This window comes from Macaca nemestrina, chromosome 9 (assembly GCF_043159975.1).
Source record: "Macaca nemestrina isolate mMacNem1 chromosome 9, mMacNem.hap1, whole genome shotgun sequence".
Lineage (NCBI taxonomy): Eukaryota > Metazoa > Chordata > Mammalia > Primates > Cercopithecidae > Macaca > Macaca nemestrina.
This window is the reverse complement of record NC_092133.1, coordinates 113,207,886-113,351,523: the sequence shown is the minus strand read 5'-3', so window position 1 is coordinate 113,351,523 and position 143,638 is coordinate 113,207,886. Positions and strand designations below refer to the sequence as shown.

Below are 143,638 nucleotides of genomic sequence, written 5' to 3'. Positions count from 1 at the left end.
TATGGGTTGGTTGGAAAACAGGAGGTTTATAGGAGGAGGTGACTGCCCGAAGGACAGAATGGTATGGGGCTTTCTTCACTGCATAGCTTGTGCTGTTCAGTCCTGTATTAGGGCTGATTCTAGAGTATGGACTTTATCAGAAATTTCTTTTTTTTAAGTTCATGTTTGTCATATAGGTAAACTCCTGTTATGGGGGTTTGTTGTACAGATTATTTCATCACCCAGGCATTAAGCCCAGTACCCACTTGTTATTTTTTCATGATGCTCTCCCTGCTCCCACCCTCTACCCTCCGAAAGGCCCCAGTGTGTGTTGTTTCTCTCTATGTGTCCATGTGTTCTCATCATTTAACTCCCACTTATAAGTGAGAACATGCAGTATTTGGTTTTCTGTTCCTGCGTTAGTTTGCTAAAGATAGTAGCCTCCAGCTCCATCTGTGTCCCTACAAAGGACACGATCTCATTCTTTTTTATGGCTGCATAGTATTCCTTATCAGGAAATGTGGAATGTTTTCCTTTTAATCCAAGATGTTTTGCAGACTCTAAATCTTGTTTGTGTTTTATACTAAAGTCTTTCTAATGGTGAAGTCATGTGTGTAGTAGGAAGGAAACATCACTAGGTAATAAGGTGGTACAATGGAAACAGCAGAGTTTTAGGAGCCAGAGGACCTGTGTTCCAGGGCTGCCACAAGTGAGCTAAGTGGATAAGTCACTTGCACTGGGAAGGTGACTTCCCCAAGGACAGAATGGTAGAGCTTATGTATCTAGGGCTTAGTGGGCGATCACTAGTGACCACTAGTGAATCTGTGATCACTATATATTAAATGTATTCAAACATCACTATGTACCCCATAAATATGTACATTTATTATTTGTCAGTTAAAAACTAATATAAAAATGTAGAGTAGACTGAATGCACTCCATTACCTCTCCATTGTACATTTCTCTCCTCAAATTGCATTAACCAGCCTCCCCTCTCCTTTGTGTTCTCTTCAGTAAAGCTGTTTAATGAGTGTATGGGGTTAACAGCCACAGCCGAGCATCCACGGGGACCGTTCCCCTGACAGAACCTGTAAGGCTGAATCCATCTTTTCTCTTTTGAGTTTCTTCCAAACTTGCTGCAGTAGCTGAAAGTTAGTGAAGATGGCGCTTTCCTGCACTGAAATGCTCGTGCAGATGCCTCAGGTTCCATGGGTTATGGCTCATGGACCAAAGCAGCAAGTGAGACAAACGAACACCTGGAGGAACCTGTGTTCAGGATGCAGCAGTGACCATGCTCAGAGCGCTCAGGCTCACATTCCTTGTCTAAGCGGCTTCTCATTCATTGAGCTGAGGCGTCGGACAGCCTGCAGGGAAGACAGACGCGAACCGCGGCTCACGCTGACTCCTGACTGCTCGGGACCCGGCTTCAGTTCTCCTCTCCCTCCAGAGACCTTGGGGCAGCAGGGCTCATAAGCTCTTGCATGAGAACAGGGACAGCTCTTACTGCTGGAGTCAGACTCAGAGCGTGTGTGTGTCTGTGTGTGTGTGTGTGTGTGTGTGTGTGTGTGTGTGTGTGTGTGTGTGTGTGTGAGAGTGTGTGTGTGTGTGTATTTTTAGCACAGTTGGGAGACATCTGAGGTGCTGCTGGCTCTGCTCTGTCTGGTGTCTGTTTTGAGCATGGAACCATGTCCTTGTTGTCTTCATTTCATTGCTTACATCTGCTACTTGTTCAGGGAAAGCACAAATTCACTTTTCTCCTTCTGTTAAAGAAATAATTTTAGCTGCTCACACCTGTAATCCCAGTACTTTAGGAGGCCGAGGTGGGCAGATCACTTGAGCCCAGGAGGCTGAGACCAGCCTGGACCACATAGCGAAAGCCCATACAGAAAATACAAAAATTAGCTGGGCATGGTGATGCACGCTTGTGGTCCAAGATACTCGGGAGGCTGAGGTAGGAGGATCACTTGAGTTGAGGAGGTTGAGGTTGGAGTGAACTGGGATAGTGCCACTGCACCCCAGTAACAACAGGGGGAAAAATAAGAATAAAAAACTTAGCTGGGTATTGATGGTGCATGCCTATAGTCCCAGCTACTTGGGAGGCTGAGGTGGGGGGATCACTTGAGCCCATGAGGTCGAGGTTGCAGTGAGCTATGATCATGCCATTGAATTCCAGCCTGGGTAACAGAGCAAGACCCTATTTTCTTTTTTTTTTTAATTTGTTTTCTCACTACCTGAAGACCAAGCAGCGTGATGTACCCCAGCTTGATGTCTGGGTGTGACAAGTGTCTGAATTTTCTTTTTCCACGTGGGCTTCAGGGATGGCTCTGATGCTTCTTCGCGGGCTGTCCACGGCCTCCCTTCCCACCTCAGAATGCCCTGGCTGGGCCCACGGCACGTTCCGTCTGAATGTGGATGGGTGTCATGCCAAACCCTGTCAACTCCACGGGAAGGCACAAGTTTTAAGAGGCCGAAGAAGAGACCCAGAGCCAGCGAACGAGACATGGGGTTCTGTTGGGAATTTGTATACAGGGGAGAGAGTCCAGTGGCAGCGGGCTGAGCAGGAGAACCACAATGGCTTTCAAAAGGCGTGCAGTTGATATGGCAATAGCATGTCCACTTGGCACCTCCCCCGACAATCTCCACCTGGCAGCCTTCACATACCCCAAAACAAACAGCCCTGATCCCCTGTGCATGCAGTGGCGGGGGCGGGGCAGGGAAACTGCTCGGATGTTCCTCATAGATAAGGAATGAATCTCCAATTGGCTTCTCCTGGATTCCTTAGCTTGGAACCCTGAACCCCATGTGGGTGCCTCCGCCATACAGGGCCATTCTCATGGTGTGCCTAAGTGATTGCTGTCAGGTGCATTTACCATACAGAGGGATGGGACCATTTCAGTCCCCATTAGGCCTCTCCAGTTCCAGCTCCCATGGTGTCCACTTTTCTTCCTGGCACAGAGGTGAGGGCCCTTGGCCTTCCCATTCACCTATTGCCATCGTCTCCTCCACAAATAAGCTCTCCAGCCTCCTCCTCCAGGAAGCCTTCCTTCATCACACTCACCCCATCTGATTATGCTGTTTCCCTGCTTCTTCCCGGGCTTTATATCATCAGTGGCTTGTATTCATGGTTTTCTAACTCTGTGGGTGTATCCTAATCATCTGGGGTGAGGGGTCTTTCATTTTAAACAAGCACCGCACATGGTCTGAGGGCCACCCAAGTTTGATATCTTTTGCTTAATTAGATGTTACACCCATGCATAAGCGTAAATGTGTCTTGAGTCATTTCAATGGACTGTGGAATATGCCTTTGATTTGTTCTGTGTCATGACCTCCCCATGGCACCTGCACTGTAAGCACGGGATCTGCTTTCCTGGTGCAATAATATGACCATGAAGAAAGTCAATCATGAACGTGTGAAATCTCACAAACACGCCCTCCCCTACCCTGCATTAATCAACAAGGGACTGGGAACCTGTTCTGAGAGCCTGGTAGGTCTCGGGTGCAAGTTAATACTACCCATGGAGGCCGGGCGCGGTGGCTCACGCCTGTAATCCCAGCATTCTAGGAGGCTGAAGTGGGAGGATCACTTGAGCTCATGAGTTTAAGACCAGCCTGGGCAATAAGGTGAAACCCTGTCTCTACAACAAATACAAAAGTAGCTGGGCATGGTGGTGTGCGCCTATAGTCCCAGCTACTCAGGTGGCCAAGGTGGGAAAATGACTTGAGCCTGGGAGGTCGAGGCTGCAGTAAACTGTGATTGCACCACTGCACTGCAGCTTGGGCAACAGAGCCAGATCCTGCCTCAAAAAAGGGGAAAAAAAAACCCATGAAAAACAAGAGTGACATTGGGGATGGTGAGTGGGTGAGCTTATCTTGCATTTTCATACTGATTATTGTTGCTGAGTTTGTCATTGTTGTTATTTTATTAAGATGCCCTTCTGAGAACAAGGAGGGCCAGAAATTACTTGATTCAAAACTCTTTCCTTCAAATCATTCAAGTCTAGCTCTAGAACAGCTATGATCTATTGGGTAGCAACAGGCATTTTTTATACACTTGTCTGCCATCTGGACTTTTAGACTCATAAGAAATTCCCCTCTGTGATGATTCAGTGTTTCCCTGCTTTCTGTTCATGTGAAAACCATCAAGTAGTGAGCATGGAATGACTGCATTTGGCAGAGCCTTCTCCGCCCTCCCTGGACGACTGTACCCGAGTCAGCCCCTTCCCCTCTGCGTGAGGTCTTCTCACGAGAGGAGAGGCGTGGGCCCCCGCAGCTCTGAAGGTGTGGCACGTTGCACCTCATGATGTCCCAGGATGCAGCCACAGAGTTCATACAGTGAACACCTAAGTTTACTACTACTACTACTACTACTTATTATTATTATTACTATTATTAGAGACAGGGTCTCACTCTGTCACCCAGACTGGAGTGCAGTAGCATGATCAAAGCTCACCGCAGCCTCAAATTTCTGAGCTCAAGTAATCCTCCCTTCTCAGGCTTCTGAGTAGCTGGGGCTACAGGTGTGCACCATCATACCCAGCTAATTTAAAAAATGTTTTGTAGAGATGGGGTCTCACTGTGTTGCCCAGGTTGGTCTCTAACTCCTGGTCTCAAGCAGTCCTCCTGCCTCAGCCTCCCAAAGTGCTGGGATTACAGGCGTGAGCCACCGTTCCTGGGAACAGTTAGTTTTATGTCTATTCATCACATCATTGTTTAAGAGCCCTTTGTGGGTTGGGGCTTTGAACAGGTCAGAATCGGCCTTGGCGTCTCCTGGCCTCCTGCAAGTGGTGGGCCAGCCATGTGCCCCTCACAAGAGCTGTTCTCCAGGTGCTCAGCATGTGCCTGCATTTTACATCAGCTGTAATTTGCCCTCAGTGTACATTTTATTGTATATTGAACTGAAATATACATACCATGACATTTACCATTTTAACCATGTTTAAGTGAACAGTTCGGTGGCATTTAGGTGCATTCACTCACAGAGTGTGCAGCCATCACCACCATCGCTCTCCAAAACTTTTTCATCATTCCAAACTGAAACTCTACCTCTTCAACAGCTCCCCAGTTTTCCCTCTGCCCAGACCCTGATCACCACCATTCTATTTCCTGTCTCTGAATGTGACCATTCTAGAAGCCTCATATAAGTAGGATTGTACAGTATTTGTCCTTTGGTGACTGGCTTATTTCACTTAGCATAACATCTTCAAGGTTCCTCAACATTGTAGCAAGTGTCAGAATGTCCTTCCTTTTTAAGGCTGAATAATATTCCATTTTATGTATATTTCAGTGTGTACTTTAAACAGAACTGATCTTTATCTTTTTTTCTGACAATCAGTTCTCCACCCTCTCTTCCTCTGAGGTACCTGCATTTTTCTCCCTAAGAGTCATTAGCCATAGACTTGAAATGAACCAGAAACTAAAATGATTGGAGATAATTTCATTACAAATGTTAACATTACTCTTTTGAACATTTATTTTAAAGACACTAATACGTCTTTTAGGTGATTGCAATAAGCCTCTTCTTTGAAAAAGAATTCTGAAGTATAGAAAGGCTGGCACCGTTTTCTTTTAACACATCTGATAAAGAAAAAATAGCTGTGACTTGTAATATTTCTTATTGAACGTACTTTTGCCTTTTCGTCTCTACCTACGTGATCTGTTTTAAATTACCTTATGTAGTGATGTAACACAACATTTTATTTGCAGGCTTGTCCAAAACATTACCACTAACCAAAATTCACAGAGCATCTCACAGTGCACACAGGAGGAGAATTAGACTAAAATGAGGAATCGGGAAGGTCCAACTGACCTGTGAGATGTGATCAAAGGGAAATGAAAGGGCCTAAGTGGGCTTTCCACGGGGGACTGCTTCAGGTCAGGCAGTTCTGCCTCCAGTTACAGATCTGCACACATAAAGAAAATCCACCAAAGAAGATGAGAATACCATTTATGGCTGTTGCTAGCATACAAAATGCTCCTTTACTGGGCTATGAAAATATATCCTTCACTTTGGAATTTCAGTCCAGCTGTGGTCCTTGGTGGCTTATAGTAGATTTCATTAAACTCATTTCCATGGCACTTCTTAATTTTGGAAGTGTATCAATAACTCACAACAGTATATATTCAGACAACAGCCAGTCATAATATCACACTCCCCTGTACTGTCCATTTAAATTCCAGCTCATAGCCGGGCACAGTGGCTCATGTCTGTAATCCCAGCACTTTGGGAGGCTGAGATAGGAGAATCACTGGAGGCCAGGAGTTTGAGACCAGCCTGGGCAACATAGCAAGATCTCATACCTTTTTTTTTTTTTTTTTTTTTTTGAGACAGAGTTTCACTCTTGTTGCCCAGGCTGGAGTGCAATGGCGCGATCTCGGCTCACTGCAACCTCTGTCTCCCGGGTTCAAGTGATTCACCAGCCTCAGCCTCCCAAGTAGCTGGGCTTACAGGCATGCGCCACCATGCCCAGCTAATTTTTGCATTTTTAGTAGAGATGGGGTTTCACCATGTTGTTCAGGCTGGTCTCAAAGTCCCAACCTCAGGTGATCCACCTGCCTTGACCACCCAAAGTGCTGGGATTGCAGGCGTGAGCCACCGCGCCTGGCCAAGATCCCATATTTATAAAGTTAAAAAAATAGTTGAACATGGTCTTAGCTACTCAAGAGGCTGAGGTAGGAGGATGGCTTGAGTCCAGGAGGTTGAGGCTGTAGTGAGCCGTGTTCGTGCCACTGCACTCTAGCCTGGGCAACAGAGCCAGACCTTATCTCAAATAAATAAATAAATAAATAAATTTCAGCTCATTTTCCTGTAGACTGGGAATGCTTTCATTGATGTTCAGTGAGCACAATAAGGTGACAGGAGGTGACATCATACAGACCTCTGCAGGAGCGTGCACTGAACCCGAATCTCTTTTCAATAAGGAGTTTCTTGCGCAGATTAAATAATGCAGTCCATTTTCAGAGTGCTTCCATATATGTTCTTTCACTTTATCCCGGCCTCACTGTCCTATTTTCCTCTTTGATTTTTTTTTTTAAATTTTGTTGTGGCTGGTCTTATTGCCTTCATCTTCATTTGTATTTAATTGTTTTGCTAATTACAGAAGGAAATCATGCATATGGTAGATACTTTGGAAAATAGAGAAGGAAAAACATGAACAGAGTTCTCTGAATTATGAGAAAATTAACGCTTGCTCTATCTCCTGTCATTCTGATTAGGCATGTGTGTATCTCTAATGTAACATTAAGAATTTTCAAATCAGTAATGGAGTTTCAACCCTGGTTTGCTTGTTTAATTTATTTACGCAGTCTTCTATATGCACCCCCATGTAGACTAGTTCTAGTTTTATAAATTTATAAACAAAATCACAGTAAACATCCTTGAGTTCATTTATAGTAATTTCTTTGTGTGCAATTCCAGAAATAGAGTTAATGAGTCCTTGCTTCCTACGCACTTCATAGTAGCCACGTCCACATCTTATTCCTCTCCAATAAGGTGGGAGAATTAGGAAGAAAAGGAAAAATCATAATCAATTGCTTCCTTTTTTTAATACAACACCCACACCCCACCAGGGACACTGACCTCTCTGAGCCTTACGGCCTTAGCTATGCCCTAGTTACTCATATCTGGGGGCAGCCCTGGTTTCGAGCAACATCTGTGGAATCGAAACTAGACTTAGAAACCATATAAGGTTTATGAAAGACAACTGCAACTGGCTGACGTCTCCTTCTGGGGTCAGGCTGGCCCCTTTACCAGCAACATCCCTGCAGGCCAGGGCTGGGAGGCCCTATGACCTCAATCCAGGACAAGGTTACAGCAATGGCCCCGGTTCTCTTGTGTTCAGGCTGATCAGGGATGTGGGAATTGTCCTGGGGAGAGTCACAGCATGTGGATTTTCAGCCTGGCACTTCCACGCCACAAGCTTTGTAACCTTGAGTATTCTATAGGAGTCACCTAACATTTCACTACATGAAGACCAGGTGATCAGAAAGGCCCCTTCGGCTCCTGTCTTCCCAGGGTCCGCCCGGGCCTGATTCGCTTGTTCCAGTGACACCACTGTGGGGTGTCAGCATCGCAATGGCTCACTCATAGATCCTTCAGGTCTCCTCCAGCCACCACCCGTGTACCATGACACAACATGGCATGTACCATGGCCCGATGTCATGTGTACCATGGCATAGTGTGAAGTGTACCATGACATGACCATGTTCCATGACATGCTGTGACAGTGACCTCCCTCAGCCTCTCCCAGGCACACGGTTTTACCCCTTCTCCTAAAGCAGGTTTGCATGCCCGTCTAAAGGCAACTTAAATAGTTGCTTTTACTTCTCTTTAGTTAAAGATTACAACCTTAAAAATATCCAGTAAAATATGGTACTTCCATAAAGCATTGCCCTGAGCAAGATTAGTGCTTCTCAGTGGACACAGCAGCAGGGAACTTTGTGCATTCATGCTGAGCTGGTGGCTGTGTGATGCTGTTGAAGAGGGAATACACCACCATCAGCGCTCAGTTAAATCGTCTTCTCCCTGAAATTTGAGAAAGCCACAGTCACAACTTAGAATTCCTCTGCAAATAAATGTGTTAATCTACAGAATGATGTGAGGAAATGTTTGGGTATTTTGTAGCTCCCCTGTGTGAATGAGCTAGCCTAGAACAATAATAATAATAATAATTTTTGAATGTCAAGTAGAAAAATTAAAAATAATAATTCATTATGATTATTGGAGAGTAAATGAAAATTTTTCACAGATACTTTCTATTAAGATAAAATATAGGTTTTTCTTCAGTCTTATTTGGTTTCATATGGATAGGATGGTTAAATAACAGATTACATTTTATATCCATAATTTCATAAAGAATGTTGTGCTTTTTCCTTTCAACAATTAAGTCATATTTAAGTCAGTTTGCTTTGTATCATAATCCATAGGTGAAGCAAACAATTCTAATAAGACTTTGTTACTAACTTAAAGAGAATATCCAACATTTTAAAAAATTCTGTAGTAGAATTTCATTTAAAAAATTTAAAATATTGGAAGGGAGGGAGGGCTGCAAGGGCTGAGAAATTAACGATTGGGTGCTATGCTCAGTACTGGGGTGACAGGATCCATCGCACCCTAAACCTCAGCATCACTCAATGTACCCGTGTAACAAATCTGCAACACGTACCCTCAAATCTAAAATAAATGTTGAAAAGAAAAAGAAAAGAAAAAAAGGAAAAGCAAGTGACAGGACAAATTGAAAAGAAAATTCAGAATAGACTTATTCCTTAATAATAATTCAAAATCAACACTTAGATTCTTTTCGGATGACTGTAATTGACTATTCTATAGGCAGAGCAGTTTTCAGGCACAGAAAGTGTGGTAAGCAGCGATACTATGCTCCGAAAATCCTTTATAAAGGATTTTTTTGTCCACATGTCAACAAATAATTTCATCCTCACTCTCTCTCTCTTTCTTTCTCTCTCTCTCTCTGTGTTTTATTTTTCTTTGAGACAGGGTCTCACTCTGTTACCCAGGCTGGAGTGCAGCTGTACGATCATGGCTCACTGCAGCCTCAACCTCCTGGGCTTAAGCGATCCTCATGCCTCATCCTCCCAAGTAGCTGGGACTACAGGCGTGCACCACCACACCCAGCTGATTTTTTATTTTTTGTAGAGACAGGGCCTCGCCATGTTGCCCAGGCCAGTCTTGAACTCCTGGCCTCAAGTGATCCTCCAGCTTTGGCCTCCCAAAGTTCTGGGATTACAGGTGTCAGCCACCATGCCTGGTTCATCTCTTTATTTCCTCAATCAATTGCTTCTACTATTTCCTCCCCTTCCTCTTCTCCTCCCAACACTCCCTTTTTTCTTTTCCTTGCTAATTATCTATGACCTTACCATCAAGTTTCTAATTTAATTATTCATGGTACTGACGTCCCTCGCTGAGTTTTTTTTTAACTATCCTATTTGCCATAGTTTTTCCCGATTTTATGACTATAATGTAATGAGGAGTTTAGAGAAAAATGCCAAATGCTATCACTGACCCCTCTAGTACCCAGGGTTGACATAGCTTGTGTTTATGTGTCTTTATTAATTCAGCATATAATTCTTCATTTTCACCTTAAGTGTGTTTGTATTTTACAAATGAGTCTAAGTCCACCTGATTTGAACACAGGATACTAACTCCACGCACCCATTTTAGAAGGAGCTCTCTAGCTCTTAGAAGAGATTATCTCATGATTTCCTATGTTCATTCAGCAAACATTTCCTGCAGACCTACTGTGCACCAGGTACAGTGTCCAGAACTAAAGATACAAAGACAAACTCAGAGTCCCTGCTCCTGTGGTGAATCACAGTCCTGATCCCTCCTCCCCAAGATCCCCTAGCTCCATCACCAAACAGTTTTCTATCCAGCAGTCAGTTACCTTTCTAGCCCTATTTCCTTAGTTTGCAAATGACATTATTTCCCTTGGTTCTCTTGAATGTCCCACTTCTCTGTAAATATGGTCAGTCTGTAATTATTGCAAATTTTTCTTGGAATTGCATGAGCATTGCTTGGGCCCATCAACTACGTATTGTGGTTGAAATTAAACAGGGGGCGGTCTAAGGCGAAGTTTAACTTAATGGCTTCTGCCTCAAATTAAAATTTTGGGGCCAGACACGGTGGCTCATGCCTGTAATCCCAGCACTTTGGGAGGCCAAGACAGGCGGATCACCTGAGGTCAGGAGTTCGAGACCAGCCTGACCAACACGGTGAAACCTTGTCTCTACTAAAAATACAAAAAAATTCGCCAGGCATGGTGGCAGGCGCCTGTAATCCCAGCTACTTGGGAGGCTGAGGCAGGAGAATCACTTGAAACCGGGAGGCTGAGGTTGCAGTGAGCTGAGATCTCGCCACTGCACTCCAACCTGGGCAACAAGAGAGAAATTCCATCTCAAAAAAGAAAAAGAAAAAAAACATTGGAATGTCCAGTAATATCTGACCTTTCTTTTCCCACAGTTTCACTCACATGTTGTTCATAAATCTTAAGTATGGGTTTTTGGCTCTCTATTAGGTAAAATACTTCATTTAACTTAGCCAAAGCCAGATTTGGAGCAGCCTGGAAATACTCAAGCGTCCCTTCTTCCCAGTACATGAGGGTCTCTGTAGGTTTTTCTCTGTGTGTGTGTCTGTAGGGAGAGGAAGTTGTATTTGACTCCTCCAATGATGGTTGGGTTGCAGCACTGTCTCCTTAGCCAGAGCAAATGCTGGGATGCGCCATGGCTTTGCCTTGGTCATCTACATCACGCACGTCCCATCACTGGGCTCCAGTCTGTTGCAGCACCTCCAGGCTTAATTTCTGTTCGTAATCTGATTATGGGGTCTGAGCTGTTCCAGCCAGCAGCCCCTTGCTTCTCGTGTACCACAGGCTCAAAGACACAAGTGCCTGGACGCTCTAGTCCTGCACTGTGAAAAATCTCAACCCAGTTTTGCTTAGACCAGACGAAGGTCATTGCTGGCTGAGAATTAGCTGTAGAGCAGACTGTGTGACTGAGCCTTCTGTGTGCAGCCATGTTCAGAAGCCCAGGTTTTTCCAGCTATTTGGGAGCTTTCAAATTCTCTGAGAAACAAGGCAAGGCAAGAGAAATATGAAATACACTTATGTAACATAATGAATGCTTGGGCTCCTCTATTTTACCCTGTGTATTCTCCTGTGTCCAGTTACTTATACACATTTCTCAAAAGACACTTTAAATGGCTAACTGAGCTTATCTTGTGATTGTTGATAATGTGAATTTTTTTTCCCTTAGTAAATTAAAGTTATTACTAAACCACTGAAACCTTTATGTAGGAAAAATTGCAAATGCAATCGGAATGCCCATACTTTGGATCAAATTCTAGATGTGCTGCACTTTAGCTAAAATATTTTTCTAAATCAAATGCTATACATACTAAATTCTTTCCAGTAGGCAGTGGTGAGTAGCATCTTTTTATTAACTCTTCATGTGAGACAGTTTGGAACAAGATACTGTCTTTTCAGTGGCTTTCTTCCAGCCCGGAGGAAAATACATGCTCTCAATTTAACTACCAAAGTGGTGTGGCATGTTCAGTTTACTGATTGAACAAAAATGAAACGCTAAGGTTGTTTTGAGTATCACATTTGAAACTCAGTCATGATACATCAAAACTGTTTTCCAGCTCAAATGCGCTATTGGGAAGTTACTTGAACAATTCAGACCTCAGATTCAGGGATTTTCTCCTACAGCACTTGATAGTTTTGTGAATTGATTTCTCTTTTGTTAATTACATAACAAGAAACTTGTATAGTTAGGAGAAAAGCTTAGATGATTTACTGGCATTATATCTCTCATTTTATTGTATTTCTTTAGTTGGCCACAGTTCCAAATTCCAGGATCGAGGATGTATTTTGATGGATAACAGAGCGTTGACGTCTGATATATTTTGTACTTCTTTTTCTTCAGGCTTCTGCGTCTAACTATTAAACGGCCAAAGACACTTCCTTAGGGGAACAAGTTTCTGTAAGTGGTTTGCTTGTGGTTTTCTTAGTGGACAATGTTTCCTATGGCTGTAAAACAGATTACACGCCATTAGACTGCTTATAAATTTTGTCTGTGGTTTTGATTAACCTGTTCAATTGGGATGTGTTTTTCTTGTATAGAATTGTTACCAGCTGTCTTTACATAATATGTATCTTGTCTTCAAAAATAAATAAATGGTTATTTTAATTGGTTGTTATTGTTTGATTTTAATGAAAGCAAAAGACACAGCTGAGTTGTTTTTTGCTCTTCAGTCCCCACCCTCATGCTTTAAAGGCATCTCAAACATTTCTAGTTACCGTGACCAAAATTTCCTATTTTCTCCTTTTTTCCTGAGTATGTAACTATTCAGTACTTAATTGCTTTGAGTTACTCTTGTTGCCATGACAAATTCAAATGACAGCATTAAACTACGTGTGAATTATTATTATTTTTGTTATTATTGTTATTATTATTAGTTTTACCCATGGAGTAAAGTTGGCTACTTTTTAGAAGAGAAAAAAAAACTTGCCTATGTAAATTTACATGTGGAATTTGATTCTTAGGTGTCATTTTTGTATTTCTAGTTTTTATCTGGTTAATGGTTTCCTTTTTCTTAAATTATATGTTCAGAGAGAGTTTGGGGAATTTTTTCTCATTGGATTTTTAACATTTTGTGTAACTATTTCAATGTTATATTATTTCTTTTCCCTTAGATTTCAACAATAAAAACTTAAGCTTCGCTGGATTCCCACGTCAAAGGAAAGTTTCAAGATAAAGTAGCCTTGTCTCAAGGACTGTTAAAATTTGAAGATTTGTCGTAGCTTTTAAAATTATTCTCTTGAACACCTAACTCTTAAGTTTCAATGTTTGGCAATATATTTTCTCCCTAGAGTTTGATTTATTACAATGTATGAAGCACAGGATTCTTTTTGTATTTAATTCTGTTTATGGATGTGATTTGGAGAACAGAATCTTGGTGTCTCTTGTCATTGCAAACTTTTAAAGGACTATTTTCTTTCTCACACCTGCCTCTAAGCAGGCAGTGTCCTTTTGCAATCTGTCCATCAAAGAAGAGAGCTAGATTCTTTTTAGAAATGGTTTAGACTTGTTTCTCCTCCCTCTCTCCTTCCTTCCCTTCTTCTTTTCCCTCCTCCCTCCCTTTCTCCATCCACTCATCCGTCCATCCATCCATCCATCCATCCATCCATCCATCCATCCATCCATGTGAGTTCTTGTTCCCTGGTCTTCCCAACTCTCTCTTAACCTTTCTGTACTTCCAGTCCCCTTGGCTACAGAATATTATGAGTGCTATTTTGATTTGCCTAATGTGCTAAAACTCCATGACACATCATCATAGATGTAAGGAAGTGTGGAAATGAATGTCTCTGCCATACACAGTAGCTGTATCTCAGGTGCTTCTTAGTAGATCGCTGTTATTAATAGAGTTTGATATTTTCAGATGGAGGCACAAAGTTGTCCCCTACACAGTCAGGCAAAGGTCTCAATCTGTGCTTCATTATAGTGGAAGGACCCAGCCCCAAATTCCACTCAGTTGCTCTTGTGCCTAAGGTATTATGACATTGTTCCTTGACCAAAAAGGATTTACATTTCAATAACATTGGAATACACAAGGGTCTAACTCCTGTCCTCCTCAGGCTGAGCCTGCTCTGCATTTGAAAATGGCAGTTGATCTTGTGAACACATTGGATGGGACAAATCCTTGGTGTATTTCATCCACATCTTTTAAATGTTTATGCTTTATTTAATTTTTTTTTTTTTTTTTTTTTTTTTTTTTTGTGAGACGGAGTCTCGCTCTGTCGCCCAGGCTGGAGTGCAGTGGCTGGATCTCGGCTCACTGCAAGCTCCATCTTGGCTCACTGTAACCTCCGCCTCCCGGGTTCACGCCATTCTCCTGCCTCAGCCTCCCGAGTAGCTGGGACTACAGGCGCCCGCCACCTTGCCCGGCTAGTTTTTTGTATTTTTTAGTAGAGACGGGGTTTCACTGGGTTAGCCAGGATGGTCTCCATCTCCTGACCTCGTGATCCGCCCGTCTCGGCCTCCCAAAGTGCTGGGATTATTAATTTTTACATACAATATCATCAAGCAGCGCATCTAAGTATAAGGTTAATTAGAACAATGATGATCCAGGGTCATCAGTGAGGTTGTCTTAACTGACTCACAAAACGTTACTTTTTTAATGGGATGCATCCATATTTCTCATCTTGGCCATATTTTAATAGGATCTGAAGCTTGGTTTCTAATATGTCCCTAGCGAGTTGGTTTAATTATCATGGAGCTAGTAAGTGACTGAGGAAAAAAGAGACAGGAAGGCATTCCTTATTCAAGGATAGGAAAAGCATGCAATATGAAAGTCACACACGTCAGTGGACAGAGACTCAAAGAGACACAGCTATTCTCAAATCATGGGTGTTACGTCATGCATACCTATTAAAATGACAGCCTATGTGCTACGGTGCTAAGTGTAAAATGGGCTGGAGGTGTAAGAGCCTGCTTCCTTAAAAGAAATCTGGTCAACCAGACACCAGCTAAAAGAGACGAAAATATGAGCTAATGGGACTTCATCTCCCGTATCTTGTAATTTAAACTTCAGCAGCAGAATGAATAGATTGCAGAGGTGCATGCTGGACAGTCCCCGCATGGGTGCTGGACAGCCCTTGTAATAGAAGCATACTCCACATTGTAAAAAATAGAGATAATAACAGCAGAGTATCCTGCTCTCCTTTAATAAAATTCCCCCATGTTGCTATGGGTAGGCATTTAAGTAGGTTAATTGGACACATCTTTATTTTTTTGAGATGGAATTTTGCTCTGTCACCAGGCTGGAGTGCGGTGGCACAATCCTGGCTCACTGCAACCTCTGCCTCCCAGGTTCAAGCGATTCTCCTGCCTCAGCCTTCCTGAGTAGCTGGGACTACAGGCGCGTGCCACAGTGCCCAGCTAATTTTTGTATTTTTAGTAGAGATGGGTTTCACCATATTGGCCATGATGGTCTCGATCTCTTGACCTCGTGATCCACCCACCTCAGCCTCCCAAACTGCTGGGATTACAGGCAAGGGTCACTGCACCTGGCCAATGGGACACATTTTAAAGAAAAATTGCCACGGAAGCAGGAGGCATTCTCTTCTCAGATTATTGAAGCAGAGGAAGTGGGGTGGCAGGACAAACAATCAGTCCTAACGAATAAGCACTGTTTCAGGGGAGACAGAGAGTTGGATAAAAATCCAAAAGGTGTTTCTCACTGTTAGAAAGTTAAAATCAAAATACAGAAAATGAAGTGGACAGCATTTACTTTAGTATCTATGGAGAGATGCTTCCCTACTGAAACACAGGATCTTAGTTTTGGTTGAGCTGTAGTGAGACACCAAGGCCTGCAGAGGTTGCCTCTGCAGACACCCCTTTGTCCCTGGGGAGATTGGGGATGGGAAGTGACTGATGAAGAAGGGAGGTATCCGGCATCCGAGAGCTCTGTGCTATTGGGGTCACTGCTCATATGTGTTAGTAATGGAACCTACCAGTCTCCCTGCTCAGGGACCTCTGAGTCAGAAGAAGCAGAGAGGAGAGGAGAGTCCGGACTCTCACAGGTGCTTGTGTTTCATCAGCATCAGATGAGCCGAAAAAGGTGCTCACTGATGAACCGTCCCGAATTTTACAAGCGCGTCTTACCTGTAATTTCACTGATGATCGGTGCCCTCAGGTAGTGAAAGTTCAAGGAAGAAACATAATTTAAAAAAAAAAAAAAGAAAGAAAGAAACTTGGGCCGGGCGCGGTGGCTCACATCTGTAATCCCAGCCCTTTAGGAGGCTGAGGCAGGGGGATCACGAGGTCAAGAAATCGAGACTATCCTGACCAACATAGTGAAAACCCATCTCTACTAAAAATACAAAAATTAGCTGGGCGCCCTGTTGCTCCCCTATAGTCCCAGCTACTCGGGAGGCTGAGGCAGGGGAATCGCTTGAACCTAGGAAGTAGAGGTTGTAGTGAGCCGAGATCATGCCACTGCACTCCAGCCTGGGCAACAGAGCAAGATTCCATCAAAAAAAAAAAAAAAAGAGAAACTTGATTTCATTTATTCATTTGAGGGGTCTTGCATCAGTCACAGCTTGTGGCACCACCTTGAGCCAGAGCCACACTTTCCAGCCTGGTCTGCTTGCTCCCGCTCCTCCTGCCTGCTCATCCACTTTCTCAGAAGCACCCAGTCATTTAGCGGGACCAGGAGAGAGAGTCAGGGGAGAGAGGCAGCGGAGACAGGACCAGAGGGTGATGACAGCCATGTGGACTCATAAATGTTTACCTGGAAGCTGCAGATTCTAAAATTGATACTTTATAAACATGTGAAATTATGCCAGTTTTTCACACATGTATGCAAGGTGAGCAAAGGTACTAAGAAGTGATGTGTTACAAATTATGTCCTATCCAAAGATGAAAGAAGGAAAGAAAGGAAGAAAGGAAAGGAAGGAGGGTGCGACGGAAGGGAGGGAGGAGGGGCTTATGACTGATGTTATTGACCGTATGCTCTTATAGTTATTCTCCATGTTTGCAATAATTTTGCCCTGGCCATCACATCAACTTTGCATAAAAGGTACACAAAAAATACTTCAGAGTGAATTGTAGAATTCATTTGAAGCGTTTTGTAGTAGCCATTCATTCGACATATTTTAATTTTTTAAAATAATATTTAATTCAATAATTTAATTCATGTTTTAAGAGACAGGGTCTCACTCTGTCTCCCAAGCTGGAGCACAGTGGCACAATCACAGCTCATTGCAGCTTCAAACTCCTAGGCTTACTGGGTCCTGCCACCTCAGCCTCCTGAGTAGCTGGGACTATAGTCATGCACCACTGTGCCTGGCTATTTTTTCTATTTTTTTGCAGAAATGGCATCTTGCTATGTTGCCCAGCCTGGTCTCGAACTTCTGGGCTCAAACAATCCTCCTGCCTCAGTCCCCACAAAGTGCTGGGATTACCAAGGTGTGTAATATGCTTTTGGTGCTGGTCGGGATAGGCAGTGGGTCCAGGTGCTCTGCCCTCGGGACATGACCAGTCAACTGAGGCCCAGACGAGGAGCAAGAGAAGCCACAGGACGGCAGAAGGCTGGTGGGGAGAGAGCTCAGGCGGAGGAAACAGCATATCGAGTGAACCACGTTAAGAAGCATCAGACACTTTCCTCTTAAAGCTTGGGTTTTCTTTAGTTTCTGACCTGCCATCAAAAGGCTGCACTTCACGTGGTGCTGGCACTATTTGTAGTGTGTTTGGAGAAAATAAGTGCCCGTGGAGCCAGGCAGTGTTCGGTGATGACTCGTAAAGCTCACTCTGTAAATTCAGCGGAGTATTTAACTCAGGGACACTTTCTTGCTTTTCATTAGTGACTCCATTGAGCTTTCTGAGAAACATGAAGAAAGAGGAAAATAAAGACATACAGATGTTTATTTTTGAAAATATGAGACAGCATTTGTGCCCCAAGGTCAGTGCCCAGCAAGTTGAATATTTCAGGGACTGCATTATTTCATTCTAATGTAGATGCTTTTTCCTGAAAAGATGTTAGTTTCCCAAAGTACAGAGCTTTGTCAAGATATTTAAATTAGCAATTAAATAATCAGTTAAAATAACATGCCATTCCTTAAGTCGAGTACATTTCTGCCATTATTTAATTTTTTGAGGTTTCTACATTGAAAGCAGTAGTTACTGCCTTACAATTCAGTGTTTAGAAGTCAGTGCTAATTCCAAGTTTCTGACTAGGCCGGTGTCCTAGGCTCTTCCAGCCAATCTGGAGTGTGGCTTATGAAGCCTAATTATTCTCTAGACTTTTCATTAAATAATGTGAACACACTTACCTGTGGAGTATAAGCTTTGCTACATTGGATATGGAAAGACGAAGATTTCAGATGGGCTTGGTTCTAGGAGCGCGGGATGGCGGCCACGCTTTGGACTGTGTGGAAGTTCTTTCCGTGTAGTTTACACAGCTGGTAGAGCTTATTCAGCTGTCCCACTTACACAGTACCCACAGCGGCTTCCTCGGTCTCTTCCTTGGCCTCTATGGAAATGCACCCGTACAGGGGGAAGGTCAGCTTCACAGTGAGTCTTTTTCATGCCCATCTTTTACCCCTCTGGAGGTCACACTGACCTTGAGGAACCACAGTTCCCTGTTTCCACAGGTTTGTCTTCTTCCTTCGAGGCAGCAGCACCCTCTGCCCTGCCTGCCCCGGGCACATCAAAGACGATGGAGTTGTGTACACAGCAGTCTTGGGGTGACTGTGGCTGGTATTAAACTAGGAGACGGATTTGAATCTCATCTCCTCTTCTTGTCAAATATGAGTCTTTGGGCAAATCACGTAACAATTTCCGGATCTGTAAACTGAGGATGGTACTAGTTCCGGTGTTGTGCGGCAGCCTGAGGTGCGAGCCTCTCTCCCGACTTTGAGTTCAGTGAGTCCTGGGGGAGCCTGAGATCCGCCATGGTGGGAGTGTTGACACCACCAGTCAATACTACAAAGCAGGTGCTTTTTGCAAGGCCAGGTGGAGGGCCCGGGTGGGCGGGGCAAGAGGTCAGGGCCATTTGTACCTTTATCAGCACCCCGCTGAGTAGTTCATACCTCGTAGGGTCTTGGGGAGATAATTAAGGAGATACCATGTGCTTAACATGGGGGAAGTCCACAGTAAGGGCTCACTTCCTTTATTATTCTCCTCTTTCATTTCCTCTTTTATTCCAACACGAGTCTTCATGAGGCTTTCCAAACTTTTGACCATGCTTTGATGCCTTGGTTGTTTGAAGGCATCTGTTACTTTAATGTATTTTAACACTGGAGGACAGCCTGTAGATTACCTAGACAAGTTACTGATTTTCTGAAGAAGAAATTGTAGCACAGAGAGGTTGAGTAATTAATACAAGCTTGCACAGCTATTCCTAGGTCAAGAAGAGGGGGTCAGTCCGAGCTAAAGCACACAACTTCCAGTTCAGCAATGTCTTCACACACCACCCGACAATCCTGCTGTAATTACTTAGTTGCACAAGAAATCACAATATTTACAGAAATATAAGTAAATGAAAAAAGCTACCAATTTGCTCCCCAATATAAAACGTTTTACTTGCGATCAACAGTGGCATAATTTTTATGTTCTGCATTTTCTATTTAACATCTTATCTTGATTTAAATGGACTTAACTATTAATGGAGAAATGTTTCACTTTCAGAAAGAGTTCTCATTTGAAGATAAAGATCAGCTCACCAACAAAAGAGGAATTGATGCTAAGCTTTTAGTTGCACTTCCTAAAGGTAAGGCTGTTCCTAAGTGACCAACCACGTCTGGGTAGATGCGTATTGTGTTGTCTGAATTTCCTTGAGCAGAACTCTCTCCCTAACCTCCAGCTTACAGTCTCCTTTGCGGCCCTTCCTGCCTCCTCCAAGAATTAGCTTCAATTCCCTTCCGTCTCTCTCCATGCATTTTTAATCCTCACCTTTTTTCCCTTCCTTGCCCTTTAATTTTAGGCCTCCTGAGGTTTTGCCAGAGGCTGGGTGTGGTGGGTGAGAAAGGGAACATAAAATCGACCTTCACTCATCTCTTTTCTCCATTTAACCTTCTCCAAGGGCAGTGAGTTCTGACCATATCCCCATCTCTTCTCTGTCCACCCACTCCTGCTGCCTCCGGAGGCTGCCCCAGGCCTCCTGATGCTTCCCAGAGTTAGGGCTTTTACATTTAACATCTTGTAGCTTCCTGCTGGGCTGAGAACAGCCCGTGCAGACTATATATCATGACCGTCTTCCCCAAGCAGGCACTCACACGTGTTTGGTGAATTACTGTTTCCACTGGTCAAGGCACACATGCAGTAAAATGTCTGCACCACTATAAACCAATTCCCCCTAGTTTTTCCCTGTGAAATGATGGAAACATCGCCTGGTCTTTGTAACTGTAACAGCAGCACAGGGAACGATCATTGGTCCAGGCTCACTTCATCCTGACTGAGCTGTGGAGACCTTCCAGAGGAAGAAACAGATTTGATGGAAGGGCAGATTTTTTTCTACTCTGAAAGAAAAAGCAAAAATCATGTCCCAAAGAAGTTAGACCAAACAACATATTCTTTTAATAGAAAGTAAATCCAGTAAAAAAGGCCTGCTGCCGAATTGGAATACATCTGAGGAACTGAACGGATGATGGGCCAAGACATAGTCTGATAGGGTGGATGTCTGAAAGACTCCGGGGATTTGGCCTGGTGAGGAAAACCCAGACAGGGACATGTGGCAATTCTCAAGAACTGACAACACTGTCAGCTGGAATATAGGTTTATTCTATGTCGCTCCAGAGGCCAAAAGTAAGAATAATGTATAGAATTACAAGGAGGCAGATGAGATTTCATATCAAAAAGAAAATTAGGCCAGGCACAGTGACTCACACCTGTAATATCAACACTTTGGGAGGCCGAGGCGGATGGATCACAAGGTCAGGAGTTCAAGACCAGCCTGGCCGAGATGGTGAAACCCCGTCTCTACTAAAAATACAAAAATTAGCCAAGTATGGTGGTGGGCACCTGTTTTGACAGAACGAGACTCTGTCAAAAACAAAAGAAAAAGAAAAGAAAAGAAAATTAATAGTTCATGGTACCTGGAAATGAGGTGGTCCACACTGTGCTCACATCAGCTCTCCCCCAGAAGTTTTCAAGGCAAGTCAGTGGCCTCGTGTCCAGGTAGGACGGGTGGAGATGGGGCATGGAATGGCTGTGAAGTGGAATGATTCTGTCAATGCCTAGGACTCTCTGTGAAAGACAAAAAACCAGATTTACTTCTTTTTATTTTAATTTATTTATTTCGAGACAGAATATCTCTCTGTCGCCTAGGCTGGAGTGCAGTGGCATAATCTCGGCTCACTGCAACCTCTGCCTCTCAGGTTTAAGCGATTCTCCTGCCTCAACCTCCCAAGTAGCGGGGATTATAGTCATGTGACATCACACCTGGCTAATTTTTATAGTTTTAGTAGAGACGGGGGTTTCACCATGTTGCCCAGGCTGGTCTTGAACTCCTGGCCTCAAGTGATCTGCCTGCCTCAGCCTCCCAAAGTGCTGGCATTACAGGTGTGAGCCACAACGCCTGGCCTTAAGTGTTTAAACCTATTCAGGTGATCAAAACAAGGTGTAAGAATGAACAAATCAATGTAAGCATTAGCTGAGAAGAGTTGATCAGGCGAAGTTCTACATAGCAGAGGTTGCTTCCACCAGTCAGAAGCGTCCCTCTTTCCCCTTCTCTATCCCAGTTCCTTTATTTGAAGCATAATTCCACAGGCAATATTATGAGCAGAAAAATCAAAAGCAGTATGATATGCTAGGTTCCTTAAGGTTCAACAAATGGTAACTTCATCTGTAATAAACTTTTAGAACACCTAAGCTTATTAGCCAGTTGTATTCTAAAATTTATCATAAATGGTTATTAAAATGTAATTTTTATAAATCAAAGATGATGATTTCCTGTCTTCAACCAGATTGATATTTCTAAATTAACAAGGTCCTTTAAACCTTTAAAACATGCTTTAAAAATGCCAGTGCCCCGTGTCCTCTGAATGTCACCTAAATTATCTACAGGCTTATTTCATGTCTTTTTTATGAGAAAAAAAAAAAAAACAGATTTGGAAAGACCAGCACTCTCTTTGTTTCTCTGTCTTAACAGATATGTTAATAATGTTGTCTGTCAGCCTTTAGCAACATATGTGAAAAAAGGATTTAGCTATAATTTTGTTTTAATGACATCAAGTTTTATGTTACAAGTTTATAGAAGTCTGTTTGTGTTCATTTAAAGAGGGATTTCCCCTGTGAAATTGAGCATTAAAGTGGTTGCTGCTTTTTCTCCTCAGGACTTCCCTAAGTGTGTATCACAAACAAGAAATCAAGGGATTAAAAATCCTTACCTGGCCGGACGAGGTGGCTCTCCACTGTAATCCCAGCACTTTGGGAGGCCGAGGCGAGTGGATCACCTGCAGCCTTGCCAACATGGTGAAACCCCATCTCTACTAAAAGTACAAAAATTAGCTGGGTGTGGTGGCAGGTGCCTGTAATCCCAGCTACTCAGTAGGCTGAAGCAGGAGAATCACTTGAACCCAAGAGGTGGAGGTTGCAATGAGCCAAGATTGCACCACCCCAGGCTGGGCAACAAGAGCAAGAGTCCATCTCAAAAGAAAAAAAAAAAATCCTTACTTATGTAACATTTATAATATTAAAATAGATTTTCCATTGAGGAATTATGAAATGGACCAAATATTACTCTACTTTCTTTAACAGCTTTATTAGGAAACAACACGGTCGGGTGTGGTGGCTCACACCTGTAATCCCAGCACTTTGGGAGGCCGAGGCAGGTGGATCATCTGAGGTCAGGAGTTTGAGACCAGCCTGGCCAACATGGTGAAATCTCACCTCTACTAAAAATACAAAACTTAGCCAGTTGTGGTGGCAGGCGCCTGTAATCCCAGCTTCTCAGGAGGCTGAGACAGGAGAATTTCTTGAACCTGGGAGGCGGAGGTTGCAGTGAGCCAAGATCGTGCCATGGCACTCCAGCCTGGGTAACAAAAGCGAAACTCCGTCTCAAAAAACAAAAAAACAAAAAAAAAACCACAACACACATACCATGCAACCCTATCATTTAAAGTATGCGATTTGGTCAATTTTAGCAATTCACAGAGTTCTGCCTCCATCAGCACAGCCAGTTTTAGAACATTTTCATGACTGCAAAAAGAAACGCTACACCCTTTAGCCGTCACCCCTCCGCTTATTCCTCTAGTTTGTAATTGCTTGGTTTATGAGCTGCTTGTCTTTATATTAGTGGCTGCCATCCAAGAGTAAAAGTTAAAGGGCTTTACTCCTGTGGGAAGTAAGATCAGAATATTCCAGATCTGGCCTGGGCTCTTGGGCTGTCGCGTGAAGGAGGAGAGAAGCCTTCTTGGCAGTACCCCGCCACTTATATTTCTTTGGAAGGTTCTACTGTGCTCACGTTTGGGGGACTGAACTCAACAATGTCTTAGCCAGAAACCTCTGTTTCTTAGAGCTAATGGAAGAAACTATGTTTCCCAAGAAAAGCACCCCACAGACAAAATCATCCAGCATATTGGTGTTATATCGTCTTACTGAAAAGCATATTAGGCAGTGAAATAACTTATGAAGTATTACAGCTCTGCTGTCAAATTTCCTTAAATTGCCTTACTTGAAAACTAACCTCCAGCTCCCATTAGAAATAACTAAAGAAATAGACTCATAGAGTCCATATTGCCAAAGTGGTACCACTCCGAATCACTCAGAGAAGAGTAACAGACCAACATAGTAAGTAAAACAAGGGACAGGCGGATATGTTTAGAAGCCCTAATGTATTTGAAAGCAAAGTAGAAAATGGCTTATTATAATGGAAATTAGACCATTGATGCTTATTTATATCTGGATTACATAATAACTACTATTACTAAACATGAACCATATATGAATTATAATTTTGACACAGCATATAATCAATTGAATTACAGCTGGTGAACCTAATTTTAAAAAGCATTCTTATTCTTTTTTGTTAGAAAATACACGCTGAAGAATTTAGAGATAAAAGGGCCTCATGCTGCAATTGACTCAAATGGTTCGGAAAAAATATTATGTAAACATGTATGTGTATGTATGTACATACATATGTACATATAAATACACTTATGGAGAGGGAAAAAAGAATAAAAATAAGCCAAAGTAGTAAAATGCTACATATTATGAAGGATATCTTTTACATTGCCTGTAAGTCTGAAATTACATAAAATTTTTTTAAAGTTTTCAAACAGAGACCTTCAAGATGATCAATCAAAGATAACTTTGGGCTGGGCATTGTGGCTCACGCCTGTAATCCTAGCACTTTGGGAGGTTAAGGCAGGTGGATCACCTGAGGCCAGGAGTTCAAGACCAGCCTGACCAACATGATGAAACCCCATCTCTACTAAAAATACAAAAAATTAGCTGGGCATGGTGGTAGGTACCTGTAATCCCAGGTATTTGGGAGATTGAAGCAGGGGAATCATTTGAACCCGGGAGGCGGAGGTTGCAGAGAACCAAGATTGCACCATTGCACTCCAGCCTGGGCAACAAGAACGAAATTCTGTCTCAAATAAATAAATAAATAAAAGAAGATAACTTTGGTAGAACTGTAGGTAGTCTGTAAAGAAAGCAACAAAGTTACAACATAGATTTCCACAGCAAAAGGGACTTCCATCCATGATGCTTTTAGCATTAGCTTTATGCTAATAATTAGTAATATAAAACCATGTGTTATAATATTAATAATAAACACGGTTTTATATTAGTAATAATATAAAACAAACATTTTTTTTTTTTTTTTTTTTTTGAGGCGGAGTCTCGCTCTGTCGCCCAGGCTGGAGTGCAGTGGCGCGATCTCGGCTCACTGCAAGCTCCGCCTCCCGGGTTCCCGCCATTCTCCTGCCTCAGCCTCCCGAGTAGCTGGGACTACAGGCGCCGCCACCACGCCCGGCTAATTTTTTTGTATTTTTAGTGGAGACGGGGTTTCATTGTGTTAGCCAGGATGGTCTCGATCTCCTGACCTCGTGATCCGCCCGTCTCAGCCTCCCAAAGTGCTGGGATTACAGGCTTGAGCCACCGCGCCCGGCCAAAAACAAACATGGTTTTATATTATTAGTAATAATATAAAACAAACATGAAATATCATACACGTTAATTACACATTAATTATATTACATGTTTGCATAGACTTGGGGAAAAGAGGTGAAACCCAAAATGTCTATTACTTCTTTTTGTCTGGTACATAATTTCTTTATTATAATCCCATGTCTGTAGGAATGAGGTAAATCTTGGCAATTGAAAAAATATTTGCTGGAAAGAATGGACTGACAGCTAATTATTTGTTTGCTGGAAATTTGTTTGCAGGAAGAATTTTTATTTTCCTAAAAAATTCGCTATAGATTTCCAATAAGAATTAATAAGCTCACCAATACATTTAAAGGACAGTTTAATTTATGAGCTCATTTAATTCCTCAGGGAAGGCCAGGCACGGTGGCTCATGCCTGTAATCCCAGCACTTTGGGGGGCCGAGGTGGGTGGATCACGAGGTCAGGAGATCGAGACCATCCTGGCTAACACGGTGAAACCCCGTCTCTAAAAAAAAATACAAAAATTAGCCGGGTGCCTGTAGTCCCAGTTACTCGGGAGGCTGAGGCAGGAGAATGGCATGAACCCGGGAGGCAGATCTTGCAGTGAGCTGAGATCGTGCCACTGCACTCCAGCCTGGGCAACAGAGCAAGACTCCATCTCAAAAAAAAAAAAATTCCTCAGTGAACGATCAGAGAGGACCCTAAGGTGTCCCTTCAAATACCCACTACGTTGATGGATTCTAACTTCCAGGAGCAATAGGTTTGGCATAGCTTTGCTTTGAATCTGGGCTTGACTGAAAAGAGTGCAGTGCTGGGCTAGTGGCATCTATACTGTGTAACCTAGGGCCTGGGTGTCTAAGGCATAGGCTGTGTATTTGAAATTCTAGTACTGGAGCATCAGTGATTCTCAATGGTTCTCAATCTAGGATAGCCCCTAAGGGGCTTTAGAAGGACATTTTTGTGTTGCAATAATTGGGGGTGATTTAGCTTTTAGTAGGAGAACCTGGGACATTCAACATCCTAAGTACAGAGCTCGCAGCAAAGCCACTTCCCACTTAGAAGCCGTTAGTGCTCCCGTAGTGATCTTCGAGTTCTCTGGAGCCAGCCTCCTGAGTCCATGACCCTGATGAGGTACATCTGTGTGTCTGCTAAATCCTATCCTGAGAACTTCCCGTCTTATGCCCAGAAGTGTATGGCTATCAGAGGGCAGTGTTCACTGGTGGGCTGCTTATCCTGTTTTGTCCAGAAGAGGACAAAGATCTCCATGGGCAATAGGATGACTCAGCCTGTCCGCTGTCCTTCTCTTGGTTCTCGCTACTCCTGGCTGAGGTTCAGCTTCTGTGATGAACTGCATCCTGGCTTCCTTCTCATGTTATCTTTGTCCTTATAGAATACTGAAACAGGGCAGTAAGGTCGGCAGGAAAGTCTACCTTTCCTGTGGGCAGGAGGCTTGCACAGTCTCCTGATTAGCTGACCTTTCCTTCTGGAATACAGGGAATAGAGAATGGCAGGAAGCATTCCAGAAGGAAAGATCAACTAATGATCTTGGCACTCAACTACTGATTATGACACTGTGTGTGTGTTAATGGTTTTGATCCTTACCCCGATGAAATAGTGTGGGGGGGAGAAGGGAACTATCAGGCTGTGCCTGCAGTCTCAGCACTTTCGGAGGCCGAGGCCGAGGCCGAGGGATCGCTTGAGCCCGGGAGTCCAAGACCAGCCTGGGCAACATGGTGAAACCCCTGTCTCTACAAAAATACAAAAATCTAGCCAGGCGTGGTGGTGTGTGCCTGTAGTCCCAGCTAACATGTGAGGCTGAGGTGGGAGGATCACTTGAGCCTGGGAGGTTGAGGCTGCAGTGAGCTGTGATCACACCACTGCACTCCAGCCTCTGTGACAGAGACCCTGTTGATGGTGACAGGAGACAGACACATTCCTAGGCAGACAGGGACAGGTCCCCGGTGAAACCCGACCTTCAATCCAAAGAGAGCCTAAAGCCCAAAAACCAAGCTCCTGGTTCCAGATAGAGCCCATAACCAGCCTGAGAACTTCTATCACCATCTTACCCTGTCTTCTCAATGATACCTTTTTTTTTTTTTTCCCTGAGATGGAATCTCGCTTTGTCACCAGGCTAGAGTGCAGTGGCATGATCTTGGCTCACTGCAACCTCCGCCTCCCAGGTTCAAGTGATTCTCCAGCCTCAGCCTCCCGAGTAGCTGGGACTACAGGCACGAGCCACCACGCCCAGCTAATTTTTGTATTTTTAGTAGAGACAGGGTTTTACTGTGTTGGTCAGGATGGTCTCGATTTCTTGGCCTCATGATCTGCCTGCCTCAGCCTCCCAAAGTGGATGATGCCTTTTAACCAGTCAAATGGTACTTTTTCCAAAACCTGCCTGTGGACCAGTCAGCATGCGCTACCCCATTCTAAGCCCATAAAAGCCTCTGACCTCAGCCTCACAGAGGGCTACCTGCTCATGGTCCCCTCTTGCAGATGAGTGCTGCCCACTCTAGGGTCCCCTCTCCGCTGAGAGCTTTCCTTCTGTCACTCAATAAAATTCTTCTCTGCCCTACTCACTCTCCAGTGCTGCCCGTCTTATTCTTCTTGGTCACAGGACAAGAACGCTGAACTCGCCGAGCTGTGGGCAGCAGGTAGATATGAGCTATAAGTGTCCCTGCTTGCCAAGCTGTGGGCAACAGGAGTGAAAAAGCTGTAGAATGCCCCTGCTCCCTGAACTGTGGGAGTGAAAAAAGCCGCTGAGTGTCACACCCTTTTGCTCGCCAAGCTGCAAGCGGCTGGAATAAAAGGGCTTATGGCAAAGCTCCCACTCACTGAGCTACGGGAGTGAAGAGCTGCATTTCTTGGGAGTTCAGACATTGGGACTCCCCAGCCGAGAGCTGCAACATCCCTTGGAGCTCCATGGTTGCTGGCATCTCCAAGTTTTTTGGTGCCACTGTGTTCCCCTTGTCTAGACAGTGGCACCCAACACAGAAGCTGCTTGTTGCACACCTGGTCCAGCCGTGGACTGAGGGTGGAGCCTTAGCAGGCACAGGATCTGGGTTGGTAGAACCACGGAGTACAGCCTGCTGGCCGAGTGGGCAGAGTGAGCCTGTAGGCCCAAGCAAGGCCCTGGACACAGGTCACCACAACTGCAGAGATTTCTGGCTGGCGAAGTGGCACCGAGGGACTGTCACCCTCCCTCCCGCCAAGCAAGCAGGGAGAAAAAAGCCACTGGGCACTGTTTCCTCCTGCTCACCGAACTACAAAAGCCGTAACACTGTAAAAAAAAAAAAAAAAAAAAAAAAAAAAAAAAAAAAAAAGAAAAGAAAAGGAAATGAAGGAAATGTGATAATGCTACTTAGGACCCTACTAATATTTTCTATTTCTCAATTAGGGTTTGAGGCATGGGTTCAAGTCGTACCTTTGAGGTGCCCTTGGAATTTGGTTTCGATGGTTTCTTGAGTGGCCTTTTGAAAAATTTGGCTCCACTCTCCTCTTTGGGGTTTAAATAACTGATTAAAACGTTTTGCTTTTTGTCATCTTTGAAAATATTTTCAAAATATGTCCTAACAACCATTAAAGTTTTATCACCATAATCTCACTAGGGCTAATTTGTTGATGGGGAAGCTGTTGTTATTGGCCAAGTCTCCTCTCCCGAGGCTGTGTGGCAGGGTGCCCCATTCTCACTATACCCCTGTCTTCTAAATAGCAACATAATAACCTTTATAAGACAAGCAACTCTGCTTCCAGCTATTCTGATTCCTGCAGAGACCAACTGAGAGACTTTTTTGAAATCACAGACAGAGAGACTTTGTCTTTTTGAAGCCAGCTACCCTAACAAAAGCCAATTCAACTACTTTTAAGGTGGCTATCACATAAAAATAAATGAAGAAAAGCAAGGCTGACATCTCTGAACACAGTCAAAGGACAATATAAGGCCAGACGCGGTGGCTCATGCCTGTAAATCCCAGCACTTTGGGAGGCCAAGGCAAGCAAGTACTCAGGAGGCTGAGGTGGGAGGATCATTTGAGCCTGGGAGGTTGAGGCTTCAGTGAGCCTGGCCAATATGGCAAAACCCCATCTCTATTAAAAATATAAAAATTAGCTGGGCATGGTGGTGGGCACCTGTAATCCCAGCTACTTGAGGGACTGAGGCAGGAGAATCGCTTGAACTTGGGAGGCACAGGTTGCAGGGAGCCGAGACCACGCCACTCCAGCCTGAGCAACAGAGTGAGACTCTGTCTTAAAAAAAAAAAAAAGGCAATATAAAAGCTATATGTGTGTGTGCACGTGTGTGTGTGCATGTGCGTGTGCGTGTGTGTGTGTGTAGTTTTGACTCACTACTAAAAATTACCACTTTGAGAAAAGAAACGGAAATTGAAGCAGTCAAAAATCAAATTCCTTTGAGTTTCTCCTGTGACTCAGCCTTTCAAAACTTCTCATTGGCCCTGGCCCCGGGCTGTCCGGCCACCTCCCTTTCTTTCTCCCAACCCTTCCTGAGTCCTTCATAAGAGCCACACGGATGAGCCTCTGTGAATTTAAGCGATTGAGGAGCAGGCAAGAAGAGAGAACTGTGGCCATTTCTCCAAAGAAACAGTTGTCTGGCATCTCAGTAATATGCTGGTGGTCAGTATCATGTGAGAACCTCCCATCCTCAGCACATTGTTTGTTCTGTTTCTCCAATGCTGCCAGAAACATTGGGGTCATTACCTTGCCCATCATCCACCTAAATTATAGCAAGGAAACCACTGTTAACATTTCCTTCCAGCAAAAGCCTGTGCAGGGAGGCGGAGGACCTGTGTTCATCTAAACTGTAGCTAATTGAAGCGGCCACTTTAGGCACTGTGGGAAACAGTCAGATAGTTATAGCCATTGACAGATTCCATGAGAGAGAGGAGGAGGAGCCGCTGTGAGTTCATGCTTATAGCTTGCCGATGGCCCTGTGGGGTTCACACTCCTAGTCTACACTTCTGTAAATGATTTCCATAGTAAAAGCTTAGAATACTTTGTTAAATCAAACAAAAGTTAGTAACAGTTATTGAGATTTCTGCCTAAATACTTTCCTAGAGAGATCTTGCTCGTCAGGTCTCCCTGGATTCCCCTAGATGAAACAGAACCTTCTCCCTTACCCTGTATGATTTTAGTTCCTTGCCAACCTATATATGTGACATTTACATGAGTCACCTATATAGGTGTTGCAATGTATATGCAACAAAACATTCTATTTAAATTATTTTAATGTATGCAATTTTAAATATATTACATATTTATTTCATATTAAACAATACTTTGAGGATCTGACTTAAAACATATCTTAGCTTTGCCTTGATAACTCAGTCATTGTTATGAGTATCAAATACTCAACTTGATCTTAGGAGAGGATGATGCATCCGTGTGTGTGTGAACTCTTCTTCATTTGGCATCTGCCTCCCCTCATGAAAAACAGTCTCCAAGAAAGCAGGAACTTGGTCAGCTTTGCATGTCACTGTTACATAGCAACCAAGAACTCAAATTTGCAGTTCAATAAAGATGTTGCATGAGTGAATAAAGCGAGCATATAACTACTAATACTATATCTTGTTCTTTTTTTGTTTCAGTTGTGAATTAAGACAAATTTTTGAACCAAAGAGAAAAGAATTCTTAGAAATTAGAAGTTAAGATTTTTTTTTTTTTTTTTTTTTTTTGAGATGGAGTTTTCTGTAGCCCAGGCTGGAGTGCAATGGTGCCATCTTGGCTCACTGCAACCTTTACCTCCCAGGTTCAAGTGATTCTCCTGCCTCAGCCTTCCAGGTGGCTGGGATTACAGGCACGCGCCACCATGCCTGGCTAATTTTTGTATTTTTAGTAGAGATGGGGTTTCAACATGTTGGCCAGGCTGGTCTTGAACTCCTGACCTCAGGTGATCCACCTGTCTCAGCCTCCCAAAGTGCTGGAATTACAGGTGTGAGCCACCGCGCCCAGGTGAAGCAGGTAAGATCTTCATAGTACGGAGTTATTAGAAGAGCTTGGCAAAGCAGTATTCCATTTTCCTTTAGACTCGATCGCTGTTGCTCACTCTGCCTCTTGTGGTGTATCTCACAGAAAAGAAAGAATTGCCAGGCGCCTGGAAGGGATTGAAAATGACACCCAGCCCATCCTCTTGCAGAGCTGCACAGGGTTGGTGACTCACCGCCTGCTGGAGGAAGACACCCCCCGATACATGCGAGCCAGCGACCCTGCCAGCCCCCACATCGGTGAGCGTGGAGCTGGGTGGCCCATTTTCCAGCAGGCTGCCTGGCTGGTTACACGTCGCCTTTTCCACCCAGTGGTATCAGAACGTGAGATATTCCGCAGAAGTGAATTGTGTGGATATAATTTTTTTTAAGACAAGATTTCACTCTGTCACAGAGGCTGGAATGCAGTGGCACAATCATAGCTCACTGCAGCCTTGACACTTGGGCTCAAGCTCCAGGGTTCTCCCACTCCAGCCTCCTGAGTAGCTGGGACTACAGGTGTGCATCACCACACCTGGCTAATTTTTTTAAACTTTTTTGTAGAGGTAGAGTCTCACTATGTTGCCCAGGCTGGTCTTGAACTCCTGGCTTTAAGTGAGCCTCCCATCTTGGCCTTCCGAAGTGCTGGGAATACAGGTGCAAGCCACTGCACCTGGCCTAATTTTTTATTAAATGTATTTGGTTTTTGTTTATTTATTATTACTATTATTTTAGAGACAGAGTGTCACTCTGTCACCTAGGCTGGAGTGCAGAGGCCTGATCACAGCTCACCGAAGCCTCAACCTCCCAGGCTCAAATGATCCTCCCACCTCAGCCTCCTGAGTACTTGGGACTACCAGCGTATGCCACCATGCCCAACTATTAAAAGTATTTGTTAAAAACAGCAACAACACGTATGTCATCTCTGCCCCGCCTCACAGATATGGCCTTCCATGTCACAGCAGTATGAAATGATTCCTCTCGGCACATTGTTGGGTAACTGAGGGCCAGTCATTTTCCTCCCTTGACTGGGGCCCTCAAAGGCAGTAACTTTTTCTGCACCCTCAGGGTCCAGCACAAGATCTGTGCTCTGAGATAGGGGCCTCTCAAGGTTCTCAGCCAGCACAGGGAGCAGCTGCTCTCAGCAGGGAGCATTAGAGGCAAAGCTGCACCTTGAATGGTTATGGTTCTTACTCTGGATATACAACAAAACATCCTATTTAAGTTATTTTAATGTAGGTAATTTTAAATACGTTGCGTACTTCTTTCATCTTAAACAGTATGTTGAGGGCGCATGACTCAGCTTTTCCCTAATCACTCAGTCACTGTTGTCATCAAATATTCAAGTTGACCTTAGGAGAGGAGGATGCACACAGGGCTGCTCTTCCCACCACAGTCCCTGGCTCTGAGGTGCTGTTGCTGCTGCTTTTTATTTTTTATTTTATTTATTTATTTATTTTTGAGATGGAGCCTCACTCCTGTTGCCCCGGCTGGAGTGCAATGGTGCAATCTCGGCTCATTGGAACCTCCACCTTCCGAGTTCAAGCAGTTCTCCTGCCTCAGCCTCCCAAAAACCTGGGATTACAGGCACCCACCACCATGCCTGGCTAATTATTTTTTGTATTTTAGTAGAGACGGGATTTCACTATGTTGACCAAGCTGGTCTCGCACTCCTGACCTCAGGTGATCTGACCGCCTCGGCCTCCCAAAGTGCTGGGATTACAGGCGTGAACCACCGTGCCTGGCCATTCTGCTGCTTTTTATAGCCAGTGTTTTCTAGTTTCTTCTTCAGAGAGAGCTGTTGATCTCACTTCATGATGATATCAGTTTGTTTGTCTCTATAGTTTCTAATTTTCTGTGGTCAGAAAACTAGAGATCTAAATATATATGTACATATGGCTGGGCGTGGTGGCTCATGCCTGTAATTCCAGCACTTTGGGAGGCTGAGGCAGGAGGATAGCTTGACCGCAGGAGAACAAGACCTGCCTGGACAACATAACCAGACCCCACCTCTTAAAAAAATTACAAGCATGAAAAATCAAGAATAGACAGATCAGAGTCCCAAAATTTGTAGCCAGAATAAACCCTACTGTATGTGAAATGTTAATCTGTGTGGCATACGATAGTTTAAGCATCACATACTAGTAAGAAAAGGAAGAATTATTTAGTGAAATAGTAATGGAAAAGCGGGTTCGCCAGGAGATGGGGAGAGGCATATTCCTCTTCCCACTTCATACCAAACCCAATAGTTAGTTCTAGTTACTCATGTGATTAATGTAAAGAAAATAATGGAAAAGAGAGGTGAACATTTAATTCAGGTAAAGCACAGAAACAGCTGAAGAAATCACCAAAAGTTCAAGTCAGTTGCCTTGACTATATAAAAATCAACATCTGTACATCGTAAGGGAACCTTACAAGCACGTAGACTTCACAACAAAATTAATCCACAAGCGAGTTGGAAAATATTTGTGAAGAAGACAAAGGGCTCATATTCTTAAAAGTTTACACAAAACAGGCTGAGTACAATGGCTCATCCCTCTAATCCCAGCACTTTGGGAGGCCGAGATGGGTGGATCACTTGAGGCCAGGAGTTTGAGACCAGCCTGGCCAACATGGTGAAACCCCGTTTCCACTACAAATACAATAATTAGCCAGGCGTGGTGGTGCACACCTGTAATCCCAGCTACTCAGGGAACTGAAACACAAGAACTGCTTGAACCTGAGAAATGGAAGTTGCAGTGAGCCAAGATCATGCCACTGCACTCCAGCCTGGGTGACAGAGTAAGACTGTGTGTGGCATACGATAGTTTAAGCATCACACACTAGTGAGAAAAGGAAGAATTTTTTAATGAAATAGTAGTGGAAAAACAGGTTCTCCAGGGGATGGGGAGAGTCATATTCCTCTTCTCACTTCATACCAAACCCAATAGTTACTTCCAGTTACTCATGTGATTAATGTAAAGTAAATAATGGAAAAGCGAGGTGAACTTTTAATTCAGGTAAAGCAGAGAAACAGCAAAAAAGAAAAAAAGTTTACACAAAACAATTTTAAAAACCCACTATGAATCAATAGGACACTGTGCAATAAGCATAAGCAGGCATTCCAGAGAAGAAATAGAAAATACAAATAGCTGATACACAAATGAATAAATGCATATCTTCTCTTTTTCTAGTAATGAAGGACTTAAAAAACACTCTGTGTTTATGAGGAAGTATATATTGCAGATGCAAGCGTAAATTGATGCAGACTTTATGGAAATTAATTTGACACTCTAGTAAGTCTTAAAATGATGTACCCTTTGATAAAGCCATTCTATTTTTATGAGTCTATTGTGAAAGAAATCAGAATATCAAACTGATTCGAAGTTAGAAACAACTTAGATACCCAGCAATATGGGAAGGATTCAGGTCATAATGGAATGCCCGTTAGACTGTTACAATCCTTAAAAAATGATGTCTTCAAAATAGATTTCCAAATGTGGGAGAATTTTTATGTAAAACATTAATAACATTAAATATTTTATTTTATTATTGTTTTTTGAGACAGAGTCTTGCTCAGTCACCGGGCTGGAGTGCAGTGGCACGATCTTGGCTCACTGCAACCTCTGACTCCCTAGTTCAAGTGATTCTCCTGCCTCAGCCTCCCGAATAGCTGGGATTACAGGCATGCACCACCACAGCCAGCTAATTTTTTAGTAGAGACTGGGTATCACCATGTTGGCCAGGATGGTCTTGATCTCCTGACCTCATGATCCACCTGCCTCGGCCTCCCAAAGTGTTGGGACTACAGGCGTGAGCCACTGCACCTGGTCTTCATTAAATATTTTATACAGAAAAAATCAATTCTATAAAAGACTAGAATATATAAAAAGGAATATATAAAAATGCCATTATTAGTGTGTAGGGTGATTATTGGTTATTTGGGTTTTTACTTTCATTTGTCTTCATGTTAGACATTTTCTTTTCTTTCATTCTTTTTTTTTTTTTTTAGAAACAGGGTGTTGCTCTCTTGCCTAGGCTGGAGTGCAGTTGCAGTATCGTAGCTCATGGCAGTCTTGAACTTCTGGGCTCAAGCTATCTGCCCATCTCAGCCTCCTGAGTAGCTGGGACTACAGATACATGCCATCAGGCCCAGCTAATTAAAAAAAAAAAAAAAAAAAAAAAACTCTTTTGGTAGAAAGAGGGTCTCACTATGTTGCCCAGACTGGTCTCAAACTCCTGGCCTCAAGCCACCCTCACACCTCAGTTTCCCAAAGTGCTGGGATTACAGGTGTGAGCCACCATGCCAGGCCCATATTAGACATTCCCTACATCAGGCACGTGTGCTATAATTAGAAACAAAGGGCAGGACGCTGTGGCTTACGCTTGTAATCCCAGTACTTTGGGAGGCTGAGGCAGGCAGATCACCTGAGGTCAGGAGTTTGAGACCAGCCTGGCCAACATGGCGAAATCTGGTCTCTGCTAAAAATACAAAAACTTGCCCAGGCATTGTGGGGGGTGCTTGTAATCCCATCTACTCAGGAGGGGGAGGCAGGAGAATCGCTTGAACCCAGGAGGCGGAGGTTGCAGTGAGCCGAGATCAGGCCACTGCATTCCATCCTGGGTAACAGAGCGAGACTCCATCACAAAAAGAAAAAAAACACGCCTGTAATCCCAGCACTTTGGGAGGCCGAGGTGGGCAGATCACGAGGTCAGGAGATCAAGACCATCCTGTCTAACACGGTAAAATCCCGTCTCTACTAAAAATACAAAAAATTAGCTGGATGTGGTGATGGGTACCTGTAGTCCCAGCTACTCGGGAGGCTGAGGCAGGAGAATGGCATGAACCTGGGAGGCAGAGCTTGCAGTGAGTGGAGATCACGCCACTGCACTCCAGCCTGGGTGACAGAGCGAGACTCCATCTCAAAAAAAAAAAAAAAAAAAAGAAAAGGAAAAAAGAAAAAAAACACTTCTGTAAAAGAAAGAAAAGCCTGGTGAATAATGATATGGGTCACATTGTTATGGTTACTCTCAGATCCTGGGAAACCAGCAACCATCACTTGTCCGTTGACAGCACCTCAGTTGTCTGCTGTCTTTCCCAGAGGACTCAACTCATCCTGTGGTCTCCCACATGAAATGCTAAACTCTATAAAAAAGGGTAAGTCAATAAGCGGAAATAATTACTGAACAAGGATGGAGGCACTCGGGAGTGAAGGGGCTGAGCTTAAGTTAAAGCCACGCCTTACGGGGCTTGTAGAACATGCACATTCACAGCCTTCGTAGATTTCACTGCAGATCTCAGACTTCTTCAGCAGTCCAGGTAAATAGTCACTTTAGGTGAACACACCTCAGTGAGAAACTGGTCCTTCACCGCATGGGCACCCGGGTGTGTGCTGTGTGCAGTAGAGAGTGTCACTCTATGTGTAAATACGTGTCTTTACTTGAAATCTGCACCTCTCATCCACGTGACCTTCTTGTAGGCCGATCAAATGAAGAGGAGGAAACTTCTGATTCTCCTCTGGAAAAGCAAACTCTGGTCCGGCGCGGTGGGTCACGACTGTAACCCCAGCACTTTGGGAGGCCAAGACGGGTGAATAACGAGGTCAAGAGATTGAGACCATACAGACCAATATGGTGAAATCCCATCTCTACTAAAAATAGAAAAAATTAGCTGGGCATGGTGGCGTGTGCCTGTAATCCCAGCTACTCGGGAGACTGAGGCAGGAGAGTCGCTTGAACCTAGGAGGCAGAGTTTGCAGCAAGCCAAGATCGCACCACTGCACTCCAGCCTGGGTGACAGAGCGAGACTCTGAAAAAAGGACAGGCAAGGCAAGGCAAGGCAGGGCAGGGCAGGGCAGGGCAGGGCAGGGCAGGGCAGGGCAGGGCAGGGCAGGGAAGGGAAGGGAAGGGAAGGGAAGGGAAGGGAAGGGAAGGGAAGGGAAGGGAAGGGAAGGGAAGGAAGGAAGGGCTCGCTCTAAATACTGCACAGCAACCTCCGGCATCTACAGTGACTCACCCTACGGTTCAGGTACCATGGACACCCACAGTCTGGAGTCCAAAGCCAAAAGAACTGCAAGGTACAATGCAGAAAGAAGGCGACAGCTGGCAGAGAAATACGCGCTGACTCTGCATCCCAAGGCCGACTCTGAGTATCCCGCTATACCAAGTCCAGGAAGGAGCCTGATGCTGTCGAGAAACGAGGAGGAAAAAGTGACAAACAGGAAGAGTCAAGCAGAGATGCGAGTTCTCCGTACCCCAGGACCGAGACAATGGGGCTCAGGACCTGTGCAGGTGAATCCAAGGACTATGCCCTCCGTGGGGGTGACGGTGCTTCCGACCCAGAGGTGCTACTGAACGTAGAAAACCAAAGACGAGGTCAAGAGCTGAGTGCCACCCGGCAGGCCCATGACCTGTCCCCAGCAGCAGAGAGTTCCTCAACCTTCTCTTTGTCTGGGCGAGACTCCTCCTTCACCGAAGTGCCACGGTCCCCAAAGCACGTGCACAGCTCCTCCCTGCAGCAGGCGGCCCCCCGGAGCCCCTCCTTCGGTGACCCACAGCTATCCCCTGAGGCCCGACCCAGGTAAGCATCCAGCCCACGATAACCACCCTGAAGGCAGGAGAATATCTTCTTTTTGCCTCTCTGTGTGATAGGGTTTGGGTATTCTTAGCATCTTGTGGAGGTTGAGGCTCATTGGAGAAATACCATGGTATATGATTCTTTTGTTGTTGTTGTTGGAGACAGGATCCCACTGTGTTGCCCAGGCTGGAATACAGTGGTGCCATCACAGCTCACTGCAGCCTCTGACTCCTAGGCTCAAGCAATTCTCCTGCCTCAGCCTACCAAGTAGCTGGGGCCACAGGCATGTGCCACCCCTAGCTAATTTTTATATTTTTTGTAGAGATAGGATTTTGCTATGTTGCCCAGGCTGATCTCGAATTCCTGGCCACAAGAGATTCTCCTGTTCGACCTCCCAACACACTGGGGTTACAGGCATGAGGCCACACCTGGCCTAAGATCCTTAAATTTCCACAATATCAAAACAGGTTCTGCCAAAGCAGGAAGCCTCATGTTATTTTTGTTTGTGTGTTTCTTATGTTCTTTTTAAAAACAAATTGAACAAGTATCATGGGGACACTTTCATGGACTCCTCACTTCAGGACCCTCTTACTGGATGTCTCACCCCCGTTTCATAGTTTGTCTTTTCACGGCTTTTCTGTAATCATATCAGAGACTGATGATTGTTGGTGATGGCTTCTGTTGCTGTGGTTAGAATCACAGAGCAGAAGCAGCACCACTAACCAGTGGAAGCATCTCAGCGCAGGGCACAGAAGTATCACTGCAATATACACGGAACAGAACTAGACTGCCTAGTTCTGTAAATATATCACATACTAGGACACAGATATGTGTGAGAACCCTGCATTATAAAGATCAGCCATTAGAAAAACCACTGTGTAAAAGGATCCACTCAAGATAAGAGCAGCTCCCATTTGGAGAAATTGAAAAAGGTATGAAATCAGAAAGTCAGATGCCAGAAGAGACAGTATGTTTATTTCCAAATTTTAATTTTAAAACTGTGATGACCATATTAAAAGTGCAATTTACTTAACTGTCCTGCTTAAAGGTTTGGGGTAATTGTCTAGATGGACTCAAGTTCAGACAGCAATAACTTCCCAAGTGAATTGAAAAGGGATGAGAACCTAAGCTCAGGCAGATTCATTCTGAAAGAAAAAGACTCATATGTGGGCAACACCCCTATTTCTTTCCCACTGGGACAGAGGGGTGCACATCTGGTCATCTCTAAGTGGCAGTAACACATGTGAAGCAGACCCTTGTGGTATTGAAAAGTTTTAACCCAAAGACCTGTCACCGCATACTCAATCATCCAGACTAAAATATTTGGAGAGATCAGCTTCCAACAGAATTAAATACCATAGATCCCAAGGATGCACTTTGAGGACCTTTTTTCAGCCTTTTGCTTTAATTACTGGAAATGTAGGGACTGTGAGTTACTGTCTAATATTTTGAAATGAAGGTCTTTTGTTTGGGGAATTTGCATTTCATTGTAGAAACCATGTTCTTTGTTTAGTTATTCTCTACCAAAGGAAGTCCTTCATATGTTTTGTGAGGAGGACAAAGAACCCAACAGACTCCAATTTAGAAAGATTATTGGAGATATTGGCCGGACGTGAGGGCTCACACCTGTAATCCCAACACTTTGGGAGGCCAAGGTGGGTGGATCACCTGAGGTCAGGTGTTCGAGATGAGCCTGACCAACATTATTAAACCCCATCTCTACTAAAAATACAAAAATCAGCTGGGCGTGGTGGCATGCACCTATAATCCTAGCTACTCAGGAGGCTGAGGCAGGAGAATCGCTTGAACGAAGGTTGCAGTAAGCCGAGATCACACCATTGCACTCCAGCCTGGGCGACAGAGCAAGACTCCATCTCCAAAAAACAAAAACAAAAACAAAAACAAAAAAAACAATAATTAGCTGAGCATGGTGGCAGGTGCCTGTAATCCCAGCTACTTGGAATGCTGAGGCAGGGAGAATTGCTTGAACCTGGGAGGCGCCAGACTCCATCTCAAAAAAAAAAAAAAAAGGTTAAAATAAGATTATTAGAGATATATTATTACACTGGTTTAAAAGAAATAAGGAATCTAATTTCAGATTGCCATATGATAACTGTTGAAGTCATTATCATGGTATCTGAGTTAGTCACCTAGATCACATATAATAGATTCTCAATAAGATTTTTAATCAGTTGTAACAGTAATTAAGACTTTATTGACCAGTCTTCATAAAAGGACAGGATACTTCATATTTTGTGTGAGTTAAAATCTTAATATTCAAAAATGTATATAACTTGTCTTAAGACCTAGCAAAAAGCATTGTTGACCTATTTAGGCCTGTAACAAAATGAAACCACTTCTTTACAGGTTATTTTGAAGATACATATTACCTAGAAGTTGCCATAAGCCAAGGCTTAGCCTCACAGTACTTTACTTCCATGAAAAAGATTTAAAAGAATTAAGAGATTGTAAAGGACTTCTGGAAGAGGCACAGCCTTTATTTTCTAAGTTATTTAAGGTGTACAGTTGTATGACTGATAGGCAAAGACACACAAATTAGTTTCTATATATTAGGAAAATACCTGAAATACATTTACATAAAGAGGGATGGAAAATATGTGACAAATTTGACATTTTTAAAAAATTAAGATTTGGCTGGGCGCAGTGGCTCACACCTGTAATCCCAGCACTTTGGGAGGCCGAGGCAGGCGGATCATCTGAGGTCGGGAGTTCGAGACCAGCCTGACCAACATGGAGAAACCCCATCTCTACTAAAGATACAAAATTAGCTGGGCTAATTTTTATATGGTGCATGCCTGTAATCCCAGCTACTTGGGAGGCTGAGGCAGGAAAATCGCTTGAACCCGGGAGGCGGAAGTTGCGGTAAGCCAAGATCGCGCCATTGCACTCCAGCCTGGGTAACAACAGCAAAAGTCTGTCTCAAAATAAATAAATAAATAAATAAATAAAAATAAGATTTACATTGTAATGACGGCAGTTATTCAGCTTTTAAAAATGGATTTAAAATGTATTAAAATTCTACTTATTCTTTATCTGGAGCCAGGAAATCCAAGTTTCAGAAAGTCATTGTCTGATTTCCATTTGGGGGAAGTAAGGTAAACTGAAACACACTTTGTAACCTAAAACAATAACAAAAGAAACCTCTTTGGTGACCTAAATAACCATAAGTGAAAATAATAATGTCATCTGATATGGAAAAATGTAGCAGAAAAATTTAAGAAGATAACAAGCGAAGAAACAAAGTATCCTTAAATAACAATTTTAATGCTGTGGGGTTTTTCTTTGTGGATTTGCTCTGTCACTAAAATGGAATACTTTTCTCACTGCTACACTCACTTATCAGCTAGCTCTGCCAAACATTTTGGCTGTTAAATCTCTGAAGCAACTCATTCCCATTTAATCATTTTATTCTGTGCTAACTAGCAAGAGGCTGTTTTCTTTTATTATTTAAATATGAATACAACACTCATGAATATACCTTCAAAAGACCACCTATAATGTCCTAAACATTCAAATGTGAGTCCCATCTCCAATGCTGTTTTTGAATGTGCTCATGTACACTAACACCTGTACACACCTGTGCATATATACGGAATAGTCATTAATTCTCATACTTCACTGTACTATACTCCTTTTAAACATTACAGGCTAAATGACAGTCTTTAGGACAATATTTACCTAAGTAATAAATTTATTTTACAATTCTTTAGTATTCAGTGTATATGATAAAGAAGATTTTTTTTTAATTAGTTAATTGATTAGTTGATATTACAGGGTCTTTAGCTCAGAAATCCTGTTAGATGCCCAGGAATTCAGATGAATACATTGTTCTGAAGAAAACTAAGAATACACATAGTAACGAAATAGGTGAAGTAGAGAATAATAAGATACTTCCAGCCCCACCTCTCTAACCCTTCCAAACCTGTAAACTTGGAATTTTGTAATATTTGCAGGAGAGGTAGTGTTACTGATAGGAACCATTCTTTGCTAATTCCACCACTGTGAATTTTAGAATAAAATTCAAAAGGATTTGAGTCCTACAGATTATTTAAATTTTTAAACATCTGAGCTTCTGCTACTACTGGAAATTCTGAATCCAAAGCTCTTGTTGAATTTGTTACTTTATGCATCTCATGTATAAAGGAAATGCGCTGTCTTTGTTACTTTTATGAATGGAGAAATTCACTATCTCCAGTCCTGCTGCTGTGTTTGCTGAGCATCCAGCTGTCACGCTGTATTCTCTGGGAACTATGTGACTGGCAGAGAGTGAAATGGAAGGCAGACCTCATTTTCTAGTGGTGATCCACTCTAGAAAACCCTCGTTTGTTAGTTTTGTTTGTCATTACTGTACTGCAGCCCCTCACCACTCCTTTCTCCTTATAAAATTTTATCCTTAGTGGTCAGAACACGACATGGAGGTTTCATGCAGAGCTGAGGCTGACACTGGACCCCTGGGAGAGTTGCCATTGGTGGATGATGGTCTGGGCAGGGCTGCCATGGATGCCAGACAGCTGCGGATCCGCTCAGGAAATAGATCAGGGCACCCTCTGGAATGCAGCTTCTGCAACACCTTGACACGGTGCAGCCTGAGTCACTAAGAAAGGAAGGGGCTTGTGCTAGGCACTTGGAGTTTATTTCTGGTTGCATTTGCTCATCTCCTGATGAGAGGTTTTAGTCTAAAAACTGACTCCAGAGCCTCAAGCTCTCTTGGCTCAGTGTTCTGTTTCCATGCACTGAGAGAGGTGTCTGCAGGAAAGCATTGTGCTTGACCTTCCACGCTCCCGTGTCCACTAGCAGGCAGGTTTTCTGACACGGGCTGCGGGATTCAGGACAGCGCATCATGGAGAAACACACATCTCGGGAGCCACTCTGTAAAGAACAGACCTCTAGGTCCTCCTAACAGCTTGTTCTATTACTGGAATGGAATTGGCTTCACCTTTCAGTCCCTGTACCCCCAAACACCTGTTGCTCCCTGCCATACTCTAGAATCCCAGCTGTTAAAATAGATGGGTAAGTCATTTCCATTTTTTTTTTCATTTTATTCTGTTCTTGTTGGCAAGTGACAATTTTCTTTTTCTTTCTTTCTTTCTTTTTTTATTTTTATTTTTTTGTAAGAGAAAGTCTCACTCTGTTGTCCAGGCTGGAGTGCAGTGGCACAATCTCACTGCAGCCTTGATTTCCTGGGTTCAAGCGTTCCTCCTGCCTCAGCCTCCTGAGTAGTTGGGACTACAGGAACATGCCACCATGCCTGGCTAATTTTTGTACTTCTTGGTAGAGACGGGGTTTAGCCATGTTGCCCAGGCTGGTCTCGAACTCTTGGGTTCAAGTGATTCACCTGCCTCGGCCTCCCAAAGGGTTGGGACTCCAAGCATGAGCTACTGCACCTGGCAGACAATTCCTATTCATTGGATTAAATATAAATATATCTCCTCAAACCCTAGCTACTATGTACACTAGCTAAAAACTCAAAGGTGTGTGAGATTTTAAATGCAAAATTTTGTCCTTGAGCCTGTGTCCTTGCAGATTTTGTACCTATGAGTATCTGCAGAACAGTCATTAGCAGTTTTTCCAAACAAGCAACTTTTAGCAAATTAACTGTTAATTTTAATGAGACTCAGAAGTTAATAGCCATTCTTAACATTTTCTAATTAGAAGCTGTTATATAATTAGAGCTGGACACCCACATGGTGAAACTAATTTGACTGTGCTGGATTTGACTTCACTTTGGTAATAGGAAGCACTTTTTAGTCTATAGACCCTTGGGAGTTGTAGGGAATTAAAGTGTATCATTATATACTATTATATACTTGGGGATACAACGCAAGGGCAACCCCTGGCCTTTATGAAAACTTGGAGTGAGTTACTATTTCCTGGTAATATAATTCCCTGCCAGCCAGTTGCTGCATCAAAACAGTTCTGATACACCTGAAGTCACCACTTCCTTGTTCTGGTCCCCCGTAACCCTGTAAGCCCCTCCCCTTGTAGGTGACCTCTGCCCTGTGAAGGGTTGGCTCACCCCAAGATTCCACAAAACAAATTATCTGTTTGTTTATGTGTACATAAAGTCTTTTTAAGTACCTTTAAGTAAATCCAGATAAACTGTTTCTACAGGGCCCCTGCTCTTTTTTCCTAAACTCTCTAACTTTTGTTTGTTTGTTTGTTTGTTCGAGATGGAGTCTCACTCTGTCGCCCAGGCTAGAGTGCAATGGCGTGATCTCGGCTCATTACATCCTCCACCTCGTAGGTTCAAGTGATTCTCCTGCCTCAGCCTCCCCGAGTAGCTGGAATTACAGACACCCACCACCACGCCAGGCTAATGTTCTTATTTTTTGTAGAGGTGGAGTTTGGCCGTGTTGGCCAGGGTAGTCTCAAACTCCTGACCTCAAATGATCTGCCCACCTGGACCTCTCGAAGTGCTGGGATTACAGGCGTGAGCCACCACGCCTGACCTGAAACTAACGTTCAAAGGACAAAACCAACAAACTCCCTGTTTGACAATGATGAAAAATAGCACTGACATAAAGAATCTTAGACTCTCAGAAACAGCAGTAACCCTGGAGATTGTTTAGTTAAAAAACCCATTTATACATGGGAAAAACTAAAGATTTAAAAAGTAACTTGATCGAGACCATAGAGCTTCTTTGACAAAACTGAGACCATCATTCGTCCATTCATTCAAGTTCTCTGCACCTCTCAGAGCTCTTTCCACTGCACACCACTCTCCATTTATGTCAATGCTATTTTTCATCATTGTGGAAGAAGAGTTTGCTGGTTTTTTCCCTTTGAGGTTAGATATTTTAGGAAAGAAGATGAGGGCATTATAGAAACATATGTATAGAGACATCCATACTTATGGATTTGCATAAGCCACTTAAAGCCTTCTCAAAAAGAAAATGAAAACTTGTAGTCTAGGACGATTCGAACTCATTGGGCATCCTTCCACGTATCCATATCTCATCGCTGTTGATTCGTGGGTTAACTTCAACTCCAAGGTAGTTTAGCTAATCACTCGAGAAAATTATGTTGAGCCTCCTGTGTACCAGGCACTCTGCTCCTAGCTGGGCATATCCATTTGGTTTTGAGTATGAGAAATAACTACCACACAGTGGGGCAAACATGATTCTCCAGGTCAAGTTTGAGTGACATGGGAGTACCGAGGATGGGGTATTAATTATTCCCCCTTGGGGAAGTGGTCTTAATTGAACCAAGTCCTTAAAGATACGGTGTGTTTGCTAGATGTGGAAGGGAGGCTGCCCTAAGCAGGAAGGCACAGATGTCCAACACAGACCTGGAAGGAGGAATATAGGAGGAAGTGGAGAGCCAGGTGGGGACAATCATGGAGCACCTCAGATGACATGACCAGGCATTTGCCCTTTTCTGTGTGGACAGTGGGAAGTGCCTAAAGGATTTTAAAGCAAGCACGATTGATCATGAATTTGGAAATATTGCTCCAAAGGAGTGTGGGGGATTGCTCTGAAGGATAATTGATTCCCATCAGGGAGGTCCATTATAGTGGTTGCAGTTGCCCAGGCCTGAGATAATGAGGTCTCTGGTTCCAGTTGGGGCTTTGTCATTAACATGGCCCTATTTGGCATTTTTTTAGATAGTCTGGGAGATATTGATGGTAGGGGTGATCAGATTTCTGGAGGAGGAATTGTAAATAAGTTTGATGACTAAAAGAGAGAGGGGAGAGGAGAGAGATGGAGGGCAAAGAGAGGTAAGAAGGAGAGGAAGAAAGAGATAGAGAACAGGAGCATGTAGGCAGGAGAGCACATGTACCTGGAATGATGGTTAGAAACTATCAAGGTGAAATTTAATAAAGTCCTGTATTTAGAGGGGAAAAAAATCAGTGCACAAGTTCAAGACTGGGGAAACTTGATTAACAGCAGTTCATGGGAAACAGACCTAGGGGTTTTAGTTGATAGCAAGTTCTTTATATGACTGCCAAAGTGATTACTCCAATCTTGGGGGACATTAATGAAAGTGAGTTGCCAATAACACAGGTAGGCAATGGTCTCCCTGCATCCTGCAGTGGCCAGATTACATCTAGGTATCTCTTTCTAATAGAGGCCCTGACAAATGTGTCCAGAGAAGAGTCCACCTTCCCATCTGCCCTGCTTTCCTGACCTTTCCAGGTTGTTTTTTTGTTTGTTTTTGTTTTGTTTGTTTTGTAACTTCTCTCTGTCTTAATAGAAACTGGAATCATTTGTGGAGTCACTTCCACTTTCTGTGGTTTTTGGACTCTACACCAGTCTGCTGCCATCATCAGACTATGAGTTTCCCAGAGACATCAGAGCTGGAGCTTGGCTCAACTTGGCATAGGGAGCCCTGATCTTATCAGTTTGGCTTCCGGGTTGCTGATGATTGTACTGGAAGGGAAAAGAGGAGAAAGAGGTCGTGAGCCAAATGAGGAGTCCCACAGATGCCACTTCACGGGCACCCTATGTCATAGGAAGGATATTCAAATGCCCAGCACCTAACGGGTACAAAATAGAAGACTGAATAAGACCTGCTTGGTGATAACACAACAGGGCGACAATAGTGTAATAATTGTGTATTTTAAAATAACTAAAAGTAGAATTCAATTGTTTGTGACACAAAGAATAGGGGATGGATACCCCATTCTCCATGATGTGATTATTACGCATTGCATGCCAGTATCAAAACATCTCAGGTACCGGCCAGGCATGGTAATCCCAGCACTTTGGGAGGCCAAGGCGGGTGGATCACAAGGTCAGGAGATCAAGACCATCCTGGCTAACATGGTGAAACTCCATCTCCACTAAAAATAGAAAAATTAGCCAGGTGTGGTGGTGGGTGCCTGTAGTCCCAGCTGCTCGGGAGACTGAGGCAGGAGAATGGCATGAACCCAGGAGGCGGAGCTTGCAGTGAGCCGAGATGGCGCCACTGCACTCCAGCGTGGGTAACAGAGCCAGATTCCGTCTCAAAAAAACAAAAAACAAAAAAACTCGGGTATCCCATAAATACATACACTTACTATGTACCCACAGAAATTAAAAATTAAAACAAAAAACAAATGCCAAGCACCCTGGAGCATGGCTGTCAAACCCAGAAGAGGATTTTAGCAATTTTATCAGGATTCCTCCAGACATGGCACTGTGAATTTGCTATTAAGCCCATCTGTAAGTCTGGTAAGGATGATTGCAGTGATAGCATTACTTGAATAAAAGCCTTAAGAGAAGGTTAGATACCTTGCCTTAGTCATTTTCATATCTCCTTCACTGCAACTGGCCATATCCAATAATACCGAGAGACCTAGTGAATAATTTTTGAATGAATGTTCTGCTGTTTTCTGTTTGCTTAAAGTGTCACCAAACTATTGCAGTGCTGTTTGAAATAGCCAATCTGCAAACAATCTGCAAAAAACCTATGAGACACTTGCACCTGAATGTAAATTATGTACAGTTTCCTTCACTGAGAAAATCATACTGTGAAGAAAATGTCAGCTGAACTAAACAGCAGGCTTAGTGATGTTGTTAATTTCCCTTCCGGTGCGAGCCTTTTATCTAATCATGGAGCAGGGACACCGATCGGCGGAACACACTGTGAGCAGCACTTGTTTATCTGACAAGGCTCTTTCTACTTTGTCTGGGATTGGGGTTCTTGTATGTGGTCTGAGTCAGGCTGCTCATAAATATTATTAAACAGTAAATGCAAATCGTGATAAGTGAGCAGAAAATCATCGGCCACTTGTGGAACATTGTGAACTGAGTCCACAGCCCTGAAAGGCTGATTCTAGTCTAGTCTCATGATGAAAGCTGTCAAGTCCCCGATTACGTTGTTCTAGGAGTGGTGGCTCAAATCAGGAGATGAGGGGATGCCAATCCAGCCTCGCATCTTCCTCAGATTCCAGAATTTTCTGACAGTTGTGCTGTCTGCATATACCTCCTCTCTCCCTCCTTTCTGGGCTGCGGTTACAGATTTCGGGCCTTCAGCACTGAGATGAGCTCAAAGAGAGACTGGAAGAAATTGGTTATCCCGTATGTTTATCCTGCTTCTGCCCCCAGAAAATGCTACATTTTCATTGCTAAAGAAGTCCTTACTCTGTAACCCAATGATGACATATTTTGATTATTTATTTATTTATTTTGTAACAGGGTCTAACTCTGTTGGCCAGGCCAGAGTGCAGTGGTGTGATCTCAGCTCATTGCCACCTCTACCTCCCAGGATCAATCGATTCTCCTGCCTCAGCCTCCCAAGTAGGGGGGACTACTGGCCAACGCTACCACGCCCAGCTAATTTTTGTATTTGTTGGTAGAGATGGAGTTTCACCATGTTGGCCAGTCTGGTCTCAAACTCCTGACCTCAAGTGATCCGCCCACCTTGGCCTCCCAAAGTGCCAGGATTACAGGCATGAGCCACCATGCCTGGCTGACGTATTTTTAAGATGAGATACAATTTACATCAAATGCACAGATTTTAAAGATGCAGGTTGGTGAGTTTGGGTAAATGTATAACCATTATCCCAGTCAGGACAGGACAGGACAGTGTGCCTCTGTCCACCAGAATTGATTCTTGACTATGGGCAAAGACTGCTGTAGCCTCATAGTATCCTGTGTGCTACTCATTATGTTGTATAAAGCAAATCACCCACTGTTAATTTCTTAACCAGACCTTAATTATTTATCAAAAATAAGCATAATATTAAGGAATACTTCATAAAATAACAGCACACAAGATGAAAATAAATGAAAAAGAAGAATAAAAAGAAAAATACCACTCTTCAGATGTGATCTCTTTTTTTATTCATGTTTTTAAAAACTCACCTACTATTTTACTGTCTCTGTAAAACAATGTCCTCTGGGCCCCAGAAGTAAGTTTTGTACTTTGATGGATGACATATTTTAAAATCTGAGTTGAGCATTGCTTTGCCAACCCCTCAGTATTATGATCAGGCTGTGCTGCTCCGAGGTGGAAAGCTCAGTCCACAACCTTCCACTGCCTGTCTCCATTGATTTTTATGCTGTTCATTGGAGAAACAAAGGAACAAGGTAATTGGGTTCTGCAGAATTCATAGGTAATCGCATAATTCTGCTGACGGTGGAACCGGCACTAGAGAGAGATCCACATCCGGTCAGGGTTGTGGCTGTGATCGGGAAGTTCTTGGTGTCTTCCTTGCTTAACCTTGGAGTCCATGAACACTGGCATCCCAACCTCATTCTTACCCATTCAAGCCAAGGGAGCAGCCATTTTCCAGAATGTGGAAGCTTGTTGCTCTGGAAGGCTGGAAGGTGCAGGCTGGGGGTTCCTGCTGCACTGGGTCCGAGCCCCATCCTTTTGTTACCAGCTGTGTGATTGTGGGCAGTTAATGTCCTTTTCCCTTGCACCTCACCGTCTGCATCTATGAAGTGGGGATGAGAAGACCTCATAGAGTTGCTGTGGAGATTGTCATTCACCAGTTCGTCCATTCCATGAGCATCTGAGACCTGCTGTTCGCCACACATAGCTTTGAGTGTCGAGGAGATGAACATGAACGAAGTCTCTCTCTCCAGAGGCTGTCACATCCTAGTGAGGAGAGAGGGGCTGTAACGGAGCGGGCGGTAGGGATGATGTTAGTGAGACCACAGATCGGGGAGGGCCTCAGAGCCACCGCAAGGGCTTTGGGTTTGGCGCTACTTGATATGTGGAGCCAAAGGAGGGTTTCAACAAGAGGAATGATCCATCTGCCTTACAGTTCAAAGTATTACGCTGGCTGCTAAGCGGAAGATAGACTTTAGGGGACCAGGATGAAACCAGGTAGAATAATGAGGGGGTCATCCTGGTAACATAGGTGAGAGACGGTGGTGGCTTGAACTAGAATGATGGCAGCACAGGTGGTGGAAAGAGGTTATATTTTGAAGGTAACCAGGAGAACTTGCTGATGAGGTAGGGGTGGGGTTTGAAAGAAACAGAGGGATCAAAGCTGAGTCTCAATTTTTTGGCCAAGGCAACTCACAGCAGAGATTTGCCATAGGGAAGACTCCAGTACAAGTTGGAACAGAGGGAAGTTGAAAGTTCATTTTCTGGATGTGTAAATTTAAGATGTCTATTAGACATCCAAGTTGAAATGTCAAGAGCACCTGGGGCTCTGTATAGTGGGGGTGGGGAGGAGAACTCAGCTAAGAAGGCTGATGGGGGAGGTAAGAGACAGAAGAGGGGGGTGACGAAGTATCGACACTGCTGCACGACTCAGAAGTGGCTGCATTCTGCAAGATCATGGCTCGCAGCACCCAGGAGAGCCTGTGCACCATCAGTATCTGATTTAGGCCTCTCCTCATCCCTCTCTCTTTTCCGTTTTGGATGGCAGATAACCTCACCCAAATATATGCAGGAGCCAACCTCAAGGATCCTGAAAGCCTTACTTGGAGAAATCCTTTCCTAGACCACTCCGCTTTACATGTACTAAAGACAAACTCAGGCCCTCCTGGTGAGGCTGGACTCACCCTGCTTAAAATCGCATGACTTCTGAATTGGGTGTCCATAAGTATTATGTCTTCAAAACACAAAAAGAGAAATTTGTAAACTTTCTGTGCTGTGTTGACTATGAAGAAGGAAGAAGATAAGAAGCAAGCATTTTAAAAGGCTTATTATGTTCTAGGAATGATACCTTCACATACATTTGTTTATTTCTTATTTATTTATTATGGTTTAGATACAGAGTCTCACTCTATCACACAGGCTGGAGTGTGGTGATGCAATCCTAGCTCACAGCAACCTCAAACTCCTGGGCTCAAGCAATATTCCCACCTCAGCCCCCTGAGTAGCTAGTTCTACAGACACGTGCCACCACGCTTGACAAATTTTTAAATTTTTTATAGAGATGGGGTCTCGCTATGTTGCCCAGTCTGGCTCAAACTCCTGGCTTCAAGAGATCCTCCTGCCTCAGCCTCCAAAAGGGTTGGGATTACAGGAGGCATGAGCTACCACGCCTGGCCTGTTTGTTTCTTACTACATACAGTTGTATTTATTTTACAGATGTTCCTCATCTTATGACAGAGTTGCATCCCAATAAATACATCATAACTTGAAAATATTGCAAGTGAGAAAAATAAAGGAAACATTAAGTCAAAAATGCGCTTAATACACCCAACCTACCTCAGACATGCTCAGAACACTCACGTTAGCTTGGATTTGGACAGAGCCATCTGGCCATGCAGCACACTGTGGGGACGGGTCGTTCCCCCCACGGTTGTGTGGCTGGTGGCAATCTGGGAGCGGCGGCTCACTGCCTCTGCCCAGCATCGCAGGGGAGCGTCACACCACACAGCACCAGCCCAGGAAAAGAACAGAATTCACAATTCTAAGCACAAGCGCTCCTGAATCCCTATCGCTTCCACAACATCCTAAAGTCAATAAATCTTACATTGTAAGTCTGAGACTGTCTATATACTCAGACTTTGAGTATTCTCCACCCTGGCGGTAGTCCTTTGGTTTTTGGCTGGTTCCATATCTCAGGTGTAACAAGCAAATGCAGCCCGGCAAGTCCCCTGTGTCTGTGTGGGATTTCCATTTTATAAATACTGACCCAACATGCTTCCACAAGCCCCTGATGGAGTTTGATGGTGATGCTGACCAAGTTTTATTCTTGCCAGTGAAGGTCATGTTCAAAAAGTTGTACTGCACTTCGTTTACAAAGCCCTCTATTATACGGAAAGCGTTCAGCCTAAACATAACCCTGTGAAGGCGGCAGATTCGTTATGGGAACTTGATGTCATTTCCAACAGCAGGCATCTGCTGGCCCCTCTTCCCTCTGCACGCTGGACTGAGTTGCGCTGCCTTCGTTCCTGGCTGCCGGTGATGTGCCAAACTCTTCCCATCAAATAAAAGTTGAGAAATTGGACCCTTTGTAGTTGGAAATGAAATGGCTCTAGATACAGCTTCATTTTTTATTTGCTGTGGGCAAAATTGATGTGATGCAGAGGATTGGGAGGTGGAGTGATAGTTTTAGGAGTAGCAAGGCCGGAGGATCTTACTGGAGAAACAGATCAGTCCAAGCTCAGACTGAGACAGAGGTCAGTACAATAGCGGTTCCTGATACCTGCCTGTCCCCTCCAACCAAAACTCAAACCAAAATGATTTTAGAAAATTAATTGATTATAACTCTTATTTTCTTTTAGAAATTGCTTTGAGCTGGAATGTGTTTCCAGCCTGGTATTTTAAAACTCTTGCCGATAGGATCATAAGATTTTGAGGTGGTAAAACATTGTAACTAGCCTGTAGAATTTACTTTTTTTTTTCTTTCTAAATTTTAAGAAGAGACAGGGCAGTAATCTGAGTGTTCCTCCTGTGACTTGTTCCACGTTGTTAAAACAACGTTGTCCTTACCCATGATGTTTCGCTAAAATACCTTCAGTCTGGCATAATTACTCGGTCACATTCCGCATGGCGTCATTACTCAATTGTGTGTCAAGAAATGAATGTGTGGATTGTATATTACCTTGACTACCTGTGGTATAAGGTTTTTAATGGCTGTGTTGATTTCTGATTCATCTTTGTCCTTCCTTAGCTTATTACTTGCATGAAGTAGACGCTCAATAAATATCAGTAGAACGAACCCGAGTTAGTACTTGTAACTCTTGCGTTGGTTGCATTACTCAGTGATAACTATAAAAGGCAAGTGTATAATAGCAACTAAAATATAATCTCATTGAATTTTTTAGAATTTACTTTTATTATTCTCTTTATTTGAAATGTGTTGTTTTACATGGATGCTATTTTTATATTAGGTTATTTACCCATCTGCCTCAACAAAACTTAGGGAAATTAAGTTTCCTTTTATTTTTAGTCAGCTACTTACAAGAGAATATCCTGGTATTTTTGGGCAGAGTGTGATTATAACAGACTCCTTTATAATAATTTAAAATTACTTGGGAAAACACATGATTTACTGGCCTTAGATACATTTATTTCCACCTCTTGCTTTTAGTAGTGAGTCGAGTCACATGTCCTGGATATTCCATGAAGCGAATATAAACTCTATGGTAAAATGTGCTTATACATTTTCAAAAACCAGGGTTATTCTTTTATTTAATAGCATAATTTTTTTTTTAAGTTTTGCTATAGGTTCAGGGGTACATGTGCAGGTTTGATATATAGGTAAAGTGCATGTCACCAGGGTTGAGGGTATGAAATATTTCGTCACCCAGGTATTAAGCACAGCACCCAGCAGGTAGTGTTTTGATCTTCGCCCTCCTTCCTCTCTCTTCCGTCAGGTGGGCCTTCTTGTCTGTTGTTCCCTCTTTGTGGCCATATGTAATCCACGTTTAACTCCCACTTATGAGAGGGGATTATTCTTTTTTTTTTTTTTTGAGATGGACTCTCACTCTGTCACCAGGCTGGAGTGCAGTGGCTCGATCTCACTGTAACCTCCGCCTCCTGGGTTGAAGTGATTCCCCTGCCTCAGCCTCCTGAGTAGCTGGGACTACAGGTGGCCCCCCACCACGCCTGGCTAATTTTTGTATTTTTAGTAGAGACGGGTTCTCACTGTGTTAACCAGGATGGTCTTGATCTCCTGACCTTGTGATCTACCCGCCTTGGCCTCTTTTTTTTTTTTTTTTGAGACGGAGTCTCGCTCTGTTACCCAGGCTGGAGTGCAGTGGCCTGATCTCGGCTCACTGCAAGCTCCGCCTCCCGGGTTCCCGCCATTCTCCTGCCTCAGCCTCCGGAGTAGCTGGGACTACAGGTGCCCACCACTGCGCCCGGCTAGTTTTTTGTATTTTTAGTAGAGACGGGGTTTCACCGTGTTAACCAGGATGGTCTCGATCTTCTGACCTCGTGATCCACCCGCCTCTGCCTCCCAAAGTGTTGGAATTACAGGCGTGAGCCACCGCTCCCGGCTGAGGATTATTTTTAATAAAATTCAGCCTTTAGATTTTAAGTTATAGTAAAATCTGTGTGTATGTTGACATTTTAATAGAGATTATCTGTTTTTTTTGTTGTTGTTGTTGTTTTCTATTTTGTACACAATAGTACAGGGAAACCCAAACATGACTGGTTTCTCCAGAAAGATTCCGAAGGGGACACACCTTCACTTATCACCTGGCCGTCCAGGTACCCGCACGCTGGCCTCTGGGGTGTGCCTGCATGAGTGTTGCTTCTTCCCGCCTGACCTGCGGTACCACACATCAGCTGACACCCGCTCTCCTCTTGCCCTTTTTAATACCGGTGCACTTGAAAATCATGTGGAAGTTACTTTCAAATCATTTGCTTTTCTCCTCCACATGCCCTAATCCATGCTGATAGTATCTCTCCTTCCTCCTCTTTTTCCCGCTTTCTTGATTGACAAATCTTTTATTTCACCTCTTACTTTTCCCTTCTCACCAACTCACATAGGACTGGCCAGTGAGGGGCAGTAGTGAGCACCCAGCCAGGCCCTGGGCTGCTTTCCTGAGCTGACTCACACTCTCCAGCCGGCGTCCCCTCTGCTCAACTCCCCACTGCTCCCAGCCCTTCCAACCTCCTTGCTTTCATATCTCCTCATCTCTAAACCAGAAGTTAATTTTCAACAGTTAAATTTAGGGCATGTGGTTTTAAAAGCAAACAAAACCCCCTATCATTTCATTTTTAAGACTGAGGGCAGGGAGAGGCGGAAGGAGTCAGAATGAATAAGTCATGGAAGGACAAAGCTCCCCACACAGAGTTTCTGACAGTTATTTTGTTCTCAGCTGAGGACAACATGCAGATTGTCTCTGATCAGAAGTGCGCATTCCACAGGAGAACTGGAGCCGCGCTTCAGTCTCCTTTTGATTTTTTTTTTTTTTTTTTTTTTTTTTTTTTTTTTTTTTTTTTTTTGAGACGGAGTCTCGCTCTGTCGCCCAGGCTGGAGTGCAGTGGCCGGATCTCAGCTCACTGCAAGCTCCGCCTCCCGGGTTCACGCCATTCTCCTGCCTCAGCCTCCCGAGTAGCTGGGACTACCGGCGCCCGCCACCTCGCCCGGCTAGTTTTTTGTATTTTTTTAGTAGAGACGGGGTTTCACCGTGTTAGCCAGGATGGTCTCGATCTCCCGACCTCGTGATCTGCCCGTCTCGGCCTCCCAAAGTGCTGGGATTACAGGCTTGAGCCACAAACGTTTTAAGTATGAAAAACTCCAACACTGGCTCATCTCTGAGAAAAATAACAACTCAGAATGTTTTCTTTTCCTGAGTTGTTCGTAGTCACCACCTATGTGTGTGTCTGTCTGGATTGTCCTTTAATGACGCATATATAGATGCCCTGCCTCTTATGTTAAAAAAAAAAAAAAAAAATAGGAGTTTTTATCAAATTTAGCAGGATTCACTTGTCATTCAATAAACTATTCTTTTCCATACAGTGCACGTCATAAATAATTACTTTTGCCAATTAAGCTTAGGTAAAGTGTCTACATTCCTCTCCCCACAAGAAATCCCTTTTCCCACTCCAAAAGCCCTCTTTACTTTTAAAGCTGAGCCCTAATCAGTTTTCCATTCTCAAGTAGTTGGAATTGTGTCTCCTTTCCCACTATATGGTACTTCAAAAAGCAAAAATAAGAACTAGATAACACTATTAAATGTTTACTCTTTGCTCAGCACTAAGCCATGTGCTTTGCAAATGTCACATTACACTATGTCACTATTATTTCCATTTAAAAGGTGAAGAAACTGAGGCTTACTTAGGGCAAGTGAGTTGCCCAGCACCACCCAGGCCAATCTGACTGAGCCAGGATCTGAGCAGAGAGGTCCGACCCCACCCCACCGTCAGAGCTCTTGCTTTGTTTGTTTTGCAGTAATGGAGAAAGGTCTGTAGCTTTTGAAAAGGTTGCCAGTTTTGCTCTCAGACGTTTGAATAATTCTAGAAACAACAAGAGCAATCTCTCTTTACTTTTTTTACTTTATTTTTGTTTATTAGGGACAGAGTCTCTCTCTCTATTGCCCAGGCTGGAGTGCAGTGGTACAATCCTAGCTCACTGCAGCCTCAAACTCCTGGATTCCAGTGGGCCTCCTGCCTCAGCCTCCCAAGTAGCTGGGACAACAGGCACACGCCACTGCACATAGCTAATTTTTTTTTTGTTTGTTTTACTTTTGTAGTGACAAGATCTCACTATGCTACCCAAACTGGTCTCAAACGCCTGGGCTCAAGTGATCCTCCTGCCTGGCTGCCCGACCTCCCAAAGGCTGGGATTACATGTGTGAGCCACAGCGCCTGACCTCTCTTTTGGGATTTGTTTTTAACTAAGAATAACTGCAGTCCCTGGGAGTGGGGGGTGGTGGTGGGAAATACTCACTTCATTAATTCTTTCAGCAAATATCTTTTCTCTAACATTCTTTTGGTGCTAGAATTATTCATAATGATGCCCAAACTGGCCACTTGCCTTATGAATGAATGAATATACTCTGCATTGCATGAAAAGACTTGTGAATGTCTAGTTGAGTGCTTTAAAAGAGAGGCGATTATGGCCAGGTGCGGTGGCTCACGCCTGTAATCCGAGCACTTTGGGGGGCCAAGCGGGGGCAAATCACCTGAGGTCGGGAGTTTGAGACCAGGCTGGGCAACATGGAGCAACCCCATCTCTACTAGAGAAGATACAAAATTAGCTGGGCGTGGTGCACATGCCTGTAATCCCAGCTACTTGGGAGGCTGAGGCAGGAGAATCGCTTGAACCCGGGAGGCGGAAGTTGCGGTGAGCCAAGATCACACCATTGCACTCCAGTCTGGGCAACAAGAGCAAAACTCCGTATCAAAAAAAAAAAAAAAAAAAAAAAAAATAGGCGATTATTGTATCTTGAGCTCAATAAAAAGCATAAATAATCACAAACTCCCTTACATTTTCAGGCAACAATGAAATTACCGCGTTTGGTCATTAGGTGTCTGTATGCCAGGAACCTGAACCACAGTCGGTGTTCCAGGCCTGTGCATGAGGAAAGCTTCCTGATTCAAGGGACCAGCCTCATTGTGCCCTAATGCATACTGGTGGTGTATATTAATGCATTTTTCTGTGGCTTCTGGGTATTTATTTGGTCAGAAGGGACCCGTTCTCCCCCAGGATAGCACCTGACCCCTGCCAGCTTTTACAGGGGTTACAGTTAGTTTTGCACCTCCCAGGCATACACATGCAAATTGGAAAGTCAACTCAGAAGCATCTGACAAGTAGTTGGTTTCTAACATTAGACACCAAAATGCTTTTTCACAAGTTATTCTCTCTTGAGGTCGGTTTCCATTCACTGGTAATCTGTGATCACGCATGCTTTCCTCCTGTGAGGCTGTTACTGCACTTTGCAACTTAAATCCTTTTTCTTTCTTAAAGACTTAGAGAAAAATTGATGAGAGGAAAGTGCTCGAAACAGCCCTGAACTTGCCTCAGAGTCGGTAACTCAGAAGAGACACCAGCCAGCACCAGTCCCTTACCTGTCATTTCAGTCTGAGCACTCAGGCTTTGATAGGGTCCCCAGCAAGGCAGCAGGCTCTGCACGACAGCCAATCCGTGGCTATGTCCAACCCGCAGATACCGGTCACACCGCCAAGCTGGTGACGCCAGAAACCCCAGAAAATGTATCTGAGTGTAGCTGGGTAGCATCAGCCACCCAGAATGTCCCCAAACCTCCTACCTTGAAGGTTCTAGAAGATGACAGAAAGGATAGCCCAGTTCTCCATATCTGCAAGTCAAAAGCAGCAGCAGAAGAAGGAGGAGGAGGAAGAAAAGGAGGAAGAGGAGCATCAACTTTAGGTGATGCTTCACACACCCTCCAGCTGTGTCACTTGCACGTCCCTGGCAGAATGATTCACTCCTCGACCTGTGTTGTGTTCTGCATTGAATCATATTAGCTTAGCTCACAAGTGTGTGCAGGGCGACTATGCAGAAAATGGCTCAAAAACTACCACTCTGCTTCTGCCTACTAATGGGGAACTAGCGGTTTGGGTCTCTGGAATGTCTCCTTCCTTACCTGCATGGTAGAGGCATGAAGAGGGGTTTGGCGGTGTCTGTGCCTTGACTCACAGAGATGCATAATCCTTTGCTGTCTTCTCTTTCTCTGTCTTCGTTTGCCTTCCTTATACTCTCTGCCCTTTGATTCTAAAAGCAAATCACGGGTGGAGAGGTCGACCGAAGGACCTGGCTTGCCCACCAGTGTGGAACGGGAGAGAGGGTCCCGGAAACCAAGACGCTATTTTTCTCCTGGTGAAAGTAGAAAAACTTCCGAGAGATTTGCAACCCAACCTGTAACTTCAGAAGAACGAAAGGAATCAGATAGGTAGGCACGCGTATGTGCGGTTTCCTGGTCCAGGAACATGGCAATGACACAGGAGTTTTACCACACTGATGGCCTTGATGCTATTTATATAGGATGTTGGCGATTCCATAATTCTTCCATCTAATCTATAAGCATTATTTATTTGGCTTACTTAAAAGTCTTTTTAAAGAATGTTAGCCTTTACAGTGGTATTATGATACATACACAATTTTACGTTGCATTCAGATAAGAAGTAAGAAACATTATTTTTCTTCATTTAATGGTTTTAATGTTTTTTACCCCCTTGTTCAATTAGATTCCAGATTGCATATTCACCAGATTTTACAGTGAAAATAACTGAGGAATTTTATATTGGTTTTATAAATGTCCATCTACTTGTTGTATTTGAGTTTTATACTAAAGTGTCATATACTATTGCATAGAAATGGTAAGATTTATCTAGAAAATTGTCATCAGTGGTGTTTAATAAGTTGTTCTTGTGCCTGGTCTCTCTCCACAGGGTGTGTACTTGGCTGGGATTGTGTGCACACACGCTCCAGTGTCACTTCACAACTGTATGTGTGTTTTCACAACTGGAATTGCTACCAGGAGGTTATTTCTTTTCTTTTCTTTTCTTTTTTTTTTTTTTTTTTTTTTGAGACAGAATCCCCCTCTGTAGCCCAGGCTGGAGCACAGTGGCATGATCTAGGCTCACTGCAAGCTCTGCCTCCCGGGTTCACACCATTCTTCTGCCTCAGCCTCCCGAGTAGCTGGGACTACAGGTGCCCGCCACCACGCCCAGGTAATTTTTTTTTTTTTTCGTATTTTTAGTACAGATGGAGTTTCACCATGTTAGCCAGGATGGTCTGGATCTCCTGACCTCGTGATCCGCCCGCCTCGGCCTCCCAAAGTGCTGGGATTACAGGCGTGAGCCACTGTGCCTGGCCAAGTTATTTCTTAGAAGAATTTAATTGCATTTTTATTTTTACTTTCAGTATGGTGTTTTGTTTCGATCTTCTGCTCCCACCTACTAATGTATTATTATTTGCTAATGTCTTTCCTAGGTGCACTTCACATTCAGAAATGCCAACTATTGATGGCAAGTACCTGTTTCCCTGTTTTTCATTTGTCTTTATTGTCTCATCTAGACTGGATTTAATAATAAGGTTTTTGGCTTTTTGAGAGAATAACATGATGGAGCATCTTGTCTCCCTTTGCTGCAGGTTTTCATTCTGTGAATATAATAAAATCTAGTTGAAAATTTTCAGATGAGGTTTCCCTTCTTTCTGAGCGCAGTTAGAGAATCATACAGTGACCAGTATAAAAACAACTAATTCAAACCAAAGGAGCAGGTTCTTCTTGTTGTGCTGCTGCTACTATTTAAAACTATAAGAAAATGCCTCCATAAAATATATTCATGAAATATTGATCAGACAAATGTTAGAGTAGAAATCTCTGGACAGAGTTTGCTTTGGTTTGGCTGGGTTGAATTGCAAGGGAAATTAGTACCTTTTCACTGAGCAGAAAGAATGGGCTCCCTGCAAAGGGAAACTACCACCAATTCTTATTTTGGTGCACCTATTCTTGTACTCAAAGATTTCCAGGCCAGCCCTGAAAGACTTTTTGGAGACCAAACTTACCTTTTCTAATGATGTCCAGTTTTTAATTTGTGACTTTTTACAGATGAAGAAAAGGTGGATGAATGAGCCAAGCTGAGCATCACCCCTAAGAGGTTGCTTTTCAGGGTAAGCTGTACTAACATGCTTGAATAGAGATCATGACCCCTGGTGCAGTAATCCCAGCTACTTGGGAGGCCAAGGCAGGAGGATTACTTGAGGCCAGGAGTTTAAGACCAGCCCGGGTAACATAATGAGACCACATCTCAAAAAAAAAAAAAAAAAAAAAAAGTCATAAGCCTTAGCTGGGGAGACTCTCATGGCCCCAGCCTACTTAATGCACCTCTGGGCATGCTAAGGCCCTCCCGGCTCTGGCCCACCTGTTGTTCTCTTCCTAGTCTTTGGCTGGTTGTGGCCACCTCATGCACACAGCATGAGCGTACGCTTCTGACAATGATACGAGGCTCTCATTAGTGGCCCCTCCTGTAGGTCCTGTTGGAGAACAGAGGGGAGACTTTTTACTGCCCCCATTTCCTTTCCTTGAATTTATATTCTTTATTTTTATTTTTATTATTATTATTTTTTTGAGACAGAGTCTTGCTCTGTCGACCGGGCTAGAGTGCAGTGGCCGAATCTCAGCTCACTGCAAGCTCCGCCTCCCAGGTTTACGCCATTCTCCTGCCTCAGCCTCCCGAGTAGCTGGGACTACAGGCGCCCGCCACCTCGCCCGGCTAGTTTTTTGTATTTTTTAGTAGAGACGGGGTTTCACCGTGTTAGCCAGGATGGTCTCGATCTCCTGACCTCGTGATCTGCCCGTCTCGGCCTCCCAAAGTGCTGGAATTACAGGCTTGAGCCACCGCGCCCGGCCTATATTTTTTATTTTTTTAGTGACAGGTCTTGCTCTGTTGCCCAGGCTGGAGTGCAATGGCACAATCATGGTTCACTGCAGCCCCAACCTCCCCTGCTTAAGTGATCCTCCCGCCTCAGCCTCCTGAGGAGCTGGGACTACAGTCTACACCACTATGCCCAGCTAATTTATGCATTTGTTTTTAGAGATGGGGTTTTACCATGTTGTCCAGGTTGGTCTCAAACTCCTGGGCTGAAGCAATCCTCCTGCCTCAGCCTCCCAAAGTGCTCAGATCACAGGTGTGAGCTACTGTACAGGGCTAGTTTTTTGTTTTTTGTTTTTTTAATTGTTTATGTGCTTGCATTGGACACATAGATATCCTTCCTGAAAAAAAAAGTTCATCCCATTAGGTTACTGACATCCCAAAAGGACTCCATGTCAGTGCCCTGTTCTATGGACCTGCTGTTAGATCAGCTGCCTGCAGTTCCTCCTCCAGTTGCTCCTCAGTTTCTTGGTGCATTTGTAGCTAAGTATATCCTTGCACTCTCTAGGAACTCTTTGCAAATCAGTTTTATTTTTAAGTAAATATTTGAATGGTGTAAAATAAGAAGTAGCTACCCATGGGAGCAAAGCAGTAAATACATTTTTTAAAATCTCCTTTTTAGGCTCAATAAATCTACTTTGATGTGTCTATAGATTTTGTAAGGACACTGATACTTTAAAAAATTAGATTGAAAACCATATTCTAAACTACAGACATAATCTACGGATTTGCATAAAACAATACAGTGTAAGTTATAATAAGGGTTTTGGTTTGTGAGTATAGCACATTTGAATGTTAAAAGTATTGTTTTGGAGAATTAGAATCGTTCAGGAGTAAATGGTTAAAGCTGACTTCCTGTGTCTCGCATACAGGAGAGAAACCAATTGCCACGAAGCATTTTGCCGTGTGGGTAACCCTCCGGGAAGTGTAGCGTGCTGCGTATTTGCATAAATCCCAGTGGATTGGGTCACCCGCCGTGTGCCCACGGCTTGAACTCCCAGAGCTGCGCTGCTGGGGGCGAATCGCTGGAAGAACGTTCGCCTGAAGAGTTCAGTGCTGATGCTGCTCTTTTCCTTCCCAGCGGCAGAGTTCGGGGAGCCCACTTCCGAGCAGACGGGGACAGCTTCTGGGAAAACTGTTGCTCAAACCGCAGCCCCGGTGTCCTGGAAGCCCCAGGATTCTTCGGAACAGCCACAGGAGAAGCTCTGCAAGAATCCATGTGCGATGTTTGCTGCTGGAGAGATCAAAACGCCAACAGGGGAGGGCCTTCTTGACTCACCCAGCAAAGCCATGTCTATTAAAGAAAGGTAATGAGATTCGGTGAGCGAAAAGTAATTCTCTCGGGGAGGAGCTTACAGCTTGCTTTAGAAAACGATCTGGGTGATGGGCAAAGAGATGAAATCACACATTCAGCTTCTAACAGGGCTGGGCTGTTGTCTTGGAGTAATTTGGGGAAGCTGAGGTGTTTGAGAGTGAACTGCCTTTGCTCGTGAGCCTGGTTCGGTAATGATAACAGGGCCGGTTCCAGACTCAGATGAGAAAACAAACAGAAACAGATTTCTGCTTTATTTATTTGCTTCCACTGTCCCAATGTCTTTTATAATATTAAGTTCTTGGACTATCTAGTGACAGGAGCTGAGATCTTGGCTCTTCCACTTTTAAATACACAGGATTCATATCGAATGCACAAACCACTTGTGGCTTTGTGTGAAGTATGTGTAGAGGGAGTGAAGATAAATGTACATACAAGACATACATCTTTGGGCTTAGAATCCAAGTTTTGTTTCCTTTACAGATTGTAAAATGGATGACTTTTCTGAACTGCGTTTAGAAATTGTATGTCAGGTAATAGCTTGAAAGATTGCATTTCAGCATCAAATAACACAGTAGCCTAATTTCTTTCAAAATAATGATGTAGGGTGCAGAGGAATATATTTAAATGAGACAGATACAGAGAATTGGAAGTAAATTACCTTGGGGGTGTGTTTTCCTTGTGAACTTTTAACCACAGTTGAATTAAGCACCAAAAGATACAACAGTGGAAATAAATTCAGGGTTTGATAGCAGAATAGGGTGACTAAATAAAAATGTACTGTACTCAGGTGATGGACACAGCCTGAATACCCTGACTGGGTCTCTACACATTACATACGTGTAACAAAATTTCTCATGTACCACATCAATTTGTACAAAAAGGAAAACGTCTTTAGTAGGAAGAAAACATGATGGAATAGTGACAGGAAAACTGGGTGAAGAAAAGTCATGTCAACTCCATATTAGGAGAACCATTTCCAACACCTTTTCCCACAGTTCTGCCAGCCTCGACCCTTCCTTACACCGGCCACCACACAGAAGTCTGCATGCTTTGTTAGGCACTGACCATGGTTATTTTTCTAGATACATTTCAAACTGCCTAAGACTATACCAAACCACAAAGAAAAGACTTTTCTTTTCTTTCTTTCTTTTTTCAGAGACAGGGTCTCCCTCTGTTCCTCTGTTGCCCAGGCTGGTGTGTAGTGGTATAATCACAGCTCACTGCAGCCTCGAACTCCTGGGCTCAAGTGATCCTCCTGCCTCAGCCTCCACAGTAGCTGGGACAATAGGTGTGCACCATCATGCCTGGCTAATTAACAACAACAACAACAACAACAACAAAAACTCTTTCTGGAGATGGGAGTCTCACTATGTTGCCAAGGTTGTTCTCGAATTTCTGGCCTCAAGCAAGCCTCTCACCTCCGCCTTCCAAAGTATAGAGATTACAGATGTGCACCACCATGCCTGGCCCTTCTTTCTAGTTTTAAGCCAAGCTTCTTGAACATTATTTATAAAATAATAGATGCCATCTTTTTCAACTGACAAGTTAATAAGATGGTTAAATCTGATTGACTTTCTCCTTTACTTAAGATTCATGAAAAGTTAGACCTGGCAGGCTGAGGGAAGGGGCAGAGGGGTCAGTGCAGTGAGGCAAAGGATGTCTTCAATCGGGGAAGCAGTTGGGCCTATTGAGGCTTGAAGTTCTCTTCCATGGAAACGGGGCTCGAAGAGAGTTTCATCCCAGAAACCCAAGTGTTGATAACTGGTTTGGTGAGGAAGAAGGGAGATCATTTAAGGAAATTAACAATAAATGTCACTCATACACAAGTTCTGATGCTTTACACATGAGAAAATATCCCTGGGGTATTCCCCAGTGGAAAATACTAATATTATGCCCCCTTCTTTCAAAGGCTTTTAAAGGAGCCTTCCCATCTTTGGGAATATTCTGTCCATCAGGACTTAGGACTTTTGATGAAGAAGTCCTGTGTCTACCCACTAAGCAATAATTCCTGATTTACTTGCCTGTTTTTTGGTAAATTCTAGTTGATCTGTGTTTTTCTGAAAGTTTTAATCTTACTGTAAAATTCTCATTTTTAAAACTGAGACGCTGGAAAGATGAAGCTTCTTAGCTTGGGCTTTGTGGACATCTGAGGCTTTCAAGGGTGGCTGTAAAGTTTCTGTGAATGGCCCGGAAGTGCATTCAGAATTGAATGCGTGAGCACGCACACCTGCCGGCTAACAGAAGCCATAACTTATCCTGGTCTCCAAGAGATCCCTGAGCCCAGTCTGTTCAGAATCATGATAGAAAGGAACGCTTGATTGATATTCAGCTATTCAGTTTGTTAAAATATGTTTAAGAAAGGACAAGGGACACTTTATTTAGCAGCTATGTTTGTAACAAATTACACTAATGCAAAATATATTGCCAGTGATCTTTTCCCACTTACCTTGACAGTACTTTTATTTGTACTTTGCTGGAAATAACTAAACTACATAGTTTATTTATATTTATTTATTTATTTATTTTTTGAGATGGAGTTTCGCTCTTGTTGCCCAGGCTGGAATGCAATGGCACAACCTCGGCTCACTGCAACCTCCGCCTCTTGGGTTCAAGTGATTCTCCTGCCTCAGCCTCCCAAGTAGCTGGGATTACAGGCATGTGCCACCATACCCAGCTAATTTTTGTATTTTTAGTAGAGACGGGGTTTCACCATGTTGGCCAGTCTGGTCTGGAACTCCTGACCTCAGGTGACCACCCACCTCGGCCTCCCAAAGTGCTGTGATTACAGGCGTGAGCCACCATACCCAGCCTAAACCACATATTTTTACAATTTATCTATGATAGCTTTTTCCTAAATGAGACTTTAATCTCTCCCTTTTGTGAAAATGAAATAATGAAGCTTAAACTATTTAAAATAAGAATGCTATTCCTACATTTATTTGGGCTTTACTTTTCTTTCTTGAGGAAGAAGTATATAAAATCATAGGACTTCCAGACTTTATTCTACATACCTCTGACTGCCTCATTTTACCAAAGGAGGGATTTAGCTCCAGTAGCCTCCAGGGCCATGTAGTGAATAGAACTGACCTAGGAGCCATGTCTCCAACTCTCTCCCCTGGTCCACGGCAAAACTGCAGTGTGCTCAGATTAATGTTAGAACAGCCAGCCCTGTGTACTCTATCCAGGAGAATACGGTAAGAGGACAGAAATTCCAGCTAGACAGCAGTGTTAGAAAGACACACGCTCTTTCTTCATGAATTTTCTCAGTGCACATGCTCTTAACATCGCTTATTCAAATTACACATCCACATTCACATTTCAGAGTCTAAGAAATAGAGCCTGGAATTTACAGATTTCCTTTATCGTTTTTTATCAATGGCTGTGCCCACTAAAGAGGGCAGGTCTGTCTGCTTCAGCCTTATTGTGTCAGTCTCTCCCCTGTCCGGGGCCTGACGATATTGAGTGCTCCGTGCTCAGTGCTACCCAGCATCACAGACTGCCTTCCGCATTTTGCACATGATACCTCCTCTGATGTTGAAGAGAGCCTTCAGAAGAAAGCAATATTATCCCCATTTGTAGACAAAAAGTGGAGAAATTAAGAAATTAAAGGAAACCCTCCACACCCTCCTTTTTTAGAAAATGTTTGCTGCTCAAGGAAATCTACCAAAAAGTTATTTTGCGGTTTTCATCTTTTCTGACATTGTGAATGTCAAATCTGAACCATAACCAGCGTAAAACATAGGATGCACTCGACTTTTCTCACTGGATTAGTAAAATTGTTGTTTTATAACTGTCTAAATTATTTGTGTTTCAATGATTCTTGTTTGGGAACTTCTTTGAGAAACATTGTGAATTAAATAATTCTTAAGTTATTTAGGGATAAAACCTTTGCTATTGCTTACAGAGTACGTTAGGCCTTTAGAAATCTGATCTGCACCATGTCAGAAACAGTGGCATCTGGGCTTTCTTATTTGGCGAAGAAAAATATTGGAAAATAATAAAAGAGCCTTTATTTCACTTCGGGAAATTGGCGGCGTGTAAGGACTTAGTGGAACTCCCTGAACTGTCGCAGAATCCACCTCACGCCTCTGTGGAGTTCTGCTCCAGAGGGGCCGGCTGGAGGCTCCTGTGTTTCCTGCCTGCCGGTCCCCGCCCCAACCATCCACCCTTCCCCATCCCATCCAGCCAGAGGCTGTCTCCCTGTCTCCAAACTCCCGGTTCTTACCTTGTAGCTGGGAGATTTCAGCCACTACAGGGCCCCAGATTTATGTAGGAATAAAAATAGAGATGCAGTTCCCCTTTGCTCTCTTTCTTTTCTTTTTTCTCTTCTTTTTCTAGGCAGAATCTTGTTCTGTTACCCAGACTGGAGTGCAGTGGTGTGATCATAGCTCACTGCAGCCTCAGTCTCCTGGGACTCAAATGGTCCTCCTGCTTCAGCCTCCCAAGTAGCTGGGACTACAGGTGTGCACCACCACACTCAGCTGATTTCTTATTTTCATTTTTTTGTAAAGACAGGGTTTTGCTCTGTGGCCCGGGCTGGTCTCCACCTCCTGGCCTCAAGCGATCTTCCCACCTCAGCCTCCCAAGGTGCTGGGATTACAGGTGTGAGCCACCACACCCAGCCCTCCTTTTCTGATGTTTGATTGTCTCCCACTTAAAAGACACTTTAGTTCGTTCGTGTCTCCAACTTGTGAACCAGCCAAGACCAAGATCTAATATAAGTATTTATGTATGCTGTTCAGCCTTATCTGAGATCTATGGGGTGCCTATAATTCTCTAAAATGAAGGGAGAATTCTAAAAAAGAGAGAGAAAAAACACACTTTATTTAATATTAGGGGCACATGGTTGTCGTGTCTCCTGTTTGACCCAGCCCTGACTGCTCTGAGTCTGAAGTCCTTGTTCTCACCAAGCAGGGCTCTCAGGCCAGCATTCCCTGCTGGAATAGTGTAAGGTATGGAAGAAGAGGCACCGTTTCCCTGGGTGGCCTGGCAGGCACCTGTCATGGTGGCCCTGGACCAGGCGTTGGGTGAGCGGGCCAGTGTTGTTCCACTCCCTGGATTTACACAGCCCCAGGCCAAGCCGCTGCCCAGGCTCCCGGCATCACAGTCCTGCAAACAGCACTTCAGCTTGGCAGTTGTCAGAAGCGCTGACAGTTGTTTGAATTGCACCAGCAGGAATTTATGTCCTGTGTAGACCCAGACGTCGGCTCCTCGACCCTCTCAGAGCCTGGAAGTCTGCGGTGAGCCGGAGGGCTGTGAGCTCACAGGAGGAAGGAACACATTTGGGAAGATCTCCCTCCCTCCTCAGCATGGTGGACACCAATGAGGAAATCAAAAGGGACAGGAAGAACCCACTCAAGTTTTAGTGCGTGTTATTTACGAGTTATTCATCGTGTGCTCCATAGGCTGGAGGCGAGGGCTGGCTCCAGGTGTCATGGGGGCTCCATGGAAGCACAGTTTCTTCCAGGTTATTCTGGTTACTCTATAGTCTTCGGAAGACCCTAAAGGTAACTCTGCCAGCACATGTAGAAGCAAAACTTTAGGGTTTTGGAATGGAGAAATTCTTTGGAGACCTTCCCATGGTGGGAGAAACCTTATAAGAAACCTTATAAGAAAGGAAAAACCTTGTAAGAATCCTATGCCATTCCTAAAACGGTGTGACAAAAATGTGTCTGGTCAGCTAATGTTCTACCGCAGTGAAACAAGCACAGGCAGGCAAGGGTTGCAGTCACGTCTCTCTGCCCACTAACATCCAGTGTGACCTCAGCCAATGGAATTCTTGACCCGGATGTTCCCATGTTCCTCGTCCGTGGGAATGGGGTAACAGTTCCCTGTGTCTCGGGTCACCGTGCAGATCACAGAGTATAAAGTGGATGAGGCGGTGATCTCAGATGCCACAGCTTGTGTTTTTCCAAGTCAGTTTTAGATGCCACAAAGCAACCACCAGGGAAACCGTCCTATGACACAGGTGCTGGTGTCCTTGCCCTAGACTTTTGAGAGCTTCTTTTTCAGAAGGTCTTCAAAGACCAGAGCTCATGACTTCTAATAAACTCAGGAAGATGAATTTGATTGTTTTTAAATTCATCATTTGGATCCAACCTGATTAACAAGGTGGATGGTCAAGAGGAGTAGCTGCTGGCCTGAGTCGAAGGTGAAGTGAGGGAAGCTGGTTCTGGGGCCAGTTTGCAAGGAGAATATCAGTGAGATGAGTGCCTGGCTCCACGAGATGATGAACTGGAAGGACTTCTTCCTTCTCATTTGAGTATTAAAGTGCTGGCATGCTTACTTTTTGAAAGTCTCGTTTATTGATGCTTTGAAAGCTCAAGCACAGCATGCAAATACCAATTTCTTTTAATGATTTCATTTTGTGAGATTATTTTATTAGAATAAAACTGACTCATTCAAAATAATTGGAGAAAAGATGAATCATAGTCATTATATAGTATGAAATGATGCGGATTAAAACTCTTGAAGGAATTTGGACTTTGTGTCCAAGCCCACGAACTAGCTCTTGTAGCGTGCAGGGTGTTGTTCAACCTTTGAGAATTATAGGAGTTAGGACTAAATGAGACCTTGACCAAAGGGATCTGCATGAGATTGGTAAGGCAGCCTTACCGCAGTTCTAGAGAACGGGCATGTGAGATCGTATCTGCTGCCACTTAGGAGAAAGAGGAAAACAGAAAGGAAGGGAGGAGAAGGAAGAGATTGAGGAAGGGGGCAGGTCCAGAGTTCAAAACTCCTGCCTCCTTTGGGGAATTCCTTTCTTCACAGCTTACTTCCCATTATTTGACTGAGTGAATAGACAAGTATAGATGTAATTGTGTACACATATGTAGACGTCACTGGATTCTTAAATACAAAAAATTTGTTTTCTTTTTAACTTAACAAAACATTTGTCATAGGATATATCTCATCCCACCTCCAAAACAAATATTTAATGGGAATCGGGAAGCTTGGAAGAAAGACCCTTAGAGATCATCTGGTCCAGTTCCTGATGTGGCAGATACGGGAGGGAGAGCCGAGGTACTCAAAGGGAGTTAGTGGCCAAATTGGGACAAGAGCTGATGTGCTGCTTTAAAATACACTGTTGTCTAGACGTGGTGTCTCACGCCTGTAATCCCAGCAGTTTGGAAGGCTGAGGCGGGTGGATCGCTTGAGGCCAGGAGTTCGAAACCAGCCTAGGCAACAGAGCAAGACCCTGTCTCTACCAAATGGAAGTTTTAAAAATTAACCAGGCATAGTGATGCACACCTGTCATCCTAGCCACTATGGAGGCCAAGATGGGAGAGTCACGTGAGCCCAGGAATTCGAGGCTGCGCTGAGCCATGATTATGCCACTGCACTCCAGCCTTGGTGACAAAGTAAGACCCCATCTCTAAAACAAATTTATAAAAATAAAAAATACAACATTTATGGATTATGCATTAGTGATATTGAGAAGACCTGGCCCATCAGGTCCAGCACAGAGGGGAAGGGATCTAGTTATTTGGTTTTTTCCCTACTCTTTAAATTGTTTGAACAGCAGCTCAAATGAGTTTAATGATCATCATCTTTTTTTTACCTTTTATCTTTCCCATGTTTGTTTGTCCAGTGCAAGTGCCTAAGATTTCTTCATTCATGGCAATACAGTTAGCTGAAACAGCCTCATGTTTGTGAAAAATAACCTCTCAAGATTCCAATATTCAAGCAAATTCCTAGCCATGCCATTGTTGAACTAAAGCGAGTTAGGTAACAACCTCAGTTAATTAGATTCTTTTTTTGTATATGCCTTTCCTGTGAGGAAAGTTGAAGTGATAATTTTTTAAAAATGGGTTGGTAGAAAATAGTTTCTGTTTAAAGAAGACTGATTAGAAAGACCAAATTCATTTGTAGGAAAAGAACAGGGCTTAGAATACCTGAGGAGAAGCAGTCATAAACACATCAAATTTTACCTCTAATTGAAAGGGATGATATTAAGAGACTGTAAGTGCCTCATAGCTTTAGGTTTTTAAGCCCACGTCTGCATTATTTTCTGCAAGTAGGAACTAAGATACAGCTTTAGTCCTTTCATGTTATTTCACCAAGTGAACAGAAGGCGTCACTAGAAGACATTTTTTCTCTGAGGACGGTTCTCTTGATCTCAGCCCAAGGGCAAGGGAAAACGTTCCTTGGCTGGGATGACGGTGCATCTTTTATCTAGCAAGTCACATTTCGGCTCTGTGTTTCAATCAACTGTAAAATCTTCGGGGCCATCTTAGAAAAGGGACTTTATTATTTTTCCAGACATGCTATTTTCAGAATAAATGAAATTCAAAATGTTAAAATGAGGTGGCTGTGGTCGTGTCTTGGCCAAAGCATTCTCACTTACCTAGATTATGGTTCCATCACAAGGAAGAGTTTGGTGCTGAACTCTTTGTGGCTGGCATGTTCTCCTCCTAGATTGGCGCTGTTGAAGAAAAGCGGAGAGGAAGATGGGAGAAACAGACTCAGCAGGAGGCAGGAGGGCGGCAAGGCTCCGGCCAGCAGCCTGCACACTCAGGAAGCAGGGCAGTCCCTCATCAAGAAGGTAACGTTCCTCGTGTTAGGAAAAGCCTTCAGACGAACACCACTCTTGGAAGTGCATCAAAGAGACAAGCATGTGCCACCTAATTCCTTCTCTGTGAAGCATTCGTGCCTTTTTGCCCTTAGGGTACACGTTGAGAGCCTGTCACAGAGCAGCTAAAATTGGGTGAAAGGCTGTGCCTGGAGATGTTTTAGAACTGGGATCAGCAATACACGCACACTGTGTCAGAAACAAGTGACTGAATTTTAAAGTGTGTACTTTTTCTTCAGTTTAAAAACCTTCTTAAATGAAGTCTGGCTTTAGAATGTTATTAAAGCCTTTATAATGAAAAAAAATTGAACATCTTTAAGTTGCATATAAAATATGGACTTGATTTTCCTACGTAGATATTTTAAACCTAAGTATAAAAAGTAAGGACTTAATTGTGGTTTATGAGTATTTAGTTCATCATTTAAGTGTGTTTCATGAGTGACTATGCCTTTTATTGATAATGTACAGTAATATATGTTACAAGTTGAAACAAAATTAGGTAATGCATGGTGATCAATACTAGCAAGCATTTCATATGCGAAAGTATTGATGGATTGTTAAATTACAGATGTGATGATGACCAACTTTTGACCAGGTAGTGCACACTTTCAAACCTGATGGTGACTGATTTGCTGGCTGGCCCTGCAATTGCAAATGCACCTTCTGGCTGGAGGCGAAATGATGCACCAGTGACGCACTCCCTGGTCACTTTCTAGGATCAGAAGTCTTCAAGCAGAAAAGAAAAAGAATGCTTTCAACTAGATGATCCCCAGGCCCCTTCTAGCTCTAAAATGAGTTAAGCATCTGTGGAAGGGAGAGATGATGAGTGTGACTTTCATGCATTAAGAAACTTACATAAATATGAGATGTGCCCATAGAAGGGTGAGTCAGGAGCTCTGACACTATTTCATCCGATACTTCTGTGTCTTCTTAGGTTACACTGGAATGGCAATTTGAATTCTCTTCTTTGAGACATATGTGGTGTTAAAGATAATATAACTAAAGAATTTAACCCTCGGCCTTTTGTAAATTCTCAAATATAACTAGATGTTTAGAAAGTATACCAACATGCACATATTTTTCATACACCGTGTCAAATTCAGGTTTCAAAAATGAGATCCTGAAGTGAAAGAAAATCCATCTGTCAAATAGTGTATCCCCGCTACCCACAAACTTTATTTAAAAGAATCTTGAAATCATTGCTCCAAAAACAACTTTAACACATTCCTCATTAGCAAACCTGCCAACTACTATGTCCTGGCACCAAGCAGCGCCTGGCCCCTTGTCCATCATTTTGGAAGGTGCAGAGACTCCCCGGCCCATCAGGAACTGGGAGTCCCAGAGAGCCGGTGGAAATTTAAATGAAGCCAAAAAGCACAAAGCAGGAGAGGTTCCCGGTGAATAGTGAAATAGGTGCGTTACCCCCGTAGAAGAACGTAGAAGAACGGAGGATCACCTTAGGTGTGGAAGCCAGAAGGCTTTGAGTGGAGGATGAGATCCGAACCGCCTGAGGCTGGCTAAGGTTTTTAGAAGGCAAGAGAGGCCAGTTGGCTGCAGTTGCCCTTGGGGTAGAAAACCCAGTGACCTGAAGCCCCGGGGCTTCCAAGCAGGATGAGGCTAGAATGGGAAATGCCGCCTCTGGGCACGTGGAGGCTGCTGTTCCTGCAGCAGCGGTGAACTCTCCCACTCTTCCTCAGTGGCCTGCTTCCCTTTGGCTGGAGGCAATAAGCTCTTTGAAGTTAAAATAAGCCAATCTGTCTTAGGCCCTTGTAGCCCACATTGGGCAATCTCAGGTTCTGTTGAGGTCAGGTGTTTCTCATTCCTTCCCGAGGGCTGGCACTGTTTTCAGTCACCCCCTGGCTGTGCTCAAATGCGGTGGGTGAGGCGCCTTAAACCTGGTCTGTCTTAAGGGAGTCCCCCAATAGCTGAAGAGGCTTGACATGCCCACTGCTTGTGGGGTGTCTGAATGCTGCCTTGGAGAAGGACAGACAGTCATGACACGTGGGGCCTGAACAGGGGCGCTTGCTGCACGGAGTAGCTCTAGCCTTGCTGATGGAGAGGTACCCAGGAGAGCAGGTGCCGGAACCTTCCATCTTTAGCACCAAGGGCAGAAAGGAGCCGGTGTTACAGTTACGCCCTTCATCATGCCCTTCACAGTTCCTGCGTTCCTTTTATATGCTGAGAGCCTGCTGCCGTGAGTGTGCAGTCTGTGGAAATGTAGAAGAGGCAGGAAAGAAATGGGACTCTAGAAGTTCCTTCCATTGTTCCTATGAAAATACATGCAGCATGGAAGTCAGCACTGTCCTATAAAAATATATAATGTGTGCCACATAGGTGATTTTGAAATTTTCCAGAGTCACATTTAAAAATATACTAAAGGATGCCATGAAAAATCTATAACTGTTTTGTCTCTGTCAATGGATTGGTCCAAAAAGAAAACATATTTGAGGTGCTCTAGCCAGCATCTCATTTTTGGTCTTTTTTTTTTTTTTGAGGTGGAGTCTCGCTCTGTCTCCCAGGCTGGTGTGCAGTGGTGCAGCCTCGGCTCACTGCAACATCCACCTCCCTGATTCAAGCAATTCTCCTGTCTCAGCCTCCTGAGTACCTGGGACTACAGGGGCCTGCCACCATGCTCGGCTAATTTTTTATTTTTATTTTTAGTAGAGACAGGGTTTCACCATGTTGACCAGAATGGTCTCAATCTCCTGACCTCATGATCCACCCGCCTTGACCTCCCAAAGTGCTGAGATTACAGGCGTGAGCCACTGTGCCCGGCCCATTTTGGGTCTTTTATGTTAAGGTTTATATTGGGGCTGGGTGCAGTGGCTCACGCTGTAATCCCAGTCCTGTGGGAAGCCAAGGTGGGAGGACTGCTTGAGCCCAGGAGTTTGAGACTAGCCTGGGCAACATGGTGAAACCTGGTCTGTACCAAAAAATGCAAAAAGTTTCCAGGTGTGGTGGTGCACACCTGTCATCCCAGCTACTTGGGAGGCTGAAGTGGGAGGATTGCTTGAGTCTGGGAGGTTGAGGGTGCAGTGAGCCATGATCACACCAGTGCACTCCAGCCTGGGCAACAAAGCGAGAAGAAAAGAAAGGAAGGGAGAGAAGGGGAGGGAAGGGAAACTCATTTCACCAGAGAGAGAAAAACGAAATGAAGCAAAGTCTCAAAGAAGTGGTTTGGCAGGAGTCTCTGTTACAACTAACTTTGGGTTATGTATTTATTTTCACCAAATAGTTATTTTCAATTCCAACCCCATTTCAGCTTATTCAGCATTAAGACATACACGGTGACCTCCTATCTTTTGTGAAGATAGTCATCCAGCAAATCAGACCTTTTCCAAGAAGCAAAAACCCTTCATAGACTTGGCCATTAAAACCCTGTGTCTGTTTCTGAATTCCAGATGGGAACTGGATATCCTACTGTGTTTCAGTAGCTGTGAGGTCAGTGCACCCAGCTCAGATCTATGACAGCCCCAGAACAAGTGCCTGAAATTTCAAGAAAACTGAATCTGGCACATTTATATTCTCTGTGTCTGCTGCCATTGAAATTCCAGATCGCAATTCAGGAGAATTTAAAAGTCACTTTAAAGTGCGAGGATGGGAGGGAGAGAAAGGCTGGTGGAACGCCCTCTAAACTCCAGATGCTCATTCTACAGTCAGGGAATGAGTTGACCTGAGGTTCACATCACTGCATTGTGTGAGCACGTGCATGCTGCTGTTTGAACCCAGGCACGAAATACTCGAAGGCGATTGCGACACCCTGATGAGGCTCTTCTCTTCCAATACTCTGCAATGTTCCCTGTTTGTTTTAACCTGTAGGAAGAAGGAGGAGTTGCGGATGATATTGCCATTTCTAATCTGCTTTGGGTAAGACTCTAACACAGGTGTCCTCTAGATGGTGGCCAGTATTACACCTCGCGTGGGTGTACACTTCTGATCCTGGGTGGTTCCTTTGTGCACCCTCCCTGGTGCTTTTCTTATCTCCAGACCAGATGCAGCCTTTGCCCGGAGTGGAGAGCTGAGCCTGTGCCCTTAAACTATTTTTTAAATCATGTAATGAAAATACTTTTAAGAAGATATTTTCTGTTAAATGTTAAAACTGTCAATGAAAGTGATGGTTCCTCTCTCTGTAACTAACAATCTTCTATAAATTAACTCATTTAATTACTGCACAAAGCTGACTCAGGTATATTTACCGCGCTTGTGTGGATTTATTTTAGCATCAGCATTCAAGGGAGGACTCTCTTGAAAAGAGAACTGAAATTGCAATGAGTCGATTAACATTCTGTTAGAAAAAATCATTGTTTTGTCTCTCCCTCCCCCATGTCCCTGCCTGGCCCTGCTCTGATATATCCTCTCTTTTCACCTTAAATCCTCTTGCTTTGCTCTGTAGGAACCTGTATATGCTTCTACTTATTCTCCTGCTATTCCTGCTGCCCATAAATACCTGTCTTTTGTGTCGATTAATTGGGTGAGGAAAAGCCACTCATGTTAAGCCTCACTGCAATTTCTGAGCAGCAGGGGAAGAACTTCTGTTTAATTTGGGGAATAATTTCTTTGCTACATTTCACTGTGAAAGAGGGGGATGTGTGTGTTTCAGTACTATTGTGTGTGTGTCCATGAGAATGTGCGTGCATCTATAAGAGAATGTCTGTGTGTGTATCATTGATAGTGTGTGTTTGTGAGAGTGTATCTATGAGAGTGTGTCTGTATGAGTGTGTGTGTCTATGAAAGTGTGTATGTATCTATGAGTGTGTTTCTGAGTGTGTATCTGTGAGAGAGTGTGTCTGTGTCTGTGAGAGTGTGTGTGTGTCCATGAGATTGTGTGTGTATCTATGAATATGTGTGCTGAGTGTGTATCTATGAGAGTGTGTGTATGAGTGTGTGTGTGTCTATGAGAGTGTGTCTGTGTCTGTAAATGTGTGCACAGGTGTGTGTTTAATTGGTTCTTCATGTATTTAGGGTCAGTCACACACACACTGATCCTTGGCTCAGATTTTCAGGTGGACTTGGTGGCATTAATTCCCCTCAGTCATGAAACTGGTTTAAGGGGAGAGTGTCCCCTTTCAGCCTCCACGCTTGGATCCTGAGTCAGGAGCCCAGGAGAGGTGGCCATGTTTTTCGCTCCGGCCCAGTGGGGATGTTGTCCTGCTCAGTTCCTAGAGGAGGAGGATATGGTGGAGGTGGTTTGGGGTGTGGAGGGACAGGGAGGAAGACTCAGCGAGGGGAGGCCCCTCCAGTGACCCTAATAAAGAACCAGAAGGAGCAGGTTCCAATGGCCCTATTAAAACTAGAGACCACGGACCCCCGGTCCCTTCCCTCCATCCTAGCTGTACTCACTCTGAACCCCACCCTGGAGGGGAGACCCGGCCTGGCTGAGCCACTCTGTAGGTGAATAACATGAGAAATGTGAACAGTTGTTTTTTTATTTCCCCATGGAATGTCCTTGGTGTCAAAACAGCTCCGCTTTTCCAGGAATGCCAGGCTCCCATCTCCTCTCTGCAGGGCTTTGCCCCGTCACTTCCCTCTAGGGCCTCTGTCCCCTCCCTCTCAGGGATTCTGTCCCCTCCCTCGTAGGGCCTCTGTCTCTTCCCTCTCAGGGATTCTGTCCCCTCTCTCACAGTGTCTCTGTCCTCTTGCTGTATAAACAATCGGCAATTATAAACAAAGTAATATAAACATCCATGTGCAGGCTTTTGTTTGGACATAAGTTTTCAACTCATTTGAGTATCAAGGAGCATGATTGCTTTATCACATGGTAAGAGTATGTGAGTTCTGTGAGAAACCTCCAAACTGTCTTCCAAAGCGGCTGCACCATTTTGCATTTCCATCAGCAATGAATGAGAGTTCCTGTTGCTTCATATCCTTGTCAGCATTTAGTGTTGTCAGTGCTTGGGTTTTTGCCATCCTAATTGATGTGTAATAGTGTCACGTTGTTTTAATTTGCAAATCCCTAATAATGGGATTTGCAAATTAGATATTCAGCATATTTCCATATGCTTATTTTCTATCTATATATCTTCTTTGGTGAGGTATCTATTTAGATGTTTTTCCTATTTGTTAATCTGGTTGTTTTCCCATGGTTGAGTTTTTTTTTTTTTTTTTTTTTTTTTTTTTTTTTTTTTTTGAGACGGAGTCTGGCTCTGCCGCTCAGGCTGGAGTGCAGTGGCCAGATCTCAGCTCACTGCAAGCTCCACCTCCCGGGTTCACACCATTCTCCTGCCTCAGCTTCCCGAGTAGCTGGGACTACAGGCACCCGCCACCTCGCCTGGCAATTTTTTTGTATTTTTTAGTAGAGACAGGGTTTCACCATGTTAGCCAGGATGGTCTCGATCTCCAGTGATCTGCCCGTCTCGGCCTCCCAAAGTGCTGGGATTACAGGCTTGAGCCACCGCCCCTGGCCCCATGGTTGAGTTTTAAGAGTTACTTGCATATTTTGGGTAACAGTCCTTTGTCAGACATGTCTTTTGCAAATATTTTCTCCCATTCGTAGTTTGTCTTCTCATTCTTTTAACAGTGTCTTTTACAGAAGTTTTTAATTTCAGTGAAGTCCAGCTTGTTAGTTATTTCTTTCTAAGATATTGCCTTTGGTGTTACATCTAAAAACTAATCATCAAACCCAAAATAATATAAATATTCTCCTATGTTATCTTCTAGGAGTGTTACAATTTTGAATTTTACAGTTAGGTCTTTGTGATCCAGTTTGAGTTAATTTTTGTGAATGGTGGAAGATTTGTATCTAGATTTTTTTTTTCATGTGTGGATGTCTAGTTATTCCAGCACTCATTTGTCGAAAATAGTATCTTTTCTTCATTCTATTACTTTTGCTCCTTGTCAAAGATCAGTCGACTATATTACATGAATCGATTATTGAGCACTCTATTTCATTGATCTATTTGTCTATCCTTTTACTAGTACCACACAGTCTTGATTACTGAGGCTTTATAGTAAGTCTTGAAGTTGACTGGTGTTGGTCCTCCAACTGTTTTTTTTTTTTTTTTTTTTTTTTTTTTGATGTGGAGTCTCGCACTGTCTCCCAGGCTGGAGTGCCGTGGCACGATCTCGGCTCACCTCAAGCTCCGCCTCCCGGGTTCACGCCATTCTCCTGCCTCAGCCTCCCGAGTAGCTGGGATTACAGGCTCCCGCCACCACGCCAGGCTAATTTTTTGTATTTTTAATAGAGACGGGGTTTCACCGTGTTAGCCACGATGGTCTCGATCTCCCGACCTCATGACCCACCCGCCTCGGCCTCCCAAAGTACTGGGATTACAGGCGTGAGTCACTGCCGCGCCCGGCCCCTCCAACTTTTTTCTTCCCCTTCAGTGTTGTGTTGGCTATTCTGGCTCTTTTGACTCTCCACGTAAACTTTATGATCAGTTTGTCAATATGTTCAAAATACTTTGCAGGGACTTTGGAATTGCATTGCATTTATAGATCGAGTTGGGAAAAACTGACATCTTGACAAAATTGAGTCTTCTTATCCACGAACATGGAATGTATCTCCATATATTGTTAAGTTTAAGGGAAAATAACATTTGCCAAATACATTTATGTTTCATCACTTCAAAATTAAAATTTCAAAAAATTCTATATTTTGGCCGGGCGCGGTGGCTCAAGCCTGTAATCCCAGCACTTTGGGAGGCCGAGACGGGCAGATCACGAGGTCAGGAGATCGAGACCATCCTGGCTAACACGGTGAAACCCCGTCTCTACTAAAAATACAAAAAATTAGCCGGGCGAGGTGGCGGGCGCCTGTAGTCCCAACTACTCGGGAGGCTGAGGCAGGAGAATGGCGTGAACCCGGGAGGCGGAGCTTGCAGTGAGCTGAGATCCGGCCATTGCACTCCAGCCTGGGCGGCAGAGCGAGACTCCCTCTCAAAAAAAAAAAAAAAAAAAAAAAAAAAAAATTCTATATTTTTCTTCTGACCAGTTTTTCCCAGCCGAATGTAACTATTTTACATACCAAGTATGTAGCACTAGCTCATCTGTGTTCTCAGAGGTCAAGTCACTCCTTTTCTTCCCTCCAGCAATACTGGTGTCTTAATATTTAACAATACAAAGGTTCAGAGAAGAAAACAGAGCATTTACACAGCACACAGGCTCTGTCTAAATGGACTGTTTGTCTCTGTGTCAGGCTTCAGCCTGAATTCTCTTCTTTCTCACATGCCTCAGGACTGTACCAGAATAAGATTTCACTTTATTCCCTTCTTTTCATCTTAGGAGCTGGTAGATGGTGACAGGACTGGAAAACAGTTACTTCGAGATCTGAGCCTAGACCCGTGATCTTCATCTTTTGTTCAGGCTACTTGAGGCTGTATGCAATGATGAGGGACTGAAATTTCTCTTAAGGAAGGTGCAAAGCTAAATTTCTTTCACAGTGTGTAGAAATCGAAATGATGCTAGCGTTTTTGAAAACTGAAAAGTACAACTTTATTACATTGACCATTTTTCTATTGCTTAATAAGTGCTCTTATAATTTCTTCCTTTACAGTTTAGTTTAACTAGATGTGAATAAGATAAAAATTTAAAAACCAGATCATAGTATTTTCTTCCCATGAAGCTCTCCGGTTGTGGAGTTTTACCCTGAAATCTATCCTAATCCTTATAATACGTCTTAGTTCTACCCTCTCTTGTTGGATCACATCCCTGTGTGAGAAACATTAAGGGAGATTTGCTATGATTTCTCAGTCGATGTATAAAGAGAGAAGCAAACCCATCAGCAACATCACACAACCTAAAAGCATTCATGTTAATTCAGTCTTTGCATAGTTTCCAGCTGTGACCTACCAAGTCTCTGACCATCTTTGAAAGAAGACGGTCCTTTCTACCTGTTTCACTACCTTCTACACACACACACACACACGTGCATACACATACACAAATACTCATTTTCTCCTCCACCCTCTCTCTCTGCCTCTCCCCACCACATTCATGGGATCTATCTTTGAAAGGATAAAGGACAGATGGGGTAGAGATTTCTGTTCAGATTCTTCGCCTATTCTCTTACTATTCCAGTCAACACTCAACGTGTATCAGCTAAACCTGGGAAATGATACAGTACTTATTACTGTACATATGTCCTTCTCTAAACAAGGAAAGAAAAAATTAGAAGGAAAAAAACAAGACAATAATGAAGAAGCTAAAAAAAGCAAATGGACAAAGATATCCATCTTCTTTGTTTTCACATTTTGAGTTCTAAAATAGAAGAGCAAAGAATTTTTATTAAATTCTTTGGAGTATAAACAACCTATATAATTTACCTCTTTATAGAGCCATGTAAAGTCAGACAGCAGGAATTGGGGAGCTGTAAGCCAACCCTACTAAGTAGCAATGTTAAGTAGAAATGTTTAGAGAAACAAAAATGTTTATGTTTAATACTATCATTTAGCAGAGAGTGAAAATTCTTTCTTCTTGACCTATATCTGGCAAAGAAATTGAAGCTTTCAATTTTAAAATGGTCATATCGGCCCAGGGTTCATATCCATCATGTACATGAAGGGCTCTGGGGGAATCCCAGTGCTTTGAAAAACAAAATTGTTGACTCAAGGCTACCATCTTTCTGAGTCACCATCCACACCCACTACCCCACCCTGGACTGTCGAGATGCCTCAGAGAATTCACCACAGAGTTGATTAAGTGAATAGTGAATCACCATCATGATGGCTGGACCTTTGGAGACGCCAACTTTCTTGGCACTTGGTATGTTTCTTGGAAATATTTGAATCCAAGTGTCATCTTGGTTTGATTAAAATTCACTCCTGAAACTTCATTTTCAAAGAAAACATATTCTCTTTGTTGAATTTTGATGAGGTCTTTTGGGCAAGTGAACCTCATCGTTTATTTAAAAAGGATACATGATTCAGAGAGTTACTTGGAATTAGGGGTTTCTCGCCAATCATGAGCAGAAAAGTTAGGATTTTTTCAAAAAAATTAGTAAATCTTAATTGTGATAAAATGTTAAACTTATAGAAACATTTCCATTCTAGACAGAGCACTTTCATACCCTCCACCAGAACCACTCATCGTTGACATTGGCCCCTTCCTTCACTCTCCCTCCCTTCCTCTCTCCACTCCTCATCCCACTTTCTTTCTTTTTTTTTTTTTTTTTTTTTTTTGAGACGGAGTCTCGCTCTGTCGCCCAGGCTGGAGTGCAGTGGCCGGATCTCAGCTCACTGCAAGCTCCGCCTCCTGGGTTTGCGCCATTCTCCTGCCTCAGCCTCCCGAGTAGCTGGGACTACAGGCGCCCGCCACCTCGCACGGCTAGTTGTTTTTTTGTATTTTTTTTAGTAGAGATTGGGTTTCACCGCGTTAGCCAGGATGGTCTCGATCTCCTGACCTCATGATCCGCCCGTCTCGGCCTCCCAAAGTGCTGGGATTACAGGCTTGAGCCACCGCGCCCGGCCCTCATCCCACTTTCTTGCCTTCTCTTCCCCCATCTCATTTTTCCCACCCCAACCATATGCCAGTAGTTTGGAAACATTGTGCTCCTCTACCATTCAAGATTTGAGTGTGTATTTCCTAAAGTCAAAGATATTTTCTGCCATAACTACAATATGGTGATCAACATGAGGAAGTTAATGTTGATACAATATTTATCTGATCCACATCTGTCTTAAATTGTGTCAATTTCCTCCAATAATGCCCTTTGTAGCCCCCACCCCATCTAGGATTCAAGCCAGGATCATTGGTCGTCATATCTCTTTAAGAAAAGGTTTTTAACCCAATTTAAATTGGCAGGGACCTCAAAATCACTTCCGGCTATGAGGGCCTTATGGAAGAATCCTGTGAAAGAAAGATTCATCACTTAGATGGTGGAGAAGTCCACGTTCAGAGCTTAAACCAAATCTTCCCAGTGCAGACCTGATTTTGTGCTGCTGGAAATGAAGGGAAGGTGCCTTTCCTCTGTCAACCCCCATCATTCCAGGGCGTTAAAAAAATGAACTGTCCCCATCTCCACTCTCTTCCTGTCTCTCCTGAATCAGGAAGTTCTCTCTCTTAAGGGAAGTGGTTTGCCATAGTGAGGAGGAAAGGGATCGGGGAAGAGAATCTCCGGGGTGGGCTTCACTCGGGGCTCTCCGAGTCCTCCCCTGTGTCAGCGTGAGACCTTAGGATCACAACGATCCACGGAAAATGCCAAGGAAAATGCCTTAGAAAGGCAGACCAGCTGGGAGACCTGCTAGAAGATGTTGAGTAGTGCTCAGAAGCAGTTTGAAAGCCGATGCCCTAGGAGCCTTCTGGGGGACCTGCTAGAAGAAGGTGTGGAGTGCTCAGATGTAGTTTGACGCTAGTGCAGATGCACTAGCAGCAATGGCCTTCCTCCAGTCTGAAAGACGGGGAAAGTGAGAAGCCAAAGCCAGGAGGCCATCTTCAGCCCCCAGAGCCCTTTCCAGAGGCGACCTGCAGGTGACAGCCAGGGACATGGCTTCTTCTCTAGAGGGGGCACCTTTCCACTCTTCCTTCCTTGGCATTAGCTCCATAGCCCCTGTGCTTCTCCCCTGCTCTCCACCCAGCCCTGTGCCTCACCATAGTCAGGGGTCTTGTGGTGCAGGGAGGGATGGCTTGAAGGCAGAGGGAAAGCAAACTCTGCCGGCCAGCGTTTGAGGACCTCCTGCCCTGATATCGCCCGCGACCGCCACCTACACTCTTCTCCCCAGTACACATCACTCAGTGGCGTAAGCCCTGTCCTCTGCCTCCATCCCTGCTCCTCTCCCTCCCTCCTCAGCCCCATCTCCCCATCCCAGGCCTGTCCTGAGCCCCTTCTCCTTTCCTGATGCCCTCTGAGTCCTCTGTAGCTTCTTCCCCTTCCCCTCCTGCCACTTCCCCAACCACAAGTCTAATGAGCATCACCAAAGGCTTGGAAATGGAAGAAGCAGATATCTCCAGAGACTTTCCAGTCAGAAACTGTTGAAAGCATTTTCAGTAGAATGTTATCGTGCATGTAGGTTACGTCTACAGCATAGTTCATCTTCAGCGTCAGATCTCTCACAGCTTAAAGCCACTTCCGTGGGCTCTCCTGGTTGCCTACCTGCCCGCAGAACATCAGTGACTGCAGGAAAAAGCAAACAGAGTCCCAGCAAACTTTCCCCTGCCCCTTATTCCTAACCAGCCTCCCTCCTTCTAACTGGGCAAGTTCCTTGCTTGCTCATGTGGATAAAGTTTTCTAGATCAATCATGTTCTTTGTGAGTATATAGGGATAAAAATCTCCCAGTTAACAGAGTTTAACTAGATGGGTTAAGACAGAGAAACTTTAAAACCAGGGCCCGAAAACAATCTATTTTGAACTGTTTGTGTTTACAAAGGATTTTTTTGGTGCTCCAGTACCCCAAACCGGTAAGTCACAGGACAAAGGTGTTCATCTAAAGTTTCAGTATCGCCAGTGGTTATCTCCAACCCAACCTGGATGTAAGGAAGCCGAGCCCATTTCAGATAGAACATTTTTGAACATCTTTGGACAATATACTTACTCCTCTTTGTCTACCTGCTTTTTTCACTCATGAAATGCTGCAGGCTGAGATCCACACCGCTGTCATTTCTCTCTCCTGTTTTCTGTTCTGTACATTTATGAACAGCGGGTCACAGAAAGTCGAGAGAGCCAGATGACGATTGAGGAAAGGAAGCAGCTCATCACTGTGAGAGAGGAGGCCTGGAAGACGAGAGGCAGAGGAGCGGCCAACGATTCCACCCAGTTCACTGTGGCCGGCAGGATGCTGAAGAAAGGTCAACGTGTGTGTGTGCCTATGTATGTGTGTGGTGTGTGCACAATGCACACCTGTGAGCACACTCACCCATAGAGGGCATGGTGGTACATGATAACTCAATTTAAAAGAAGAAACCATGGTCTCTTTAATTTTTTTATTAAAAAAAATTTTTTTTTTGAGAGATCGGGTCTTGCCCTGTTGCCCAGGCTGGAGTGTAGTGGCTCAATCATGGCTCACTGCAGCCTCAAACTCATGGGCTCAGTCTTCCCACCTCAAACGCAAACTCAAACTCAATCTTCCCACCTCACCCTCTCTAGTTGCTGGGACTATAGGTGTGCAACACCATGCCTGGCTTTTTAAAACTTTTTTTTTTTTTTTGAAATGGAATCTCACTCTGTCGCCCAGGCTGGAGTGCAGTGGCGTGATCACAGCTTACTGCAAACTCCGCCTCCTGGGTTCAAACAATTCTCGGCCTCAGTCTCCTGAGTAGCTGGGATGCCCGCCTCCATACCCGGCTAATTTTTGTATTTTTAGTAGACGAGATTTCACCATCCTGGCCAGGGTGGTCTTGAACTCCTGACCTCGTGATCCACCCACCTCGGCTTCCCAAAGTGCTGGGATTACAGGCGTGAGCCACCGCGCCTGGCCTTTAAAACTTTTTATGTAGAAATGGGGTGTCACTCTGTTACCCAGGCTGGTCTCAAACTCCTGGGCTCAAGTGATCCTTCCGCCTCAGTCTCCCAAGTAGCTGGGATTACAGGCATGAGACACCATGCTCAGCCTTCTTTAAAAGTTTTAAACTTACTGACGTTCTGTACATGTCTTTTGGGTAGGTTCTGTAAGATAGTCCTACTGAGTATCTTTTCTTCATAAATAATGTCATCTTCAATGTAAATGCATATTTCAATTTGTCACTATCTCAAAACTTACCCCTTTGGAATTGAGTGCAATTGTAGGTTTCAAAAGCAATTCAGATCTGCTAGCAAATATTGGTCCTTTCCCAGAATTACTTTTAAATCATTTCCATTTCCTTGTGACCCAGCAACCACATACCCTAAGTCAGCCTTTCCCAGTAAAGAAGTTTATCCCCTCTTCCTTTTAGGTTAATTCCTAGGTCCTTCTCCATGAAACCTGATTTCTCTGACTGACCAAGCCAATTCCGTATATGCTTTAATAAGTGTCTAAAAGGTATGCTCAGTTCCAAGGCAGTGGGGCGTCCCTGCTGCAGTCCTCTGCTGCTGAGCTCTTGGAACTGATTTGATGCCTGTATTCAAACATGTATGAAACTGACTTACATATGAAATGCTTAGTAAAGTCACCTGAGAGCTTTGAGTCTTCATAGGAGTGTTTGGGGCTTTATTTCCTATCCTGCAGGAAAATATTAAAATTTGGGGTCCCTTTGTCACCTATATGCACATACCATCATTTTCTAAGCTATTATTTAAAAGCAGATTTCCCAACTTAGTGGTAAACATTTTCACATTCACTTCATCTTAACATCTTGTCATCAGCTTTATAGGCTTAGCTTTCCTTTTTCTCAAAACCTTCAGAGAACCACACTTTCATGAATAGGACCTAATTCATTATAGGTACATAATAAATGTCTGCAGAAGGAAAGGAGGGGAAATCCCCGAATTGTAACTAACTCAAATCTTAGCAGGAAATCCCTTCCAGCAGATCTCTTCAACCTCATCTTGGAATTGTGAAAAGATAAGAAAAGATAGTTTACTCTCATATTAAATTATTTGCCAATTTTCTGCATCAGATCACAGAACTGGATAATCGTGTTTAAACTCCTTTAACATGAGCCCCAACCCTTCTTTAACAGAAGCACCTCCTTAGGCGCAGAGTGACTAAGTAGAACTGGAGCTGAGAACTTGAATTAGACCTCAGGTTTTCCAACTTCTAGCCCAGACTTTTATCTTGAAGACTTTCTGCTTTGGTTTCTTTTTTCCTCTTCCATCTTAAAAATCCTAATTTATTTGTAAGTGAGTTCTTACTACCAAATTCCACTGCCCTTGTCCGCATTGACATAAGAGGATATAGATTGGCTCTTATGCAGGTTTGGAGAAGGAACAGTTCCCATTTCTCTGTGAATGAGTTCGCTTTCATATTTTCCTGAATATATCAGGGAACTTGATTTAACAGGTGCTATATGGCTCACTCAGGAAATTATCTTCTTATGCTTTATAATTAATGAAAAAACTGTTTCTTATATTTCTAATATTTGCCATCACCTCCTGGGTTATATGTTTCACTTGAGTCATTAGCTCTTTTTGATTTGTAGTGATAAGGCATCCGATTTACATTCACTGAAGAATAAAATAACCCCCTACACAACAGCCTGGGTTCCTACCTCCTGGGAACATCAGGCAACCAGGAGTGACCACTTCTCAGTGCGTTGCCAGGAGGCATCCGGGGCCTGACCTTCATTCTCTCACCCCAGAAACCTCTCTTCTCCTGCTAGTCTCCTTAGGACTTTCTCCCTTTTTTATATTCCTCAATTCTGTGTAACAGCACTCCACAAGGTTCCTGTGGTATTCTAGGTTTCTTCTGGAAGCCAAGTACTCCAGCCACACCTGGAGTAAGCGAGATGTGACAATGTTCCCGAAGAGAGTAGGTGACTGGTTGTTGTACCTAGAATTCATCGAAAAGAGCTACGGGGGATCTTTGTTTTAACGTTTTGTAATTTGCATCTCTATGCCCTGAGCCATTCATTGCCTAAGGATCCTTATCTCTAGCTGGGAGAAGAGCTCTTTTGGATAGTGCCACTGCCTGAACCGCCAGCAGGGGGAGCCATGGCAGCCGGGTTTGCCTGGCACCGGCCAGGACGGGGAGGGATTTCTCCGGTTGCTTTGGAAACCAACCTTCAGAGTCAGCCCTGTTTATTAGCTGCGGAGTTAACGGCTTCTGTGCTAAAGAACTCCTCTGATGTCTCTTAAGCATCCTTCTAGTGAGTGATACCAGATTTTATTTATCTTTATCATCTTTCAATAAAGTTTACTTTCTCGTGGATATAAACCCTTTGCAGTTCTGGCAATTGAAACAAATTTTAAAACTTTTATTGACATCATCAACCAAATATATGTGCAAAATGAGAAGTACTTCTAGGATGTTACCTGCAACTTGAGTTTTAAACCATTTAATGGTATTTTTTATTAAATTTTTATGCTGTTATACTTCTCCCATTCACAGGAGGAAGGAGCAGAATCATTCATTCATTTGGTTTTCCTTGCGATAGTGATTGGCATATTCTCTGGATGTTGTTCGTCCAGGGATGCATTGTCATCTAAGTGGCAATGTCATCTAAGGATTTCACATTTATTACAAATGAGTACAGAGAACATTCACATCTCATTTTGTTTTTTGTAAATGCACTAGTTTTCTTTCCAATGCCTTCCACTTAGGTTAGGGAAGCGATACTCATCCTTCTCTTTACTAAGTTTTCTTCTTCCAGCTGGATACTTTCTTCATGCTGGAATTCCTCCCTTTCCCTTTCGTATGTCTCTGACCATTTGCCCTTTTAAAGATTCCTCACCCTGCTTCTCAGTAAATATACGAGGAAAAGCATTTCCTGTTTCCACCCACATGGGAGATGGACAGGACCTTCCAACACGCACAGTCAGTCCAGACCTGCCCTGGTCTGTGGTTTCTTCTGAAAGGTTGGCCCTCCTTGGGTTACTGTCTGTGTAATGTCCCCAAGGCCACTGTCCCTCCCTCCCTTCAGCCTGGAGGAGAGCTCCAGTGCTGAGGGTCACTTGCTGGCGAGTGTGACACAGCTCATTCTGCAGATGGCACTAAAGCACTCTCAGCTGCCCCCGCCATCCCCAGAGGGCCTCAGAACTCACAGCTGCATTTGCTCAAGTTTACATGTCACGAATATGTTTTCCCACGTCTTCAGCATTCATTTTGGAATATCAGCTTGTCAGCCACTACGATCCTTGGAAATAATAAAATCCTGTCTACATTTGCAGTTGGTTGTCCCACAGTTGCCGTACCTGTGAAGTGTGTGTGTGTGCGCCTGCATGTGTGTACATTCTTATATGTTGTGCCGTCTACCCTGGGACTCCTGGAGATCCATCAGGGTTCCGGACATTTCCAGAAGTGACCCTGAGATGCTCAGTAGCTCGTCTGTGTGTTCCGCAGGTTTGGCATCACCCACTGCCATAACCCCAGTAGCCTCACCCATTTGCAGTAAAACAAGAGGCACCACACCCGTTTCCAAACCCCTGGAAGGTAAGTCGCCAAGGCCCCGGCCACGCCAAGCCTGATCAGAAGAGGCCTCAGTGATGCGGTCTCACTGACAGTTTCTGCTCGCCTAGATATCGAAGCCAGACCAGATATGCAGTTGGAATCGGACCTGAAGTTGGACAGGCTGGAAACCTTTCTGAGAAGGCTGAATAACAAAGGTACCTACCAGAAGCCAGAAGGTTTTGCTCTCAGAATCTCTAAATCCAAATTCTGATTGCTTTTCTTCCTCAGCTAAATTGTTTTCTTTCCATTATGGCTTTACTAAGTCATACTGTAATCATTATCTTTGTTGTTATCTTCAAAAAATGAAGTTTTGGTCAAGACTGATTAGACTATCAACCCCTGATTCACTTGATAATGTACTAAATTGGGGGCCCCAAAAACACATTTGCTCTTGAATCTAAACTCTTGGGATGCCATCCAATCGGAATTGTGAACTGAGTGATTTTGCTTATAACTCTGAAAGCAGATTATTATATGTCGGCCAAATCAACATGATCTTGGGCCTGGTGAACTTTAAATTGTATGTTATCAGTTTCCAATAAGCTAAAAGCTGACATTATTTCTTATAATCACAAATGATTTCTAAAAGAAAATTATGGCAAATGAATATTGAAATAAATATTTCAATATAAAAGTCAATGAAATACACAAAATAAAAGCAATATGCAGAAATTGCCTTTTATCTCTTGATTAAAATGTCCAATCCAGGAAACTTACCAAATACTAGGCACTGGGAGCCCCTCCTATTGACAGTGACCACTAAAAGGTTGAAAATAATAAAACCACCACTGAACAGAAATATGAAAGTATAATATAATCACTAAACTAGCTAAGCAAGGAATACCAATCAGCAAAGCATTTATTACAAATGTGGAACAGTGATCTAGCCTTGGGTTAGCAAGCAATGGCCATTGCCAAATCCAGCTGCCCACCTGCTTTTGTTTTTTGTTGTTGTTTGTTTTGTTTGTTTTTTAGAGACAGTGTCTTGCTCTGCCACCCATGCTAGAGTTCAGTGGTCCATCATAGCTCACTGCAGCCTTGAACTCCTGGGCTCAAGCAATCCTCCCACCTCAGCCTCCTGAGTAGCTCCAACTATGGGTGTTCACCACCAAGCCTGGCTAATTTTTTTACTTTTTCTGTTTTTGTAGAGATGGGGTCCCACTATGCTGCTCAGGCTGGTCTTGAATTCCTGGGCTCAAGCAATTCCCCTACCTTGCTCTCCTGAAGTGCTGACACTATAAGCCTGAGCCACCATGCCCAAACCTGTTGTTGTAAATAAAGTTTTATTGAGACACATTCATGCCAATGTGAGCTTTTGCATTATAACAGCAGAACTGAGTAGTTGCAACACAGGCCCCATGTCGCCCCTCCCCATGCAAAGCCTAAATGTTTACTGGCTGGCCCTTTTCAGAAGAAGTTTGCTGACCCTTGATGTAGAATGAGGCTGAGGCTGGTTCATCCACCCGCAACAGAAGCAAGTGTAGGTTCAGAAGCGTTCAGTCGGCTAGTGTGTGCAGTAAGGTCAGCCTCCCTCTCTCCCACCATGTTACTGCAGAAGATTTGTTCAGGTGGGAAGTCCTTACGTCAGAGATAGGTCAGAGATTAAGTAAGGGCCTGGGAAGCAACCACAGGACCCTGTATATCACAATCATGTTTCCTCCACTCCGGGAACTTAGAGGAAATAGAATCTTCAAACTATTGTGAGGCATAATTGGAGTCCTTGTTTTTATAAAACTCTTACGTCATTTGCTTGTTTGTTGATAGTAAGCGGGATGCAAGAAACGGTGCTCACTGTCACCGGCAAGTCTGTGGAGGAGGTGATGAAGGCGGATGATGGTGAAACCTTTGCCAGATCTTACCACAGCGTGGATTATAATACGCCCACAAGTCCTGTGGAGCTGGACGAGGACTTCAATGTCATTTTCAATTCTTATGCACCCAAGTGAGTTATTTGGGTCTGCGTCTTTCCTCCACTGAGAAGGGCTTCCTTCGCCTACACACAGCATATCCACCAGGCTCTTTCCCCATGTGACCTCCTTCTCCTTCTAACTCCATCACAGGGGCGTTAGTATTCTAGAGCCAGGGCACGCTGTTGCAGGAGCCAGGGGCACAAAGCCTCCCAGCAGATAAAACATGCAGACGGCAGACCAGATATGCAGGCAGGCAGACCCGTGTGCCACAGGTGCTTGTCCTGTGCCATAAAGAAAGTGTCAATGGATTTTTCACATAACTTGAATACTGTTTTGCAGGTTTTAGGTTTACATCACTTAGCAGAGTTCAACGCCTGTCTTTCATTTGACATATTTAATTCTTACTCATAACTTTGCAAAATATTTGGATGAGATGGGCTCAAATTAGTACAGCTCACTAGAAAATCAGTAAGGCATGTTACTTAGCTTCCAATCATTTACAAAATCAATAGATCTGCGGGTTTTCTCAGTGATGACTAAGGGTTTCTCTTCCCACGGGAACATGACTAAACCAACTAGGAAAAGTGATTATAGTATTAGGAGTCCCTCAATCTCAAGTGCCAGAAAAACATCCCAATTCAAACCGACTTCAACCAAAAAGAAAAATGAGAGGGGTTTACTGGCTCACTGGCTGAACAGTGCCGAGGGGTTTACCAGCTCATTCGCTGAACAGTGCCGAGGGGTTGACCGGCTCACTCGCTGAAAAGTGTGGATGTGGCCTCGGGTTCTAGCGCCCCCTCAGAACACAGTCTGTCTTGGCTTTGGGCTGGCCGCACTCTCCGTCAGGCAGTGGCCTGGCGGCAGATGGACACCCCAGCTCTGGAGTCACAAGGCTGCCTCCCTGGCCAGCCCAGCACAGGTAGCTTCTCTTCCCAGTAGTCCCAGCAGAATTTCCAGGTTTGATTTTCTTGGCTTCAACTGGAGTCCCGTGTCCATCCCTAAACCAGTCACTGTGGCCAATGGGATGGAAGATGCCGACTGGCTAAAGGCGGGTCTCTGGGTCTCCTCTAGAGCCACGGTGGGGGCGCAGGGAGGTGGTTTCCCCAAAGGAAAATCCAGATGCTATTACAGAAGCAGAGGAGGACACGCTGGACAGGCTCCACCCACGGCAGTCCGCCACGCCCATCGGGTCTTTCCTGCGAAATTGTCAGAGTGACAATCTCTTCCATTATCATATATTTAAACTGCTCTCGAGATATTTTTTGCATGTTTAAGTTTGTTCAATTTGTTTCAATTTGCATATTTTAATTTCCTACCTTAAAAAATGAACCCTTTGCCATTTTCCACCTCAAAATAGTATTTTGGGTATTTGCATACGTAGCTATTTAACCACTTTGCAATCTTCCACCCACCTGATGTCACTGTTTAAATAGTTGTATATCATAATTTAAACATGTATGTATGTTGACACACACATATGACACCATGGTATGTAAAGAGGCCTTTCGGGCACAGAGGCCTGCGCAGCTGGAGGTGGAGAGTGGCAGCGGGAGTCTGTTGGGAGATCGCTTCGCTCGGTCTGCTCACCTCCCCGGGTCTGGTTTTCCACCCCAGAGTTGTGAGAATGTGGGGTGGTCACAGATGGTTGCGGGCCCATTTTATTTCAGATATTCTTCCCAAAAGTGGTTTTTTTCAGAGGGGGGCAGTGAGTTGAGTGAAAGTTAGTCGTGGAGAGACAGTAAGGGGACGGAAAGCTATTGCACAGGGAGAAAGTTTAGTCGGAGCGAAGAGGATTACATCAAGGAGCCGTGGTCTGCAAATTCCCTAGGGGCTTGCGGGAGACAGACAAATAGACATGGGTGTATGATTCCAAAGCGAGAATTAGGACACGTGCATGGGCGCCGTAAGGAGAGGGAAGAGCTTCCTAACCCTTAGAGCTGTCTAGCAGAGCCATGAGCCGCCCGGAAGTACTCCACACCCTTCCAGGCAGAGACCAACGGGCGTGAGTGAGTAGGGGCGTCCGGGCGTGGCTGAGATTTGAACTCAGTGGGCTTGCATCCCTCTTCCATCTCCAAGATTCTGCGACTCCATGTCAGGGGAGTGGCGGTGGGAGGAGGAGTTGCAAGACTCATAACAAAATCAGGAAATACCCTGTGGAGTCCAAGACCCACAGGTCATCCAGGGGCGGTGTCGAAGACTGGGACCGCGGCTCTGCTTCCATCCGCAGATTGACGTCTTCCGTGGCCGAGCACAAGAGGGCAGGTAGGCCCAAGCGCCGGGTTCAGGCCTCCAAAAATCCCCTGAAAATGCTGGCGGCAAGAGAAAGATCTCCTTCAGGAATACACCGAGCAGAGATTAAACGTCGCCTTCATGGAGTCAAAGCGGATGAAAGTAGAAAAGAGTGAGTATTTGAACCCCCACCCTGCTTCTGTGCTTGGGAATGTTTTTTTCCGAAGATTTACTCATTGCTTGGTTTTCTGCCTTGTGAAGGCCAATAATGGTGCTCAGAAGACCCTCATGAAGTAAAAAGGAGTAAGTTTGCACGTACATGTGCACGCTTACCTAGACTTTCAAGATTTTTCATGGAAATTCTCACAGTGTGTATCACCTGTTCAACTGGTTAATTCAGATTATCCTGGGGTTTGGTTTTTGTTTTTGTTTTTAAGAGACTGGGGTCTCATCCTGTTTCCCAGGCTCATCTCAAACTCGCTGGCCTCAAACAATCCTCCCACCTTGATCTCCCAGAGTGCTGGGATTACCTGCACGAGCCACCGTGCCTGGTTACAAATTATCCTGTTTTGTTGAGTTTTCTTTCTGGAAGTTAGAAGAGATGGATATTTCTGAGTATGGTAATTCAGCCATTTTCAGCTCTGTAGATCCTGAACACAACCATTCTTCATTTAATCTTATTCAAGAGCAAGTCATTTGATCTCTTACAGTAAAACACCTCAAATCACTGCGGTTTCTAATCCTAGATTTTTATTTATTTAATTTTTTTTTTTTTTTTTGAGACAGAGTCTTGCTCTGTTGCCTAGGCTGGAGTGCAGTGGTGCAATCTCGGCTCTCTGCAACCTCTGCCTCCCAGGTTCAAGCAATTCTCCTGCCTCAGCCCCCCGAGTAGCTGGGACTACAGGCGCACGCCACCTCGCCCAGCTAATTTTTGTATTTTTAGTAGAGTTGGGGTTTCACCATGTTGGCCAGGATGGTCTCGATCTCTTGACCTTGTGATCCAGCTGTCTCGGCCTCCCAAAGTGCTGGGATTACAGGGGTGAGCCACCATGCCCAGCCTCTAATCCTAGATTTTTATATTATTAACTAACACATATGCCAGTGCTTTTCAAATTGTTCTTGGTAGGACCCTGAGCTTCTCAGAATTGGGATGTGGGCTGGAGGGAGCTGGCTGGGGGCAATGAATGGAGGCGAGGAGATGGGCTTCAGGCTCTCACTCCCGCTGTAGGCTGAGCCACACTGTTCTCATCTGCCCATTAATGTGGGGTTCCATCATTCTGAAACAGTGATTTTCTTGGTTTGAGGTGATAGCATGCATAATCTTGATTTATGGAATAATCTTGCTATAATTTTCGTTTTCCCATAACATAAACCTATTTCCTCATGTTTTTCTTAGAAATATAGTATTTAGATGAAGTGGTTGAGTCTTTTCATTATAACTAGTTTACTAAGAAAGTATATTTCAGGCTGGGTGTGGTGGCTCACACCTGTAATGCCAGCACTTCAAGAGGCAGAGGCAGGAGGATCACTTGAGCCCGGGAAGTCAAGGCTGTAGTAAGCTGTAATCACAGCACTGCACTCCAGGCTGGTGACAGAGTCAGATTCTTTCTTAAAAAAAAAAAAAAAAAAAAAAGGCATATTTCAAAATCACAACACCACAATTAATTGACAAATATTATCATATTTCTCCAAACATAATCCCAGTAAAAAATGTTCTGAATATCTCTCCAGCATATACATTTTTAAAAACAATAAGTTGGAGAAATAAAGATTTGTTAGCACAAATCTTACATGCATTTCCTGTGCTTGCAGTTTTGGGGGGCTCAGGGGTTGAATTACTGATGACTGACTGACCCATAGATGTTTGCACTGAAAACCCGGCATCTTATAAATACAATCTTAACTATCTTAACTCTGAGAGCAGTAGACCTCAAGATAACGTCTAGTTGATCACTTTGCTTCAGCAAAAGATTAGAACCTAATCATCCCTTACAGAGTGCCTACTTTTTTTTTTTTTTTTTTTTTTAACATATAAAGGGTTTTGGTGAAAACTGTCTAACAGTCATCTGGCATCTGTACATTCGGGCATCTAAAAGTTGTTAGGATTTATAACAGCTTTCAGTGGAATTGCAACAAGTGAATCCAGCTCCTGGTTTTGTACTAAAGTGGCTGGTCCACATCATCACTCAATTCCTGTCCCTCTGCACAGCGCGGTGTGACACTTGTCAACAAGCAGTTTATATTTTCAATGCTGTATTTAATTCTTAACAAAGTGGTTAAGCACTGAATTGCACATTTAATCAAACTTGATTACGTTTTCCCTTTCAGGATTAACTTGAAAAGGCAAAGATGTTGAGTCAGTTGTGAATAATTTCTGACTGCAAATATTGTCACTGTAACTGAACCTCCTGCGTTGTCTTTCCTTATTCAACCCACCCAGTGTCTTCCAACTCCAACTTCTCGGAAGTCACCCTGGCGGGTTTAGCCAGTAAAGAAAACTTCAGCAACGTCAGCCTGCGGAGCGTCAACCTGACGGAACAGAACTCCAACAACAGCGCTGTGCCCTACAAGAGGCTGATGCTGTTGCAGATTAAAGGTATTTCAGAGCAGCCTGGCACGGTGACTCAGGGCCCGTGGTTTCTGTCTGGTCACATAAAGCTTCCTGACTGTGTAATTCATCGCCTGTGCCGGGAAGGGAATGCACGCTTTTTGAGAACCTACTGTGTGTTCCTTGCTATGTAACCTCCTGTCTCTTAAGCTTCCCCCAATCCCATGACATAGGAAGTATTCTGCCCATCATGGCTTCCAGAGGCAGGAATGTGTCTGGGGTCCCAGCAGCTACTGGGTGGCAGAGCTGGATTCGAACCCAGGTCCCCCCACTCCGGAATCCCAGCTTTTGCTCCTGGTGCCCCGTGCCCCACGTGGTGGCCAAACATCCATGCAGTTACCAGAGGTGCCCTACGTCATCAGAGGGGCTCTCTGCTCCCTGCCCAGTCCTCCCCGAGTCAGTACAGAACCGGGGAGGAAGACACAGCTTGGGGAAGGAATCAAGGAAAAGTGGATGCAGATGAAGCCCACCTGCCTTGCACTCCAGTGCCCTTCCTGTCCGTAGCCAGGGAGATTCCAAAGACGAACCAGGGGGCTCTGGGCCATGAGGAGGGAGACTCGGCTGCCTCCTGGCGGCCACTGTATAGATGAATCTTCCAGATGTGAATGGAGGAAATAACCTCTCCCTCCGGGAGGGTTTCCCAAGTCTTTCTGCATGACCGCTGTCCCATTGTGAGTGTTTAAAAAGACCAGTGACAAACTCAAATAACCGATCTCTGTCCTGAGTCCTAACCCAGAGACTACACGATCAGTGTAATTGTGGAAAGCTCAAAATCAACAAATATTTAGGAGAAGGTGTTGAAAGCCACAGAAGGTGGTGGCTCCATCCTTCCTGTTGAGAGGCCCCTAGGGTTCATAGTGGAAACTCCCCAGGGAAAGATCTGACCCTTCCTGAAGGCGTGGCTTCCCTTGCCTGGGCCACAGATGTAATTGGGTGCAGGAGGTGGCCAGGGGAGAGAAAGGCCCCCGGAGAAGAGTGAAGAAGGGAAAAGGAGCCTGTGCGCTCATCTCCCTTGGAAGGGGGAGCCCTCATTAACCCACACACGTGACACTGATAATGGTCCTGAGAAGCGGGTGACATTTGGGAAAGCACGAACCACACAAGCAGCCACTAGTGCCATCATGATGCCCTTTCTAAATCCCGCTGCTGCCACCCTGGGCATGGGCACTCTTATTAGCAGACAAGACTCTTTAGAAGTGAAAGTGTCTGCAGCAGAGATGCTTCCAATGTGGGTGCGTCCTATCCCCGTTCTGTCTGGAAAGACGGTGATTGTCTGCCTTGTGTTCAGGAAGAAGACACGTGCAGACCAGGCTGGTGGAACCTCGAGCTTCAGCGCTCAACAGTGGGGACTGCTTCCTCCTGCTCTCTCCCCACTGCTGCTTCCTGTGGGTAGGAGAGTTTGCAAACGTCATAGAAAAGGCGACGGTTGGTACCTGAAAAATAAAAATGCTTTAGCTAACCTCTCCTTTACACACCAGTGGAGTGTTCTTCCTGGCGTCAGTCACAAAGCTTCTCAAACGCCAGGTGTTGCATTCAAATGAGAAGGGATAGGTAGGATTTCTTGTCCTGAATGTCTCTCAAACAAGCCTTCATTACGTGTTTAAATGGAGTGTTTGAGGACTATGACCTACACCCAAGTGTTTAGGTCCTGGGTTTCTTCTTACTCCTGTGTAAAAAAGGAAGCGGCCCCCTTTAAAGTCCTTTATCCCAGGTAGCTGCGAAGTTCTGCCATAGACCTAGTGAATGAGACTGTCATGGGGTAAAGCCCAAAGAATGATGTTTTTTTAAAGCATCACATGTGACCTATTGAAGATGGAGAACTGTTGCTCTAAAGAATTGATACTCCCTGGTCTTTCAGTTACATTTTCTTGAGGTCATTGAAAATACCCAGTAACCAGCATCCACCCACACCCATGATCACAAGGCTTTCCTTGCAGGCACACACTGTTTCTCCCTCTGGTTTTGACACGTGCCACTCTGTCTAGCCAAGGGCTTCTCTACCCAGATAATTGTATTCCTTTCTTTTCTTAGGCCTCAGAACTTGCAGCTTTAATTCAGACAAAGAGGAAGTTTGATTGTAGAGCTACTTATATCTAAACCATCGAAGAAGGAATTAACATACACACTCATGCAGCCAAAGACTTCTGGAAGCTTCTGGGTGGCCAAACCAGTTACCAGTGTAAGACTTTATTGCACTTCAGAGATTGACAAGGCTTGAATCTGCTTTCTTCTCCCTTAGCTCATTCTTCTAAACCAGCTATTTTGCAATGTAAAATGTGATGCCCTCCTGTTGTTCTTATCCCCAAGCTGCTGGAGACCCAAAAGAAGATGAACTCTATGAAGCAGCCATAATAGAAACTAACTGCATTTACCATCTCATGGATGACAAATTTGTTCCTGATAACAACTACTGGGGGGAAATTCCAAAGTGCTCCCTTCTGCAACCCAAAGAGGTACAGCCCATGGGCTCTGCCCTTCAATGAGAAAGCACATTGAAAGCACTCAGCACAGGCTGCCCAATAAATTAGAGAGTAAGTGCCCAATAAAGGTTAGCCAGTGTCAGTGCCCATTGTAGAACATTTACAGTTTTTTAAAAGATTTTCTTTCTTTCTTTCTTTTTTTCTGAGACACAGTCTTGTTCTGTTGCCAGGCTGGAGTGCAGTGGCGAGATTTCGGCTCACTGCAACCTCCGCCTCCCTGCTTCAAGCGATTCTCCTGCCTCAGCCTCCTGAGTAGTTGGGACTACAGGTGCACGCCAGCACGCCCAGCTAATTTTTGTATTTTTGGTAGAGACGGGGTTTCACTAAGTTGGCCAGGATGGGCTCGATCTCCTGACCTCGTGATCCACCCACCTCAGCCTTTCAAAGTGCTGGGATTACAGGTGTGAGCCACTGTGCCCAGCCAGAATATTTGTTATTTCAACCCATTACTGACACCTTAAATGCTAATATGGAATCCAGAATATTGTTCAAAGGTGGCATGGATCATTGAAAGCATCATAGGCAAAATGTAAATATTAGCCCTATCTCTTACATTTTGTATAAACATTAACTAGAATATTTTTCAGTCCTTAAGTTTGAGGAACAATAGATGCATATATATATATAATTTATGGATTTTTCAATTAATATGCTGTTTTTGTCCTATCACACGAGTAAATATTTATTAATTACGTATATTTCCAGTACCATTAAGTATACTAAGTGTTGAGAAAGTGGAAGACACACAGGCCCTTAAGTTTTATTGGGTGGAAGAGTATTAAAAGGAATGTAATCTGGAGCAAGGTTGACTGTGTGATATGTATGGGCATTTACATGGAGGAAAAGTCACAGAAAAAGAAATCATCAGGAATAATTTTCAATAGAAAGTGAAATTGAGCGGAGTTTAGAGTTAAGCAAATTTGAATTGCTGGAAGTGAAGGGAGAAATCGAAAGAGTAAAACAAACTGTGAAAATAAGAAATAGCATTACATTCATGTATTCATTCAGCAAACACTTAGTAATCAATCCCTCCTGTATGTATTACTATGATCTAATCTCTGCCCGTAAGGATCTTGGAATTGTGTACAGGAGGGAAGACACCACTGGACCACGAGTGCCTGGCATATATGAAGTGGCCTCTGTGTATATATTAATGAATGAGCACATGAGAGGGGGAGGAATCGGGGAGAGAGGGAGGAAGTCGACAGGACGATGTACCTAAAGAACTCTTGTGAATCACAAGTTGTTAGCAGTTTGAGAGTTCAGAGGAGAGAACATTATCTTGGCCACTTAGGACACTGGGAGGAGGAATCATGCCCCCAGGGCAGCGGCTGGCTTGGCGGGGCAGTGCCAGCTGAGATCTCCTGGCGTTTTTGTGTCTGCGTTGGTTGCCCCATCGGGATTTCTGTCTTCCTCCCGTTTGAGTCGCTGTCAGCAGAGACCCTGTTGCACCTGATTCAACTGTTGCACGTTCTTGAAGTTAACAAATTCTTTTGTGCCATTTCTCCCAGGTACTGGTGTTCGATTTTGGTAGTGAAGTTTACGTATGGCATGGGAAAGAAGTCACATTAGCACAACGAAAAATAGCATTTCAGCTGGCAAAGCACTTATGGAATGGAACCTTTGACTATGAGAACTGTGACATCAATCCCCTGGATCCTGGAGAATGCAATCCGCTTATCCCCAGGTACTCCTGCCGCCACCTGGGGACGGCTCCCCGAGCGAGCTGATTCCCTTCGATCCCTCCGTTCTCACCACAGTCCTCTACTCTCGCTCTTTATAGGGTTCAGTTTTCATAAACGGTTATATGCAGCGGACTGTGAATAGTCACAAAAGGAACGTTCTTTAACTTTTATCTAACTATTGTGGAAATATGGATGCTGTAGTCTTCTGGAAGAGGTTTGTTACCGTTGATTTAATGAAATGAGCAAGAAAAGCTGCCAGTTCCCCTGCGCGTCCCATGTGCTGCTGTGGCAGTCGAACAGCAATTGTTGAAACAAATGCATGCAGATCTGAAAGGCTTCCCGGGTCTGGAATTCAGCCATTGATCTGAAAGTGCAAAAGCAACATGCCTCCTTCTAATTTCATACCTTCCCAGCATCACCCTCAAATTCCAGGATTTATTTGGCAGCAGATGATGTTTATATCTTTATACCTTTCGGAAGGGAAGAGGGGGAGAAGATGGTATTTAAATTATGATTGCAATTTTAATATTCCCTGCATGTACTGGACTCTAAAGTCATTTTGGCAATTCAATAGAATATGTACAAACTCTGAAATTATGATTATGAAAAAAAGAATTCTTACATGCAAAGGATTGCTGTTGTTCTTTCAACTATTAGACCAAAAAAAAGTAGGTTTTTAAACTATGTGTGCCATTACAATAGATTGAAACCGATGAACCACCAAACAGCGTAGAATATTGGGCATCACACAACTGCATTTTAATGTTTTCCATTGAACTGGTATATGAATTTCAACTTTCCTGCCTAGGTTCCTGCTTTAAAATCCAATTATTGATTTCCTTATTAATTATTATAGAAATCATTAAAATTATGTCAATGTGGTAAGAAGTTTTAAAATCCTTGTTAAGCAAATGTACTAATGTTTAACATCAGTATGGTAGCAACCGTTGTTTTAAGGACTGGAACTACAGCTCAAACGATTTTATTTGGTATAGCAAAGGAAAAAAAAACCAGGCTAAAGCATAAAATCTATGTGATGGCCAACTGTATTTAATAATGGCATAATCACAGATCTGGAAGTAGATGACGGAGCTCCTAACCCACTGGTTTTCAACATCTCTGAGACAGAATCACCTGAGGGGCCTTTAAAAAGATGCGTTTGCTCAGCCCAGCCCCAGAGATGTGTTTTCAATCCATGTGAGTTAGAGCTTACATGTCAATATGTCTTAAAAGCTCCCGGGGATTTTAAGATGCAGCCAGGATTACACACCCAGCCCTTCTTAGCAAACGAGGCTGAAACCACTGAGCCCAGTTCCAGCTGTAAGTCAGGGAAGGGGGGAGAGAGACACACCTGGCTCCTGGCCCAGGTTCGTCCCCCTCACCCTGCAGTCTGCCACGTGGCTTGCTCACGACGCTTCAAAACGTAAACGACAGATTCTAAAGCAGAAACCAAGAACCCTTTCAATCATCGTCTTAGCAAGCCTGCAGAGTAGGACTGACATAAGAGACAGGCATTCAGATATTTTCTGATAAAGACCACAGCCTTTCAAGACCGCGTGCATTTTCCATAGGTGCTTATGTTTGGTTCGCGAAGTCCCACAAGAACACGAGGTGGAAGTGTCTGTGTTCTACGATTTATCCGGCAGCTATCTTTGAATCAGGCAGCCTTTTTGATGTGCCTCAGCTGTGACATCAGCAGCTGTGGTCTTGACCAAGCAGGAAGCCACTGAGGCAGTAGCACAGCAGGGCACAGGCAGCAGGGCTGGTTGCTCTAAGGGGTGGCTGCATCCCGGGCCGGATTCACAACCGAAGATGGATGTGGAGGGATGAGATCGTGCATATTATTCCAGGGCTACGCCCTCCACAGCATGCGTATCTTCTCTACCTTTTCTTTTCTTTTATTTCTTTTTCTTTCTTTTTTAAAATTTTTAATTAATTAATTAATTTTTTTGAGACAGAGTCTCACTCTTGTCACCCAGGCTGGAATGCAATGGTGCTATCTTGGCTCACTGCAACCTCCACCTCCCGGGTTTAAGCGATTCTCCTGCCTCAGCCACCCGAGTAGCTGGGATTACAGGCACCCACCACCACGCCTGGCTAATTTTTTATTTTTGGTAGAGACAGGGTTTCATTGTGTTGGCCAGGCTGGTCTTGAACCCCTGACCTCAGGTGATTCACCCGCCTCGGCCTCCCAAACTGCTGGGATTACAAGCATAAGCTACCACACCCAGCCCTCAGCTCTACCTTTTTCTAAATTACCTGTGTTCTTGGGGACAGCGCAAATTCTGAAATCTCAAGCCCACACAAGACCTCCAGTTGGGGCTGTGCCATTTTCTTTCCTATTTCTCTGTGCTCTCCTCGTCTGCTGCCCTGGCCAGTCGCCTAGAAATAAGTGTACAAAAGGGCACTTCAAGAAAATGAAAGTGTGTTCATTTTAGTGACAGGAGAATCTCCGTACTCTGGAGAGCTTTGCTGTAACATGAAATAAAATAGTGGAGAATTGTGGGGAGGGGAGCTACGTCTTTCCTAAGTCTATTAATTAATTGGAGGGAAACTTGGTGAGCATTTGCAGGTGACTGGGTGGCATAGAGTAGATGACAAGTGAGGTTTGCCCGCAGCTCCTGCCATTGCCAAAATCTCCACCCAGCATGCCACCCCGAGGGCATTCCAAAGACAAGAATTTGCTAGAATGTGGCCAGGCACAGTGGCCCACACCTGTAGTCCCAGCACTTTGGGAGGCTGAGGTGGGAGGATCGCTTGAAGCCAGAAGTGCAAGACAGCCTGGGCAACATAATGAGACCTGGTCTCTATTAAAAAATCAGCCAAGCATGGTGGCACACATCTGCAGTTCCAACTGTTTGCAAGGCTGAAGCAGGAGGATCACTGCAGCCCAGGAGTTTGACGCTGCAGGGAGCTGTGATTGTGCAATTGCACTTCAACCTGGGCAACAGAGCAAGACCTTATCTCAAAAAAAAGAAAAAAAAGACTTGCTAGATTGTAAGAAAAGTCTAGTCCTGACATGGTTCATGTCACATTTAGGCACATCAAAAACTCCATGGACACAAAGCTTTGCAAGACTTCAGACTAAAATAACAAAATGTCATTATTTGGTAACATGCAGGAAAATAAATCATTTGTTCTATACACCACTTACGTGCTTTGAGATTTTTTCCAGTAGCCGCATGTGTTTTAGATTCCTTTGTTTAAGCTTGGCTTAATCTTGGTTCTTTTCCTGTCTGTTCTCCCAACCCCCACCCCCACCCTGCAGAAAAGGACAGGGGCGGCCCGACTGGGCGCTATTTGGGAGACTTACTGAACACAATGAAACAATTTTGTTCAAAGAGAAGTTTCTGGATTGGACAGAACTGAAGAGAGAGAATGAGAAGAACCCCAGGGAACTTGCCCAGCACAAGGTATTCCAGTGACCAAGTCTCAAACCTCAGGGCTTGGTTCGGGTCCCAACAAACGTGGCCTTGATGTAAAATGATCAAATCAGGATAGTTTGTGTGGTCATCACCTCAGATGTATCATTTCTTTGTGGTGAGAACATTCAGATCTTCTCTTCTAGCTCTTTTGAAATAAGCAATACAGTATTGGAAAACAGTCACCCCACTGTGCAGGAGAAAACCAGAGCTCATTCCTCCTCTCTCGTTGTCGTTTTATACCCATTGGCCAACATCTCCCTATCCTCCCTCTCCCGTCTCCTTCCCACACCCCCTTCCCCATAAAACAGATGCGTGTATCAACACATCAAATCATACTCATAATAATGTGTCAACTAAAATACTTTTTTAATTAAAAAAAAAAACCATGGACACACACACACACACACACACACACACACACACACACACACACCCTTAAAGCTAAGAGGCCTTCCCAGGAATCACTGGTAGAACAGCAGACAGGCCTCCAATTCTAATCTGACTCCGGGAGGTGAAGAGTCTGGTTTGCACCTGTTCTCGGGCATCCATGCGCTGTTGTGGCAATGGGTGTTCAGACCTCTCAGAGTCTTTCTGGAAATGCAGCCTTTCCCTGACTGCAGTTAAACATCCGAGGATGAGATAGAGGATGGAAGCTGTATTTTTATGCTGTCCCAGGAACAGCTGAAGCAGCGTTGAGTGTGACAAGGAATGGCTGTGGAAACAGGCAGCTGAACCGATGTCTTCATGTTCCCCACAGGAAGACCCCAGGGCTGATGTCAAGCCGTACGATGTGACACGGATGGTGTCCATGCCCCAGACGACAGCAGGCACCATCCTGGACGGGGTGAACGTCGGCCGTGGCTATGGCCTGGTGGAAGGACATGACAGGAGGCAGCTTGAGATCACTAGCGTCTCCGTGGATGTCTGGCACATCCTAGAATTTGACTATAGCAGGCTCCGCAAACAGAGTATTGGGCAGTTCCACGAGGGGGATGCCTATGTGGTCAAGTGGAAGTTCATGGTGAGCACAGCAGGTTAGTGAACGCTCATGGTTTCTTCCAGCTGAAAGAGGTCGGCCCAGCAGCCCTGCAGGAGCCAGCTTCCCCGATGAGCCCTGTTGTGCTCACTGCTGGGTGTGTGCAGTGGGGCACTGCAGTCATGTGCCTTTGAGAGCCACCTAGTAAACCACAGAGATGAAAAGAAGTAAGGCCAAATTCCTAACAACCTAGCATTGCCAAGGCCGCTGGTGTTCACCTGTAGAAATTGAACTTGCACATCAAGTCTTCTCGGCTCCCTCTCTCTCTCCCCTGCTCCTGTCCCCAGAGCTTTTCTGGGAAACAGAAAAGCTCTAAATGATGGCCTCTAAATGATATTTCCCATGTGACTGTGTGCTGCTTCAATTAAAGTCGTTAAGTACAGCATATCTTCGTGATTTAAAGCTGGAACCAAATGGGCTGTAACATTATAGTAAATACACGCACGGAAGATTGATTTGAAAAGTGAAAGAGTCTGTTTCTCCTGAGACTGAGCGCACGCGTGGTGCTTTGTGGGTCTGGTGTAGTAAATGCAGAGTCTAAACTCTCCTCGGTTCCTGATGGTGACATACCGCATTGCAAAACACTTGCCTGGATGCTCTGGAGAAATCACCCCTTTCCTTGCCAAGCAGGAGCCTTTCCCACAGCGCTCCTCACCCCTTCCCATTTAGCATGCAGGTCACAGGTCTGTGATTTCAACTCAGAAGAGAGTTTTTTCGCCTCTTTACAGCCCCCTTACTGTGCAGGTGCACCTGCCCCCGGGGCCACAGGAAGCACAGGCAGCTGTTTGCTTCAGAAAACTGCAGGCTCGGAACCACGTGATTTCTTTCCTGGCTTATATAAAATGCATCTGTTCATCAACTGACACCATTTCCTGAGCACCTACTCTATGGGAGACACTTTTTGTAGGGACCAAGTAACTATTTCAGATCCTGTCTCCAAGACAGTTATCCATGATGTAAAGCAAGTACAGGAACAGCCAGCAGGCAGGCCTCGCTGAGTACATGGCCAATGGGGTTGTGTGCTGTGCAGAGCCAGCCGTGGCCCAGAGGTCCCCCTGCCCCCTCAGAGCATGATGCGGGGGGCTTTATCCTGCCTCTAGCTGAGTGCCTCCTGGGCTCCCTGAGACTTGTTCTGTTGTGATGCTAATTTCTCAGATGAGGAACAGGACCATAAGATCAGGGAACCTGCCTGAAGCCACACAGCTAGCAGGGAGCAGAGCCGGACACTCACACCCAGGCCTGCCTCTTTTCAAACCCAACTGTGCTGTTAACCCGCTCTGCGGGCAGGGAGTTAGAGTGGGGCTCCAGCACAGGATGTGGGGAGCCATGAGTTTGGTTACAAGGATGGGCCGAAGAGCCCAGTGACCAGACCGTGGAGCAGGTCAGGGTTGAACCAGCGGCAAGGCGACTTGACGTTGAGCCGCTGAATGCATCAAACTTCAGGAGCTTCTTAAACAGCAGGAATGGGCTCTTCCAGGGCCCAGGCAGCTCCAGCCTCTCCTTCCAGGGAGTAGTGGGGTGTCAGACAAGGACCCCCAGTGGGAGGGACTCCCTTCCCTCCCACTCCCCTCCCCTCCCTTTCCCTTCCTTGACAGGGTCTCACTATGTTGCCCAGGCACGCACTTTCTTTCTTCGTTTCTTTCCTTCTTTTCTTCCTTTCTTCCCTCCCTCTTTCTCTCCCTCCCTCCCTCTCTCCCTCTGTCTCTTTCTCCCTCCCTCCCTCCTCTCTCTCTCCTTTCTTTCTTTCCTTCTTTTCTTCCTTTCTTCCCTCCCTCCTTCTCTCCCTCCCTCCCTCTCTCCCTCCGTCTCTTTCTCCCTCCCTCCCTCCTCTCTCTCTCCTTCCTTTCTTTCTTTCTTTCTTTCTTTCTTTCTTTCTTTCTTTCTTTCTTTCTTTCTTTCTTTCTTTCTTTCTTTCTTTCTTTCTTTCTTTCTTTCTTTCTCTTTCTTCTTTCTTTCCTTCCTTCTTTCTTTTTCTTTCTTTCCTTTCCCTTCCTTCCTTCCCTCCCTCCCTCCCTCCCTGCCTCCCTGCCCCTGTCTCTCTCTCTTCTTTCTTTCTTTCTTTCTTTCTTTCTTTCTTTCTTTCTTTCTTTCTTTCTTTCTTTCTTTCTTTCTTTCCTTTCTTTCTTTCTTGCAGACTTACAACTTTGGAAAAGTCCAGCTTTGGAGAATTAGGATAGAGCAGGGAGCGTTCAGATTCCAGACCATCCCTCCAGCAGCAGAAGCACAGCCCAATGGCACTTGCAGTCACTCTGTAGCCAACGCGGAAGCTCTGGCCCCTTGGTGACACTCGTCCGGCTCCTCTATCACTTGTGCCCACAAGAGCCACACCTGCAAACAGGACTGAGTCAGAGCTCAAGGAGCACTGCTGGGAGACGGTCAGCACACCTGCAATCAGGACCGAGTCAGAGCTCAGGCAGCACTGCTGGGAGACGGTCAGCACACCTGCACACAGGACCGAGTCAGAGCTCAGGGAGCACTGCTGGGAGAGGGTCAGCACACCTGCAATCAGGACCGAGTCAGAGCTCAGGGAGCACTGCTGGGAGAGGGTCAGCACACCTGCAAACAGGACCGAGTCAGAGCTCAGGGAGCACTGCTGGGAGAGGGTCAGCACACCTGCAAACAGGACTGAGTCAGAGCTCAGGCAGCACTGCTGGGAGAGGGTCAGCACACCTGCAAACAGGACCGAGTCAGAGCTCAGGGAGCACTGCTGGGAGAGGGTCAGCACACCTGCAAACAGGACCGAGTCAGAGCTCAGGGAGCACTGCTGGGAGACGGTCAGCACACCTGCAAACAGGACCGAGTCAGAGCTCAGGGAGCACTGCTGGGAGACGGTCAGCACACCTGCAAACAGGACCGAGTCAGAGCTCAGGGAGCACTGCTGGGAGACGGTCAGCACACCTGCACACAGGACCAAGTCAGAGCTCAGGCAGCACTGCTGGGAGAGGGTCAGCACACCTGCAAACAGGACCGAGTCAGAGCTCAGGGAGCACTGCTGGGAGAGGGTCAGCACACCTGCACACAGGACCGAGTCAGAGCTCAGGCAGCACTGCTGGGAGAGGGTCAGCAAAAAGCAGCAGCTGCACAGGTGGTAGAGCCTCCGCTTGGCCGATGCTGGCCGGCCTGCTGGGGTCAGTGTCCTGGCCCGGTGCCTGCAGGGTAGGGTTGCTTGCACTCCAGCAGGGTCAGGGGACAGCTGCTCGAGGGGCCCAGGGATGCTGAGCCAGGCTCCTCCAGGGCACGATAGGGGTTTAATTTCTATAAATAGGTGGCTCTGGGGCAAGGATACTTAACCATAAGCAGTCTTCACACCTCTGTTTTCTGTTATTCCTAAATAGCACTACTGGTACCAAACTTATTCTTGAAACTGCTTTGATGGTGTAACATGTCCACACTTTATATATCTATTTATCTATCTATTTATTTATTTATTTACTTACTTATTTAGAGACAGAGTCTCGCTCTCACTCTGTCACCCAGGCTGGAGGGCAGTGGCGTGATCTCGGCTCACTGCAAGCTCCGTCTGCCAGGTTCACACCATTCTCCTGCCTCAGCCTCCCAAATAGCTGGGACTATAAGCATCCGCCACCACGCCCGGCTAATTTTTTGTATTTTGAGAGAAGCAGGGTTTCACCGTGTTAGCTAGGATGGTCTCAATCTCCTGACCTCGTGATCCATCTGCCTCAGCCTCCCAAAGTGCTGAGATTACAGGCATGAGCCATGGCACCAGGCCCTGTTTATTTATTTTGAGACAGAGTCTCGCTCTGTTGCCCAGGCTGGAGTGCAGTGGCGCAACCTTGGCTCACTGCAACCTCTGTCTCCTGGGTTCAAGCAATTCTCCCTGCCTTGGCCTCCCGAGTAGCTGGGATTACAGGTGCCCGCCACCACACCCCGTTAATTTTTGTATTACACTTTAAATTAGGCAACTGATCAAGGCTGTGAAAAGAATGGCTCCGGATCACGAGGTCAGGAAATCGAGACCACCCTGGCTAACACGGTGAAACCCTATCTCTACTAAAAATACAAAAAAAAAAAAAAAAAAGAAAAAGAAAAAGAAAAGGAAAAGAATGGCCCCATAAGTTCTTCCCACTAAAAATTGAATCTTTACATTGCTAAAATTAAAAATGAATACACATATGAAAAATGAATTTGTATATAGGACTACATTTCAATACGTGAAGAAAAACTCTTAACGAAAATTAGTGAAATGCCCATTTTGTAAAATATCTTTAAAGAAATAGAAGTCTAGGCTTGCACCTGTAACCCCTGAGTTTTGGGAAGCTGAGGTGGGAGGATCACTTAAGGCCAGGTGTTCAAGACTACTCTGGGCAGCATAGTAAAACCTCATCTGTACAAAAAATAAAAAAATCAGCCCAGTACAGTGGCATCTGCCTGTAGTCCCAGGGCTTTGGGAGGCTGAGCCAGGAGGATCCCTTGAGCCCAGGAGTTCAAGGCTACAGTGAGCTATGGTTATACCACTACACTCCAGCCCGAGCAGCAGAGCAAAACCCTGTCTCTAAAATAAAAATACTTTTAAAAAGAGATACAATTGTATTTTGGATATATACGGTCAAGTCTATTTAGAATGTTAGGACATGATATTGGTTATTTAAGTGTAAATGTGTATTTACACAATGTATTTGAGTGCTAAAAATGTCTAGGTCTTTATAAACTGTTATGCTCTATTTGAAACATGCCTTTCTTTCCCCAGTAATCTAGTTGGTGCAACACATTTTCACTATTTTGAGGAATAAGATTGCTAATCAAAGGCAAAATTTTTTGCTAAGTTAGCAGAAATTTCAGTTGAGTGGCTTCCAAATTAATTTTAGGTATTTATAATGTAGTCATTGATGGTTCCTATTTTATTTTGCCCTCTCGAAAACATACAAACTTAGCCAGTTCAGATCTACAGTGGATGGTAGGAAAGGCCATTTTTAGTGAAAATACTTTAAGAAATTATTAGAATCATTTATGGAACCTATGTTACAGATACTTTACCAAAGAAATGGCTGAAAAAATCAAATAAATATGACCCCTGAACTTTTAGGAACTTAAATGAATTTTCTTCTTCCTTTCAAACCCCAATACAGTTGTAATGTTGGAAATGGGATTGAAGCTAGGAAAAATTGAGGTGATATAGAAGCAGAGACTCCAGTCTTTTTTGTTTGTTTGCTTGTTTGTTTGTTTTGTTACGGAGTCTCACTCTGTTGCCCAAGCTGGAGTGCAGTGGCCCGATCTTGGCTCACTGCAGCCTCCACCTCCTGGGTTCAAGTGATTCTCAGCCTCTTGAATAGCTGGGATTACAGGCATGTGCCACCACGCCCAGCTAATTTTTGTATTTTTAGCAGAGACGGGTTTCACCATGTTGGCCAGGCTGGTCTCAAACTCCTGACCTCAAATGATCAGCCCACCTCGACCTCCCAAAGTGGTGGGATTACAGGCATGAGCCACTGCACCTGGCCAGTTTTTACTATTACAATTTAACAGGTCTTCTACACCTCGAAGCTCAGATAAATTCTACCTGTTTCCACAATGCTTTGAATTATTTCATATTTTACATTCATTCTTCATCTGGAATTTACTTTAATTCCTATGGTATCTTTAGCTTTGTTCTCTTTTCTTTCAAAGGTCCTGGAAGTTTTAACTTCGCACCCTGCCTGTTCATCCTCAGCAGCTCCTCTGGGGATTTCGCGGCCACGGAGTTTGTGTACCCTGCCCGAGCCCCGTCTGTGGTCAGTTCCATGCCCTTCCTGCAGGAAGATCTGTACAGCGTGCCCCAGTCGGGTACCGCTTGCAGGCGGCAGCTATGACACACTGCTAAGCAGCTATGACACACTTCTGCTGCTAAGCAGCAGAAGACACACCTTCCATGTGCTTCTGCACACCCAGAACATATGCTTATCCTCACCCCTACACCAAAAGGAAGGAGGGTGAAATCAGCCACACATTATAGCATAAGAAACGAGGCTCAGTTACTTAACCCACCCAAAGACGTCAGCTAAGAACAGGTTGAGCACCACAGCAGCAGGCCTGGCGTCTCTACTCTTCTCCCAGCCTTGCTCTCAGTCTTGTTGCTGCATGGTCACTGGTCGACTGCCATTGCTCCAGCCATCATGTTTGCATTCAAGACAGAAAGAGAAAGAAGAGTGGTGGAAAAAAGGGAACTTAATAGCCACATCTCTCTCTTTAATCAGATAAAAAAGACGTTTTCCCAGAAATCCCCAGCAGACTTCTGCTTTTATCCCATTGGCCAGAGCTTGTCACATGGCCAACCCCAGCTGCAAGGGAGCCTGGGAAAGCAAATGGCAGGGGAGAAGAGTGTTGAGGTAACAGCTACATTAGCCAGTGAACGGGGTCTGCCATACCAAGTCTCCACAGCAGAGGCAAGACTCCAGCCCAGGTCTTCTGATCCCAAGGTCAGGGCTGTTTCCACCAGGCCACCACCTCAAGACAGAAACCTCTGTGCCCTCATTCTGGTTGGGAAAGTCACAATAGACTGGGCTTGACAGCCCGTCCCGCCCACCCTCCAGTGAAGCCAAGGTCAGCTGCTTCTCAGTTTGTGTTTGTTGCTTCTCACATTACAAGAGCCTGGAGCTGCAGCCAGGGACCTCACCTTGCACTGAGAGCCCAGGGCACCACTGAAAGTTTGACCAGTGCACATGTCATGCTTGGAAAATCTTAGCCATCAAAAAGAGAGGCTGTGCCCACGCCCTTCATCCTGGGGCTCAGGGCGGGTTATCAACCTCCACTGGGCTTCTAAAATGTGGCTTTCACAGAATCCTGAAACACATGCTGGGAAAGGACACACGGTGAGCCGACCAGCAACAGTGAGAGGCGTTTTGCCCCGTGGAGTAAGAGTCAGGCTGACAATTTGAGGAGGAGAAAAAGTTAGGATGAAAAGGCAGTAGAACAATTTTGATTTTTATTTCATTTTATATTTTTTAGAGGCAAGGTCTCACTCTGTCATCCAGGCTGAAGTGCAGTGGTGCAATCATGGCTCACTGCAGCCTCAAACTCCTGGGCTCAAATGATCCTCCCTCCTTAGCTTCCTGAGTAGCTGAGACTACATGCATGCACCACCATACCTGGCTAATTTTTTTTTTTCTTTTTGTAGAGATAGGGTCTCATCATGTTGCCCAGGCTGGTCTTCAACCTCTGGGCTCAAGCAATCCTTCCTCCTCAGCCTCCCAAAGCACTGGGATTACCAGCATGAGCCACCACTCCTGGCCACAGTTTTGATGTTTAAAGCCCATTTCTCTGTAAGAGAACCATGAGCTCACCTCACTGCTAAGCAGTCGTGCGCAGGGCAGGAATGCCTCTGACCTGTCTGCCGTGAGATGTGTGCTCCAGTGTTGATTGTGCTCTTTGGAGATACGTGGTGCTAACAGCCCCTTGAGTGGCACATGCATTATCCCTTCCACTCTTAGCACAGTCCTGCCAGTATCCAGAAGGGCCAGGAGCTTGAGCTGGGGCAAAGGGAGGAGGACCTGGAGGACGAGGAATGAAAGAGACTAACTCCTTGACGCCACCTTTCTCTGCCTAGAGGCTTCTCCCAGTTGACCTTTCAAAGGGCTGGGGTGTCCTGGGTTTCTGTTTGCCTCTTTGCCCCTGGTTTGACGGCCAAGGGGGTTTCCCCCATGACACAGCAGCGGGGAGGAACAGCATCCACTAGGTTTGGGGAGGAGTGAGCTGGAAGTGTCCGTGAAGGAGCTCCTGACGGTCGGGGTCTGTCCCTGCCCTCACAGTGCTTTTCCCTGTTGACAATCACCACGAGGTGTACCTCTGGCAAGGCTGGTGGCCCATCGAGAACAAGATCACTGGTTCTGCCCGCATCTGCCCTGCCTCTGACCGGAAGAGCACGATGGAGACCGTACTCCAGTACTGCAAAGAAGAGGCCTCGCCAGCAGCTCCCCGGAGCCCTAGACCCTCTTTCTCTTCTGCATGGGTCAGCCAGTGTCTATAAAGCCTGGCAGGTGGTAATGAAACCCATTTTTCCCCCCTTTAATTTTTTTGAGATTTATTAATTTTTAGATTAGTGCATTCTCAGCTGCCAGCATGAAGAACAACTAGTTTTTCTCTCTGGTATTATGAGGCCATCTAACATGTTACCCTCAAGGATAAAGGCTATATTGTGGAACGCCCCAGGCAGATTAAAACCCTGTTGTACTCCGGGTTGATCACGCTGAGAGACAAGTTGGCCTCTGCCATGTACATTATCTGCAACCACTACCATGCTGTTGGAGAATGAAAGTCTCCCCCAAATGGTGAATGGCCATTGCCAACCTTTTTATTATTTATTATTATTTTTAGTATTACATCCTAAAAGTAAGTTTGTAGTTTTTCATATACCATCCACATGAAATTTCTGGTCCTTTATGTAAAGTGAAAATACCAGTAATTAATATCACATTTTTATGGTTTCATTGATACTATTAGTTTAACATCACTGAGTATGTGCAATTGATTCTCTTCCTGAAGAACTGTTCAGCAATAAATAACATATGAAACCTTCCACCCAATGTTATAGTAAACGTAGATGTATAAGATGCTGTCGTTCGCTGTCAGCCATATTGGAGTTAATCCCGTGGTAGGAAGGCAGAGGGAAGCCGCTACAGTGAATTCAGGAGGAAGAAAATGCTCCAGCCAGAAGCTGCAGACAGAGAAGCTCTCCCTTCCAGGAATACAGAGCGTTTTGTTAGGTTCAAGAAGTATAGACTCAGGTTGATTATAGGTCACAATTGTAGTCACAGGCATGAAACTAACATCTTATATAAACATTATCCATGTGTTGTTATGAACTACTCGTAACTTGCATTTTAAGCATGAAGTCATGAGTTCTGACAAAGAAGAAAAGATTTCAAGGGAAATCAGTGAAAGACAGGGTCTCCCTTGGGTCTACTGACGTTGTGTTCTGTGTAACTACAGGGAAAAATCTCAAGAAATCACCCCCCAAGTCTTACCTTATCTATGCTGGTCTGGAACCCCTGACATTCACCAATATATTTCCCAACTGGGAGCACAGAGAGGACATTGCTGAGGTCACGGAGATGGTGAGCACGCTTTCCTGCCCTGTGAAGGTGGCTCTTGCGCCTTTTGGATTGTGGGTTGACTTTACTTTGGGGAGAGCATCCAGTTGCACTGTCAAAGTGGGAAAATATTTTTTATTTTGCAACATGATAACATGTCATAGAATTCGCTTAGGAAGAAGAGAAGTCTAACGGGAAATCAATTGAACTATTTTAGTAATTTTCTACACAGTGTACCCAAATTTTAAAAACTTAAAAGCAAAGGTGAGTTTAATCATGCTGACTATATATGTACATAAAAGCCGCGAACTCTTCATTCTGTTTGCCAAGAACCTGTTGCTTGGCATCGCTTGTCTCCAGTGTCCATGTGATGTGCAACCAAACCCTTATGTTTCAGACGTTAACCTTGTGTAGAGGAGACACAAACAAAATCTGATGAATTAGTGTGTTCAGATAACTGAATGAATGGATGTACTGCGACTCACTTATGAGAAGATATCGCTCAACATCTCATTCATGTTGTCTTTTATGAGACCACCTGGTGCTTCCACATGAGCCATTTATCATAACTTCTATCTACTGAAATATATTGTTATCCAGAATGTTTTCCAACCACACAGAAAAGAAGTTACCTATAATGATGTTGAATTTCTTATTGATGAGCTATTAGCATTGCTAGGAATAGCAGTTCCGAGGATTTGTTTTGGTTTGATGGGAGATGGTGTTTTTCCGTTTTGATTTTTTTTTTTTTTTTTTTTACCATGTAGGAGAGTTGCTTTGATTGGGGAAATGATCCAAGTGTATTTTGTTGTCTCAAATTTGTGTCTCTGACTGACTAAAATTAGGTTGTTTTACAGCAGGGAAGAAATGTAACCATGTGTGGGAAAACAGGAATGAAGGAGGGTTGAGGAAGAGGAGGTGGTCAACAGGAAGCAGGGAGTCAGTTGGGCATCATGAAGGGTGAGGGGCCTGGTAAGCTTCCATTTTTTCTTTTCTCTTCCAGCCCAGGCTGGAGTGCAGTACCACAATCACAGCTCACTGCAGCCTCCACCTTCCAGGCTCAATCAATGCTCCCAGATCAGCCTCCCAAGTAGCTGGGACTACAAGCACACACAATGCCCAGCTAAGTTTGTATTTTCAGTGAGGTTTTGCCATGTTGTTCAGGCTGGTCTTGAACTCCTGGGCTCAAGCCATTTGTTGGCCTCAGCCTTCCAACGTACTAGGATTACAGGCTGGCTTTCCAAAGTGCTAGGATTACACTGTTGGCTTTCTGATACTCTCAGAGAGGCCTGATGGTTGATTTCCTGAGAAAGTAACTCAGATAAGACAAATATAACTTTCTCAAGTTTCAAAACTGGGATAGTCAAATTTTTGATGTTTATTCGAAGAAACCATAAACATCAGCTCTGTGGGACAGTTTAGCCAGTTTCAGAAGGAGGTAACTCACCATTCTCTCTCTGTATTCACTATAGATCCTGGGGGTTGGCAACGGGGCTGTTTACTGTTGTGCGGGCCCATGGGATTCCAGCCAGAAAAGAGTCGGGCTTCCCATGCCAGCAAGTTATACAAATAATTAACACTCACCAAGTGCTGATTCTGCACTAGGCATAACTCCAAGCACTTTACACTGATTGTCTCGTTTAATTATCACAACAGTTCATCACGATCTATCTTCTTCTTATTCCCATTTTACTGGCATGGGAGCAGAGGCACAGAAACGTGAAGTGACTTTCAGCGAGTAGAAAAGTCAGTACTCAGATGCAGGCAGGATCACTCAAACACCTGCCTTCGTCTCGCTTTTTTTGAGACAAGGGCTTGCTGTGTCACCCAGGCTGGAGTATACTGATGCCATCATGGCTCATTGCAGCCTGGAACTTCCGGGTTAAAACCATCCCCCTGCCTCAGCCCCCTGAGTAGCTGGGACTATAGGTGTGCACTACCATGCCCAGCTGATTTTTGTATTTTTTGTAGAGATGGGGGGTCTCACTATGTTGCCCAGGCTGGTCTCAAACTCCTGGGCTCAAGCAATCTCCTGCCTTGGCCTCCCAAAGTACAGGGATTATAGGCATGAGCCACCATGCCCAGCCCAAAACCTGCCTGTTGACCAGTAGTCCCCCCATATATTTGTGATTTGGGCAACAGCTATTAGTCATGCATTCCCATCATCCACCCACCCAAAAAGAGAGAAGCCAATCTGGGGTCCCAAGTTTAATGGAGGAAGAGAATTTACCCAGAATAGCTTGTTCAGATTAAATTCACACAATGGTTTAAAAGCAAACTTGATTCTGCTCCAAAATATTCTGGATGCACTTTCTGACCTTCTTTTTCTATTGTGGATTAAGAAGGTGCTGAGGCGGGCGGATCATGAGGTCAGGAGATCGAGACCATCCTGGCCAACATGGTGAAACCCTGTCTCTACTAAAACACAAAAAATTAGCCAGGCGTGGCGGTTCACGCCTGTAGTCCCAGCTACTAAGGGGGCTGAGACAGGGGAATCACTTGAACCTGGGAGGCGGAGATTGCCGAGATTGCGCCACTGCACTCCAGCCTGGCGACAGAGCAAGACTCTGTCTCAAAACAAAGAAAAAACAAGAAAAAAAATAAATGAGGCCGGGGAGGGGAGGAGGGTGTGATTTCTTTTCAGTTTAATTATTTTAAAAATATTTTTAAACAAATTCCATTATTTGGAGGTCTCTGGTGTTTAGACGTAAAATTTACTAATCTTAGTCTGTAATTCACTCATGGTGAACATTTTTCCAGTGGCAGTCCTGAGATAAGATTTGTTTGAAACTCTGTGATAAGTTGAGAAAACATCTAAAAGTCAGAGAAACAAGATTCCATCTCTACAAAATATTTTTAAAGTGTATTAGGCGAGCATGGTGGCATGCATCTGCAGGCCCAGCTACTCAGGAGGCTGAGGTGGGAGGATCACTTGAGCCTAGGAGTTCAAGGCTATGGTGAACTATGATTGCACCACTGCACTCCAGCCTGGTGACAGAACGAGATACTGTCTCTAAAAAATAATAATAATAAAAGGGGGCCAAATGCAGTGGTTCACACCTGTAATCCCAGCGCATTATCAGGCTGAGGTGGGAGGATCACTTGAGGCCAAGAGTTTGAGACCAGCCTGGGCAACAGAGCAAGAGGGGAGGGGAGAGGAGGGGAGGGGAGCGGAGGGGAGGGAAGGGGAGAGGAAGGGAGGAGGAAGGAAGGAAAGAAGGAAAGAAGGAAGGAAGGAAGGAAGGAAGGAAGGAAGGAAGGAAGGAAGGAAGGAAGGAAGGAAGGAAGGAGAAAGAAGAAAGAATTAACCGGACATGGTGATGCACATGTGTAGTCCCTACTACTTGGGAGGCTAAGGCAGGAGAACCGCTTAAGTGCAGGAGTTCGAGGCTGCAGCGAGCTGTGATAGTGCCACTGAACTCCAGCCTGGATAACAGAGACCTTGTCTCCAAAATATTTTTTTTATTTAAAATTTAAAAATTAAAAAAATTAAAACTCAAGGCAACTGCAGGGCTTTGGGCAATCCCTTATCTTTCAGAGCCATTTCCTCCTCAGTGGTGTGGAGCCACGCATCCTCAGGCTGTGTGCAGATGGCACAGGGCTGTGTTTGCAAGCACTTAATGAAACAAGTTCAAATGTAGGACACAAGCTCTCCTCTCTGCCCCCTCCTCTTCTCTAGGACACGGAAGTTTCCAATCAGATCACCCTCGTGGAAGACGTCTTAGCCAAGCTCTGTAAAACCATTTATCTGCTGGCCGACCTCCTGGCCAGGCCACTCCCGGAGGGGGTCGATCCTCTGAAGCTTGAGATCTATCTCACCGATGAAGACTTTGAGGTAAGCAGTTCTTCCGGTGGGGTGGGGACGGGAGTAAAACAACACATGCATGCCCGGCTCCTTTCACTGAGCCGCGGGGCGCTTCTCCCAATGTTTCCAGTTTGCACTAGACATGACAAGGAAAGAATACAATGCCCTGCCCTCCTGGAAGCAGGTGAACCTGAAGAAAACAGGAGGCCTGTTCTGATTGGGGAGATGCCACAGGAACCTCGGAGTCACGTCCAATACCATCACACCAGGGAAATGGATATATATTTTTGGACTGGTGTTTTTTTTTTGTTGTTGTTGTTGTTGTTTTTTGAGACGGAGTCTCGCTGTGTCTCCCAGGCTGGAGTGCAGTGGCGTGATCTCGGCTCACTGCAAGCTCCGCCTCCCGGGTTCACGCCATTCTCCCGCCTCAGCCTCCCAAGTAGCTGAGACTACAGGCGCCCGCCACCACGCCCGGCTAGTTTTTTGTATTTTTAGTAGAGACGGGGTTTCACCATGTTAGCCAGGATAGTCTCGATCTCCTGACCTCGTGATCCACCCGCCTCGGCCTCCCAAAGTGCTGGGATTACAGGCTTGAGCCACCGCGCCCGGCCGTGGACTGGTGTTTTCCACAAAGTATTTTTCAATCAGAGTTTTCAGAACCTGACATTGTTAAAGATACTACTTGTCTGGGAGTTGTGTATTTTGTAAACGTTCAAGGGAACTATTTGGGAACTTCTTTCCACCATTCAGCAGGTTATCAGAATTAATAAAAGTATGTTATGTGCACTTAAGCCGCAGCTGCTGTAGATAGCACTGCGTTCTTGTTCCAAGTAAGCAATGCTTTTTTCTTTTTTCTTTTTTTTTGGAAGCAGTTCTCTTTATAAAGTGTTATTTTGATAGTTTGTGGATTCTAAAATATATGTATACTTATAGAAACACCATAAAAGTCAAGTAAGTATTTAACAAAGCAATAAGTATTCGTTCACTTTCAAGATTTTTTTTTAATGTCAAAATAATATGAAAAGGTAGATGGAGTTGCTTCTGTTGAATTAGCTCTGCCACCAATGCGTATCTTCATACACGTTTGGAAACGTTTCCTGCAGCATTAGGTATGACTTGTTCTGAGTACTGCTTCCGGTGCTAAAATGAACAAAGAATTTGTACTTAATGGCATGGACTCTGGAGAATCTATGCGAATCAGCCTTTCTACCTTAATATCTCCCCCGAAATGTATAGTGCCTTGTTTGATGTACAGTTTCTATACAGAACAGTTTGCTCTGCGTCTTTGATGATGGTTTGGAACATTACCTACGATTTTACTCTCAAATAGTCAAAATAAAAACATCTCAATTTCTAATACCTCTTGTAAACAGTACACATTATTTTGTGATACAGGACTTTTGTCTTGTGCTTTTGGAAATAATAGCATCAGAATAAACACAATAAACACAACAATTAATTGATGGGTTCATATTCAATTCCAAGCATGTTCCTTTCTGGAAATTTTTTTTTTTTTTTTTTTTTTTTTTTGGTAAATGTTAACCTAGCACCAATATTGTATCATTAAATATTAATGGCTATACATTTGAATTTAGTTTAGGGCAAGATTTTATACAAGGTCATAAGATTAAATAAAGAGCTATTTGCCCCATAAAATTAGTACTCAGTACTATATTGCAGACATATTTTTGCAAATCATCATTCAACAGAAGTTCTTTTCCTTTTGCTTTTTTTTTTTTTTTTTTTTGAGATGGAATCACACTTTTGTTGCCCAGACTGGAGTGCAATGGCACCATCTCAGCTCGTTGCAACCTCTGCCTCCCGAGTTCAAGCAATTCTCCTGCCTCAGTCTCCTGAGTAGCTGGAACTACAGATGCCCACCACCACGCTTGGCTAATTTTTTGTATTTTTAGTAGAGACGGGGTTTCACCACGTTGGCCAGACTGGACTCGAACTCCTGACCTCAAGTGATCCACCCTCCTTGGCCTTCCAAAGTTCTGGGATTACAGGCTTGAGCCACTGCACCTAGCCTCAACAGAAGTTCTTTACCCCACAACTCTATCTACATTTCAATTTCAAGATCTCAGTGCCTTAAAAAAAAAAGTATGTGGATAAGACGTCTAGAAAACTTAAAAATGAGTTAGAAAACTCTTCACGAGCGTATATGTTCTTAAAATACAAATTCATGGGTTTGAAGGTATTCTGTAGGCCTATTATGAGTTGTTACAGCCCTTCCTTATTCTCTGTTAGCCTAAGTTTAACACATTCCATCACAGCACACTTGCCTGAAACTTCAGAACTTACGTGCCCCACCCTTTCACTGCACCAGGGTGGGGGCCTGTAACCTGCTCCTGGTCTCACCACTTTATGATTGTGTAATATTGGGCTATCACTGAACTTCTCTGCCATGATTTCCTTTAAAAAGGAGACACTCCTAGCTATCTCACCTGCATCACAAGATTCCAAGGGAGGATCTAGCGGAAGCTCTTTGAAAATTGCCAAGTGCTAGATACCTAATGGTATTAAGATCATTGTGACGGTAGCTGAAATAGGAAAGCAGGGGGGTTAAGTTAGGGAATGTTGTCACGCACCTAGAAATGATGGATTAAAGCAAAGCAAGGAGAGGAAAAAGGAGAGAGAGAGGTTCAAACTCTATGTCCCATAGATAGCACGCAAAGAGGCGTGGAGAAAAGTCACTAGGGCAACCTGAGGGTCCGAAAGAGAGAGGCAGGGTTGCAACCTCTGCAGCAGGTTCCAGTAATCACCTGGATCCTTAGATACCCAGGACATAGCTCGAGTTGCTACAGGAACTTCCAGTGGAGAGCTGCTGTAATCAATAAACAAGACAGGTGTCCTCATTAATATCCATTAACACCAGATTTTCCCAAAGTGCTTAAAAATCATGAATATCTACTTGTGTTAAACATTGTCCCCCAAAATGTGCTGTCCGTTTGCTTCTCTTGGTGAATAAACCCCAGCTTGTAGTGCCAGTTTACTTTTTGCCTCTTTTCCTCTGAATTGTTTCCTGCGTCTCTTTCCTGCTTATAGAACCAGATTCTATTTTCCTATTTTCCATGTTTTTTTTCTGATCCTTTTCCTTCCATAACTGCAACCTTTGACCTTTGTGCACTGGGAAGCTGAAACATGCAAATTGCTAAACCTTAAAGTCTCAGCCCTTGAATTGACACTGGTGCCTGGGGCTTTTCTCCACAGTCCTCCAAACTCAAACCCCTGCTCTCACTACATGCAGCAGGGGCAGGGAAGTGGGATGTCCTTCATTTGCTGCCCGTGAACGAAGGGACTCATGAGAGGAGTGGGTGTTTGGGTTGAGATCGATGTCAGAGGTGCCGCGGGGCAGATGGGATGTTGAGCGTGTTCCGGAGCTTTGGATGAACTGTGCGAATATGAGCCACTTCCAGAGTGGGACAATCGTGCCCCTTTGTTCCCGAATCCGAGGAGGGGAAAGGCTGCTGCGAGCCCGCTTCTTCTCTCCTACTTTACGTTTCCTGCCCCACTCTTAGAATTCCCATTTTGGTAAGAGGAAACGTATTCCAGAAACAGTTCCAGAATTCATTTTGGTCCTTTGGTTTTGTTTTTTTGATTATAAAATTAGCCGTGTGTGTCCACACAGAGACCTGGACACAGATGTTCATAATGACATTATTTGTACTAGCCCAGACCTGTAAACAACCCACGTGACTGTCAACTGAGGAGCAGAAAAACAAAATGCAGGACCTCCATGCGATGGCGTCCTCCCCGATGGCAAAGAGACAGATATTCCTGCGTATACATGATATACAGGTGATACTCACTACGACATGGATACACCTCAAAAGCATTAAATGAAAGAAGCCAGATACAAAAGGCCGCATATTGTTTGATTCTTTTTATTTGAAACTTCCTGAAAAGGCAAATCTGTGCACACAGCAAGATGAGTGGTAGCTGGGGTTGGAGATGGGAGTGGAGGTTGACTGCAAATGGCATGAATGATCTTTTTGGGGCAATGGAAATGTTTTAAAACTGGATTGTGGTGATGGTGGCACAGCTCTATGAAGGATTAAAACTCACTGATGCTGGGCGCAGTGGCTCACTCCTGTAATCCCAGCACTTTAGGAGGCCACAGCAGGAGGATCGAGCCATGGCCCAGACAGAGAATTTGGCATCATTTTCACAGGCTTTTTTTGATCTCAGATCCAGAGTAAAGCACATATGTTTCAAAACAGGCCTCTGTGCAAATCCTTTCTGAACTAATGTAGCCACTAATAACGGGGGGCCATTACCAAGAAGTCAATCAAGAGTACTGGTGCAAGTCCAGGGCAGCGGCTCATGCCTGGAATCCCAGTGCTTTGAGAGGTTGAGGAGGGAGAATCACTTGAGGCCAGGAGTTCAAGATCAGTGTGGGCAACATAGTGAGACCCTGTCTCTACAAAAAATTTAAAAATTAGCTGGGCATGGTAGGGGCATGCCTTTAGTCTCAGCTACTCAGGAGGCTGAGGCGGGAGAATCACTTGGGCCCAGGAGGTGGAGGCTGCAGTCAGCTGTGATCCTGCCACTGTACTCCAGCCAGAGCAAGAGACCAAGACCCTGTCTCTTAAAAAAAGTACAGTGCTCTATTTTCAGAAATATCAAGGTAATTCAAACGCAAATAACTGAGAATTAACTATATTGGTACGGCATTTGGCCCAAAGAAGCCTTCCTCCTTTTGAAAAGTAAATACGTTGCATTGCATGCATTTGCTCTTCTCCTCAGAGAAAGGATGCTGGGCTGCTTCAGACCTCTGACAATGGATGCACCCCGAGGATTAGATCAGAAAGATGGACCTGCCAGGGAAAAGCGTCCGAGGCTTCTGTTCCTACCATCAGTACCACGGATGCGATGAGAGTGTGGAGCCTGCATGGAAATGCCCCACGGGTTTCACAGTGTCTAAAGCTGACCCTTGGGGACTAATAGAGAAGAAAGATTAACAGACCAGCATCCCTCGTTTCTAATACTGAACTGGCTTCTACTGAGCTTTTGTTGTGCAGCTGGGATTGGAAAGGAAGCCGCAGGAGCAGAAGTGAATGCAAGCTAACAGAAAGGAAGGCAGCGCGGAGGACGCCGCAGCCCCAGCGCCCTCACAGTCTCAGCAGAGCTGTGGGGATTGTTCTTCACATCTGACGCCATGGGGTTCTGGAAGTCTCTTAAGGGATATATTGGAACTGACTTGTATTATTTGGAAATCGACATAAATTGTCTATTATTAAATCTCACTGAATTAAGTCCAACTTTACCATCTGAACACCGTTTTAGCATTCATCGTGCAATGGTTGGAACATGATTTGTTAGCTCCATAAGGGTAAAGAAATATTAGCTGGGTGCAGCAGCTCATGCCTGTAATTCCAGCACTTTGGGAGACTGACATGGGAGGAAGGATTGAGCCCAGGAGTTTGAGACCAGCCTGGGCAACATAGTGAGACCCTGTTTCTACAAAAAATTAAAAAATTAGCCAGGTGTGGTGGCACATGCCTGTAGTCCCAGCTTTTAGGGAGGTTGAGGTGGGAACCTTGTTTGAGCCTAAGAAGTTGAGGTGGCAGTGAACTGTGATTGCGCCACTGCACACCAGCCTGGGTGGCAAAGTGAGACCCTGCCTCAAAAAAAATATATATATATTGAGCAACTACTGACCAAGAGCCCGTATTGAAGCAAAGAAAAATAAAACAAGCCTAATTTTTAGTAGTGGTTTCTACATATGGAAGACAGCAAGTGGCAGGAGAGTGCATTTGGGATTGCAGGACTTGGTTAGTGTCACAGCCCGTCCTAAAAGACGATGATGCAGCAGGACCCTACTTCTCCTTATGACTTCCTTTCTTCCTCCACGCTCACCCTCCGTGCTTCCTTCCTGAAGGAGGCCATTCCATTATTAAAATCAGGAACTGCAAAGAGCTCGCAGGGAGCATCGTTGGCCAGTGAGGACATCTAAGGTCCCAATGGGGAAGATTTTTTTTTTGGTTGGATGGGGTCTTTCCACAGATTCACATACGGTCATCACAACAGCCACAGCATCTGCTGAAGTCTATTTCTAGCATCATGTTGCACATTCCAGACCCCTCATTATTTGCAGTGGTCCACATTCATTCATGAATACTTATATTTACCACTTGTTCGTTCAAATACTTATTGAGTGTGTGCTTAGCTTATGGGTCAACAGAACACAAATACACCTTATATCTCGGCTCTGATGCCCCAAGGGATCTGCATTCCAGGAGAGGTGAAAATAATGATAATACACCAAGAAGTATAAATAATGATGCAGGGTCAGACATGGTGGCTCACACTGTAATCCCAGCACACTGGGAAGCTGAGGCAAGAGGATTGCTTCAGCCCAGAAGTTTGAGACGAGCCTGGGCAACATAGTGAAACTCCATCTCTATAAAAATATTTAAAAATCAGCCAGTCATGGTGGGTGCACCTGTAGTCCCACCTACTTGGGAGACTGAGGTGGGAGGATCGCCTGAGCCCAGAAGTTCAAGACTGCAGTGAGCTGTGATTGCACCACTGCACTCCAGCCTGGGCAACACAGTGAGACCTTGTCTCTAAAAATAATAATAATAATAGCAATGCAATAAGAATCTGTTCTGGGTGGAATTGTGCCCCACTTTTTCCCCCTCACCCATTCCCTCAAAAAAGATTGGAGTACTGCAGAATGTGACCTTATATGAAGATCCTCAGGTAATTAAGTTAAATGAGGTTTTCAGGGTAGGCCTAATCGGATCGGACTAGTCTTTTTATGAAGGGGAAATGTGGAAGTGGCAGCAGGCGTGCACAGAGGGAAGCCCGTGTGCAGACGCACGGGGAGAAGACGGCCCTGCAAGCCCAGAAGAGAGGCCTCAGAAGAAACCAACCCTGCCCACACCTTGATCTCAGACTTCCGCCCTCCAGAGCCGCGAGATGATAAAGGTTCTGCTGTTTAAGCACCCCAGTTTGTGGTACTTTGTCACAACAGCCCAAGGAAACCAATCGTGTCCAAAGGAGGGACTTCTGGCTGGAGGTGGGAGGGGAAGGAATCAGGGTGGCTTCCGGGAGGAGGTGTCCTCTGAGTTGGCCTTGAAGGACTGGCAGGATTTCTCACTGCAACTGGACATCAGTCCTTCAGCCATCAGCTCCGAAGAGAAGATCTGAGAGTGGGAGAGAGAGAGGAGAGGCACGCCCAGTCTCCCACATGTAGCACTGGTAGAATAAGGGCATAGCAAGTAGGGCCTCGAGGCTGAGATGACGACACACAGAAGGAAAGTGGACTTGGACTTGGACGGGCCAGGGGACCCCGGCAAAGGAGCTCTTCAGATGTGCGGATGACCCAGCAACCGCACCTGCGACTGACTCCTCTGGTCCGCAGGATCCCCAGGCCTAGTGCCTCCCTTTCTCATGGGGCCCGAGGTGTTTCCAGGGCTGGGACTGGTTTCACAGCATCCTGTGCCCTGTGCTAGCACTTCTACCTTGGACCTTGATGTTGAAACCATTAGAGGTGCTGACTCTGTTACATCCTCCTCTCCCTGATCTTCATGTAAAGATATTTCTGAAATCTCCAGCAAACGACATGGTACTTGGAAAATGGCGGACTTGGGTTTCCTACACAGCAATGCCGTTTTTAGTAGACATCAGTGACCATGTGGCAGCTCTACCAAATGCTGCTGTGATCTTATAAGTTGCTCAGGGAAACGAAATTGTTCTGCTGCATTGAAAATAAGGGAAGTTTTGGAATCTTATCTTGCTATGTTAAATGATTAATGTTTTTAGATTTTGACTCTTAAAAAAATCTTTGAACGGCCCTGGGAGATAGATTGGGCACGTCATGAACAAAAGACCAAGGCATAAGAAAGTTACGGGACTCGGCTAAGACAACAGAGCTGGGTGTGGCGAGGCCCTTTAAGGACAGCACCCAGATGTGGCTGTCCGCATTCCCCTGTACCTGCTTATTGTTGAATAATGGAGGTAAACTGAGGCCCGAGGTCACCTCCTGCTTTAGGGAGGGCCTTAGGGAAGGGCGGGAGAGGAATCGCAGTCCCCGCCCAAACCGGCTGCTTTCTCTGCATGATTTCATCACATTCTCGAAGGCAGCCCCCAGAGGCACCTGCTGTGCCCCTTACCGAGGACGGTCTCCGACATTCGGTTCTTCCTCATCCTCCCGTCGCTGGTAAGAGGCGCATTCCAGTGGGAGCTGAGGAACGAGACCTGCCTGGGAATGAGACCTTTCCTCATGAACACTGATTTTATCCAGGGGTGACAGGGTCAGGGGGAGATGTTTGCTGTGAATATCCAATGTCTCTCTAACGGATTTCTATCACGTTTGGTATAACCTGTCAGCTGCCTCCCTCCAGGTGGAGAAGCCAGGAAAGGAAATGCAGGGACTGGCCAGGGAAGGAAACGGAAGCGACAACGGAGAAACCTTTGCATCTGGCGCGGGGCAGCCGCGCTGAGGGAAGGCTGTGGTCAGCAGGTGGCGCTGTTGCTCACCGCAGAAACCAAGGCTCCAACTCCAGCGCCGCCTCCAGCTCGCAGTCAGGATCTGCAGAGGAAGCCTCTGCTCTTAGGCACGGGACTCGGCCAAGACCTTCCCCTAAAGACCCCAGGCGCCAATTCCAGCTCCATCAGGCTCATTTGTATCTTGTTCAAGGAACCTGAACTCTACATAGGCTGACCTGGGATCGTTCCCATTGCCCTGATGCAAGCAGTGATAAATTGTGCAGTGACATGAACGTGCCGAAGGGCTGGGGGAGTCTGCGAACCACAGTTCCTCTTAGCCAGGCTTCCCTCCACCTGCATACACAAGCTTTTTAATTTTTAATTTTTTTATTTTGCTGGCTTCTTTAAACCTCTTCCCTTTGCCAGTTTTACCATCTGTAGAATGAAGGTGATACCTTTCTTTGGCTCAATTAGTTAATGTCAGGAAAGCTCTCTGCAGATGAAAAGCACTAAATTCTATTGATCAAATATTTAATTAGCCACACTTGCGGATGATTCGTAATAACCTATTCAGCTTCCTGAATTACCCAGCAGAGAAATTGGCATGATTAGAAATATAATTTTAAATACCGGTTTTCTGAGATTTTGTACCTGTCAAGGCTATGGGAGAATTTCTGAATTAGCATGCCAGTTCCTCCCTGATTTTCCAAGGGCCTGAAGAAACCGGCTCCTTCCCACTCAGCCTGTGACCACAACTGCCCTCCTCCATCCACACCTGGCCTGGGGAGTAACTCGGCAGGGCCTCACTGGCAGCGTCCAGGAAAGGAGAGAGGAAGGAAGGAGAATGGGGAGGAAAGAGCCTCTGAGTGAGGGGCAGCTCTGAGAAGGTCTGACCAGCCCCCAGGGAGCCCCAGCAGTCGACCCCTGGAGGAAGTGGTCAGAAATGGCCAGGCCCAGGACCCTCTGGACTCTGTCACTGGCTGGGCCTGACCTTGGCACGAAAGGTGTATTGCAGCAATCCCCAACCTTTTTGGCACCAGGGATAGGTTTTGTGGAAGACAATTTTTCCATGGAAGGGGAGAGGGTCGGAAGTGGTTTCATGAACTGTTTCATCTCAGATCATCAGGCATTAGATTCTCATAAGGACTGTGCAGCCTATATCCCTCAAATGCACAGTTCACAATGGGGTTCCTGCTCCTATGAGAATCTGATGCTGCGGCTGATCTGACAGGAGGAGGTGCTGAGGTGGTACCGCTTGCTGGTTGGCCAGCCACTCACCTCCTGCTGTGTGGCCCAGTTCCTAATAGGCCATGGATCAGTACCAGTCTAAGGCCTGGGAGTTGGGGACCCCTGGTGTAGTGAATCCAGAAGGCACTGCACCTAGAAGCTGCTGACTGGACCACACCCCTTGAGACAGGCTCTCGTTTAAAGTTTGCTGAGCAATTGCACTTCCTCAGTTGCCCTGGCCTGTGCCAATGACTTATTTAAATCATTAAATCGATAATGATGGAGCCGACAGAATCGTAACATTAGTTCTGAAGAAGCCAGGGGAAAATACACACATACACAGACACGTAGATACGTATGTATACAGAGGGAGACAATAGACAAAGGAATGATGGAATACAATTTTGAAACAACATTCAAAATTGGTTAACATCCTACAAGGTAATAAAACTGTAACACACACAGTTATGATTTTCTACTGGCCAGAAATACTTTACACCTCTACTGGACAAAAATCATCTATAGTTTATCAGTTTTCTATAAGTTACATGGAACTTTAGAGTCTAGGCCTGATCAATAGTAAACTGTGAATCAGAAAAGACAATATTCCCTAGAGAGTCAGATACCTGTAGGCAGGCATGTTGGATAATGCACAGGTATAGGCATGTAATCGTCTTTACGCCTCACTTCCAAGTTGTAGATAATTAACACTTCTCTTGAGGAGTTACATTCTATCGGGAGAGGGAACTAAATAAATAGCCAGTTAAAATATTGTATGACAAAGAAAAGGGGAGGAATGAGCAGAAGAAAGCAGGAGAAAACAACACAAAGGTGCTTTTTTTTTCTTTTCTTTTATGACACGGGGTCTTGCTCTGTCACCCAGGTGTGATGAAATTAAGACTTACTGCAGTCTCAAATTCTCAGGCTCAAGTGATCTTCCTGCCTCAGCCTTCTGAGTAGCTGGGACTACAGGCATGCACCACCATTCCAAGCTAGTTTTAAAATTATTATTATTATTTTTAAGACAGTCTCACTCTGTTGCCCAGGCTGGAGCACAGTGGTGCAATCATGGCTCACTGCAGTCTCAACTTCCCAGACTGAAACTATTCTCCCACCACAACCTCCCAAGGTCTGGGACCACAGGCATGCATGTATCACTACGCCCGAAATTTTTTTTAAGTTTTTTTTTTTTCTTTTTTTTTTCTAGATATGGGATTTTTCTGTGTTGCCCAGGCTGGTCTCAAACTTCTGGACTCAAGTGATTCTCGCACCTCAGCCTCCCAAAGTGCTGGGATTATAGGTATGAGCCAACATGCCCAGCCTATTTTTTTTTTTTTTGTAGAGATAGAGTCTTGCTATGTTTCCCATGTTGGTCTTGAACTCCTGAGCTCAAGCCATCCTCCCTCCTCAGCCTCTCAGAGCACTGGGATTACAGGCCTGAGCCACTGTGCCTCACAGATCCCAAAGGCTTTTGATGGCCCCTCCATAGAACTGCTAATAATTCCAAACAGCTGAAGGCAGAGAGGAACCAGTCTTGAGACTGAAGCAGGCATTGAGACTGGCCAGGACAGTGGATTAAATAGTGAACTATCTCGTTTGCCATGCTGAGGAATTTGGATTTTTATACTTAAGGCTATAAGGAGCCATTGAAGTGTCTGAAATTATAAAATTTTGTTGATAAAGATCACTGAAGCTGAAGGGTGGAAAATGGATTGGAGGGGACTAAAGCTGAAATTAGGCAACAAACAGAAATGTAGCTAATTTAATTGCACTGAACTTTCTGGATCTGTGGTTTGGTGTATGTCATTAATATTAGAAGGCCCTCTGCCATTATTACTTCAAATATTTGTTCTGCCCTATTCTCTTTCTCTTCTCTTTCTGGTATTCCAATTATGTGTATGTTACAACTTTTGTAATTGCCCCCACAGTTCTTGGACGTTGTGTTTTTTGTTGTTTCTTTATTGTTGTTGTAATATTTCTGTTTGGGAATTTTCTTTCAACATTCTCAGCTCACTGATTCTTTCCTCAGCCATGTTGATTCTACTGATGAAACCATCACAGGCATTCTTCATTTGTTACCAGTTTTTTAATTTCTAGCATTTCCTTTTTAGTTTTATCTCTCTGTTTTCCATCTCTCTGCTTACATTACCCATGTATTCTTGCATGTTGTCAACTTTTTCCATTAGAGACCTTAACATATTAGTCATAGTTACTTTAATGTCCTGCCTGATAATTTTTAACATCTGTGTTATAGCTGAGTCTGGTTTAGATCATTGCTTTGTCTCTTGTGATTTCTTTCTTGATTTTGGTGGAACTTGTACGTTTTTGTTGAAAGCTGGACAAGTTGTATTAGGTAATGGGAACTGAGGTAAATAGATCTCTTATGTGACAATTTATGAGAAGCTGGCTAGAAGTTGGTCTTTTTGTTTAGTGTTTTTTGTAAAAAAACTAAAGGTGCCAGAGGCTTTTAATTCCTCCAATGTCCTTGTTTGTGTTTTTTCTCTCCCCTCTTGACCTCAGGCTTCCCTACATACTCCTCCTCAAAGAGAGTCTCTGTCTCAAAGCTCTTTCAGCTGCAATTCACTATTATTACATGCAGCCCTGTTGGTGCGGTGATAATATGTAGGAGAGTCGGGAGAGTTCTATAATCTTCCAATTAAATCTCAGGCTTTTATTGGGCCTGTGACCCTGGCCTGTGACATCCAAGTGTTTCTTCTTGTATATACCTCCACCCACCTTAGGTAAGGCAGGGAAGCCAGAGGGGTGTGGGGTGAGAGGGGTGTCCTTCCCCCATAGCTTTGGAATAAGGCTCTGGTGAAGACTTTTCCACAAAGGGTAGGCCTTTGTTCTAGAGAACGCTCTAGGTATATTTCACAAGAATTACTCTTCCATCCATCATACCATCTTGGATCTTCACCATGAGAACTTGGTAGGGTTTCTGGAGGTAAAGTCCAAAAGTGTGAGGGCCTCCTCAAGACTGCAGCCCCCAGGAGTTTGTTGTTCTCACACTACTCCACACTCAGCTTCCAAAATTCATTAAGATGATCACTTAAGTGTTTCTACCAGTTTATGAGTCCAGTGGTTTCTGTTCTAGGTCAGTAGATCTTGGCTCTGACTCTGGATTTATCTGTCTTTCAAGATTTCAGGATGGTAGTTTGCCCTGCAAGCTCAGTTCTCCAATGGGTCCTTCCAAAAAGTCATTGATTTTCTGTTTGCTCAGCTCTTTCTTGTTGTAAGGACAGGAGTGATGACTCCCAAGCTCTTTATGTGTTGGAGCTTCAAACAGAAGTCCCTAAATAACTTACTTTCAGATAGTGATGAGTACCAGAGAATGGACTAGGGAGAAGAGTGAGTCACCATCAAGGTCATGGAAGCCTGTCTGGGGAGACACCATGTGGAGGAGACCTGAATGGGGGGAGGGCATAGAGGCAGCAGGATTGGCAAGTGGAAGTTCTTGGAGCTGAAAGAAGGACTGTGTGGCCGGAGCACAGAGGAAAGGATGCAAGAGGCAGAAGGTGAGACTGGGAAAGGGACCTTGGGTGAGGACATGCAGGGATTTGTTCTAACTGCAAAGGGAAGCCACTAAGCAGGGGAGTGATGTGGTGGTGTAACCTCGGTTTGCGGATGATCCCTCTGGCTAGGGAGTCCATGTGTCCACATTTGCTCAGGACAGTCCTGGTTTATGTCTTTTGCCTGCTGTCATTATCTTCCATGCCCCCTTCCACTTACACAAGTGCCTTTGTTCAGATGACAAATCACAAGGTCCCCCTGATTCTGGCCACAGTGAAGAGGAGATGTTAGAGTGGCCATGAGGGAAACTGGGAGGTCAGTTGGAGGTGAATGCAGTGAAGTGGACAAGCCATGATGGGGTGATGGCCTTGGAGCTGGAGGGAACCGATGACCTCAGGACATGTTACAGAGGTGGAGCCAGTGGGACTGCGCCTGGCTGACCTGGGAACCAAGGAAAGAGGAGGGGGGATCAAGCCACCAGGAACAATTCCATCCCTCCGTCATCTAGTAGTGTCAACTCCATCTCTGTAAACTCAAATCTGTCATTTGGCTTCCATTCTCACATCCATCTCCCTTGTTCAAGCCTCTTCACTGCTCACCTGAAGTTGACATCCGCTCCCATCCCCATGTGCTTTTGTCATCATCCCCCTCTGAACAGTGGACACAACCTCCGGTCCTGCAGCCCACACCAAGGGCGGACCCTGAGCTTGGCAAACACTTCCCTTCAGATCCACCTTCCTCATTCCCACCAGAATGTCCCACGGCTCCTCCAACACCTTCCATCCTTTGGGCTGCCCTACCCCTTCTGCATGGGGTCCCCTCTTGCCATCTCCTTGCCCTTTGGGGAGGTTAAGTTGTGCCTCCTCCATGGAACCCTTCAGCTGTCATGTCCCACTCTGAGTGCCCAAGGTCCTCCAATCTCATCTCTGCTATGGCCCTTCCTGCATTCCACTTTATAGAACAGTCATCCATGTGTTTACTGCCACCCCTCAACTAGTTGGTAAGCTTTTGAGAGAAAGAATGATGTTTTCTTCTCTCTTAATCTCCCACAGGGAGCTTGGCCCACTACAGAGTTCAACCCTTTGTGGAGTTGGATGCATTTGGCAGAAAAGAACGTTGCATGCTGGTTTCGCTGGTTTGGCCCTGGCAGGTTTACCCCTTGACTTCACTGTCATGTAGCCAAGTGGGAAGTTCCTCGGGGGTTCCTTGCCTAGAACCAGTAATGAAGATCACATCAGGAAGAGTGACCCAGGCCTGCCCCTAAGCTTACCCTTGGCATTCAGGACTGGTGGTGGGGATCCCAGAGACAGGAGTCAGACTCTGATTTTGAATTCTCACCACTTACACGCTATGAGCTTTGGGCAACTCACTTCACCTCTCTGTGTTTCAGGTTTCTTCCCTGCAGAGAAAGGCAATAATAAGACCAGCTCAGGAATGCTGGGAACATTAGATGAGATAACACATGTAGGGTGCTTAGCAGAGTCTGGTGTGAAGGAAACACTCGATAAATTAGCTATTAACAATGAAGTAACTAACAAGGATGGAAGTCATAGAGGAAACCATGATGGAAGATGTTGATGAACTTTGATCGTTTTAACAAGTTTATTAATTTCATCACCTGGAGAGAACCTAACGTCAACACTTGAGTATATCATATAATCTTCATGCATGTACTTTTCACATAATTTTGTTCATTTACATAAAAATTTCTGTAGCTGACTTTTCCCACTTTTTCTCTAGTAATTAAGAGAGCTTTGTAAACATGCTTTTGATAACTGTGTGTGTTTTGTTGTCTATCATGCCAAACACCACCCTGGGCAGTCTTTTTAAATTATTTATTTTTTTTTTTGTTCTTGTTTGAGACAGGATCTTGCTCCGTCTCTCAGGATAGAGTGCTCACTGAAGCCCCGACCTCCTGGGCTCAAGCGATCCTCTCATCTCAGCCTCTCGAGTAGCTGGGACTACAGGTGTGCACCACTGTACTAGGCTAATTTGCGCTCAAATGGTAGAAGGTGGGGTGAACAGGCACTGTTAGTAGGGATGTCAAAGGCACTGACTCTGAAAAGCAATTAGACAGCATCCGCCATGAAAACTGGAAATGCTTATGTCATTTGCCCCAGTAATTACACTTCTGGAAAATCTAGATTATGGAAGTTCACAAAATACAGACAAAGCTCTACTCCCAAATGTTAATCCCAGCGTTGTTTATAATAACAGAAAATTAGAACTGACCAGCTAAGGAAATATTTGTGGAAAGTTTAGCACGATATACAACGAAACACATATAGTTATCACAGTTTTTATTTTCCTTTCTTTGTATTCTTTCTACAGTTTCTAAAATGGGAATGTACTACTTTTCTAATTATAAAAATTATGCTATTCTTAAAAAGACATTTGGGGCTGGGTGCAGTAGCTCACGCCTGTAATCCCAACATGTTGGGAGGCCGAGGCGGGCTGATCACTTGAGGCCAGGAGTCCGAGACCAGCCTGACCAACATGGTGAAACCCGTCTCTACTAAAAATACAAAAATTAACCAGGTGCCGTGGTGCACACCTGTAGTCCCAGCTACTCGGGAGCCTGAGTCATGAGATTTGCTTGAAACTGGGAGGCAGAGGTTGCAGTGAGCCAAGATTGCAACACTGCACTCCAGCCTAGGCAACAGAGGGAGACTTGGCCAAAAAAAAAAAAAAAAAAAAAAAAAGACATTTGGGGCAAGGCATGTAATCTCAGCCCTTTGGAAGGCCCAGGTGGGAGAATCATTGAGGCCAGGAGTTCAAGACCAGCCTGGGCAACATAGCAAGACCCTGTCTCTATGATGAATTACTTAAAAATTAGCCAAGTGTAGTGGTGTACACCTGTAGTCCCAGCTACTCAGAAGGCTGAGGTGGGAGGATCGCTTGAGCCCAGGAGGTCAAGGGTGCAAGGAGCTGAGATTGCACCACTGTACTCTATCCTGAGTGACAGAGTGAGATCCTGCATATAAATAAACAAATAAACAAATAAAGCTGGCTACGGTCGCTCATGCCTGTAATCTCAGCACTTTGGGAGGCCAAGGCAGGTGGATCACGAGGTCTGGAGTTCGAGACCAGCCTGGCCAACATAGTGAAACCCCCGTCTCTACGAAAAATACAAAAATTAACCAGGCATGGTGGTGTGTGCTTGTAGTCTCAGCTACTTGGGAGGCTGAGGCAGGAGAATTGCTTGAACCCAGGAGGCAGAGGTTGCAGTGAGCTGAGATCACGCCACTGCACTCCAGCCTAGGCAACAGAGTGAGACTCCATCTCAAAAAAATAAAAAATAAATTTTAAGATATATAAATAAATTTAAAAGACTGCCCAGCCTCAGCCTGGGACCAGCCAGGAGTGTACTGGAAGGGCTACAGGAGCCACCTGTCGGTCCCAGCTACATTCCATGAGACAGGCTGAGCAGGGGTGTGTGGAGTCAGTGGCCTCAGCCAACTCCACCCACCACCTTCTACTGACTATGTAGCTCTGGGAAAAGCATGTGATCACCTTAAGTGCTAGTTTCCTCCTTGATAAAATGAGAATCACAGTGGTACCTACTGTGTGGGGCAGCTATGTAGATTAAATGAGATGATAGATGGAGGTCACTTACCCCGGCGTCTGCCACATGGCAAGAGTGCAGTCCATTGCTAACTGTGTTTTTTGATTTGTTTTGTTTTTGTTTTTGTTTTTGTTTGTTTTTTGAGATGGAGTCTCGCTCTTGTTGCCCAGGCTGGAGTGCAAGGGCGTGATCTCAGCTCACCACAACCTCTGCCTCCCGGGTTCAAGTGATTCTCCAGCCTCAGCCTTCCAAGTAGTTAGGATTACAGGCATGTGCCCCCACACCTGGCTAATTTTGTAATTTTAGTAGAAATGTGGTTTCTTCATGTTGGTCAGGCTGGTCTCGAACTCCTGGCCTCAGGTGATCCACCCACCTTGGCTTCCCAAAAGTGCTGAGATTACAGGCATGAGCCACTGCACTTGGCAACCGTGTTTGTTATAAAGCTCTTCTTAGAGGCCTGCACTCCTGTGGGCGGTGAGGGGGATACAAAAGGTTAAACCACATCCCTACCTTCGGTGAGCTAGGACTATTCCCAGGAAACAGTTAAACAGCTAAGCAGTGGGTGATTCAGTGCAAAAGCGACCGGAGGCAGCACAGCTATTTATAATAGCAACAAGCTGGAAGTAACCCAAATGCCCAGCAATCCTGTAATGACTAAGCAAACCCCACGACGTTCGCACGGCAGACCCCTGCAGAGCCGGCTGGAAACAGGCATGGCGCTGATGTCCATACATGGAAATGTGCCTCCAAAATAAAGGTTTCTAGAAGGAGATCACAGAACAACATGTGCACACGATTTCCCAAGATGTGAAAATCCATGTAAAGTCTCCCAGGGAGGTCAAAAAAGAACTTAGAGGGATGGAAGGACTTTAAAGTTGGATGCTCATCTGGTGATTTATTTATTTTTCTCTCTGAAAGGTTGCTTAAGCACCTAGTATTTTAAAAAGATAATGGTGCAACTAGGAAGTGTTAGGGTTCAGAGAAAGGAGGGAGGTGTGGGGTCTTGGAGTGCTGAGGAAGGCTTGGCAGAGGTGCTGGTGTCTAAGCAAATGTTGAACCATTTGTGGATTTCTTTTTTTTTTTCTTTTTTTTTTTTTTTTTGAGAGGGAGTCTCGCTCTGTCACCCAGGCTGGAGTGCAGAGGCGCAATCTCGGCTTACTGCAACCTCTGCCTCCCGGCTTCAAGCGGTTCTCCTGCCTCAGCTTCCCAAGTAGCTAAGAGTACAGGCACGCGCCACCACACCCAACTAATTTTTGTATTTTTAGTAGAGACGGGGTTGGCCAGACTGATCTTGAACTCCTGACCTCAAGTGATCCACCCGCCATGACCTCCCAAAGTGCTGGGATTACAGGCATGAGCCACCGTGCCTGGCCCATTTATGGATTTGAATAAAAGGGACAGAGTTGTTCCAGTGGGACCATTTGTGTTCCCCCCCTTCACCAGTCTTTTTTTGCTGAAGAAATGAGTTAGGTGCTACTAAAGGCAGCATGAGAAGCAGACGCAGGAGAGAACTAGGCAGCCCATCCTTCTCCTTGGGGGCCGAGAGGAGCTGAGGTTAAGTGTTTGTGTATTGGACAGTTGGGCTTATCTACACCAGCTAGCAGACTTCCTACCTAGCAGTTCTCACCTGGAGGCCTCCCCAGCTATCCTGATTGGCTGTGTCTTTGGGAGAACAGAGGCCCATGTGGTGCTCTCCCGGCTGGAAATTTTGCATCGTTGAAGACCCGTAAGTCTCCACACAGGATCCCATAGACACCAGGAGGAAAACTAGTGAATCAGAGGAAGTCCCCTGCATCTGTCTGACCTGTGAAGGCTGCCAACTGCGCCTCAGATCGCCCACACCATGAACGAAATCTGATGGGGATTTCTAGTCTATTGTCTCCCTGGTTTAGTTTATGGGGTAAGTCAACCACTGCTGCGTGGGTCTGGCTGGCCTCCAGGGATCATCAGCTCTTGGGTCTGGTTTCTGTCCCCATCACATGAATACGGATGCACCAAGAAAGGACACAGACTTTGGCTCCCGACAGACAGACATGGGTTTGAATCCTGACTCTGCCTCTTGACATCTCTGTGACCTCGAGCAGGTTTTCTGACTTCTAGGGGCTCCAGTAACTCACCTATAACCTGGGGGATCCCATGCCTCCCTCCAGGGCTTCAGGATTGGCAAGCGTGCATGCCAATGTTTGGCTCCGAGCGGACGCTCAATGAACAGTGAGCAGCACCCTTATTCTTGGAATGGAAGCATTCCTACTTCTGTTAGACAGTCGTTGGTCACAGATATGACCGTGCAGCTTGAATGTGGCCCCTGCCGACCCCACACACTCTCCCTAGGCAAGTCCTGAGCCGTCCAGATTCAGGACTTTCTGACCAGCCCACGGCTTTGGACCGAGTCTGGGGAAAGTAAGTCCCTCCACAGGGACAGGATCAGCTGCTGCAGGCAAGGGTGCTGGCCAGAAGCTGCTGCTTCCTAGGGGACAAGAGAGAGCTGCTGCTGAATTTGGCTGCAAATCGCTGCTAGGATTCCCATGGGTGCGCCCCTTACCCAGGGAGCACCTCCAGAGTGGACCAGTCACCTGTGCCATAATGAGAAACATAGGCCAGGGACAGTGGCTCAGGCCTGTAATCCCAGCACTCTGGGAGGCCAAGGTGGGGAAATCACTTGAGCCCAGGAATTCAAGGCAACCCTGTGCAACATGGAGAGACCATGTCTGTATGAAAAATAAGCAAAATTAGACAGGCACTGTGGCTCACGCCTGTAAACCCAGCACTTTAGGAGGCCGAGGCAAGTGGATCACCTCAGGTTGGGAGTTCGAGACCAGCCTGACCAACATGGAGAAACCCTGTCTCTACTAAAAACACAAAATTAGCCAGGCGTGGTGGTGTGTGCCTGTAATCCCAGCTTCATTGCATAGTTCATTGCAGCACTATTCACAATAGCAAAGACATAGAATCAACCCAAATGCCCATCAATGGTAGACTGGATAAAGAAAACGTGGTACATATACACCATGGAATACTATGCAGCCATAAAAAAGAATGAGATCATGCTCTTTGCAGAGGCATGTGTGGAGCATCTTGTCTGGCCATCATCCTTAGCAACTAAAACAGGAACTGAATTAAATTTTTGAACACTCGGTGTTTAGAGAATCAGATAATGGGTTAATAGTGTTGGAAAATACCCCACCACCTAAACTTCAAAGTGACCAGGAAGTCACTCCCAGGGAGTGAGGGAAACATCTGTGATATTTCCTTTAATCTATTCTTTTCCTTCCTCAGCACAATCGCATTAATGAATGGCCTCAGACAGGGGCCAAAAAGTGATCAGGGACGTAGCCGAGAACCTTCCTTTGGGGCTGTACAGGTCTTCACTCGTATTAGGAAAGGCCAGGCTATCTTTCCCAACAAGACAGGCCATTAGCTCTTGTCAGAGAGTCTTAATGAATCAGAGTGCTTCTAAAAATTAAAAACCAATTTAAATCTCTAACTCATCAGTATTGTTGGATCATTGAAAGGCCCTAGACTATCAACAGGTGATGCTATTATTTTATGTTTCCAAAGGACATATGACAGTCAGCCTTCAGTATCTGCGGATTCCACACCGGTGGCTACAATCAACCATGGTTTGAAAATATTCTGGGAAAAAAATGGATGTTTGTGTCAACTGAACATGCACAGGCTTCTCTTTTTCTTGTCATTATTCCCTAAACCATATAGTATAGCAACTATCTACATAGACTTACATTGTATGAGGTATCGTAAGTAACCTAGAGATGATTTAAAGTACACAGAGCATGTGCACAGGTTGTGTGCAAATAGGAAACCATTTTATTAGAGACGTGAGCGTTCAAGGAATTTGATACCTGTGGGGGTCCCGGAACCAGCCCCCATGGATACAGAGGGACAATGATACTTTTAATCTTATTTTGCACACAATCTTTTTTTTTTTTTTTTTTTTGAGGAGTTTGAGTTCTTGTTCTCCTCCTGCCCGTGAGACTTGAGCTTCCCTTGCTGCTTGTCACACTGGACGACCACCCCATCATCTAGTAGAACCATCGAGAAAAGGAAAACAGGACAGAAAATCAAGGTTCACAGAGACCTGCAAGTCCACCATGGCCATATCTTCTCTCGTCTCCTCCCTGTTCCTGCCCCTCTCTCCATCAAGGTAATTCTCTGTTTGACTTCTCCTTAAATAGTCTCAAAGACAACCGAAGCCCAAATTGTTCAGTGGCGGACTCATGCTTTCTTCCCAGCCCTCCCGGCCAGCGCCATGTGATTGATCCCTTCTGAGGTCCCAGGGGCATGCATGGCATCAACCTCCATTCTGGAAGTTGCCCAACAAGAAAACTGAAAATCATCCTTATCATTTCCTTTATTCTCATCACCCAAACCAATGCATCTCCAAGCACCAATCATTTTACCTCCTCAAGATCTCATAAGTCTACCCATAGTTTACCACCTCCACTGCCACCCCCTTAATCCAGGCTGTGTTCATCTCTTGCCCTGAAAAGGGTGGAAGGTTTCTCTTTGGATCTAGTCAGATTCTCTTCCAATCTAATCCCCACACTGCATCTATGATCATCTTTCCAAAATGCATATCTGGTCCTAGCACCTCTGTTTAAAGCCCTCCAAGGGCTCCCTGTTGCTGTTTTAAAAACCCCAATTCCCTAAGAATCCCATAAGGCCCTTATTCAAATGCCCATGGTTCTCTGTGCTCAACCATACTGGCTCCTTTCAGTTCCTCCCACGCCCGGCAGCCCTTGCAGACAGGCCATCGCACACGCTCTGTCTTCCATCTAGAATGATCAAATGCCACCACAACATCCCCTTTTTCTAGCCAGCCCCTGCTTGGCATTGAGATCTCACTCAAACACCACTTAGTGAAAAACCGTTTCTGACCTCAGTCTGAGCAGTTTATAACAAACTCCCCTCTAACTTATTCTTTTCTTTTCCCCAGGACATGCATCCCAGTTTGCAATGATGTATTATTAATGTGATTGCTTGAGTCATTTCTCTGCTCATGGTTGAGCCCCAGTGCCTAACACACTGTGTCCTTAACAAATCCTGACTGAGGAATGAATGAATAAATGAGTGAGTTAAAATATTGGGGTCTTGATTCATCTTCTGATAATCTAAGAGTTATGGCATCCCAAAATTGGTCAAAGCCACACGTTCCAAATATCCACAGATATATGTTGTCGGAAAGATGGAGTATTTCAAAGCTATGAGTCACCAATAGGAAAGCCATCACGCAAATGTGTGATGCTCAGTCACTCTCGGACACTTGGAGGACAGGTCACAGATTGGGAGAGGAGTCCGGCCCAAAGGCTTTTTGAGCTAATCCAATTCAATTTGGATATCACACCTGTCATTTCAGCATGGCCCCTTCATGGCTTTGAAAGAGTGGTAGGGGCATTTGGGGTTATCACAGGATCAGAAATGGTCCCACTGTATTCACTAGGAGGGCCAGGGAATCTAAAAGGGCTTCAGTGTTGGGGCAATCCCGTGCAACAGTCCCGTGCTCTAATGCCAGTTGCACATTGGTGAGAAATACCAAGAGGAGTTTGGGTGGGGAAGGAATAACACTATTACTTGTCCCCCTGAGCAACACTCACAATTCTAAGGTATTGAGCACGCCACAGCACGAAATGAGGAAACAGCTGTTTATGAAGGTACAGGGAACAAGGCAGTGGTCCCACAGCTGCCCCGTTCTGGGATTTCCAGTCCGGTGCCAAAGCACAACCCACACAGTCTGGACTACGGCCGGCACACAAGCATGCACATGGATGGACTGTGGCTGGCATGTGCACACACACATGTGGATGGGCGTGGCTGGCACACACACACAAGTGATGCCTGTGACTGGCACCCAGGCACACACACAGGTGGATGGGCACGGCTGACAAAGGAGGTGGTGTTAATGGAACCTCCTTGATGAGGACGACCTCTAGCATCCTTGCTTCTTTCCGGGTAGACTTGGGGGTGTAGGGCTGGGTCTCATGGAGCCTCCAGCCAGGGTGGATAGTAGATCACCAACTCCAGCTCCAAGGCCAGGCTCCTTTCTTCCTGTTTGTTGTTATTGTTTTTATGCACGAGACCCATTCTAGGCAGCAGAGGTACAATTAGGATTGGCTTCTCCACTTTATCTTGCATGGATAGAGATTTAATTAACCTTACCAGGATCCAGAGCTATTTTATGGGATATCTAAGTCTACTATTTCTCTCTAATTGATGGTGAATTCTAAACCAAAACATATCCAGTACACTTCTTACATCTTCTTTCCAAGATGCGATCATCATAAATGATGCTCTTTAGAAAATTCCCTGGGCTCAGCTGACCCTGGTTTTCCTTTCCCTGTATTTCCCCAAGATCATCTGATCGTAAATAGAACTGCTAAGAAGTTCCCCTCCCATCCCCTCATGACTGCAGAATGTATGTATGATATCATATATCATATTATATATTATATATTATATATATGATATATATATTATAATATATAATATGATATATATTATAGACTACAAGCATACACCACATATCCTTCTCTTGTAAAATTGAGATCACATGATACAATGCTTTTTAAGTGACTTTTTGCATTGAGCAATGGATCCAAAATACATTCCACAACGTGATTTGTGGGACTGTGTATTGTTACATTTCATGGATGTCTCAATACTTACTTAACCAGTCCCCTTAAGCTGAACATGTGTTTTCTGTACAAATTTTGACAATGCAAGTGGTGCTGTACTCAGCAACTCTCCACTAACTTTTTTCCTTAGAATAAATCCCAGAAAGGAAATGGCTGAGTCAAAGGAGATAGGGTTTTTTGTTTGTTTTTTAGAAACAGGTCTCACTGTCACCCAGGCTAGAGTGCAGTGGTACGATCCTAACTCACTGCAGCCTCATACTCCTGGGCTCAAGGGATCCTCCCGCCTCAGCCTCCTGAGTAGCTAGAACTACAGGTATACACCATGACATCTAGCTTTTTAAAAAATTATGTGTATTTATTCATTTATTTATTTATTTATTTTTGAGGTAGAGTCTCACTCTGTTGCCCAGGCTGGAGCGCATTGGCACGATCTCGGCTCACTGCAAGCTCCGCTTCCCGGGTTCACGCCATTCTCTTGCCTCAGCCTCCTGAGTAGCTGGGACTACAGGTGCCCACCACCACTCCTGGCTAATTTTTCTGTATTTTTAGTAGAGATGGGCTTTCACCATGTTAGCCAGGATGGTCTTGATCTCCTGACTTTGTGATCTGCCCACCTCGGCCTCCCAAAGTGCTGGGATTACAGGCATGAGCCACCGTGCCTGGCCTTGTTTTTTGTTTTTTTGTTTTTTTTTTAAATTTTTTTATTTTGAGACGGAATCTCCCTCTGTCATCAGGCTGGAGTGCAGTGGCACAATCTTGGCTGACTGCAATCTCTGCTTCCTGGATTCAAGCAATTCTCATGCCTCAGCCTCCTGAGTAGCTAAGATTACAGGCAAGTGCCACCACACCTAGCTAATTTTTGTAATTTTTTAGTAGAGACAGGGTTTTGTCGCCACGTTGGCCAGGATGGTCTCGATCTCCTAACTTGTGATCCAACTGCTTTGGCCTCCCAAAGTGCTGGGATTACAGGTGTGAACCACCACACCCGGCCACAAGATGGATTATTAACTCAATCTCCAGCTCCTCTCCTCTCCCCAGAGCTTGGAGAGTGGGGCTGAAAGTTCCAGGTTTCTAAACAGCGTTTGGTCTTTCTGTGACTAGCCCCCATCCTGAAACCATCTGATCTGCCTTCCTCAGCCACCCAAAGTGCTGGGATTACAGGCATGAGCCACTGCGCCTGGCCGACATCTAGCTAATGTTTAAACTTTTTGTAGACACAGCGTCTCACTATGTTGCCCGGGCTGGTCTCGAACTCCTGCCTCAGCATCCCAAAGTGCTGGGATTGCATGAGCACCCACAACACAGGTTTTGATACTTACTGCCAAATTATTTTTCCCATGTCTCATAACAGAATGTACTTTTACAAGCAGCCTGTACAAGTGTGCATTTCACCAGACACTTGTCATCAGTGAGTGGTGGTTTTTCTCTTGGCTCTTTAATTTTAAATGCAATAGTACACGTTCAATATGGTGAAATCCATCTTCAGACTGCATCGCCGTCCTGAGCAGCCCACAGATGCACAAAAGACAGCACTTCTGAATAACCACAGAAATAAATGGACCTATTTCAAGGCAAATGGAATGCTGACATAGGTTTTGTCAACCAAATGACAGAACAAAACTATTTTTTTCTTTTGAGACAGGGTCTAGCTTTGTCACCCAGGCTGGAGTGCAGTGGCATGATCTCTGCTCACTGCAACCTCACTTCCCAGGATCAAGTGATCTTCCTGCCTCAGCCCCACAAGTAGCTGGGGCTACAGTCATGTGCCACCATGCTCAGTTCATTTTTGTATTTGTTGTAGAGATGGGGTTTTGCCATGCTACCCAGGCAGGTCTTGTACTCCTGTGCTCAAGCGATCCACCCACCTTGGCCTCCAAAAGTGCTGGGATTAAAAGCGTGAGCCACTGCATCTGGCTAGAACAAAACTTTTTTTTTTTTTTTTCCAGCAGAGTTTCACTCTTGTTGCCCAGGCTGGAGTGCAGTGGCTCAATATCAGCTCAGTGCAATCTCCACCTCCTGGGTTCAAGCAATTCTCCTGCCTCAGCCTCCCAAGTAGCTGGGATTACAGGCATGAGCCACCATGCCTGGCAAGTTTTTTGTAGTTTTAGTAGAGACAGGGTTTCACCATGTTGGCCAGGCTGGTCTCAAACTCCTGACCTCAGGTGATCCACCCACTTTGGTCTCCCAAAGTGCTGGGATTATAGGCATGAGCCACCGCACCCAGCCACAGAACTGTTTTTGTTCACACATTATAGATGACAGCGCAAAGTGTGGTCCTGCCCATATGTTTAAAATAACCTATTAGTGAGCGACAACGTCCCCAGCACTTATCACTCTTACCATTCTGTTTCTGGTGGCATAGACTTCACGCCGCACAGGGTCACGTTTTCAAATCTTACTCCAAGGTTTGTTCTCCCAACCCCTTATGTCTGCTAGTTCTCACTTAAGGTACTGCAGACTTACAGCGTTCTATGGCTTCCTTGTGCTGGGGAGAAAGGTAGGGTGGTAGTGAAAGTTCTTGGCAGGCTGCAGTGGCTCACGCCTGTAATCCCAGCACTTTGGGAGGTCAAGGTGGGAGGATCACTTGAGCCCCAGGAGTTTGAGACCAGCCTGGGCAATATGACAAAACTCTGTCTCTACTAAAAATGCATACACACACACACACACACACACACACACACACACACACACACATACACACACACAATTAGCCAGGCATGGTGGTGCATGCCTGTAGTCCCAGCTACTTGGGAGGCTGAGATGGGAGGATGACTTGAGCCCAGAAGTTTGAGGCTGCAGTGAGCCATGACTGGACCACTGCACACCAGCCTGGGTGACACAGCGAGACCCTGTCTCAAAAAAAAAAAACAAAAAACAAACAAAAAAAAAACCTTGCGAGAGAGCAGTGTGGAGACTGTCATCCATCAGAGCGAAGAGTGCGTCTGCTGTGTGTCTGCTGCCTCCCTAACACTGACTCAGGGTTGGGGACCAGCCATGGCATTTGGATGCAGGAAAATGCTGGTGACTCCTCCTCCTCTCGAAGGCTGGGCCAGATCACAGCACACTCTTAAGGTGAAGGTGCCTCATTTGAAATTCACCAAAAACTCCCAGCGTCTCAAACAGTTCCTTCCGTCTGAAAAGTTGTATAAGATTTGTCACAGTCGGCCATCACAAGTTCCAGCTCTAGAATTTAATCATCATATTGAACAACTAATTTCTAAATTGGGCTGTGATCAAGACTGCTTTATAGGACTATTAATTGCTTGAAGTTTGCAGCCAGGAAAATATGCGACAGCCTAGATTTTATGGCTCATTCTAGATAATAGTGACATATGACTGAGAAATGCATCTGCTTCCCAACTCCATAAATTGGATGTTGTTTATAATAATGTAGCTAGAGCAGTAACACTTTATCTTAAGAGCTGCTGTCCCCACGGAAAGTCATTATTCAGTGTACACTTGATAAATTGGTCATCATTCACAGGCAGAAGAGAAATTGATGTGGCCTGTTTTATTTACAGAGGAACAGGCAATATGTTATCTGCTTATTGGACTGATGTTTTTCCTACCAGAAGGATTATGTTGCCTCCTGCGTGTCACTCAGAGAATTTTGTCAATGTCATCAGTCTTAAAAGCTTTAATGCCCAGGGCATAGGAATAACCCTTTCTAGTCCCAGAATGGTTTTCAGAGGAAGGCCTTGGAAGGAGATTCTCTTTAGATACAATTTAATCTCTTACTTCCCAAATAGAAAAACAAAGAGGAAATGATAAATGACCACGAGTAACTTTGTTCCCAAAACTGGCTGTGTCATGACAGGCAAGGACTGATTTCACCCCTCACCCCCTTGAATACAGAAAGACAATAGGTAACCGTGGTTCAGTGGATGCTGTGCTGCTGATCAAGGCTGGGCCTTCCAGCCCCGTGGACAAGCATCCTGACAATGAACTTAGCAAGCTCTCCCTGGAAATTAAAATCTTGCTCAATGGAGAGCATGACATTACTGCAGGAGACAGAGTCAGGTCATGAACCTCCCACTTCTGGAGGCTCTCGGCCCACCCCTGGGGTACAAGCACTGTGGCCTGTGTACTCTGCTGCAGCTGGAACCAGAAGGAAAGCTTCCTGGGACCCTGGTCGCACTGGTTCTGTTCAACAGCTACATGAACTTGTACACAGTGTGCTGGCAAAGTGCACAGGGGCTAAGCATCCTTTGAGAATGGCAGTCAGGCAGGACCCAGGCTCTAAGTCACCCTTCTCACAAGGTCTCACAAGGCCTCAGGCTCCTCTGAGGCCACGGAGACTTGTCCTAACATCTAGTACTTTCCGAGCACTAGATGCTCATGACGTGGCTTTCAGGTCACAGAGCAGCCTCTCAGTTTTCAGCCTCTCTTAACTCAATATAGTAACTCCCCACCCCCACCCTCCCCTGTGCCTTTTAAAAGACAGAGTCTCACCCTTTTGCCCAGGCTAGAGTGCAATGGTGCAATCACAGCTCACTGCAACCTCGAACTCCTGGACTCAAGTAATCCTCCCATCTTAGTCTCCCAAGTAGCTAGGACTATAGATGTTCACCATGCCCATATAATTTTTTTAAATGATTTGTAGAGATGACATCTTGCTTTGTTGCTCAGGTTGTTCTTGAACTCCAGGCCTCAAGTGATCCACCCACCTCTGCCTCCCAAATTGCTGGGATTACAGACATGAGCCACCGTGTCTGGCCATAATTGACATTTAATTAATCTCCAAGCATTCACTGAATCTCCAAGGCATGTACAACATCATGCTATCGGGACAGGGTCACGGATGTGTAACTGCAACCATGCGTGTACAGCATTCCAACGTTTTCCAATTGCTTTTCTAT

General features: G+C 44.7%; 2 protein-coding genes, 1 long non-coding RNA gene and 1 pseudogene across 4 annotated transcripts; 3 read left to right on the top strand and 1 right to left on the bottom strand.

The window, feature by feature from the left end:
- The first annotated feature begins 37,057 nt into the window (after nt 1-37,057).
- Nucleotides 37,058-57,339, top strand: LOC139356006 (supervillin-like; annotated as a pseudogene).
- Nucleotides 57,340-61,277: 3,938 nt separating this feature from the next.
- Nucleotides 61,278-104,370, top strand: LOC105480060 (supervillin-like). Its single transcript, XM_071070282.1, is given in 15 exon segments — nt 61,278-61,654; nt 70,081-70,207; nt 82,805-82,952; nt 87,080-87,169; nt 87,256-87,342; nt 88,952-89,129; nt 91,325-91,421; nt 91,423-91,498; nt 93,767-93,922; nt 95,223-95,359; nt 95,966-96,113; nt 96,242-96,387; nt 97,926-98,101; nt 101,368-101,512; nt 102,282-104,370. Coding segments are annotated over 15 exon segments (2,241 nt in total). The 5' UTR covers nt 61,278-61,406; the 3' UTR covers nt 102,564-104,370.
- LOC139356387 (uncharacterized) lies at nt 98,096-108,970 on the bottom strand. The gene is made up of 4 exons (XR_011608162.1): nt 108,923-108,970; nt 108,543-108,659; nt 100,359-100,481; nt 98,096-98,463 (listed from the first exon to the last, which is right to left on the bottom strand). It is a non-coding gene; the product is annotated as an uncharacterized lncRNA (long non-coding RNA).
- A 2,553-nt stretch (nt 108,971-111,523) lies between these two features.
- LOC139356386 (supervillin-like) lies at nt 111,524-115,656 on the top strand. Of its 2 annotated transcripts, XM_071070283.1 has the most exons (3): nt 111,524-111,607; nt 115,263-115,418; nt 115,519-115,656. In XM_071070283.1, the coding sequence occupies exons 1-3, from the start codon at nt 111,605-111,607 to the stop codon at nt 115,603-115,605; spliced, it is 246 nt and encodes an 81-aa protein (XP_070926384.1). In that variant the 5' UTR covers nt 111,524-111,604; the 3' UTR covers nt 115,606-115,656. The 2 variants fall into 2 exon arrangements, 1 of the variants encoding a protein (XP_070926384.1); XR_011608157.1 differs by lacking the exon at nt 111,524-111,607 and adding an exon at nt 111,628-112,555 and having other exon boundaries at nt 115,263-115,583.
- The last annotated feature ends 27,982 nt before the right edge of the window (nt 115,657-143,638 follow it).

Coding starts and splice junctions, on each gene's coding strand:
- LOC139356386 (XM_071070283.1), top strand. Junction 115,419..115,518: donor TCACCGATGAAGACTTTGAG/GTAAGCAGTTCT, acceptor CAATGTTTCCAG/TTTGCACTAGACATGACAAG.